Consider the following 103263-nt stretch of genomic DNA (forward strand, 5'->3'; position numbering starts at 1 on the left):
TATGTGCAAGTCAGCCCCACAATCCGGGGAGGGAACAGACCCAGGACAAGGTGTCCGGGGAGTGGAGCCGGAAGACTTGTGCTTGTTTCTGAAGCCAGACTCCGGTATGAATCAACCATGAAATCTTGGCCATGCAACTTAATGCCTGTGACCCTCGGTCCTGTACTTAGGAATGGAAGATGGTAACAATGCCTATTTCACAGGCTGGATGTGAGAATTAAGGTAGGCGATCAGATGGATGTGCTTTGTAAACTATTACCCATATGCTAATTTTTGTTACCCCCTAAATGATCTAGCCTTGGCCATGAGAAATATTTTATTAATATTCATTAAACTATTGAAAAGTGGCATCACCCTCCCTGTGGTGTGTTCTTCTCAGTCACATTCTCTTCCTGGCCCAGGCTGTTAGCTAGGCCTCTCTCTCAGCCCACCGGGCTCGGGGTGGGGAGGAGGGTATTTGTAGGGCTTGAACAGGATCCAAGGGGCCTGCCTGCCCGTGGAGCTGCCCGTCTAGATAGTGGGGCCCAGAGCCACCCAGCCGCATGCTCCCATGCCCTGCTTCTGTCCCAAGGGCAGGCAGAGCCAGAGAGGCCCTCGTAGTGGAAACATGGGCTTTGGAGTAACGCAGTCCCGGGTTCAAATTCTGAGTCAACTGATTTACTACTTGCGTGATACGGGGTAGTTTTCACATTTTTCTGAGCTTTAGTTTTTTTCATCTGTGAAATGAGGGCAACGCAGGACTGGACAGTAACTAAAACCAGGGATGTACTGAACGGAGGCACTGCGAGGAATTAGAGTTAAATAAGCCAGCAAGAGTGAACTAGCGCAGTGTCCGTCCCCGCGCCGTAGCTGCGCACTGCGCGGGTGCTGGGCACAGACCCCGCCGTCAGCGGGAAGACGGACGCGGCCCGGACGCTGGCGGAGACGGCAGGTGCTGCGACGGGACTAGGACGCGGTGCTCCGGGAACCGCAGGGCAGGCACCTTCCCGACAGGACAGCCGTGGCTGGGAGCGTGTCAAGAGCCGCCAGGGAAGGCTTCCGAGAGGAAGCGATCACGGCGGGAGGCTTGCGGGCTGGGCAGGAGCGAGCCGAGGGCGCAGAAGAGCACAGCGAGCGAGCACGCGACATCTGGGGAAGGGGCCCCTTTGGGAGCAGGCGGAGCGGCTCTGAGCGAGCGGGGGTGGGGGGTGGGGGGGGGTCCTGCGAGGGTGTGTCGATGCCGGGACGCGCGGCTTGCTTCGGGAAGGAGCTCATGCTTTACTAGGGGCACGAATAGTTGTGTCCCCTCACCTAGAGAAGACATCACCACCCCCTAATTTTTAGAGGGGAGGTAGTTGGGTTCACTTAAGGCAAGTACTGAGGCTGGAGCCCGGGACCTCGAGCCTGCTCAGCCCGCGCTCTGCCACGAGAGAGGACCCCGAGGTGGACGCACCCAGCCGAGAAGCGCATCTCGAGGTCATGAAATTCGCACGGGTGTGGGTCCCGGTCCGGTCCCATGTGCGATTTAACCCCTCCCTGCACCCCCACAACTTCGTGGTCGACCAGCGACGACACCCACCCCTGAGGGTCACTTCGAGGACTAGCTGGAATTATTTACGCACGTCAGGTGGGCAGCAAAGCGTGCCACCTAACAAGCACGTTAATAAACGTCGGTCCTCTTGGCCTAACCCCTGTGCGCCGAAGCGCGAGGGCCACCGCGAGGCCCATCTCCCGCCCGTCCCCTCCTCCGTCAGCGGGGTCAGCCGCGGCCACACGCCCGGGCCGGGACTCCAGGATGTGCACTCCAGCGGGCGCCGGGGGTGACGAGCAGGGCGGCCGCCGCCACTGCGCATGCTCGACGCGCGCGCCGGGACCCCCGCGGGCGGGCGGCGGGCGGGGCGGGCCGCGGAGGGCGCATGCGCAGTCCCGCGCCGCCGCTCCGTCCAGTGCCGCAGCCGGAAAACCGCAGCGGCGGAGGCTGAGGCGGCGACCGCGCGGGCGGCCACAGGGGAAGCGCCGGGGCAGGGCTGGTCGGGCGGGGCGCGCGCGCCGGGCCGACGCGTCAGCGGGAGGAAGGCGCGGGGCGGCGGCGGCGGCGGCGGGGAGCGGGCGCGAGGAGGGGCGCCCGCGCCGCAGGGACTTTGACGTGGTCGGCGGCCCCGTCCCGCGGCGGCCCGGGCTGCGCCGGGCGGGGAAGCTCTGAGTCGCCGGGCGGGACCCGCGCTCCGGCCGCCGGGCTCCCCCAGGGCAGGGCCGGGAGCGCGGCCGAGCGGAGGGCGGCGCCGCGGGCGGCGCGATGGCGGGACGGCCCCCGCGACGTGACCGCTGAGGACGCCCCCGCCGCGCCCGGCCGGCCGCCGCGCCGAGACAAAGGGGAGGCGCCGCTCGCACGCGCGCTCGCGGGAGGCTTGCGGCGCCGCCACGTTCCGGGCGCCGAGCGCGGGCGGATGCTCTGAGCGCCGGGCCGGCCCGCACCCCACCCCGCGGCCGGCCGCACCATGTGAAGGGCGGCCCGGGCGCCCCGAGCGCGTGGAAGATGGGGGATGCTGCAGACCCCAGGGACGCGAGGAGGACGTTCATTGTGCCGGCCATCAAGCCCTTCGACCACTACGACTTCTCCAGGGCCAAGGTCGCCTGCAACCTGGCCTGGCTGGTGGCCAAGGCCTTCGGGACAGGTACGAGGTGCCCCGCAGGACGCGCGCATCCCGGTCTCGTGGGCGATGCTCGGGTGTCCACGCGCGTCGCCTCGCTCGGCGCAGGGACGTGGTGGGAGGCAGGGCGCAGAAGCGGGGAGGGGGCAGCGCAGGGCTGGTGTGACACCCGGAGCCCTCGGTTTGGGCAGGTGGGATGTGGCCGCGATTCTCTCCTTGGATAGCGAAAGTGGGTGCTGCTTGTTTTCCCGGTGAGTAATTTTGTCATATTTTCACATCGGGTGTCTTAATTTGCGGCATTTTCCTCTCTGTGCTGCGTACATTTCCTCCCTCTCGTAATTGTGACTACACCACTGAGAAATCGGAGTCGGTTTCGCCGTGTCGGGAGAAGGCACACGGCGCTACACTGATTTTGACATTTGTGGCCATGGCTGCGATTCAGGCCCGTAGACTGTACGGCGGCCTCGGCCGAATGCAGTATTAATTTTTGTTGTCATTCTTTCAGCCTGTGTCCTCCCGGACACATTTCAGGCTCTATTAAACCAGTTATTTAAAACCGATATTTAGCTTGCTGACTGTCAGGTGCTGCTTTCATTTCATGTTTTCAGACGTATTCCCTTTTCCAAACGTTTTGGCTTCGTAAATTAAGAGACACGAAAACTCCCTACTGTGGGATTTCTCTTCTTTTCTTTCTAATGGAAGAGTTTTTTGAGGGGATGTGTTGTTGACACAAACTGTCTATTGCAGCAGCAAACGCTCCCTCCATTACCCAGTCTTTGGAAAATAACAGGAAAAGGGCCTCCCGTTGTAATTCCTGAGCGGTTGCTTGAGGAGCCCTTGTCGGGGAGCCCTGGGAACGTGAGAGAGCTTTCCATGTGAATGTGCTCCGCGAAGGTAATTGCATCTCATAACTTGGGTCATTTTGTAAGATTTCTGTGCCCTACGTAATGAATTTTGGATATGTAAGATATTTATTGAAGAGTTCCTTAGTATTTACAGACTTTTCTCCGGATATTAATACAGGTTTTGGGGGGGGGGTGTAGGCCTGTGAAAATATGTGGGTAAATGGCTTAATCCATTCTTACTGTTTAAACACAGACAGCAGAGTACATACACAGATGAGTATCAGGACTGCATGTTTAGTTAACAGTGCATCTCAGTGTTTAGAAGATTATATGAGTTAGTTTTGAGGGAAAGTTCATGTTACCATGATTCTGTGTTTATGACAGCTTTGGTTTTATTTGAATTCTCATGCTTTGATACTGAAGGAGAAGGATGTTAAAGGTTTCAGCACTGGCATCAGGAGTAAATATAATTAAAATTTATTTTGAAATAATTTCAGTTTTACAGATTTTTTGGGGGAACTAAATGTAGAGTAACACATAGGAGGAAGCACCTAGTGTTAGTGTATTTTTATTTTCTGGCATGACTGATATCAGCAGTGAAAATAATATGTGTATTTTGGTTTTAACTGAAGCAGCATACTGAAGCTAATATCCATTTAGAGGAGAAATGAGAGCTATCTGGGTATTAGAAAAGATGGAAAGAGGGAAGTTTACACAGTGACCTGTGTGGGAAAACAGTGTGCAAAATGAAAGGCGGAGAGAATAGCAAAAATATTTTCTTTCCTTCTGAACCTGAGAGGAAACTTACAGTACAGATGTCAGAATGTTGCCCTGGATTCACAATGATTACTAACCGGAAAATGGCCTGCTCGCTGGATCCCTGTCAGGCAAGTTTCCTAGATGGCGGACCACCTGAGGAACACGCGCAAAACACACTTGGAGAGGAAAAGAAAGGACTAGCGTCTACCTGGAGCGCAGTGCCGGGCGCTGTGCGTTAAGTCGTGCCTTTGGGCTCCCAGCAGCTCTGTGATCTAGGCGATGTGGTCCTCGTTGGAAGAAAATGAGGTCACCAGTGCAGAGAGAGGTTGGACAGCTTTCCCGCTACCACACTTTTAGTTAGGGCGGAGATGAGCTCTGATCTGATTGTCCCTCTCCAGAGGGTATGGCGCGCCTGGGGTGTGCCCGATACTTCAGACACAGCGCTTCACTTATTCCCACAGCAACCCTCTAGAAAGATACCGTGCTCATTTGCGGATGAGGGAACTAGCTCGGATTAATTTTACCAAGATTAAACATCTGGCAGGTGGTGGGTCCTGCAGGCCAGCTCAGGTCTGACTCCGAAGTCTCTGCCCTTCCCACCACTCTGCGGAGTGATCTTTGTATCTGCAGGTGTGAAAAATGTGCATCCAATATGTGTTAAGTCTTATTTATTTTTTGTCTTTTAAGAATGGGCAGGTCTTAACACACTCTAGGATGGTTTAGCTGAATATTGCTGATAACTTGGTTACGTTTAGTTGGCAACAGTTGAGTGGATTAAAAATCATATTCAAAATGGGGTGAAAAACAAATTTAGAAGACCCGAAGAGTGACTCAGTAATGAGAAATGAATATATTATTTAAAAATGTTATGTTTGTACATTTCATTTATTCTTTCATCAGTAGTCTTTCAAAGTATAAATTTATATGAAGTGAGTAGAAAAAAAGTAAGGTTTCATTTCTTTTGATGTAAATTTTCTCCATTTGCTGAAGACACTGTTATGTGGCAAATGCTAGTAGAAAGCATATTTCAAAGTTATTGCCAAGTGGTTTTCAGTTAATAGTTCAAAACATTAGCCCAAATTTAAAGTAATAATTTACTAAAAAAAACACTTCTTTAAAGATGACATATAGACTCTTCATTCTGTTCACACTGACTTAGTCTTTTCTCCACTAGAGACTCTAATTTTTCACATAAAAAGAAGTCAGTTATAGAACCGTATGTTGGAAAATTCATTAAAAATGGTAGCTAGAAGTCAGTGATGGGCATGGAATGAAGTTACTGAGCCATAAAAAATATGTACCAGCGTTGCGGCACCTAGAGAGCAGATGGGGTGCTTGCTTAATCTGAAGTCTGTGTCAGAGCTTTGAATCATCTTTTCTTACATTAAAAATATTCCAGAAGCCCGAATCTTAACAGTTTATTTTGCGGAAGATTGCAGATACGGTTTTGATCAAATGAAGGAAAAGTTTGTAGGTGAATTTTAATCAGTAAATAGATGAGATCCTCTCTGATTATTTTAAGCAAATTGCAGACGAGGAGAAAGTTGAACGGTGCTGCCTCTACTGTATTTGAACAGCTTAACCCATTTACGCAGTGACGTTACTGAGCTCGTGTTACGTGTTCTGCTCCCTGAACTCCTTTGGGGAAAGGGTGGGCACAGGACTTCTCATGACACTCTTCCCTACTTAACCTGCTTCCTAGTGTCAGTTTATCATTTCAACTTTAACAACCGTCATTCTCCCTTTTGTACCATGTAGTTTGGTAATATAAAATCATTTGCTATTGTAAACAGACCTTATTACATTTCTTTGTCTATCTCAACACATTTTGTTGTCAAAATCCTGCACAAGACCTGACTTGCGTTGTGAAGGTTGTGATGTCAGTGGAGACACTGGGGCTGAGAGAGACTAGGAGCGGAGGGCTGGTTGGGGCGGTGACTGCAGGGGTCCCGGCGGAGGCGGGGTGGCTGTGACGCCGAGGCTGCCCACGTTCCGGGGGGACTCACTGTGTCGGGCACTGCCCCCGTGTCGGCTCACTCGAATCTCCGTGACGGCCCTGAGAGGTGGGACCTGCGACTCCAGCGCTCCTGGTGCGGAAAGCGAGGCGTAGAGGCTGGGAGCGCGTCCGGAGCCGCCCAGCACGCGGGTTCTGACCCGGGACTCTGACTCCAGCCTGCGCTCGTAACCACCCTGCTGTGTGGGCGGATGTCCAGTGAATGGAAAAGAGGCAAGAGATAGCAGAATGTTGCAAGGATACAATCCCGAGTGTTTCTACGTGACGGCACTTGGAGTGCAGGGGAGTAGTTTGAATCTGTCGGAGGCTGAGGTCGCCTGAGGTGTTGAGGAGAATGCGGTTATCGAGCGTTCGTCATTTGGTGGCTGGGAGAATGAGCCACGGTGCCTGCGATTGGCAGAGAAGGCAGGGTTGGCGTGGGAAGTCAGCTTTGCGTGGGGAACCCTGAACTCGACGTGCTGAGCCGAGAAAACCAGTGAAGTTGGAGGTATGGAGTGTGGCTGACCTGCTCAGGCTACAACACAGCGTAACAAGCTGGGAAGCTTCTGGGTATAAAGTGTAATTACAGTTGGAAGTACCTGAGCTCATAGAGGGAGAGAACAGTTTGGAGACAGCATCTAGGGTAGTGAACACCTAGGATAGTTTTGGGGGGTAGTTTGGGGAAAAGGCGGCAGAATTAGAGCGACCAGAGAGCCAGGAAGAGAATTAAGAATGTGCGGTAATACCGCGGCCCTGGAAGAGAGGGTTTCGGGGGCGGTCTTGTTAGCAGTGTCGGGTGCCGCAGGTGTCTAAACCGTGCCTTCCCCCTAAGCGCGGCGCCCTGGTCCGGCGTGGCAGGTGGCACCTGCGGCAGAGCTCGGGACGCACGGAGTGGTGTGACCGGCCGCGACCTGCGGGCGGGGGAGGTCGGAGCGGGGGCACGCGCAGCTGCGGTCTGGGAGGGAAGCCTGGGGTGGAGGTGGCGGTTAGAGCGACCGGAAGGGAGGCGGCGTGGTGGGTGGAGGACGTGGTTTGTGTGCAGACATGGAGCTTGAAACCCAGGTCTTGTGAGTGAAACAACAGAGACCCTTGGATTGGAGGAGGTTTTTGTGATGAAGCGGTGGGAGATCCCAGCTTGACAGGTGAGCTGGGACAGTTCCAAGGACTAGGTTAAGGAATTTGGTATTTATTTAGTAGATAAATAAATTATCCTAAGCACGTTGGATTTTAAAAAACTACTGTGATTTATTGAATGATACTTTGTGTTGAGTACAATTTTGAACATTTTAAGTACATTATTTTAATTCCGAGAACAACCTTTTAAGTAGATATGATTTTATTTCGTCTTCTGTAGCTCTGAAGTGAGGTTTCCCAGCCGCAGGACTGTTGGCTGGTCAGTCTGTTTTCTGGGGGGCCGTCCTATGCGTTGTAAGATTTTAGCAGCATCCCTGGCCCCTACCCAGTAGGTGGGTAGTAGCCGTCCCCACCCCCGCTCCTGCGCCGGTGTGCAGCCACGCGTGTCCCCTGCAGTGGAGCTGGTCTTTTACATATACCAGCTTATGGACCTTTTCTATTGGTGAAGTACAAATAATGATCCGTAAATTAACGTTACATGTTTCTGAGTAGTGATGAGCGTGGCACTTCTGCCGAGGTGATGATTGCTTTCTCTGGTCGCACTGAGCACTTTCCATCCCCTGCCTTGCGTAGTTTCTCCTTTTCTTTTTAAACACGGACCTTTCGTCAGCGTAACATTCTAGGGTAAAGGCTGATGCCCTCGTTCTTTCCAGTTCTTCTTCCATCGCCTGCTCCCCTCTTTGGGGGCTTTTTCCTCGGTTTCCCTGCTTGCTGAATAGTCACGATAATAAGCATTTGCTCTGCATTTTTCAGAAGAAAAACACATGCGTTGAAATGTGAGTTGGTACATCTCACACTTAGGCTGCCTTTGGATGTTCTGTTCCCATTGTGAAATGAGATTTTATTTGTCTAGTAATTTCCAAGACTTCTCTTCATTAAAAATATTTTTTTCACCACTAGGAAAAACAAAACAAGAGGCTGGGATTCCACCACTAGAAGGGAAACAAACTCTAACTCTCACAGCTGCATCCTCAGTGTGATGCCTTGGGTCTTTATGAAGCACCTGAAAATGGCTTTTTGAGATAAAGAAATGGAATTTCAGTTCATTGAGAAAGTGTTCATCTCCCCACTCCATATTCCACAAACAGAGGTTCCTGGAAATGTGTGTGTATATTTAAAGGTTATTTTGAAACTACCGGGTTCCCCCCATTGCCAGCCCTCTCCTTCGAACCATTTTCTATCAAATGGGAATTACAAGCAAATTTTAAGTACTCTCGGCTTTTGAAATTAAAAAATGTTTGAAATATTTCAAAAGAGATTTGTCCTCAGCAAAGGAAAGTTTCAAAGTGGATGGTCTCATTCTTTTCTGCTGGCATTTTACTGTTACTTTCAGGATTCTCTTTCAACTGTGTTCTTGTTTTCCTTTTTTTTGTGTGTGTGGCATTCAAATAACAAGAATTGCTGACTTGTAAATTTATGCATTTTGTACAATTTTGTATTGTAACAGATTTTGAAACAGCAGAAATACTTTTTTCTTTTTTAGCTACTCAGATTTTAGAGGTCTTGATTATAAATTCTTAAAATTTTACTTTTGACACGTAATATTTTTTGAATAGGTGAGCCAGGCACAGATTCAGAAGTCAAACGGTATAAAGGATGGATCTAGCGGAAAGCCGCCTTCCTCCTGGACCCTGAGCCGCTCAGTTCCTGTTTTAAACTTGGTGATGTCATCGGAGTCTGCTTTTCAAAAGAGTGCACTTACAGATGGTAGAAATGGTGACTTTTATGTTGTGTGTACTGGACCACAACAGACAAGAAGATCTCTTGGAAACAGAGGAGAAAATGTGCTGGAGGGAGACCACGAGTTGTCAGGGGGAGACGCTGGGAGGTGGTTGTGGTCCAGGCGAGGGTGATGGCAGGGTGGCTCTGGATGGTGAGGATATGGGAAGAGGTGGACAGATGTAAAGATAGGACTTGGTGACTGGTTGGACACGGAGGTGGTGTTGTGGGCAGTGTTGGGATTGATTTTTCTTTTTACTGAGGAACAGATCAGTGGAAGAGGGCCAGGGTGTGTGTGTGGAGCAGGGAGTAGCGCTGAGACTGAGGGATACCTGAGAAGGTGGTGTGAGCACTGGGCCCTTGGACACTGATGTGTGGGCTTAGAGGGTCTAGGGATGAGAGGTGGGGTGGTGATTACAGTGAAAAGGGAGTAACTGCCGGTCACCTTGCACCTTGCGGGAGCACATGGATAGAGAAGGGGCCCCAGCACAGGAGAGGCAGCAGAGAGCCAGATGTGGGTGACCAGAGAGCAGGACGGAGAAGCGAGGGGTGGGACCCCAGGCCTGGGAAGAGAGCGTGCCGCTGGGAGACGTCCCCAGAGCTCCGCTGGGTTTGGTGACGACTTGGCTGGGAACACGTCTCCGGGAGAGTGGAGGCGGGACCCTGGCTAGAGTTGGTCCAAAGTGGGTGGGAGAGCATGTCGGGTCTTCACTTGTTCTCGCGGAAACCCCACTCAGGTTGGCTGGCAGTTGAAGGACTTACACCAGCTCGTGGGGCTGGAAGAGCTCTGAGGTGGGGCCGGCGTGATGGGGGCTGGTGTGACGGGGGCCTGGCTGATGGGGGCCGGCCCACTGCCCGCTCCCTTCCTCCTGCCTCCAGCCTGTGTGCCACCATTCAGAGCTCTGCTTGATCTCCATGAAAGTTCCCTATCTTTTGTTTCTTTCTTTCTCGTTAAACAAACAAAGCCATTTGATTGTAGGAAATCTCAAATATGTGTATATAATGACAGAAAACTTCCATGTGCTCTTCACCCAGCCTCCACAACCAGCAACTCCTGGCCAGCCTTGACTTGTGTGCTCCTCCCAGCCCCTCCGCTGGTCATCTGAAGCAAATCCCAGACATAGTGTCATTTCATCTATGAATAAATTAGTATGTGTCTCTGAAAGTTGGGGCCCCCTTCTGAAGCTTGGCCATCGCTCTGCCATCATCCCAGCACTGCCTTCATCACACCTCTCCGTGTTGCCGGCCGTCTTTTGTTTTCATGTTTTGGTTTTACGGTTCATCTCTTCCAGTCAGCGTCTAGACAAGGGCCATCCAGCCCTTGCAATTGGTTGATACGTCTCTTTAAGCTTTTTAAATACGTAGGCTCCCCCTCCATCTCATTTTGTCTTCCTTGCAGTTTACTTCTTGCAGAAGCCAGAGTGTTTATACAACGTTGTAAACTGACTATTCTTTAACAAAAAATACACATATAAAAAGGAAAAAAAAAACCTAACATCATAGAATGTGATAATAAATATAAAATAAATTACAAAAAAGAAGCCCAAGTGTTTGGTAGTTTCCCAGTCTGGAGCTCCATGGTCCTGCTTGACAGGTTTCTTTTTGTCCCCTGTGTTTCTTACAAACTGACAGCTAAATCTGGAGAATCACACAGATGCGGGTTGGACTTTTTGCGGCTTCAGGCGCGGTGCACTTCCACCAGGAGGCGGTTGACGTCTCTTTCTTTCTCTTCCTCTCGTGACTTCTTCATTTAAGCTGGAATCCTCTTTTAAGAAGAAACGTCCCTTTAGCAAGTGTCTGGTTGCCCTGAGTGAGAGACTACCCTCTTGAGTTGTGGTCTCCAAGTGCACAACCAGGCAAACGACCCCAAGGGTCACGGACCAAGTCAGAGCGCTTACATCATGCGGTTTGTGCAGTCAGTCTGCAGTGAGAAGCAAGGGGAAGAGACGGCTGAGGTAGCACACGTGGGGTGGAGTGCAGGCGGGGAGGGAGGTGCCCTGCCCTGGGCCTGCAGCGCGGTGCTCCTTCCTGCGTCCGGCTCTCTCCTGCTGCGTTTGCCTTCCTCACAGGTGATGTGGCCGCAGGACCCAGGCGGAGTCGGGCAGGGAGGCCCGCAGTGACACAGGCCGCACACCTGCTCCATCACAGACTCGGGCAGGCGTGCCGGCCACAGCTGCAACTGGCCAAGAAGTCTGATGGATAGCAGTGGTTTTGTGTTCCTTGGGCAGAGGACACCAGGCCAGAATGTGTGTCACTGATGGGTGCCCGGTTACGGGCTCATGAACATTAGTGCTCACGTGTATTTAGTGTGCATCGCCTGTTGTTTGTTTTGTCTCTTGCATGTTTAATGAGTCATGAATATTTATCACCTTGTGTATTTTGTGCATCAGGAATAGTTAGCACCTCGTGGACATTGGGTCTCTGGCTTTTCCATCCCCTCCTGTGTTTAACACACACATGCTGCTAACCACGTACGTTTATTTGATACGTCCTGTGGATTCTGTGACTAACAGACTCTTTGCTTACTAGTACTTACCTGTACTGCAGCTATCTTAAAAGATTTCACACATATTTTACAAACATACGCGTCTTTTATAATAGAATTGAATAGTCTTGAAAGTAAAAGTACATTGTACAAGGAAGGCAGGTTAAATGCTGTGTTCTTTCCCTTTATGGGGGGAAGTTGGACCAAAGAGAATGGATCACGGGCCCCGTCCTGGGCCCCTCCCGGTCTGCAGGGGAGGAAGAGCATTTCGAGCAGAGTGACCAGCACGGGCAGAGGCCGCGTAGCGGGAGGACCTCGTTCCAGGAGCGGCGTGGGCTGGCAGGGACACCCGTCCACGCAGAGGGGCAGGGACAGAGTCATCTCTTCCTTGCAGCTCAGAAGGCTTTTAATCCTTAAAGAACTTGAAGTCACTGAAAACCCCAGGGTTTGGGTTGACGGTGGTGTGTGACGTGGTCAGCTTTGCTCATGGGAAAAAAGCAGATTCTGGCTGTAGTAGAGAATGGTTTGGAGGGGGGACAAGAACGAATGTGGAAAGACAAATTTAGGGGCAAATCAGTAGTTCAGAAGGACAGTCCCGAGGGCCCGGGCAGGGAGATGTGAGCTGAGACCATGAGAAGGGGGTGGCCTTGACAGGGGCTGAGGGAGGGGGCGTCCGTGCTGACTCCCTGGGTCCTGGCTGTGCGTCCTGGCCGTGGTGTGCTTCTTTGATGTGGGAACACTGGAGGCTGATCAGGTTTGGGGGAAAAGACTGATTTGGAGCATTTTGAGATTTTATGACTTTTTTCAGCTTAATTTCAAAAGTATAGGAATAGTAGTACAAGGAACTTCTGAACACCCTTTACCCAGAGTTGGCCGTGTTCACGTTCCTCCCGTTTGTTTTATCACTCTCTCCCCGGCCCTTCCTCCCACGCAAATACGTTTTGTGTGTGTGTGTGTGTGTGTGTGTGTGTGTGTATTTTCTGTGCTGTTTGAGAGTGAATTAAAGATATTGTACCCCCTACCCCGAATACTTCAGGCTGTCTCCTAAGATGGATGATAAATCTCAGATGATCTCAGTAAAGTGATAAAAATCATGTTAATATGATACTGTTATCTAATCCACATCCTGCATTCCAATTTGCCATCGTCTTAATGTCCATTATGGCTACTTTTTCCCCATTCCCAGACCCAGTCTAGGACTGCACGTTGCATGTAGCTGCCCTGGGCCTGGAACCTCCCTAACCTGGAGTGGTTCTCGAGCCTGCCTTTGTCCGTCGTGACATCGGCACTTTGAAGCCTGAGCACCCCAGCTGCGTGCTGAGCTGTGTGTCAAGCCCCTGCCACGGGCGTTGTTCTGTGCACCTGGCTCAAGCAGGCAGCTCCCTGCAGGGGCCGCTGGGTCTCTGTGGCATGCCGCATCCTCGTCCTGCCATTGGTCTCCATGACTGGGCTGCTGGGGAGACCCTGGCGTGGCTGCTGGCGGTGTCTCCGCAAGAATTCACCTCAACAGTGTGAGGAGGAGGCGCAGAGACACCCGCCCCCAGTCGGGCGTTGATGGGGGCCCAGGAACGGGGACCCTCCCACCCCCAGTGCCCCCCCCCCCTTGGCTTTGATTTTCTTCCTCCGTGTCCTCTGACCTTCTGCTCTCCCTCCCTCCTCCCCTCTGGCGGACCTCCCACCCCCACCTCCAGCAGCCAAGGTGCCTTGTTGCCCCTGCCTGGCCTGGTCCCTGCATTCCACAGGGAACCTGGGCAGGGGTGTCCAGGAGGCACCAGAGACAGTCCATCAGGCAGCCAGGCAGCCCCAGAGGAGAGATCCCCGGACAGAGGAGGGCTGCCTTACCTCTGTTCCTCCCGGGGTCCGACAGCTTGACATCCTCAGACACAGAGATGCCAGGGACGTGGGGTGGGGGTCAAGGGGGAGGGAAGGAGTACGATGTCTGTTCTCGGCGCCCGAGTGTCTGAGCCTGCAGTGTGGAGTTTTTCCTTCATTGAAGTGTACTTTGATCTTATAAAGCAGTGGGCCCGTTATTTTCTGGAGCGGCCCTCAGTGTGGGTTTGTGTGGTGTGTGTTCACGGTGAGACCCGAGCCGTGCACATCTGGCGGGACCACCACAGAAGGGCGCTGTGTTTTCAGTCGGCGTGGCAGGAGCACACGGGCTGCGTTCAGTTGGTGATGTAGACTTTGATCACTTGCTTAAAGTGGTACCAGCCACTTTTCTCCACTAGGAAACTATAAATTTCCACTTTAAATTGATAAGCAGTTTGTGGGGAGATCATTTGAAATGCCCTGTTCATCAGAGGATTACCTGCCAGTTTAGTGTCCAGAGTGGCTCTTGCTTGAGTCAGTTGTTACCCCGTTGACTTTAATCCCACTTTTAGTCGGTATCCTGCTGCAAGGAAGAGTTTTCTGTCTTCCGCGCACTTACATGCTTTTGTGTGCAGTCACACTGCACACAGCCCTTACTTGTTTACATCAGATGGACTCATTCTTGTTTTATTCAGTGGATTATAATCCTTTGTTATCTTTAGTTGTTTATTTTTATTGAAGCACAGTCAGTTACAGTGTGTCAGTTTCTGGGGCACAGCACGGTGGCCCAGTCATGCATGTATGTACCTATAATCTTTTTCATACCCTTCTACGTTTATCACTATTTTGATGTTCAAGTTGTCTCAGATTTGGCCGATGGGATCTCCTTCCGCTGACCCTGTGACCTCTGATATGGCCGCATCAGTTGTTAGTGTTTCCTTACTTCCTGGGACACGTGTGGTCTCTGCCGATCGTGTGCTTTTCCTGCTGCAGCCTGGAAAACAGCATTTCTGGAAGAGCCCTGGTTCCTTTGGGTGGGAGGGGTATTGGAAGCTGAGGTGGAGGTGTGGGGTTGTTGCTGCTGGGGGTCAGCAGGCTGAGCTAGGAAGCAGGCCTGTCAGGCGTCACATGCAGCTGCATCTCTGACAGGTGCGTGTCGAACCCCGTGTGTCCCCAGTGACACGTCTCCTCAGCCCGGCTCCCAGAGTTCAGGCTACTCTTCCCCTTTGGGTGTTCATTGCTGCCTGTCATTGCGAAGCCTGGCGCCGGTTTGGGGGGCGAGGTTTCTATGTGACGTCCAGGGGAAGGGCTGTAAGGATCTGGGGCTCAGAAGAGGCGCTTGCTCCCCACAGGGCAGGAGGAGGAGTGGAGGAGGGCCTTCAGCTCAGGGATGGGGCGCTAACACCTCAGCTGACTTCACCGCCCGCTGTCGTCTTGCAGGCCTGGCTCTGCTGAGCACTCCACACTGTGCGTGAACACCTGCCTGCCCGCTGTGCTCCAGGCACTGCTCTAGGTGCTGGTGACCGACGGCTGGAAAGGGGCTGCTCTCCCTGTGGTTATGTAGGGGTGGTGGACATCTGAATGTTGGGGGGGTGGCAGTAACTGTTCTGCAGAGAAATGACAGGCGGCTGACCGGGTGCTCAGGACAGGTGGTTCTGAGGAGATGAGTTCTGAGCAGGAGGGCTGAGCCCGGGAACGCAGGCAGAGGAGCAGCTGGTGCCCGGGCCCAGGGGCTGTTGGCAGCAGCGGGGAGCCTGGGCACGGCGGGCGGGGAGGTGGAGGAGGCCGTGGCGAGAGCGGGCACGGCTGGCCGTGGAGCCCGGGGACACCTGCACTCGGAAGGGAGCTGCTGCGCTCACCGTCCTGCTCACCGTCCCCTCGGCTTTTGAAATGCAAAGTCCATACTTCCCCAAAGCTCCCTGTTCCCCACTCTGCCTTCCTGACACTAGTGATGCGGGTTAACTGGAAAAAGGTTGGCCTTTGCGAGGGGGCTGCTGCGGAAGTAGAGTGGCCCGGGGAAGGTGCAGGCTCACAGCAGCGCAAGGAGGCAGTTATGATTCCTGGTGCAGAATCTGGGGGTCCCTCCAGGACAAGGCTATGACTAAAGTTTCAGAAAAGTACTATGAGATTTTTAGAAATGTTACTGACCATTTTTATGTCTTTTGGTTAATTTAGAGTTCAAGCTCCAGGGCCTACTTTTAGTTGGAATTTTTTGAAACTCAGAAGTTCTGTCTTGGTAATTGTCTTAGAAATAATTTTTACATTTGGAAATAAGGCAGTGCTCCCAGATTGAGTGGTGGTATTTCTAAGTGCTTTCCCCTTGTACCTCCCGACCATTCACCATTTTAGAGAAGTGTGTTGTTGGCTGGTGTGTGGACGCAACTGGTGGCTGACCCAGCGTCATAGAAAACTGCCTTGAGCGACACTTTCTCCTCCCTCGGCCTGCAGCCCGGGCGTTCGGGTGGTGGTTCACCTCAGCGCCTAGCTCTAGTCCGGACTGATAACAGCACGCTTAAGGCAGGCTCTTGCTGAGGTCCCGGTGCGCAAGGCGGACCTGGCTCTCACCCTTCGCAGGTCTGGGAGTGGATTCCCCTGCCCGTTCCTGCAGTTTTAATTTCTGACCTTCTTGTTCTTAACAGGTGAGGGGGCAGGTGAGGCCTCTTATCTTTAATTTTGCTTGTTAATTTTCTAGTATGCTGTTCCAGTTCATTTGTTTTAAAATGTGATACAACTCCAGATTAAAAAAAAAAAAAGATAATCTTATACTACTGGCAAAATGAGAGACATTTTGGAAGTCTTCTTTTAAGCATATTTAGTTCTTGAAGGCCTGTTTTTCAAAGTGACCTATTTTACAATACTCTTTGCAGTTTTGCATTCTTTTGGGGTGGAATAATCTGTTTTTGCCATATTCTTGGAACATTCTTTGACTTGCTGTGGAGCCCTTCCCTTTTCCTTACGTTCTTTCTAAAACTTACGCTTTCATAACTTAGGTTTGTGAGTTCGTCATTATAAAATGAAAATAGCCCCTATTGTCTTCCACCTTCCAGCTTGGTGATCTTGGCAAACCGTTGTTATTTCTGAATATCCTTGTGCAGATGGTTTAGAGCTAAGACTCTGCACTCATCACCTGTGTGCTCTTGGGCAAGATAACCTTTCTCGAGTTCCTTGCCTGCAAAACAGGGACAGGGGGATTGTTAGCGCTGAATGACAGATGCACGTCTAGGACGGTGCCGGACACACACAAGTCCCTGCTCAGTACTGTATGTTCCTAGCAGTTACCTGTATATTGTCCGATTTGACAGTTTCACCGTTTGTTATGAAGATCACGTGTGAGAATGGATGTGAAAGCAGTAAATGAGTATCAGGTGGATGCACCCGTGTAGAGGAGTTTGTAATCCTGTTGATGAGCTGTCCCTTTTCTTGGCACAGCTAACGTTTAGGTCCCAAATCACCTACATGAGTCATTTTTTATTGTTACAGGAAATAAAAATCTATTGTGTATACATTTTATAATAATTATCTTAAAATCAAGTAATTTGTCTTTTAAATTTGTTCCACTAACAGCCTCTGTTTAGTTCCTGTGATGCTGGAGTTTGAGTGCGTACAGCTCCGCATCCTGCAGTTTACAGTGGAGCCTGCGCATCACGCCAAGGCCGCTGTGAAGCTTAAGGCTGGCTCACTGCTGGTTAACACAGCTGTGAAGGAAGGAGAGTGTTTTCAATTTTTAAACGAGGGTGATATTTTTAGATGTCTCCAAAATCCCAAATTGGTACCTCTACTCTTGACCTCTTTCCGGATCCTGTATCCCTGGCTGCTTTTTGGATATTTCCACTTGGATGTTTTTGCTATTGTTTCAGACTCAACGAGTCTAAAGCTCGCTTCATGATCTTGCTTTTGAAATTGATGCTTCCTCTGATTTTCCTTTTTCTATTAATGATACACCATTTCCCAGGTAACCTAGGCTTTGCCCTCATGTGCTTTATTCCTGGGTCCTCTGGGCTCGTCTTTAGCTGCCTCTTCTGTCCCTCACTTCCTGTTGGCTTCACACCACTGCTGCTGTGCAACTTCATTTAATCTTCTGACTCTGATTTTTATCACCATCAGTATTGAATACTAGTTAATTGTCCCCAAACGTCACTCTCAGTGTGTCACTTTTTTCCTTTAGAACTGTCAGCAATTCCTTGCCATTATGTATAAAGCTGTATATGTACACATGTAATACAGCTATTACCGTGTAAAGGCCTCGTGCGTTAGAGAGATGACTTTCAGCCTCCCGTCCCAGCTTCGCCCTCTCTGCTCCCCTGCGTGAGCCCTTCTCTCCACCCAGATTGCTCAGTTTGGGGTCTCTTCGCACCCCCTCTCTCTCCCCTTCCCCATCTGTTTAGAAAGCCCCTCCGCTCTGATCCCGTACGTTCCGCCCCGTCACCCCCCCCCCCCCCCGTTTCTCTGAGGTGCGGCCGTGTCTGCCCCTGCGGCCGCCGCCTCTGGGCCTGACGCGCTCACTTGTTGGTTCCTTTCGTTTGGTGCTTGATCACTTCTTGCTCGGTACTGCCTCCGGCTTCTGAATTGCTGAACTTTGCCTGTCTGTCTAATCTTTTTGTAGATGATTGGCTCCTTGAAGAAGGGATTATTTCTAATTCCTTGAATTCCCCAGAGCCACACTGGTATATAAAAGGAACGTGAAATAATTACAATACTATTGTTTGATGAAAATATTTTTCGAAAACATTAAGGTGAAAATTGCTGAGGAGTCTATTAATACTCGGTGAATACACAGTTTGAAATGCTGGCTTTGAGCAGCACTATTGAGCTTGTATTAAAGCGTCCTGTTCAGGGGGCTCCCAAGATCAGTGATGGTGGGTCGCTGGCCATGAGCCCCTACTTTGCAGAGAAGGCAAGTGGGGGCCTGGCTTGTGTCAGGGTCTGTGTTCACGTCCAGCTGAGACGCCGCCTTCCCTTCCGGAAGGCCAAGCTCGTTCTCGCCTGGCTTTGATGGAAAGCTGAGAGCCTGGGTGAGGAGTGGGAGGGGGTGGAAGAGGTCTGGGCGGGGAAAGCAGGAAACCCGTCGGATGCAAAGGCAGTTCCTGAGGAAGTAGCCACCACAGGGAGAGGGACTCACGCCCCTGGTGGGAGGTGGCCAGCAGAGGAGGAACTGGGACCCTCGTCCCGCGGGTCAGCTGCGCTGCCTGTCTCCCTCAGGTGGGTCGGTTGGGTGCCCAGGAGGGCTTTGCGGGGAGGATGGGAGGTCACAGTGTCTAGTGTGAGGGACTTGGGGGATAGCACACCCTGAACCACAGCCACGGCTGCCCCTCGGCAGCCCCAGCCGGCCGGGCACGGAGGGGAGGACCCAGAGGCCTGGGGGCAGCGGACTCAGTGAGCAGGCAGTTCTGCTTTGCAGCTGATGAGCTGTGCGGCTCTGGCAGATGATTTTGTGTCCTCAGTGTCAAGCCTGGCAGTCCCCCGAGTGGCCGTCACTGCGCTTCCTGTGAGGGAGGCACTGACGTTGGTTTAGTCATCTTGGCTCATTCTGTGAATTTGCGTGTGTGGGGGACTGCTTCCCCAGAGGTGCTGGACTCAGAAGACTTCTCCCCTTGGTTGCTAGGTGTGCTCAGAGCGGTATCTTCTGTGAAGGAAATTTCTGTCTCTTTTTCATTTTAGATTGTCTGCCAAGGTCGAATAAATCACCTTTTCAGTTAAAGAGTTATTGTTATTTGTAGAAGGGATCTTAGCTTCTGTGACATAAATAATAATTGTTAAATAAATTGTGCTTCTGTCCCCCCTTAATCTTTACAGAAAATGTGCCAGAGGAGCTCCGAGAGCCGTTTTACACGGACCAGTATGAGCAGGAGCACGTCAAGCCCCCCGTGGTGCGCCTGCTGCTGTCGGCCGAGCTGTACTGCCGCGCGGGGAGCCTCATCCTCAAGAGCGACGCGGCGAAGCCGCTCCTGGGCCACGACGCCGTGATCCAGGCCTTGGCGCAGAAGGGGCTGTATGTCACCGACCGAGAAAAGCTGGTGACAGAACGAGATCTCCACAAGAAGCCCATCCAGATGGTGAGTCTTTACGCGCCAAGGTTACTTTGTCTGACGCGTATACTTTTGAGTGTGAATTGCTTTATGCAATAGAGGGAAGTGCGTTTTACAGCTGGACTGTCATCTCTGCCTAGAGTTTAAAAAACAATTTATTCTTATGAACCTCATTTTCAAATTAAGGAAGGTTGTAATAAGCTATTTTGGAATATTTGGTGACTTTCTAATACCTGGGAGAAAGTTATGTAATTTCCGACTACGTTAAAGTAATTTTTAATCAATTTAAAAACTCATTTTTTCCATCATAGAGACTAGAAGAGATGGAAAGTGCTTCCCTAATTTTATTCTCATTAGGGGTGAGATTTGTAAGTGCTCACTTACGTGAGTGCCTTCTTGGTAGAGTTCTTTCTGCACGTTGGGTGTTGCAGTTTGTTTAACAGGCATTGATTCGTCCTTGTGGAGCGCGTGGGGCTCTGAGCTGCCTGGGGCTGGCGTGCGGGGGCCTCTCTCATGGGCGTCTCTGGGCACGGGTCCAAACGTCAGGGCCACCGTGTGCTGCCTCCGCCCGCCCTGCTGCCGTAGCTGGAGCTCAGAGAGCGCCAGGCGTCCCCGGGAGTGGTGGTAGAAGAGCAGCGGAGCCGCACGCCGATTGAATCGCGCTCTGTGTGAGACTGGGGTTTTGCCGGGGTTTTACACGTGGAAGAGTACACGCAATTGTGAAGCTGAAGAGGAATGAGCAAAAACTGGTTTACCGTCTCAGGCACGGGAGGTGTGCACGGCATGTGTGCGAACAGCGCACGCGCGCTTCAGTCTGGCCCGGGAGCGAGGTGTCAGGACGCGCTGTGAGTGTGCGCGGCCTCCGTCTCCTGGGGCCCGGCTTCTGTCCATGGGGTGTCAGGAGGCCCGTGCCTGCCTGCGGCGGCGTCAGCCTTGCCCTGTCACACACGCTGACCTGCGTTTTAAGTATGGGTTTTCAGTCTGTCTTACAGCTTGACTGAGGTTTTCCATTCGCTGTGGAATTCTGATTGATGATATTGGGTTTTTGTGGGGGATAATTGGGTTTATTTATTTGAATGGTGCTACTGGGGATTGAACCCAGGACTTCGTGTGTGCTGAGCGCCTGCCCCACCCCTGGGCATCGTCTACCCCCTGGTGATACTGTAACGTTACTGGCTTTTGAAGACCTATGTGAGAAAATTTCTCAGAGTACTAGGAAAGCTTCGTTTCTTAAGAAACTTTTATTTGGTTTTAGAGTAGTAAGAATTAGTTTCCTTCTTTGTCCTGCTTTTTGAGAAGTATAATGAAAAAGTGTGTTTCATTGTGCTGTATATGTTGATTCCCTCTCCACATCTCCCACCTCTAAATTACCTTGTATGTTTGAGACCTGATTTCTGTATGTTTCCCCACAGCTTTGGGGGGACATATGTGTGGTGACAGAAACATCATTCTAAGTACAAGGCAGGTTTGACTGAATAAATTTTACTAATTTGGGGGCTAGTAGGGATTGAGAGAGGTGCTTTTTTTTTAATGAAAACACCCATTGGAGAATATGTGCTTTTGGACATTGTGTTTTGAAGCCAATTAATAATGATAACAAAGTTTATTCAGCACGTAATCGTTACCTGTAATATTGCAGGAAGGGACAGTAGTTGTGATTTACCTAATGACTATTACAAACGGGTGATAAAGGACAGATGGAACCTGTATATACAGTTACAGAGTCAGTCACATGTTCTGAGAGTTACATTAATGCGTGTGTCAGCATTAAATGTGTGGTGAGTTATGTGCATTAAAACCACAGGAGAGGGTCCTCAACCAAAAGTATGTTCTAGCCCAAGTCATGTTGTCTGGCAAATTATTTGCGTCCATAAATGCTGGCATCTAGGAGGACTTGGAGATTGAGGGACTTGTAGCGAATGGAGCCAGACGCTAAAAATGACAGCTCTAGAACTTCGTCCCAGAGCAGAATAAAGCTGCACGTGTACTGCACTCAGCTCATCCAGTTGGGCTGGGGGGTTTGAGCTGCGTCATAACCTCTTAAATTCATAGGATTTTGTAGCCGGAAGGAGCCCTAGAAATCAGAAGCCAGCGTGTAGTAGAAAACTTGCCATCCAGCAGGACCCGGGAGCGCGTGCCCATGGGAATGTGAGCACGGATCCCGGCCCTGCAGTCAGACTGCTCACGCAGAACCTTTTGAAGGGGGTGGGACATGTATTTTTAAACAAGCGTTCAGGGTGAGTTTCATGATCAAGAATGTATGGGGAATTTGATGTAATCCAGAGTCATTTCATCTGTGTGATACTTAGAATTGAGAGAGGTTAAGTGACTTGCCTGAAGTAGCACTGTTACTCAGTCGCAAAACTAGAACTCGAATCTGCGCGAGCTAGAGTGTGACTGAGCCCCAGCGCTGCAGCGTGCGGCGCGTTTGGGCGCTGAAATATCTGGACTGACGCTTGCTGAGTGGCAGGCTGGCTACGAATAAACTCCTGGTTGTGAACCAGCCTTCCCGCCATGTTTGCGTGTGTAGGATTTAAGAGTTACTTATAAAACTCTATTAAAGTAAGTTTGCATGTATGTGTATATAGTATGTGTGATTTGAAATAACGAGGTTGAGTTTCATATTTGACATATAAAATATGTTTATTTTTTTAGTTAGATCTTGTTTTGAAACAGTCACCATACAAACAAAAGTTTTATTATGAAGTGCTTTCTTTTAATGAGGACCAAAAATATTCTGTGTGCTTAATGGAAATTCAAGTGGACTGACAGGTCATTTGGCAAGTAAGGCATAAAATGTTCTCTCAACGCGCTGTCAGTGTTGTTATAATGGATGTTTCTGAATAGTCAGAAACCGTAAGCTTGGAGGTCTGCGTACATCCCTGCCGCTGGCCCTTGCACTGCTGTGTTATCGTGGAAGGCCAGTGCTTGATGGAAGTGTTTGCTTACCCTCAGGAAGGACACCCCTGTGCGTAAAGAAGTGTTGCTTTGTTCCGCCGCGCTTGTAGCCTGTGCGTTCAGCTGACCACGAACATCTCCGCTTGAATGATGTTGAGCTTAGAATCTAGTGAGGAAGACTGAGGAACAAAGCTAATTGGCTGGGACACGTGCTCTGAGTGTCAGTTTGAGCAGCAGGAACACACTGGTGGGTGCGATGATTCCGCCGGGGACGACCGGGGACGGCGTTACAGGTGGCTGACAGGGTTTCAGTGGGTGGGACGCGGGCTGGGGGAGCTGACTGACCTGGCCGTTTTGTGCGTGGGGGACGGTGTTGGCAGCACTGAGACGTCAGTTTGAGAAGAGGCTGAAGGGCAGCTCAGGGCCAGCAGCTCCCAGGAGTCTGAGCTGGGGTGGAGGGTCTGTAACTGCTGTGAGGGTTGCGGGACCATAGAATGAGTTTTCGGGCTGTTTTTCTGGGGTTTGTGGTGGTGGTGGTGGTGACTTGTTGATTTTTTTTCTGCCTGCATTAAACAAAACATTGCAAACATTGCAAAACGCTGAACCGCTGTGTGAACGGCGCTGCCGTCAGCGTGGTGTAAATCGGAGCCCTTGTCAGTTCTCAGCGCACCCTGCCCTGTCGTCCGCCCACCCGCCGTGTCCACCTGTCTCGCGTCGTGTGGTTCCGATGACAGCCCTCAGAGGGATGCGTGCCGTCCCTGTCCTCCCAACGAGGAGGCCGAGGCGTCGAGGGCGCGTCAGAGAGCCGGCAGCGCACAGACCGCGCAGCGGAGTGCAGACCAGCTCTGCCTCACCTGCGCCTCCTGCATCCTTAGCCACCACCCCGCCTCTGCTTGGGTGGGGGTGGCAGGTGCTAGGAGGCAGGTGCTGGGAGCGGGTGGAGGGGAGGAGGGGGCTGGGTGCCCCCGGAGTCAGATTCAGTGTGGCCCTTTGCTCAGGCCTCCTTTCAGGGTGATTGGCCCGTGCTGTGCCCGCCTTGAAGTGTCACATCCTGGGGAGGAGCTGTTCCCTCTGAGTCGGAGGGCTGCTGACGGAGCACGAAGTCAAGTTGTGTGCGTCCTTTGGGGGATGTGGGTTTCTCTGTTTTCGAGACCTGCAGGGCAGCCACCTGGTCACCATGATTTTTGCCGGGTTCACGGAAGGGGTGACCCAGCCGCCGAGCCCAGGAGCTCGGTGCCGTCCCTCTCCTCGTCCCCCCTCCCTCCCAGCTCACTGTCCTGTAGGCGGGGTCGCTCTGGTGTCTGTGGCACGCCCGTCACTGGAACTCGGTGTCACCCCCCTGAGCAGAAGCTTTTACAAAAATCTTTCCCCCTTTAAGAAGATTAAAAGCTGCACTTTAGAGAAGGATTATATACATGTAACGTTACAGCAGTGGTTGAGGAGATTCTGATTTCCGGTCCCTGTTGTGTAATAATGCCTTGCAAACTCACGAGCAGAGCATGTGTGTGAGAAGGTATTTTAGATCCTCGTGGCAGCTGGTGAGCGGGGTTTACCCTCTGTGCACAGAGCTGGGTCTTTCTGTTTCCCGTGAACCGCCCCCCTCACTTGATGCCACTAGTGCATCAGGGTAACGTCGACACCTCTGTGACAAGTTCCGCTTAGCTTCTGATGGCTTGCAGCCGTGTGGGTGACGCGAGAGTCGGTGCGTGTGTAACAACTTGCTTAGGCCTCCGGGTCGCCTTCTCACGGAGCCAGCATGGCGCTGGCGCTTGCTTTACCGGGTGGGCTCACAGAGCCCTTATACTTAGGATAAAACTGAAGTCACTCAGGCCACTGTTAACTTACCCAGTTTATCTACGGAGCTCCTGCCGTATGCTCTGTATTATCGCCTGGGATTGAAAAGAGTGTCTGTCCCTCAGTGGCTCACTTTGCACTGGGGATTATAGGAAAATAAGCAAATTATCATCCATGTGTTTCAGGAGTGCAGAGGCCAGGACTCAGTCTGCTCTCCAGCCCAGTCCTGAAGGCTGCGGGTGGTTGGCAGGCGCGGAGGGCACTGTGAGCAGGGCACCTGGCTGCGGGGGTGTCGGAGGGAGTGTGCGGGCCGGTGCACTCGGTTGTGGCTTTAGCCCAGGCACGTGGGGGGGGAGGCGATGAGAACTGAGGCCGGAGGGTTGGATGGGGCACAGTGACCTGTCACACCAGTGCCACTTCATTGCGGGAGCGGTGGGGAGCCACCCGCATGGGGTTCTCCCATCAGACTGTGTGAGACTGTCTCTCTGGTGTCACTAGACACCGCAGAGGCCGGGGGGGGCGGGGACCTGAGCTAAAGGAGGCAGGGGATGCGGGAGGAGTGGGCAGGAGGGGTGGCTCTGAGGTAGAATTGAGATGATCTGTTGACTCCTCAGAGTCGGGAAGTGAAGAGAGCCTAGAATAAGGGCAGGCACAAGGATTTCATCCCTCCTGTCAACTCCGGTTACTGACCAGCTGGTGGGCCGTTAGAAGCTGGGAAAACCAGCTTTTGCTTTCACTCTGTATTTCTGGGAGCCTCAGGGTCTGGGTTTTAGCCCCCCATCCTCTGTTGCCTCTGGTGCTTTTGAACCCTGATATTTTTACCTAATAGTGGTTTAAAAACAAAATTAAAAAAGGGACAGCTTTATAGGTTAAAAATCTTGAACCGATGCTCTTAAATCTCTTATTTTTGGTCAGAAAGGTAAAGGCATCTCTGTCTTAAGTTTTTCTTTTCTTCTTGGTAGCTGTTGGAAAAGATCGAGGTGGATGTAAGTGAAAGGGGGTCTGTGTGTGTACAAAGGAAGGAAATAAGATTGATGTGCATTTTGTTAGAATATCCGGTTTTTTAGTTTGTTATGTTACGCTTATGTATTTACCAAGAGGGTGGATGGGAATTCATTTATTTCATACACTTACTCAGTTCCTGCCGTGAACTCTAGGCAGGCAGTGGTGATAAAGTCGATGGTCTCGGTCCTCGGGACGCTCCTGGGGCCCTGAGAGGAGGGTCTTGTGGGATTGGAGGGTCTGTGGTGTGAAAATGGGGTAGGACCCAGGGCGCAGAGTTGTGGGGGCGAAGTCAGGGATGGGAGTTGAGTGTACTTCACAGGTGTTAATTGCCCACGCAGTATGTGATGCAGGCGGTACTGTCGCTGTTTTATAGACGAGGAAACTGACACTCAGGTGAGCAGACGTGCCCAAGGCCAGACGGGGTAGATGGTGCTGGGGGTCTAACTTGTATCTGCTGGCCCCAGAGTCCCTGCTGAGCCTGGGTATGCCATATGGCCTTCCCCAGAAACCTGACACACACCCCCCCACCACAACCCTACTATTTCTGTAGTGTTAATGGCTTATAAAGCATTGACACTTTTTTTTTGTAATAACCAGAAAAAGTAAACAGAGCAGTTTTACCATCTCTTTTTATGACAGGTGAGGAAACTGGATGGATACTGGTTCGCTCCTGCTGCAGAGGTAGGAGGGTGCAGGGACAGTGTGGGGTGCAGAGCTGGTTGGCAACAGAGCAGCACCTGGCACGGGTCTTCCTGACCCAGGGCTTGTCCTGCACGGACTCCGCGCTGTCCTGTTCTGTCCTGGTGGGTTTCTCTCCACAAGTGTCAGCCCGAGGCTGGTGTCACCCAGTGAGCCAGTGCGGCTGCGGAGGGGATTGTGGTGAGGGGCAGGTGGGAATCCGAGAGCAGGGAGGGTCTGGCGGGGAGCTGTCTCGGCTGCCCAACCAAAGGGCTGCCTTAGTCTCTCCAGGCTTCTATGCCAAAGTCCTGCAGACTCTGTGGTTTATAAGCAACTGGAATATATCCCTCCCAGTCCCGAAGGCTAGGAGTCCAAGGTCAAGGATTCAGCGTGTCGGGTGTCAGAGAAGGCCCCTCTGGGGGGTGGACTGCCGAGTTCCTGTGTGACCTCACGTCGGGGGTGCTTCCTGGGGCCTCTCTTGCAAGAGTGCTAATTTGATTCCCGAGGGCCCCGCCTTATGACCTGATCGCCTCCCAGAGCCCCTCCTCCTCATACCATCACCTGGGGCTTTGGGGTTCCAGCATGGGAGTTTTGGGGAACCCCGGCACGCACATCACAGCAGATGCCTTTTTCTTACATGGGGGTGTCTCGTTTAGTGATCACTGACATACAAAGATACAGGTTTTTAAAAATAGCAATTCATTTTGCAGTAATTTATTAATTTTAAAAACATCTTCCATCACAATTCATTTTCACAACATTGGTTTAGAAAAGTATAACTTTTAATAACCTAACTTTTCAAAAATACATTATGTGAAATGAAAAATATGTTTGTTATACCATCCATTCACTATAACGTTCATTATTTTAAGACTTTCTCGTGAATATAACACACATTCTCTTTCATCTGTTGAAAACATTTTGTTTCTCATATTTTCCCCCAACTTGAATGATAAAAGTTGAAGGTGTACAGTTTAATGTTTTAATATACATATACACTGTGTATATCACATTGAACCAAGTATTATGTCTGGTACATAGTGCTTGAAAAAAATGAAACGCTAATTTCTGGCCATAAAAATCAGATATCTTTATGATTTGGGGGGTGGTGGAGAGTTTACTTCCCCAGAGACCACGTCTGGGCTCCTTTCCCTGCCTCACTATTGCTGGTTTACCCCAGGGCTCAGATGCCTGATGTCTGGTGGGCGATCGCATTGTTGGAGGGAGAGTCACAGCACGGGGGTGGGGGTGGGGGGGCCGCCCTGGGAGAGCCCCCGAGCTCCCCCCCGGGGGCTGCTCCGTGTCTGTCCTTCCAGAGCCCTTCCATGGAGTCTGCAGACGACTTCAGTGGTAAGTCCCAGTGTTTGCTGAAATTAGCGTAACCAATTCAGTGGGCTCTGATGCCAGCCAGTAAGAGAAATGGAGCTGAATATTCAGCAGAGAAAAAGCCCCCTTTCTTCCCAGTTGAGGACAGGTTCAACCACAGAAGTAGAGATTTGGAGCAGAAAGGGGTGCTCGCTGTCATCCGGCCTGGAGCTTTGAAGCTCCCTTGACTCTGACAGAAATGTTCTGCTACCAGACACACACCTGTCTGCCTAGATACACGTATATGACAGAAACAAGGTTTTATCCTTGGAACTTGATTTTTCTCTATTCTGTTTGGAAAAAATGTGGACTGTGACTAACTGAATGGACGTCATGCCTGGGTTATAGGGTGAAATGGCAGTGTTGGTGCAGAAAACTGAATACTATACTCACCTTTTTCTTAAAAAGTGTATTTTACTATGCAAGTTACCAATTTGTATCTTTTAATGGAAAGAACTACGGGCATAGAGTTTGCATGTGGACTTGCCTCCTGAAGATTTATTTTATCTGCTTCCTGTGGTTTTCTGCTGTTAGATTAATTTTCCTGAAGTAACACTCTGACATCTGTCTTACTTCCCATTTCAGAAAATTTTAACCATTCTGTTTGACTTGAAATGTGGTTTACATTACAGATTCAGGTGCATATTCTTTTTTTTTTTTTAATTTGACTTTTCAGAGCTAGTGTCTAAAGTATGATGTAAGAAGTTACTTCAGACTTGGTCTGTAAAATAGATAACTGACTTTTGAATGATGAAAGCTTTGTATTCTTTTTGTTTGTAATCTCATTTTCACAACATTCAAACTAACAAAAGCTGAGGCACTTAGGAAGTTGCCTGATACCACAGACCTGCTGGCGGTGATGCTTGATGATGGCTGCAGATGAAGTAAACGTGCATTAACTAGGATGCCGTCTTTTACGAAGAGGAGGAAGAGAGCTGTGTGTCCAGTGTAGGTGACTAAACTTAAGCAGCTGGTGCGGGAGAAGGTGATCTTTCTTGGTGTGACTCTGTGAGAACACGTGATGGGGGCCTGGGGACTGAGCGCTCTGGCAGGGCGCTGCGGAACGCGGATTTCCCTCACGCGCGGTTAGTCCAGGGCTGGGGTGAACGGTCGTGGCGGTGGTTGCAGCCGCCCGCCCCCTGGTCTGTGGTGACCAGACCAACCCCCCCCCCCCGCCCCGTGACACCGACCCATCCTGGGAGCTTGCAGGTCATAGTGCTTTCGCAGATTGTCTTTAATCAACGTCGGCAGTGAGATTTAAAGGAAGAAAATAGATGATTATTTAAAGCCTTGGCCAACTGCTCCACGAGGAAGCTTGCCTATGTTTAGACGCCTAGATGCGGGAGCTTCTGTGAAGGAAGGGAGGTCCCCAGAGTGCGCAGACTCCCCCCCAGCCCGCCGGCTCTGCCGCCGGGAGGGGGGTGCGAAACGAGCCTGTCACAGGCTCCCCGGAGCCGTCTCTGCAGGAAGTTCTTCTGATACACCTGCGGGGGTCTGAGAGTGCTGATTGTTGTTTTCCTAAAGCTGAAAGGTTTAGCTGGTGGTAAACAGTCCAACTAGTAAACAGATGAAAGAGATCACTTCAGAGAGTGGTGGGCCGCGTGGCGGTGCGGGCTCCGGAGCGGGCTGGTCCCCTGTACTGCGCGGGGTCTGGCCTCGCACTGCTCGCCGGCAGGTGCTCATCGGGAAGGCGGCGCGCAGCTCTAGGTGCTTGGCGGCCTGGAGGAGAGGCGTTCCCGCTTCTCCCTGTGCTGGCTGGGTCTCTGCCATAGCTGTGTTCAAGTCCCGTGAAGCTTTCCCTGCGGCTCTTCAGGCTTTAACTTGTCTTTGTAGTTTCTGAAAACCCGGGATGGCAACCTCCGTGTCACCAAGGGAGACATCATGACCTTCTTTTTTCTTTCTCATGGACAGCTCTTGGCAGGTGCACCGTGACTGCGTGGTGGAGGCAAATTAGGGAGCAGCTCCCATTGTTCATGACCTTGTGTGGTTCAGTTTCCTTTTCGGGTAAGGCTGGTACCGTCGGGCGCATTTTTCGTACGCACCCAGCTGAAAGAGATTTGCTGACAAGTTTCCTTTGAGGCAATTTTTTGAGTGTTAAGTGGAGCATTTACTGATGGCTATTTTTATATGATGCAGCATATTCCAGTGTATTATATGCAACTTGTTTTAGATTTTGAGATTTGAAGCAGTTTTTGGCTCAGCATCCATATGCCTGGAAAACTTTCAAAACTGGGAAGCTATAAAGCACAGACCTCCTTTGAAGTCCACCATATGTGACTGGTTCAGCTCTGCTAGGAATGTCACACTGGTTAGCAAATGAAAGGACATGGCTGTCATTTCACATTGTTGGCACAAGGGAGCAGCAATTACGTTGAGTCTTGGTGGACAGGCCTGCGCTGCCGTGTATAAACTGTCGTAAAAATAAATCTTGCCAGGTCACTACGGTTAGGATGTTTGAAAACTACAGATGTTCTGTGCTGAAGTCTGGATTTGTCGGGTGCAGGCATCCACGGCAGTGGGTCTCGGGGCTCATTGCTGGCTTTGCCCGCTTTCCGTGGCCCGCTGGCAGCTCCACGGTTAGCAGCCGGCACACGAGGGGTGATTTTGTAGAAGTCTCCCAGTTTAATCCCGTACAGTATTGATTGATAGAGCGTTGGTTTGGGAAAACATAAAAACAAATGAGAACAGTGAAGTCTGGAGATTGTCTTTAGATAATAAACGATTCTGTAGAGTCTTCCACTGACTGATGCCTGCTGTCATGAAGACACTAAGTCATGACGGCGCTCAGCAGCTTTTTAGAGAACTTTGATGTGCTCTGATCTCATTTGATGCCTCGTGAGGTGAGAAATTAAGTATTATCCACGTTAAACAGATGAAGAGGTTGACGCTCAGTGCAGCCTGAGTGACTTTCAGGTCAGAGCTTTCTTTTTAAAAATCAACTTCGTTGAGGCTGAATTTAAATAAAATATACCTATTTAATAAAGTAAATAGTTTGTGTTTTGACAGAGGTATGTGCACATGTAAATCCCACTCCAGTAAAGCTGTGAAGTGTTTTTTGACACCTGTCACCTCCGGGTTCCCTCTGCTGCCAGTCCCCGCCCTGCCCCCCTGCGCGCGGCCTCCGGTCATCTGTGCGCTGTGCCTCTTCTAGCATTTCGTGTGATGAAAGCTAATGTGTGACCCTCTTTTAAACTGGGCGCTTTTGCTCATACTTTGTTGGGATTCAATCACCTGCTCTGTGTGGTGTGTTCCTTTTTATTGCCTAGTACCATTTATCCATTTTGTGGATTGCACAGTTTATTCATTACCTGCTGATGGGCTTGGCTGTTTACGGGTTTCGCCCTGTATAAATAGAGCAGCTGTGGACATTTATATGCGTTTTTTGTGAGGACATATATTCTCATTTCTCTTGGGTAAATACCTGGGGGTTGAACTGATGGGGCCGTACATAAGCGTGTTTCAATTTCAGGCACCATCGGGCCGCTTCCCCAAGTGGCTGTAGGCTCTGTTCGACACCAGGCGATGTGTGAGAGTTCCAGATGCTCCACATCCCTGCCGACACTTCCACTATTGCTAGTCTGTGATTTTAGCCGTTCTGGTGGGAGTCGGTGTCTCCTTGTTATTTTAATTTGCCTTTCTCCGATGACTAATGTAGTTTGGTGTTTTTTCAAATGCTTGTTGGTCGTTCCTACCTCGTCTTTTGTGAAGTGTCTGTTAAATCTTTTTCTCATTTTCTTTTTGGGCTTTTTGTTTTCCTACTACTGTAAGAGTTCTTTTATATTCTGACTACAAATCCTTTATCAAGTCTATGTATTGCAAATATTTTCTTCTAGTCTGTGGTTTACCTTTTCATTTTCTTAATGGTGTCTTTCAAGTAGTTCTAAATTGTGATGAAGGCTAATTTATAATTTTTTTCTTTTATAGTTACAGTTATTTTGTTCTTTTATGTCCTAAGAAATCTTTGCCCACATCGTGGTTTAAAGAATTTTTTCTTTGTTCTTTCTTTTAGAAGTTAATTGTTTTACATTCAGTTCTGCAGTTCATTTTGGTTGATGATGATGGTGATGATGATTGTATAGTGGGAGGGAAGAGTTGGCATTTGTTTTGTTTTATTTTTTTAACAAGGATATCAGTGGGGGTGGGTGTAGGTCCATTGAGCGTGTGCTTAGCATGCACAGAGCCCTGGGTTCAATCCCCAGTACCTTCATCCAAAAAAAGAAAGAGGATGTGTAGTTGTTCCAGAGCCATTGTTGAAGCCTGTCCTTTCCCCACCGCCCTGCTTTGACATACGTGTTTGCTCTGGTGCTCAGTGTGCAGCAGGCCAGGGCCGCGCAGTCGTGATCACTGTACTTCTGTAGTAAGTCTTAACACTGGACAGCGAGGTCGTTGAGCTTTGTTGTTCTTTGTCACAGTTGTTTTAGTTATTCTAGGTTCTTTGCATTTCCATATACATTTTAGAAGCTCTTGTCAATTTCTGCAAAGAAAGCTTAGATTTAGCTTAGATATAGATTGGAGCTGTGCTGAATCTGTAGCTCGTTTTAGGAAGAATTGCCCTCTTACTGGTGTTGACTCTTCCTGGATAAACGTGCCGTCTCCTCCCGTTTACCCGGGTCTTTTCTATTGCAGCAGTCTTGTAGTTTTTAGTGTATGAGTTCTGTACATGCTTACATTTTACTTTATTTCATATTTTTGATTTTGATTATAAATGGAATTGTTTTTAAATTTAATTTCCAATTTAATTTAATTCCTCATTGCTAATTTGAGGAGTAGAGTTGAATTTTGAACATTGATTTTTGTATGTTGCAACCTTGCTAAATGCATTTGTTTCTCAGTAGGTTTTTTGGTGGAGTTGTTAGAATTCCCTGCACGCTGTATCCTGTTGTTCATGATGAACACAGATTTGCTTCTTCCCTTCCAGTGTGTATGCCTTCCTGTTCCTTGTTTCATTGCACACCTAAGACTTCCAGGCGATGTTAAATGAAAGTGGTGAGACCAGACGTCCTCGCCTCGTTGCTGTCCTTATGGAGGTATATTTGGTTCTCATTGTTAAGTATGATGTTATCTGTAGGAATTTTGAGGATGTTCTTTATCAAGTTTAGGAAGTTCCCTCCTATTCCTGATTTGCTGAGAATCGTGTATAGCAGAGCCATTCAGTCTGAGGAACCAGCAGGCGCAGACTTTCTAGGCAAGAGCAAGCTTGTCATAATCCAGGAACAGAAAAAATAGCACGACTCTACTTCGTCGGATGACCCCGTCTGAATGAGATCCAGGGACCAGATTGTATTGCATCTGGCGAATCATGAGGAGACTTTGAATCCAAGAGAAGTGCAAAGTCATTGGGAGGTTTTTTTAGGGGTGGAGGTGATATGATCTGATTTGTGCTCTAAGGTCACTTGGGCTGCTCTCAGGAGGGTGTATTTCAAGAGAAGAAAGTGGGGGAACAATTAGGTTATCACAGAAGTCTGAGCATGAGGTGGTACCACAGAGGTAGCAGTGAAGACAGAGTGAAACGGACGGAATTAGCCGTACCGTGTAACGCTGTTTGTTACAAATAAATATTGAACTGAACTCTTTGGGGCTACTCATGGGTACAGCTTAGAAGAATTTCTTTTTAACTACATGACTGTAAAGTCTAAAAGTCTATCTGAAATCTCTAAAATTCTTAAAGTGCTAGCCTGTGTGGTGTGTGCGTTTTAGACTAAAAAGTTGACTTGTTCTGGGAGATTTAGGTAGAGTGATGGTTACTCTTTTTTATCATGGTAATTATTTTTTAAAGCGTTCTATCATAAGTGAGGTGCCTAACTGAAAAATCACTAGTAATGGCGCCCATCACAGTGGTTTGTGGTGGGAAGGTCATCGGGGCAGCTCTCCTGTCGGCACTGAGCACGTGGCGTGAGAGGATGGGTCTTGGGTCAGTGTGTTTCGTGCGCAGTCTCTCACCCGGCACATCCTTACCTGTTGAGCACCTGATTCGTGTTAACTGTGCGGCTGCACCGCGGGGACACTTAGGTCTAGAAGGAGCAGCAGACAAGAAGGGGGGGGGCGGGTGCTTCAGGGTAGCTGCCGCTCTCAGGTGCCGGGGGCCACGCCTGACTGGTCAGCGGTGGGGATTGGGGGCCACGCCTGACTGGTCAGTGGTGGGGACTGGGGGTCATGCCTGACTGGTCAGTGGTGGGGACTGGGGGGCCACACCTAACGGGTCAGCGGTGGGGACTGAGGGGCCATGCCTGACTGGTCAGCGGTGGGGACTGGTGTCAGGGAAGATCCCTGGGCACTGCCCTATTTAGTCCACGATCAGCTTAAATTTTTTCTCATGGGTGAAAGAAATAGTCAGCTGATTGTTATATACAAAAGCACAGAAAAGAAGATGTGCATTTCACTCATTGCCTGACAAGTACTTGTGAAATCTTGAAGTAACTTTTTAAGACTTCCCGGCGTGGTGTTCTTCTGGGCGTCTGTGCACGTGCGTACGTGGGCTCATCTGTCTCACACGTGAGCGCACTGGGTGAGAGACGGGTGAGACCTGTATGGGGGTGTCTCTGAGTCCGCGGCCCCGTATCACCGCCTCTTTGAGAGCTTGAAGCATCACTGAAAGTTGAAGACAGCCCATTACGTTTCCAGACTCCTTCCTGTGTTCTCCTTCAAGGGTGTGTTCTGGGGCAGCGACCACCTGTGGCTGTTATTTCCTTGAGAACCCTCGCGGACATTTACTTTTCTTTATAAGCTAGTTAAGTTAAGAATTCAATTAATACTGAACAAAAATAAACTTCTTTTTATTTTAACTGTGCCATTACAACCTTCTTTTTAAGACTGCAGACTTTAGTTAGAACTTTAAACATTCATAAGAAAGGTAAGTTAAATTGGGGAAATTTGGCCGCCCATGTTCAATAATTGAGTACTTCAATTTACTGTGTTTAGCAGTCTCCCAAAAGTCTAAGACAGTGTCTGCTGGGTGTTCAGTGTATAGGTCAAGCTGGTGTGTTTACCTTTATAAAAGCGTTGATTACCATAATTGCAAGTAATCAGGGTTTTACGAGGTTTACTGGAATGCTACTCAGCACTAAAAAGGAACAACCTATTGATAAATATAGCGGCTTGGATGAATCTCCACAGAATTATGCTGAGTATCCAAAGTTTCATGCTGTGTGATTGTATCCATGTAACATTCGTGAAGGGGCAGAATTACAGGAACAGAACAGATGAGTGGTTGCAGGGTTTAAGGAGAGGGAGGGGCGGGAGGGAAGTGGATGAGCTGCAGGGGCAGCCGCAGGGGTCCTGGTGACAGCAGTGTTCTGTAGGTTAATGTTCCACGTCGCGCCCTGACTGTCAGATTATACTGTGGTTCTGCGAGGTGCTACCCTCGGGGGACGCTGGTAAAGGGTACGTGGGATCTCTGCGTTACTTCTTACAGTTGCATGTGAACCTATAACTACTTCAAAATAAGAAGCTTACTTAAAGGTGTATGAAGAACGCCTGTCTAAGATTCGCAGGAAATGCTGCCGTGCGCAGCGGACGCGGTTCGTGCCCCTTGCTTGGCAGGCGCTTCGCTGCTGCTGAGGCAGAACTGAAGTGACCGAGTGCTCTGTGTCTCGGGTAGGATGGGCTTGGGTCTGCGGCAGACAGCTGTGACTGGGCGAGTTCTGGAACTCTCCGAGGCCCAGCGTTCTCCCTGCACTGAGGATTGATGGCCTTTGCGCTGCTCCTGTGAGGAGTGAACAGAGCAGGCCTGGCCTGCGGGGAGACCAGTAAACTTAGCCGAGGTGCTCGCCCCGCTTCTCTCCCTGAGTGCTAGTCTCTAAGCCAGTTTGAAGTCATCTGTTTAAGTAGGCAGAGTCACAAAAAATAGTTACTAACACATGGGAAAGCAAAGTCATGATTAAAAGGAATAAAATTTATTTTCACTTCAGATCCTAAGATTTCTTAACGGTGGAATTGTTTGTGGGGGAGTTGCTGCAGGGAAACCTGCCTCCTTGGACGTTTCTGACGACAGGACAGTGTTGACCTGAGATCCCTGTGCCCCCTTGCTCTGGGCACTGATGGAACCATCAAGGGGGCTTATATTTTGCTTTAAACCCTCAGCCGAAGGCATCTTACCCTCTAGGCTTTTCCCCTTGATTTTATATATAAACCTCCTCGGTTTCTGTATCTCATGTAGCAGCAGGCTGGCGAGCGTTGCTTCATTGCGCTCTTGAACCCCCTAATGACTTGTTTACTGCACGGGCAAGCACGGTTTGGGAAGAAAGCCACCAACAACTGCCCGGGAATTAGAAGGTGAACAGCGACAGCCTGTTGAGTGACGGTGCCAGCGGCTCCTCCTTTAGCTAGACTTCACCTGCGACTGCTCTGCGAACAGTTCCGTGGGGAGGAGCGTCAGAAGAGGGTCTGAAAGTTCCTCTTTAGACCGCGGTTGCCTTAGCGCAGCGTCTGTGAGGCCGCGTGTGTGAAATGCACTTACTCGTGTCTGTGCGAAATGGATGTGAGCTTTCTTCGCTTCTAAGTTGCATTTTCTTCAGCTTTTCCAGTTACACTGGAGTTAGAGAGCAACTTGACGCTCAGATTTGCCGTATTTGCTTCTCTCCCCCAGCTCTCTGCCCGTTTCTGTGCACACGCACACACGCATACACATGGTCATTTAAGAAGCTTACGAAAACAAGCACGTTTTTCTGCATAATCACAATTCCATGCTCGCACCAAGAAATTAAATGTTGTTACTGTAATATTATTAAACACATGATCCATAGTCTTATTTCCCCAATCATTGTGCCTAAAATGTTCCTTATAGTTTTTTTTTTTACCTTTTTCAAACCAGAAGCCAATCAAAGATCACCCACTACTATGGTTGCCCTGCCTTTTGCTCCCCTCCGTCTAGCACAGTCGCCTCTGCCCACCTTGTTTTGTTCTTAGTTCATGACACTGACACTTCTGAAGAGCGCGGGCGAGCTGGCGCTTGGGACACACTCTAGCCCTGGTTTCTCTGATGGTCTCCTCCTGACGGGACCCAGGAATAGGCGGTGTGTTCTGCTGTTGACTCTCACAGGAGGCATGTCGTGTCCCAGTGCTGGTGCATCTGAGTCTGACCTCTGTTCCTTCATAGTGGGGAGCGTTGTGCGGGGTGACACTTGGGCGTTCATTGCGCGGGGTTTCCCAGTAGTGCGCCCCCTGCTGGTTTTAGCAGCTGCGGCGCTCTGTGCCTGAGTGAGCTCCTGCACCGCTGGTTGCAGTCTGGTGACCTTGAAGTTCTGTCATTGCTTTTACACTTCCTGCCTGGCATTGTTCTGCAGAGAAGGGCTTTCTCTTCCTCCTTCCCCCTTCGTGATCATCACCATGGACTCGAGGGTTCTTTTTGGCCTTGACTAATTGTGTTGTAATTCGTTACTGCCCTCAGGCTTCTGTACTCTTGTGGGCCACGTTTGGCTGGCGGCCCCTTCCGGCTGGCTGCTCGACCTCTGGCATCCCCGTCAGTCTCTGAGCGCTTTGCCCTTTCTGACACAGCCGTGCGCTCCAGGCTCACGCCGCGCTTTTCCTCTTTGACCGGGGCCAGCCGTGCCGCGAAGCGCCGTGGGGAGGTGCTGTGTAGGAGCCACGCTCTGGCACAGACGTGTTTACTGCTGCTTTGGTGGTGTCACTTCTAGGTCCTTTCTTCTTCAGGATGGGGCAGGGAAAACATGGATGCACAACTGTGAGTTTTATGACAGCCTCCAATCCCAAACTGACCCCACTGGCTCCCCTGCTGTTCACCTGACCAGGGCTCCCTCCCAGAGGGCACGTCCCCCGCCTAGTGCAGCTCCTGTCTGGGGACAGTTGCACTGCCCCCCCTGCGCCCACCTTAATGTGGCTCTGCTGGCGGAGGTCCGTGTCCACCTGCTGGACTCAGATGAGAATGCCGCCAGCCTGCCCACACTTGTTGTGTGCCGTTTTCAATGTATGCTGTGGCAGCTTCCAGCAGCCCGGCCACCTCCTGGTTACAGAGCGGTGTGGCTGCTGAGGGGTCTGCCCTAGCCTGCTCCTCTCATGGCCATGTGATGTTCAGGGCACCAGGTGCCTTGTGCTGTCATCGCCACGCTGTGCAGAGCGGGTGTTGAGGCACACAGGAGTTGGGGGCTTTGCCCGAGATGACGTGGTGGGTGTGGAGACCGGGCATTCTGCTTTGTAACCGGCCTGCTCTTCGCCTGCCGGGGGACCGCAGGGTTCCATACAGAAGCTGTGGAGGAGGAGACCTGGAAGCTCCATGAAGAGCTTCTTATTCGCATAACTTGGGGCTTGTCTAGTCGGCCCTGGGAAGTCATTCATGGCTTCTGGTTGTGGAGCGAGGTGACTGCCTGTCGTTGTGACTGGGAGGGTCTGTAGAGGTGAGATTCCTGCTGCGAGGCTGTTCGTGGGCCTCCCTGAGGTTTGGGGCAGGAAATTTGTGGTTTCTTGGTGATGATCCGGGTCTGGAAGCACAGCCGTCCACCGTCCCCTTCGTCCACCGTCTCCTTCGTCCACCGTCTCCTTCGTCCACCGTCTCCTTCATCCACCGTCCCCTGCGTCCACCATCCCCTTTGTCCACCGTCTCCTGCGTCCACCATGTTTATCACTGGTGTGCGGTTCCTGCACGTGTCCGCCGGGCAGCGCCTCAGGTGAGCACACTCGCCTGCCCTCTGAGGCTCAGTGCAGTCCCGATGACAAGAGGGAACTGCTCCGGGGCACAGTAGCCCTCTGTGGTCTGGGACTTGCATTTTAGTGGACATTTGGGCTGAGCTGTTTCCTGCATGTCTTCCTTTTGCAATAAAGCTTAATGTCAGTTTGGCTCGGCGTTGTCTTGGGAACAGGTCCACGGGCGTGTGACGGTCAGATTCACCACACGTGGATGGCAGGCTGTAAAGCGGACGCTTGTGCTGCTGCTGTGGGAACGGCAGGGAGCGCTCGGCTGCCGGGCTGCGGGCACGCAGCGCTGCTGAGACGGGCAGAACTGCGTGGCAGCTGAATCGGAGTCGCTGGGCTTGTAGTCATGTGCTAGTAACCATGCCCTCTACCTTTCTCTCTTTACTTTCTTGACACATCTAAGCAGGTAGGTCCCAGTAAAATAGAAGTATCAGTTTTGTGTGGTCACAAGCTTAATGTCATGTTAAGAGATTGAATAACTGAACCGCTTTGCTGTACACCTGAAACTAACATTGTAAATCGACTACACTGCGATAAAAAAAATAAGAATAAAAAAAGCTTGAATCTTGCAGGCATCACGTCCCTCCTGGGGCTGCCAGCCCCCCTCCCCTGGGTGCAGCAGGGCCGCGGTGGCACAAGGGTCCTGACAGGTTGGATGCGGCATCGCTGGGACAGAACAGTCGTGGGAGGGCTCAGGAGCTCCGAGTGGTGATTTACGAGGAGCTGGCACTGGGAAGGGGGCAGGAGAGCATCGTAAGTTGGTCTGATGGGGTTTGGTAGCAGCGTGAGGTAGAAATGACATACCGCACAGCGCCCAGCTGCCGTGTACAGCGTTGGGGGTTATTATGTTCAGAGCTGTGTGAGCATCACCACAGTCCGCTTTAGACAGTTTTAATCACTTCTCACGTAGCACCTCCTGTGCACCCCCCCCCCACCCTAAGCAGCCGCTGATCTGCTTTCTGCCTCTATGTGGCTGCCATTCTGGGCATTTTGTGTCAGTGGAGTGATGTGCGTGTGTGTGTGTGTGTGTGCGTGCATGCGTGTGTTCACACTTGCCTGCCCGACACCGTTCACTCTGTCAGGATTCATCCATGTGGGGCAGATGTCAGTCTTTATTTCATTTTATTGCTGAATTATATTCCATTCTGAATAGAATACATATTTCATTTTTGCTTATCCCTTCATCAGTTGATGGACATTTGGGTTGTTCCCACCTTTTTGGCTATTATAAATAATGCTGCTCTTATAATTGTGTGCAGATTTTGTGTGGACACCTGTTTTCATTTCTCTTGGGTAGGCAGCAGAAAGCAGACTTGCTGGGTCAGGTGATAACTTTGTTTCCCTTTTTGAGAAACTACCAAACCCTTCACAGCGGCTGCCCTGTCTTCCATCCCTGCTAGCAGTGCACCCGAGTTCTGATTCCTCCACATCCTTGCCAACAGCTGTTATTATCTGACTTTTTAATCACAGCCTTCCTGGGGGGAAGTGGTGTCTCAGTAGGGCCATAAGTGCTATTTTGCTTGTATCTCCATGTAAATTAAGGATAAATGAAAATTATGGTAAACCTGTTAATGTAAATAAATGATATGTAAAGTGTTGTTTTCTGAACTGGAATTAGCTTTGACAGACTGGTCGGATGTGTGTGCTGCGTGTTCCGTCTGCGGTGGCTCGGGTGCTTGGTGTTCACGGTGGGCTTGTTACGTCCGTGTCCCCCTGCACCCTGGGGAGGACGCAGAGGTGCCCTGGCCGCTGTTGGAGACCGAGTTCAGTTTAGGAACTGCTTCCTTAGTCCTGCGTCTGCATCTGATATGAGAATAATCAAAGCATGACGTATCGGAACTTCTGTCTGATAAAAGTGTGAGACTGAGTAATAAACCTCTTACCAACAACACTTACGCGCTCTAAGCGCTCTTCTTTATTTAATAGCTTTAACCTTCATTTCTGATACATGTGTGATTTATTTTTGTCTAGACTCCACTCGTTGGAGACAACTAGTGCCCCCCGTAGCGCAGATCTAGACCCTAACATGGGCCTCGGTGAATGCCCGGGGCTCCACTCCGCCTGCTTTCCGCTCCGCTGGGACGCCGGGCGCTGCGCTGCCCCCTGGCGGCCCCGGCGCGCAACTGCGGCCCCACGCTGCTGCCCGGCCTCCTGCTGTGTGACCTTGCACAGAGGCCCCGACTTCTCCCTTGTGAAATGGGTTAATAATACTGCATCTCGCAGTGTTGTGGCATTAGATGAGTTAAGTATAAATGCTGAAATCATCGCATGGCACGTAGCAGTGTTAGCTGTTATTATTCTGACCTCAGTGCTTTAGGTAAGAAATTAAATCTGTGTATTTAGAGTCATAAATCACTCCACATTGATTGGCTGTGGCCAAAAGTTTATTTTGCACTGTTGTGTATGTACTTTGCTATACGTAATTTTTCAGTTTTCTTATACCTGACATTGTAAAGTTAAAGGGCAAAAAAATCATGCTAAAATTTGAAGGTTCTTAGTTTGAAAGTGGACGGATAGCATATGGAAATAAGTGTAGGCACAGTAGTGGAATTTTTTAAAATTTGTTTTTGAATTTAGGAAATGAAGTAATCAGTGAAAAGGACTTTGTTCTGAAAATGTATTTCTAATTAAACTAAGTGCTTGCAACCCAAACTTTTGAAGTAAACTATAGATTTTATATGTATTTTTTTACATGTTACAACAGAGTCATTTCTAAGTAACTTTTCCTGTTATCCATTCCTTTTCCCTGTTTTATATATATATGTTCAAGGCGTGTGCATATGTGTGCAATGTGTATGTGTACATGTGTGCACACACGCGTGTGCATGAGTACTTACATACGTGTCTCAAACGTTGTTGAAGTGTGTGCTGATTTTCTGTTCAGTACCGTGTTGTGCGTGTTTCCCCTATTGTTAAGTAGTTTAAGGTAGCGTACATTGCTCATTGTGGTTGTAACATTGCTTCCTTTCTTATGTATGGTACTGTAGTGGTCCGTTTCATTCATATAGCTCTTTTTTTCTCTCTTAAATCGTATCTGTAGAATAAATTCAAGAGAAAAAGGCTTAATGAGGACATGAATGGCTTTACGGCCCTTGAAATGACTTCCCACATTTTTGTTCAAAAGAGTTAGGCTTTCATGGCCATTAGACACTAATTACTAACAGCTTCCCTCCTTGAAACGTGTGCTGGGAGCGCAGCGGGAAGGCCCGAGCCCTGCTCTGGGGCTCGGGGCTCGGTTGAGGGGGCACAGAGCCGCGGGGGGCGGGCAGCCCCGCGGAGGTGGGACTGGAGGGCGTGGCTGGAGCGTGACGTCACTCTCGAGGCGTGGTTTCCCTCCTTGCGTGTGATGTCTGTCGCTTCCAAAACGCGTTTCCTTCTAAACTGAGTGACTTCATTTCTGCCAAGCGCACGGCACAGCGGAAAGAACCCATAGGCTTGGACAAACCGTTTAATCTTCGGAGCTTCAGCCTCCTCACGTTAAGAGCGTACGTGATGCCCCCGTCAGAGAGTTTTGGGGCCGTAGACAGTGAGCATCGCCTGCAGCCTTAGTTCAGAAAGGGTCTGCAGGGAAGAGCCAGGGCGCTGGTGACGGCTCGGCAGGCGGCTGGCGTGTAAGGTAGACCTGACGAGGCGTCACCACTGGCTCACGAGGCCGTGGTCAAGCTTCCTGCTTCAGAGGGAGCACCTGCCTTCCCGAGACGCTGCCAGTCCACCACCTCCGGCGCAAAACCCACATCCTCAACCTGCAGAGGAAAGCTCGCTCTTCATTCTTTAAAGTGACCGGTGGACCAGCTCCCTTCCCTGCTTCAGCCCTTGCGAGCTAGTTGCCAGGTGCCATGTTAGGTGGAGGGACTGTGACAGTAACTGGAACAGCGCCCTTGACCTCGACAGTCTCACTCTGACCTGGGAGTCAGTCCTGCTTGAACTAGCAGGACAGCTGGGGACCCCCAGACCTTCTGCTCTCAGCATCACCTGGGGGCTTTTAAAGTTCTGTTGACCATGCCTGGCTCTGGATGGTTCGGTCAGGATTCAGTGCAGGCATCACAAGATCTACGGTAACAATCGTTTCACAGCGTGCACACGCCCCGTCGTCACACTGCTCACCTTCAGTGACAGCGAGTGTGTCCAGTATGTCTCAGTAAAATGGGAGGAGAAGGAGCTTAATGCAAGTCTAAGTGATGCTCCGAAGGAGCCTGTACTCTGCAGGAAGAGTGAGCCGTTTTGATTGGAAAGGGAATTGGAAGAAGCCTTTCCAAGGAGGGTGGCAGTCAGACCAGAGACAGGACTCGGTCTGCATCACGAGGGGGACGGGGGACAGCCAGCAGGGGCCTGGGAGCATGTGGATTGGCGACAGCTTTGGGGAGCAGCAGGCAGTCTTCTGAGACTGTTCTGAAGGGAGTGGAGACTGGGGGAGGAAGCGGGAGGTATAAAGCTAGACTGATGGGTCGGGAGGGGCCACCTTTTTAAGGAGTTTGGACATCACTGTGAAGAAGATGAGGGAGACTTGATGAGAGAATGATGCGATGAAATCTCTGATTTGGAGACATCACTAGTCTCTAGTGTACAACATCTTCAGAAATAAATTCCAGTTGGATTTACAGTAATAGAAAAAGTAGAGAACGTTATTTCTGTATTTTGAGGGGGCGTAGGGGAGCCTTTTGTCAACATGAGATGAATTTCAAAGCCATAAAGGAGACCCTGAAGACTGACGGATTTTACCAAGTAAGTATTTAGAACTTCTCTGCAGCACGCTGCATTCTGAATAAAGTGGAAAACCCAAAGGCAGATTAGGGAAAACTGATTGCTGCCTGGGTGACACAGAGCTAATGTACCTGACACGTGATGAGCTCTCAAAGATTCAGAAAGAAAGATGAACATCCCAAAGAGAAAAACGGGCCGAGGACGTGAGCAGGCAGGTTTCCAGGAGAAACACAAGTAAGTGCTAAGCACACAGAGATGTCCGTCCCCATGAATCAGAGAAGCGCAGCGCCTGAGCAGGAGTGGGTGTTGTAACCTGCAGACTGGCACGGCTGATGGAAAGCAAAGAGGACAACATCGAGTGTTGGCAGAAAATGTGAGGGAACGGGCACACTTGGTAATGTTCTTGGGGGGAGGTCAGTTGCTGCACCCTTTCTATATCCGAGCTTAACCCCCAGTGAGAAGCCTTCCCTGGGGAAGCAGAGGTTTGGCGTTGTTGGCAGTGCCAGGGAGCAGGAAACAGCGGCAGGGCCTGCCTGCAGGTGAGCAGCGGGATTTTGGCAAGCCTGCATCCCAGCCGCTCACCCTGCCTGGGGAGCAGGGGCTGGGGTGCTTCCTACCTGATACACGTTGTAACGTGTGGATGTTTTAAGAACCGCCCTGTACCATTTCTGTGTGAAACCCTCCCTCCCAGAAACCCCAGCCAAGGAGAGGCCTGCGTTCCTGGGCTGGAGGCAGGGGGAGAGGCGGGGCTTGGGGCCGGGAGAACGGGCGGAGTTTTTACCCGGTTCAGGTGTGAGAACTGGTGGTGGTCTGAAGGAGGGGCCGGTCGGGAGACGTCTCAGAAGCAGAGGTGGCCGGTGTCCGCTGTGCGGGCGCAACGCGCGGGGCAGGAGTGCGCGGTTGCGGTGACTGCCGGCTGCCAGCTGTGCTCCCCGTGGCTGGGGATGGCGCTGTCAGGAGTCGGGAAGCAGGTAAGAGCACATCGTTTGAAAAGCATGTGAGCGTGACCTGGGCGAGGGCCTGACCAAGTCGTTGGCTTCCGTCAACGCGTCTCCGGCACGAGCCGTACATGCTCTCTGCGGCTCGTCGTCTGCAGCCTGTAGGTCTGCTGCTGTGTGACGGGAAGCATCAGTGCTTAAATGCTGCGGGCAGCGCCTTCTAAGTGTGTGTTTCTTTACCAGTGGGTTTTTGTTCTGTGTTTGCAGAGCGCTCACTTGGCCATGATAGACACCCTCATGATGGCCTACACCGTAGAGATGATCAGTGTGGAGAAGGTGGTGGCGTGTGCTCAGCAGTACTCTGCCTTTTTCCAAGCCACGGATCTGCCCTACGACATCGAGGACGCGGTCATGTACTGGGTGAACAAGGTAGGCGTGTGCTCCCGCCAGCCAGCGGAGCCCCGTTACCAGGGAGCTGGCATCCTTGGTTAGCCATCTGGCTCTGCTCTGGACTGAATGTTTGTGCTCCCCCCCCAATTCAGTGTTGCAGTCAGACCCCCCAGTGTGGTGGTGTTAGGGGGTGAGGGGGTGAGGCCCCTGGGGCTGACAAGGTCACGGGGGCCTGGGCCTTGTGCGTGGGATCAATGCCCTTATAAGAGAGACCCAGAGAGCCCCTCGCCCCTCCTGCCGTGTGAGGATGCAGCGAGAAGATGGCCAGGAAGCAGGCTCCCGGACACCAAATCTGCTGGCGCCTTGATCTGGGACTCCCCAACCCCCAGAACTGTGAGAAAGGAAACTGTGGACAGGCCTCCCAGCCTATGGGAATTTCGTTAGAGCAGCCTGCACTGACTAAGACAGACTGCGCTACTCAGTCTTAAATCAGAGTGAAAGCGAAAGCTGTGTAACCTCACTTAAAATTTCCCTTTTGACTTAAAAAAATGCTGTTAAAATGAGGAAAATAGATGCCACGATATCTGTAATTACATTTATGATTAATCTAGTTCATATCAGGTTAGTACAGAATTCAGAGCACTCAGGGAGGGAGCTGTACGCTTTAGGTGCTCAGTAAGTATTCTTTGAATCCAAGAACGAAATAAGTTTCTCATATTTCCAATTAGATGATTTTTAGGTGAGGAAACACGTGAGGACAGTCTGGTACTCGTGGGAGTCAGCGAATGTGGCAGATGAGGGTCACATGCCAGAACTTCAGAGACAGAACAGTTTGAAAAGATGAAAATAAATGTGTGAGGGGCCGAAAAGAAAACGTGGAATAAAAGCCATAGGAAAGAAAAAGGCAAAGTGGAGGGTATACTGGAAAAAGAATGAAATGCAGCTTTAGAAATTTAAAATTTTAGTTGTTGAAATAAAAAGTATAGACAGGAGGTTAGACATCGTTGAAGGGGGGGATTAGCCAGCAGGAGGAAGTTACCCCGAGTGCGGCCCGGAGAGATGGGGTGTTCATTTGAGTGCTACTGGCATTTGACATCAGAGATCTGAACACGCTTTTAAAGGTGCACGCTATTTTGTTGTTATTTTGAATATAAATTCAAAGTAACGTTTTTATATTTTGAGGTAAATGAACATTTGAAAGACATCATGGAACAAGAACAGAAATTGAAGGAACACCACACAATTGAAGCTCCAGGAGGTCAAAAGGTATGTATTTCCAAGAAAAAGAAAGGTGCCTTTATGAGACTCTGTGTTCACACACATGTACTGTTGGGGGAGATGTTAATAGTGGTGCTCATTAAATCATTTTCTGGTGATGTTAACTAACTGTACTCTGGACAGCCTTGTCGTAAATAACAAGTAAGTAGAAGCCCAGAGGAGGGCTAATTGGATGATGGCGTTTACAAAAAGTCGTTAATGACTGGAGCTCAGTTTCTGAGGTTCTTTTGGTAAAAATAATGGTTTTGCCTTCGTTTGGTAAAATATATGAAACGAAAAGTTTTCAATGTGTCAGCTTTATAATCACTTGTAATAAATCTAGCCTTTAAAATTATATTCCAGGAATTGTTAAGTTGTCCATATGGTTTTTCTGTGAAGGAAGAAGGAACATTAACATGGATTCATTCTTTAAAAATTCTTCAACAGGCTTTTAGTTTTTTTCTTTGAAAATTTGTGTTTGTTGTATACTAAAGCCTAAGGTACATTTTCTGCAGTACAGGAGAATATCTTATGTCTTTTTAAATGTATTACGAGAGTCCTTTGAACATGTTGTCTGGCCTTTAAGTTGAGGTATAAGAGATTGTATTATTCAGAGACTTTATTTTCCATTTGGACTTTTTTTTTTAGTTAATACTGCATTATATACTTGAAATGTGCTCATAGAGAAACTGGACCTTTTAAAAACTTTTTAAGTGAAGTATAGCTGTTTTACAATGTTGTGTTAGTTTCAGGTGTACAGCAAAGTGATGCAGTTACACATGTATTTATATTCTTTCATATTTTTTCATTATAAGTTATTACAGGGTATTGAATATAGTCCCTTGTGCTGTACAGTAGGTCCTTGTTGTATATCTGTTTTATATATAGTAGTTTGTATCTACTAATCCCAAACTCCTAATTTATCCCTCCCCCTGCTTTCCCCTTGGTAACTGTAGGGGATTACCAAAACCATTTGTTTTCTGTATCTATGAGTCTTTCTGTTTTGTAAATAAGTTCATTTGTATTACTGTATTTTTTTTAGATTCCACATGTTAGTGATTTCATATGACATTTTTCTTTCTCTTTCTGATTTACTTTTCTTAGTGTGATAATCTCTAGGTCCATCCATGTTGCTGCAGACGGCATTATTTTATTCTTTTTTATGGCTGAGTAGCATTTCATTTGTGTATATATACCATATCTTTATCCAGTCATCTGTCAATGCACATTTAAGTTGCTTCCATGTCTTGACTGTTGTAAATAGTGCTACTTTGAACATTGCAGTGCGTATGTTTTTTCAAATTAGAGTTTTTTTCCAGATAAATGCCCAGGAGTGGGATTGCTGGATCATATGGTAACTGTTTTTAGTTTTTAAGTAACGTCCGTACTGTTCTCCATAGTGGCTGCACAAATTTACATTCCCATCAACAGTGTAGGAGGGTTCCTTTTTCTCCACACCTCCTCCAGCATGTATTACTTGTAGACTTCTTAATGATAGCCAGTGTGAGGTAATAATCTCATTGTAGTTTTGATCTGCATTTCTCTAATAGTGATGTTGAGCATCTTTTCATGTGCTTATTGGCCATTTGTATGTCTTCCTTGGAGAAATGTGTAAGTCTTCAGCCTGATTTTTGATTGAGCTTGTTTTTTTGGTATTAAGCTATATGAGCTGTTTGTATTTCTGGAAATTAATCACTTGTTGGGTGCATCATTTGCAAATATTTTCTTCCATTCCATAGGTTACCTTATTGTTTTATTTATGGTTTCCTTTGATGTGCAAAAGCTTTTTAAGTTTTGTTAGGGCCCATTTGTTTATGTTGGCTTTTATTTCCATTACTCTAGGAGATAGATCAAAAAAAAAATACTACTGCAATTTATGTCAAAGAGTTTTCCTCTAAGAGTTTTAGAGTATCTGGTCTTACATTTTAAGTTTTTAATTCATTTTGAATTTATTTTTGTATATGGCGTTAACAGAATTTTCAGATTTCATTCTTTTGACTGTAGCTGTCCAGTTTTCCCAGCACCACTTACTGAAGAGACTGTCTCTTCTCCATTGTATATTCTTTTTCCTTTGTCGTAGATTAATTGACCATAGGTGCGTGGGTTTATTTCTGGACTTTCTACCCTGTTCCATTGATCTATGTATCTGGTTTTTGTGACAATACCATACTGTTTTGATTACCGTAGCTTTGTAATGTAGTCTGAAATCAGGGAGCTTGATTCCCCCAGCTCCATTCTTCTTTTTCAGGATTGTTTTGGCTATTTGGGGTCCTTTGTGTTTCCATACAAATTTTAACATTTTTTGTTCCAGTTCTGTGAAAAATGCCATTGGTAATTTGATAGGAATTGCATTGAATCTGTTTGCCTTGGGTTGTGTGGCCATTTTAACAATACTGGTTCTTCCAATCCAAGAACATGGTGTATCTTTCCATCTGTTTGTGTCGTCTTCAGTTTCTTTCATCAGTGTCTTACAATTTTCAGAGCACAGGTCTTTTGCCTCCTTAGGTAGGTTTATTCCTAGGTATTTTATTCTTTTTGGTATGATGGTAAATGGGATTGTTTCCTTAATTTCTCTTTCTGATATTTCATTGTTAGTGTATAGAAATGCTATATAGATTGCTCTATATTGTTAATTTTGTATTCAGCAACTTTGCCAAATTTATTGATGAGCGCTTGTGGTTTTCTGGTAGTGTCTTTAGGGTTTTCTATGTATAGTTTCATCTCATCTGCACACAGTGATGGTTTTACTTCTTCTTTTCCCATTTGGACTCCTTTTATTTATTTTTCTTCTCTGACTGCTATGGCTAGGACTTTCAAAACTATCTTGAATCAAAGTGGTGAGGGTGGGCATCCTTGTCTTGTTCCTGATCTTAGAGGAAATGCTTTCAGCTTTTCACCATCGAGTATGATGTAAGCTGTGGGTTTGTTGTACATGGCCTTTATTATGTCGAGGTGTGTTCCATCCATGCTCACTTTCTGGAGAGTTTTTATCATAAAGGATGTTGAATTTTATCAGAAGCTTTTTCCTGCATCTATTGAGATGATCATATGGTTTTTATTCTTTAATTTGTTACTGTGGTGTGTCACATTGATTGATTTGCAGATTTTGAAAGAACTTGCACCCCTGGGACAAATCCCACTTGATCGTGGTGTCTGATCCTTTTCATGTATTGTTGGAGTAAATTTGCTAGTATTTTCTTGAGGATTTTTTCATCTATATTCATAAGTGCTATTGCCTGTAATTTTCTTTTTTTGTGATATCTCTGTCTGGTTTTGGGTATCAGGGTGAGGGTGGCCTCATAGAATGAGTTTGGAAATGTTCCTTCCTCGGCAGTTTTTTAGAACAGTTTCAGAAGGATAGGTGTTAACTCGTGTCTAAATGTTCAGTAGAATTCACCTGTGAAGCCGTCTGGTCCTGGACTTTTGTTTTTGGAGAGTGTTTAAATTACTGATTCAGTGTCATGACTGATGATTGATCTGTTCATAGTTTCTATTTCTTTCCGGTTCAGTCTTGGGAGATTGTACCTTCCTAAGAAACTGTCCCATTTCTTCTAGGTTGTCTGTCTTATTGGCATATAGTTGTTCATAGTAGATTGTTATGATCCCTTGTGTTTCTATGGTGTCGGTTGTAACTTCTTTTTCGTTGCTGATTTTATTTATTTTTGTTTGTTTTTCTTTTTATTTGTTTGTTTATTTTGTATTGGGTTATAGTCAGTTTACAATGTTGTGTCAGTTTCTGGTGTGCAGCACAGTTTTTCAGTTATACATGATTATACATATATTCATTTTCATATTTGTTTTCACCGTGAGCTGCTACAGGATCTTGAATATATTTCCCTGTGCTGTACAGTGTAAACTTGTGTATCTATTCTGTATGCACCTGTCAGTATCTATAAATCTCGATCCCAGTGTGTCCTTTCCCCTCCCCCTCCCCCCCAGAGAATACAAGTTTGTATTCTCTGTCTGTGAGTCTGTTTCTGTTCTGTATCATTGCTGACCTTATTGATTTGGCCCTCTCCCTTTTTTTCTTGGTGAGTCTGGCTAAAGGTTTGTCAGTTTTGTTTACCTTTTCAAAGAACTGGCTCTTAGTTTCATTGATTTCTGTTGGGTTTGTTTTTTTTTAAGTCTCTATTTCAATTATTTCTGCTCTGATCTTTGTGATTTCTTTCCTCTGCCAACTTTGGGTTTTGTCTGTTCTTTCTCTGGTTGCTTTAGGTGTAATCCTGCCCCCAGTTTTGCTCCTGGTTCTAATCAGGAATAAGGTTAAGCATCGCCCTACGTTACCGGATTTCCACAGAAGTCTTGTTTATTATACATAATGATTAAATTCTGTCGTAGTGTGTACACACTATGAACTAAGTAGGGGTTTCATGTGCTGACTTAGGACCCAATAGACATTGTTTCTGTGGAAAGAATGCCATCTGTATTCCAAACTGTAGACTGAGTGACCTTTAAGAAAAACGAACTGTGTGGGATCCAGACAGCACTGACTTTCTCAGCACTTGGCCCCAAGGAATTGCACATGTAAAGTTAAACCAGCATTTGCCGAGTAAACGAATAAATGAATGTGATTCACTTTCAGACACTTGGATTAGCACACATTTTTGTGTTAGCACACACGTAGCATTTATATGTTCTTTCTCAAATGACTTTTATCCCTTTTCTCATGTTAGAATGTTTGTGAAAGTGCGTGGTAACCTCGCATGGTCTTCCTGCGCGGCCCAGGTGTCGTCGTGAGGAGACCCTGTCACAGTATAGCAGCCACTCCACGCAGGCCCTGGGGGCCTTCCCTGCACTTTTTACAGCAGCCTCGTGCTGTTTTGAATGTGTGGACCAAAGATTCTTCAGCCACTTTCCCATGGGCGTCTAAGTAGTTTACGGCATCCTGCAATTACAAATAATGCTGCAAGAATAATGTTGTGTGTCTACTTCTGTGTCCTCAGGTTCTCAGGGTACATTCCCTGGAGATTGGGTTGCTGGACCAAAGGGAAAATGCATGTGTAGGTTCGGTGGCTAGTGCCAAATTCTCCTCCATGGGGCTTTGTACCATTTTACATTCTTATTGACATTCATCACAACTTTTGGACCTACAACAGGAAGAAGATTGTTAAGACTAACCGGTCATGAGGTGACCAGTCACAGCTGTGATTAACTCCTTAAAGAAGCCCATATTTTTGAGGTCTCCAACGAAGGCCACATCAAAGCAGCATCTTCCCCATATGGCCTGAGAGCACCTAGAAGGTGTTCAGACATTATCCCAAGTCCCAGAGGGACAGTAGGGAGCCCAGAGGAAGACAGAGCTACTGGGGGAGTATAAGTAGCGAGTCCTAAAACTCACCAAAGTTTAGGACGAGCCAATATGTGTGATGAAGACAGCAGAAAGGAGGAACACCTAAAATTAGAGCTGTTCCAGAAAACCTGACCCGCCCGCCCGCGTCCATTCCTGCCGCTTGCGAGGACTTGGTGGAAGCTTCTCCGCCTGTTGTTCATGGACTTTTAAAAACTCTTTGTCTCATAATTACTTACATCTTGAACCAGGACGCGAGGTTGCAATTTGCTTAGTTCCTCCCTGAAAACCAAAAGGAGGGGCAGTTGCCGGTCACCTGAGAAATACAGTTACCTTCAGCGTGGAACTTGCGCTGGGTATTTGAGCTTTCTGAAGCATGGCTGGTATAAATATTTATTCATTCTTTTAGTACATTTACCTTTTTAAGTCACATTTCCTTCAGATATAGCCAGTCTGTATGCTTTTCCTTTTTCCTCTGATAGGATTGCTGTCACGCATTTAGGCCAGCGGAGAGGCAGGAGGAAGGCAAGAGTAGCCTGAATTAGCAAAAAGGTCGAGTACTGAATATTTTACAAGAAACAAAGAGTAAGTTGAACCATTGGAGACTCCTTTGCACGTCCAGTTTTGAATGACCCACGGTGGTCTCTCGTGGCCGTCGGTTTCTGTGTGGTGGATTCTCCGAGTCTGGCAGGTCTGTTGGGCCCTGGGAGCCCGGACGCGCTCGGGGCTCCTGCTCTGGTACGTCTTGTGGCCGCTACAACTGCGGCTGCTGCCGAAAGCTCTTGGTGAGACCGGGATTAAAGTACATGCAGCAGAACTGTTAGGGCCGTTCTTCCCGGTGCAGTAGGAGAGGTTTATCTCTCCGTGGGAAGCTGGTGTTTTTCTGATTCTTACAGTTCTTGAAAATGACTTATTTATATTAGTTTCCCAAGTAATCTTATCCTTATTATTGATTTTTGTAGGAAAAACTTTCTACATAAAAGTTGAATGTGAATTTTAACACAGACCCCATTTCGTTTGGTTTACTTCAACGAATATTTACTTAAGGCTGCCCGGAAATTGTGCTCGGAAATAGGAAGATAAACAATCACGAAAGAAGAATTCATAGTATCTGAGATTTGGAGTTTATCATACTCACCTGTTTAAAGAAGTAAAATTACGTTCTTTGGGTCACCACTAGATGGCAGAGTTGATAACATCTGTATTCTCCTTATGTTCGCAGCTGCTTGCTTTACAGACCCTATTAAAATAGCAACTGGTAAGAATTGCCAACTTTTCCCCCCATTAATGAAGGAAGTTCTTTACATAGCTGAAAGAAACGCTCGTCTTGTGCAGCTCCGCATCGCCGCTGGCTTCATTTGCGCACTTACTGGGACAGCGTTCTTCCCTTCCTCTTGGGAAGGACGCTGCCTTCCCTGCCCTGGTCTCCTGGTGTCTGAGCACTTTAACGATCGCAGACCGCGCTGTAGAATCTTTCTGCTCCCTCTGTGGTACGGATTTATTCTTCAGTATGGTGTGTGATTCCCAGACCGGGGGGATGGAATTCTGAGCATACAGCACATCGTGCGTGCCCCAGACACGGAGAAGAGGAGGTGCTGGTCCTCATCGCTAGGAGCCTCTGTATTTTAAACTAAATTCTAAGGTCTTAACATTTTTTAAGTGTTATGAGAACTGTAAACTTGGAGCTCCACTATCAGAAGCTCTGCTCTAACTCGTTAATTAACAATAATTCTGATGGATTTTCCCTTTGCCTTTTGCTCTCCCTTTTCTCCTGCTGCTTCCTCTGAAGTCTCCTTCCAAGTGGTTTTGGAAACTGGTTCCAGTAAGTTTGCCCAGTTACTTCAGTTTGCTGTCCAGAAGTGTAACTGTACAGTGGTGTGCTGTGTCTTGCTGGTATAGTCATTTCGTACAATTGTCGGGCACAAGTGGAGATTGGATTTTAAGGTATTTGATTGTAATGTAAGGCAGATTTTAAAACCCTAGCCCAAGTTTGGATTAGATGCTTTAAAAATAATTCGAAGTGTAAGCTAGTCTGTCAGCCGTCACAGACCATCAGTGACTGGGGAGAAGAAGGCACGGCCGGAGACCCACACGGTCTTTCACGGCGTTAGTGACAGTGAGTATGAATTGTAGGTGTGGGTTATTTGCGTTTTAAAATAATCTTTTTGAAAAAGTCATTTCCTTCTGGCGAGAACTGTAGAGGACACTTTATGTAATAAAAAAAAGCGACAGACTCTGTGTTCCTAAACTACATTCAGTTCTGGTTTGGCTTGAAGAGTTGATCTTTCAGGATTAAATCTGGGGGTTAGACCACTTAACAAGTATTTTACATCCTCAGAAATAGAAATACAACTTAAAAGTATACCATAAAAGGGGTCAGGGTACAGCTCAGTGGTAGAGTGTGTGCTTAGCATGCACGAGGTCCTGGGTTCAGTCCCCAGTCCCTCCACTGAAAAGAGGTAAATAAATGAACCTAATTACGTCCCATAGCTAAATTAATTAATAAATATTTTTTTAAATGCTGTATGCCAGAAACTGACACAACACTGTAAACTGACCATACTTCAATTGAAAAAAAAAAGTACACCATAATGTTGAAAGATAGAAATTATGCCCCTTTCAAATTCCAGATTTCTCAGTTTGTAGAAGGAGCAGGGAATGCTTCCACGCAGTATGTTTGTAAAGCACACAGCATGTGCAAGTGTAAGAGACTGTGACCTTCACAGACTGCAGGTGAACTTTCTGGAAACTGCATGTGACTCACCATTTAAAGTCGGTTTCCCTGATACATCTTCTAGGATAAAATCTTCAGGAACGTGTTTTGGCATCCACTTACAGATCTCTGGTTGTCTGGCCTGACCACAGGCACTACGGCCTCAGCCTGCCGGGGCCAGGGTGTGTCCGTGCCCGCAGAGCAGCGCTCTTGGCAGAGCAGCTGGAACACGTCACACGGCTCTGTGCTTTGTTCCATGAGCCTTCCCACAAAGCTCGGCCCAGCTCAGACTGTAGGCCGAAAACAGGCTGGTCCCGGAGATCTGGGGAATCTGGCTCCTGGCCCAGCCAGTTTAGAGGATTTCCAAGAGGCAGACTGTTTTGTTTCCAGCTGGACGAGGAGAGGTGGGTGAGGGTCTGGAAGCGTGCTTCCCGGACACAGGGAAGTAGCTCAAGGCTGGGAGAGGCACCTGCTTGATTCCTTTCTTCCTCTCCCTTCCCCTCCCTCTTCTCTCCACCTTTTTCATGGCTGATTTTTAAACTGATTGTAGCAAAATGAGGACATGCTCTAGGGATTATGTAAAAATCAGTAATCAATTAAAGAATTATGTAGTGCATATATATGATTTTTTCTGAATTTGGGTACTCCATGAGTTTGGAACATGCCACTGAACACAGATGTCTAGTCTGCACGGATCAATAAGAACAAGCCCTCTGGGGGTCTGCAAGAGAAAAACTCTCCATGAATCTGTTCTTGAGGAGCCGTGAGAGGGAGGGAGGGATAAACATCTCCTTCATTGCCGTGTGCACTTGCTGAGGGACAGCACTTAAAGGAACTCTGACTTTACCACCAAGTAGTAAATCTTCTCTCTCAGTAAATTATTTTTCTATTTTTATTCTCACAAAAGTATTATATTTCATAATTATATTTTAATTATGAAATAGATGACCAGTTTAGATGGAGTTAGAAGAAAAGCTAGTTTTGATTACCTTTTTTTTAAACCCTCTATTTAAATATCAGTAACCACTGTAACGTAAATGTAGCTGATAAAATTCTTCAGCGTGCACTTCATTGAGTCTTCAGCATTGTTTTTCCTGGCTTCTGGAGCGCGGACAGCTGGTGACAGCTGCCCTCTGAGTGCCCCGCTGTGCAGAGCACTTTCTGTCCCGCCTCCTCTTCACCCCTCCAGTGGTCCTGGGAAGTAGGGGCTGTCGTCTCCCGGTTCACAGATGGGGAAACTGAGGAGTGAGAGTTTAAGTGAGTTGTCCAAGATTGCAGAGCTAAGAGGTGCAGAACCAGGATCGGAACCCAGGTGCCCTGACTGAAGAGCTGAAGGTGTATAGCAGGTCTCACTTCTAGAGCGCTGTCTTAGGTTTGTGTCCGGTCAGGCCAGCCAGCCTGTAAAAGCAAAGGTTCCTTCTGTTCCTCTGAGAGGGAGCAGAAGCCCTGACACTCGCTCTGTTGCTGGTTAATGGAGCCTCAACTGGGAGGGTCTTCCCGGAGTTTTTACACTCAATTTTTATTTTCTTAATATTCATATGACAACCCCCTTTGTGGTATTTTCCCGATTCTCAGAGTGACGGTCGTGTTCTCCTCCTGCTCCCGCCTTGGTGACCCTGCTGGTTCTCGGGGCCGGAGGAGCGGCCTTGCCCTCCCACCCGAGAGCTCGCAGTCCAAATTACACGGATTTTATCATCCACTGAAGAGCGGAACTGGCGATTGGGATACAGAGTGTTCAGAATCCGTTTTGTGATGCTTTTATATTTAAGTGTTTAGGCTAAATGAATTTACATAAATGAGCAGTGTAACGTTGTCCTAAGTACTTAGCTCCAGAGCCCTGGTGTGGTTGCTGCATGCTTAGCTTTGGTCACGTGAGCTTTGGTACCGTTCAGAAAAGAAGGACGATGGTGAGTAGTTCTCCCTTCTCTTGACTTGTATTTTATTACCGATACAGTAGAGTCTACAATACTGGTTTTTCCTGTATGTTGTTTGGTGCTTGTTCATTTTCCTCTTTTTTCTATCGTAGGCTCGTTACAGGAGAGAGCAAACATTGCTGAAGCAGCTGCCTTGCATTCCACTGGTAGAAAATTTGTTGAAAGATGGTACCGACGGCTGTGCGTTAGCGGCCCTGATCCATTTTTACTGTCCTGGTGTTGTCAGATTGGAAGGTGAGTCTTCCGCTGAAATTCCAAGCCATGGGCGGGAACAAACACTTGAGACAATACGTACAGGTAATGAGGCTTCTCTGAAAATGACACGTGTGTGTGACTCTGAGGAGGACAGCTGAGTAAAATGGTGCTTGGTTTCTAAGTCTGTCTGTGGAATGACCACTGTATTTATACGTGAGTGTGTTAAACAGATTCTATGCAGTTGTGTATTTGTATTGTTACTAATTACAAAATGGATACAAAATGCATATTATCAAAATTAACCCTCGCTCCTTTCCTATTTGCAGACATTTGTCTAAAAGAAACCATGTCTTTGGCTGATAGCCTGTACAACCTGCAGCTGATTCAAGAGTTTTGCCAAGAATACCTGAACCAGTGTTGCCATTTCACCCTGGAAGATATGCTGTACGCGGCTTCCTCCATAAAGGTGAGGTAAATCGCCCTTTGCCCTTCGCCCTTCGCCCTGCGCAGCTAGGTACATGAGCAGTCCAGCCGCGTTAAGCTCGCAAACGAGCTATGATTTCAGTCAAAGCAGCTTCTGAAAAAATAGTTTTTGTTTGAGTTTTCTGCTGATTTTGTTTTGCGATTTTTTTAAATACACTGTTAGCTGCAGGTTTCTTTTTCAGTACAGAGCCATGTCATCAACCCTGCACGCGCCCTGGCTTCAGGGCGCCGCACTCCTGCGTGTGAGGGCGACATGCTGGTGAACCTGGTCGGGGGTGCAGAGCCAGCCTCGGGAGGCCTGCCAGGGGCCCTCGGGGTGATGCTGGCACCTTGTGGGTCTCAACTCCTGCTCTCCGGTGCCTCTGTTTCCCTTGCCCGGTTCTCCTTCACCACGACGTAAGGACAGAGCCAGCGGTGAAGGCGTTTCCAAACAAGCCACCGCTCCTTTTGTCCGAAGCAGTGCCCCCTCCCCACTGTCTGACACATCAGAAGACAAACCTTGATTAATTCTGACTGTCTACATTCTGACGTTTGTACCGAAATGGAAATTAGGAAATACTTCCACGTATACCTGGTTAATGCCTTTTCAGGCACTTACTTGTTAAAAAATTTAAATGCTACTATTGTGATCTCAAAGGAAAAAATCATCTCATTAAATATATTGAGTTGTAAAATCAGTTACGTTTGTGTAAGTTGTATATCTTGAACTTCCAGTAAATACCGCATAGCCCTGATGTTTAGATCAGCTTAGTCTGGGCGTGATCCAGATACAAAGACATTTTCTTCATTCAGGCATTTTTAAAATAGATAATTGTCTGCAGAGACGACTTTGGTCACTTTCTATATTCTTTGCTAAATTATAAGAACCACAGCTTTGATTTCAATTGAATATTTTAAGACTCCAAGCCTCCAAGAGGTTGCTCAGTGCATGATGTTGGGCACCTTGCTGTCGCTTTGTTAACTAACAGGTGTTCATGGCGGTGTTGGGAGCGAGCTCTCTCTGCCCTCTTGGTGGAAGTGTAAACTGGTGTGGTCTTTTAGAGGGCAGTTTGGTGTTACCTGAACGGATCTAAAGGGCAGGCAGGCTGTATAAGGGCTGTTCATGGTGGTGAATAGTTGGAAGCAATTCATCTTGTAGGGACACAATTAAAATGTTTTGTAATATAGTATAGCTGTTTATAGGAAGGAGGCAGACGTATTTCACTGATGCAGAAAGCTCTCCAAGACATTGTTAAGTAAAGCAGCAGACAGCAAACAGTATATATAGCATGATGTCATTTGTATTTGCTTAAAAAATCCTTTTTCTATTTGTTTGCAAATGTGTACACATATATAGATGCATGAGAAAAGGTCTATAGGAAGAAAACACGAAACTGCTAACAGTGGTTTCTTCTGAGTGTGATACTGGGATTTGGGCAGAGGTGTTAACGTTTGCTCTTATTTTTCAGTCTTTATTTGTGTTGGTTAGCATTGTTTACATTGTTTAAGAAAGTTCAGATACAGCTGCCTGTCTTAACTAAGAGCAGGAAAGAGAAGCTTTTAATGAAATTAATTTGCTGTCATTCCTGGAAAATGGTGACAGATTTATAGCTGTTTAATCATCGTAAATTCAGAAAGAAATTATCTTCATAAGCTTTGATTACTGGGAAAATGATTTCTTACTGACATCTTGTGGCCAAACACAGTAATGTTTTAGGACAGTTACCTTACCAGAGTGCTTACAGTATATTGTTTCCAGCTTTACTGAGATGTAATCGGCATGTAACATTGTGTAAGTTTCAGGTGTGCAGTGTGTTGATTTGATACACTTACATATTGCAGGACAGTTACCACCACGGTGTTGGCTAAAACCTCGATCACATCGGATAATTACGTTTCTTTGTTGTGAAGGTTTAAGGCCTACTCTTAGCAGTTCAAATATATGATACAGTGTCATTAACTACAGTCACTAGTTCCCTTGAGCCTGTTCATTTTAGAACTGGAAGTTCGTACCCTTTGAGTAACACTCCGTATTTCTCCTGCACACCGCCCCCCCACCCCAGTCCCTGGTAACCACCACTGTGCTCTCTGTTTCTGTGAGTTTGGCTTTTTTAGATTGACGTACAAGTGATACCATACAGTGTTTGTCTTTCTCTGTCTGACTTAGTTCACTTAGCATAATACCTTCAAGGTCCAGCCACGTGGTTTCAAATGGAGGGATTTCTTTATATACATACACACCGTGTCTTCATCCAGTCACCTGCTGGTTGACGGGCTGTTCCCCATGTCCTGGCGACGGTGAGCAACACTGCAGTGGACACGGGAGTGTAGATACCTCTTTGAGATCCTGTTTTCATTTTCTTTGGACGTGTACCCAGAAGTGGCATTGCTGGGTCTACTGTGGTTCTATTACTAACTTTTTGTGGAACCTCCAAACGGTTTTCCACATGGCGGCATCACTTTACATCCCCACTAGCAGTGCACAAGGGGCCCCTTTTCTCTTTTTTGTCTTCTTGTCGACAGCCGTGCTGGCAGGTGTGAAGTGATAGATTGTGTTTCTGATCTGCACTTCCCTGACGATAAGTGATGTCCAGCACCAAGGTCCTTAAAATATTAACTAATTTTCTGTCAACAGGCAATTATCGAGCACTTAAACAGTGTCCTTCCAAAAGACATATACAGCTTCCAGTTAACTGTGCTAGTAGAGTGCCGCCTAGCCCATACTTCGTAGTTTTATGCTTCGGCTTTAGAAAGTATACTGCAGAGATAAGCATACAGAGAAAGCACGGGTCACAGTCGTCTTCTCACCCAGAGATCCTCCCTAGCAGTGTTTGATGTTTTGCCAATCACTAGTCTTTCACATTGTAGGTTTATTCCTTCATTATTCATCGTTCAGTAAGTGGTTATTGGGCGTCTGCTTTGTGCCAGGCCCTGCTTTAAACACTGAAGATGCAGTGGTGAGCACAGCTTGTCCTTCTAGACCACAGAGTGGGGAATGTGGTATCAGATGAAGCTGGAGAAAGTAAAAGGGACCCCATCACATATCCTCTGGTAACCTGTAGTCGGTTCCCAAGAACAGGGGCAGGTGGGGGAAGGCAGGTTGCAGTGTGGAAATTTTGTTTGGCTGAAACAAAATGAGAGTAATTATGATGAAGATGGGAGAGAAGTGGGTGGATTCCAGAGATGTTTAGGGTGTGAGATCTGCAGGCCCCGATGTGAATTGGATCTGGGAAAGGAGTGAGGAGGAGGCCCACAGGTGACCCTGAGGTTTCTGGTCTGCATGCTGGGATGGTGGTTGCTGTCCAGTGCGACAAGACTGAATAAGGCTGGGTCTGTGGGGAAGGTTAACTGCTCAGTCCCGGACAGTCGAGGTGCCTTTGAGACGTGCAGGAGGAATGCTCTGTAGGCCGCCTCCCGTGTGAGCACCGTCAGCACGTTGGGAGTCATGTGACAGCTGGTGAGCATGGGCGGCAGCTCTCGCAGGGGGCAGGCCAGGAGTATCAAGAAAAACGACTGAAACCTGCTTGATGTAGTGACAGTCGCCGGCGACTTGAGCAAGTGCTGTTTTAGGGGAAGGGTGCCTGAATGCCAGGTTGGAGTGGGTTGGAGTGGGGACAGCCAGGGTGGAGGTCAATAGAGACGTTTGCAGAGGCACAGGAAGATGGGGCGAGCAGGGGGAACAGTGAACCGTGGAGTGCAGGCCTGGTTTTGTTTTTAGTAGGAGAGAGGTGAGTGTGTGCAGAAGCCGAGTAGGAAGGGTTCAGCTGAGGGGAAGAGTGAGTGTCCGGGAGCAGGAGATGGAATAAGAACGTGAGGTTCCTGCAAGGCCAGCAGGGCTGAGATCCAGCTCCCAGCACAGCTTCAGGGATTATAAACATTCTCATTTCTTTCTTTAGAAAATCACAAATTTTAATGACTGTTTAAAATGGTATGTATTTGTATACAAGTGTTTGAATATTCTGAGAAGTTGTCGTTAAAAGCAAACGCTGAAAGTAGGAAACCTGCCAAGTTCTGTTCACCGCTGTCTCATCCTCGGTCACCCTCCAGACTCTTAGCTCCACCCGCCCAGGCAGGCCCCCTTAAGTGTCTGCTCAGCCTCTCAAAGCCAGTAACTCACGATTCCTTTCACAGCTCTTTCCCCATCTTCCCACTTCATTAAATGGCACTGTCCGTTGCTGGAGAAAACCTGAGCCCCCCTTGATTCTGCTCTGCCCCTCACTCCTGCACACACGGTAGCCTTCACCTTCCAGAGCAGCCAGGGGAGAGATGTGTATTGAAAGTCACCGGCTCAGTACACAGGAGAGAACAGAGAGGATGAGGAGCCCCGAGACCGTCTCTGGGCCCTGAGGGTCGTTGATAATCAGCCAGGAGGAGGTGGGCGTGGCGTGGGGACACTCACGTTTCCAGTGGTGGTTTTGCAAACTGAAATTTCGTGTGAAGTAAGACCTTACTCATCAGATATTAGTCGATTTAACAGCAACAATTGTGTTAGATGCCAAATACCCAGAACTTAAAAGGTGTGGTGTTGTCAAAAATTATGTAAACAAATTTTGTTGTAGTGCTGTTTTTTAGAACTTACCAAATACCTACAATTAAAATAATTTTTCATGTTTATAGCATTTATAATGTACGCACTTTAAAATATAAGCCTGTGGTAGAAATGTGCTCCTGAAGACCCACTTACACCTTTCTCTTAATTTTAAGCCATTTAAAAAACTATTCACATTTTCAAATATAAATAACAAATGGCAAATGACATTGTTGACTTATCCTTATTAATAACACTTAAAAACTAGGTGGGTGTATCAAACTGTGTTAACAGTGTCTTTGTACATTTCAAAATTAAGAATTAGCCATGACATATTGATATATTGTAAACTGACTATAACTCAATAAAATTTAAAAAAAAAAGAATTAGCCACAACAGTCTAGAGTTTTGTGTTACTTGTTTAGCACCTGGATTACTCTTGACTTTGGTTATTACCAAGCACATAGATACAATGTTTTTAAACTGGGCACCTGATTACGCTTCAGAGAAATTTCTTACCAATCTGGAAAGAACTTAATTATTCTGTCAGAGTTGTGTGTGTTGACTTCGGAAGAGGAGCGGCTTATACACTGTCTCCATGTTCCACACAGTCCGAGGTGTTAACGCCTGACGGATAAACGGAAACTGTAATAAACCAGGAAAGAGATTTTGAATGGTTGTTGTAAGTTCTACCTACAAGCGCTAATTTTCTGTCCTAGATTTAACACCCTATGGTAGATATACTCTAGTGAAGTGTGAATGATATCTAAAGCTGCATTTAATTTGCGAGGTAAAACAGAAGAAAATTCTATTTCTCATTACTGTTTGGTCAAGTTCTACCTAATTTTTCTCTGAATTTTCTGAACTCTCTCCTAGAGCAATTACTTGGTGTTCATGGCGGAGCTCTTCTGGTGGTTCGAGGTTGTGAAGCCCTCGTTCGTTCAGCCCCGCGATGCTCGTGCACAAGGAGGTGATGGATCTTTGCAGCTTTGAGTGTGCTGTGAACAGTCGGAGTGGAGAGTTGTGTGGCCTCACCTGCTTGTCTTTGCAGAGGGAAGCCTGTTGCTGTTTGATGTTGCTCCTATTAGCCCTGATAAAGTCTGAGTACTTCAGTGTTTAAAGCCACCAAGTTCTCTGGGAGAGAGAGAGGCTGTGGAGGGAAGGAAGTGGTGAGAACAGCCCTGAGTTGAGAGGCTTGTGTTGTGGAACTTTTAGGTCTGACTGTTTGCCCACTCTCTTTTCTTAGCGTTTTTTACCCTCATCCCTGGCCTTTGTTCTTAGATTCCAAGTTTTTAATATTGTTACCCAGAGTCCACTCAGATTATGGCTTGGCATGTGTACTTTGAATTTGCCATTAAGCCATAAAAAGTTTGTATATATGTATGTATTTTTTTTAAGCATAGTAGGTTTTGTGATTATTACAGTATCGTGATCTGTTGATTGCACGTAACGAGAACACCAGTGAGAAATAAAGGGGTGAGTTACCGTAAAGATCTCTAGAAATAAAGAATAGGAAAGTCTTCCTGCGTTTTCTCTCAAAGCAGATTTTCCATTGGCTTCCATTATAAACCAGGGGTGTGTTTCTATATGGGAAAATGGTCCCACGTTACAAGTTTAGCCCCTGAAGAACTTTCTTCAGCGTGACTCGGCTCTTCCTGCCGTCAGTGTCCCCCCCCCCCCAGCGCAAAACATGGCTATTGTGCATCCTAACGAGTTGGCTGCTCCCTCATTTCTCCCCACGCCCGCCTCCCCCCGGAAACACCGAGGAAGAGGACGAGATCGGGAAGGAGGGGGAAGTCCGCAGTTGGGTGGGGGGAGGCGTGTCGCTCTAGTGAGCCGAGTGAGGTTACTGCAGTCAGCCCGCCGCACCTCAGGCCGGATTCTGTAAAACACGCAGTGTTTGATCTGGTCTGTCTCCAAGCTGCTTAAGGAGGAGGCCGCATAGCAGTCATGATGTCACAAGGAATACCTGTCAAGAAGTTGGGGTCCTTCCCCACAGCCATTGATGGTCATTAGCAGTTGTAACCGATATTTGTACAACTTTTTACTATTAACATAGAATTTTCACATACATTGCTCCCTACGGTCTCATCTATGAAGCCACTATTCAAAATGTTCAACAGCTGTTACATTAGGCCTCAAAGGCAAAAAATAAATTGAATCTTCCACCAGAGTAGTTTACAAAAATGTAAACTGTACCAGTAGGCTTAATTATTAACCAGTGAAATTCTGTTTCTTTCTTTGATTACTTACCAAAATGCCAGCTATTTCATAAAGAAGCAAAAATGACTATATGTAACTGAAGTTCTGCGAAAGCTTTAGCAAAACTAGACATTTATTTTTATTTTAAATTCTGTATTTATTTTATGTTAAGCCTCCCCCACCATTAGCTTTAATCAAGTGAGTATTTTAAGCAAGAGCACTTCAAGAAGAAATTAAGGAAAGTTTGTCCTTTTGAAAATGATTTTAAAAGAAAACTTTAAATATGCTAAGAATTCTCTGTAAGTAATAAGAGAAATTGAGAATAAACTTAAACATTTATTTGCGGTGCAGAGTCCTTGAAATAATGTTGGAAACATGCTAAATGCGTAATTCTGAGATTCTGTCTTTCATTGTAGCTGAGCCTGTGGACGATCCGCCTTCAGTTCCCATCTTTAATGCTGCCCAGAGACACGCCCTGGACAGCCCTGATCTCAGTCCAGGGTAGGTTCCAGAGTGACTTCATGTTCCCTGTTTTTACCCATTCAGTAATAAAGTCAAAATAAAATTTTATAGGGTGAGGAGGGTGTAGCTCAGTGGTAGAGCGTGTGCTTAGCATGCACAAGGTCCTGGGTTCAATCCCCAGTACCTCCATTTTTTTAAAAATTGTTTTTAATAGAGAAACCTAATTACCTCCCCACCCCACTCCCACCCCCCAAAAAAACCGAGAAATAAAATTGTATTGCATTAGAATTTTTAAATTTTCAGTTGAACTTTGAACTAAATCAGTTTCCATTAGCCTATTAAAGTCTGTTTTAACGTCAATGTAATTGAAATGCACACTGAAAAGTGGAGGAATATATTCTAAGGTCCAAATAACTGGCCTAAAACCAAACTTTTGCTGCATAACTTGTTTATAATTGGGATTATATGCTGCTTAAGTCATAGGTAACTCTTAGGCCTTGGGGAAATTTTTAAATTCTACTTGGGTTTTTTAATTTTTTAAAAACAGTTTTTTAATCTTTGAGGCAGTTTTTCCTACTGTTTGTTTGCGGGTTACTTTGGCTATTAAGAGGTCACAATGGAATATTTATTGTAATATTGAATCTTTATCCAGTGCTTTAGTTCTTAGTATCAGAAAGTGAATTGAAAGCAGAGTAAACATTTAATATCAGGATAATCCTGACTTCTGACCCAAATATGATAGAGACATTAATTTGTTTAAAAATGCTTTTCAGCAGATCCTGTAAGCAGCTTTTAATGTGTATTTCTTAGAACCTGAAATGTATATTGACTTTGGACTCAATAATTTGTCTGATTTTTTTTAAGTTTAGAACTGATGTATTCTGTGGGATTTTTTAGAAATTCAAGCAAATCTATTAAAAATATTGGGCGAGGGTATATTATAGCTTAGTGGTAGAGCGCATGCCTAGCATGCATGAGGTCCTGGGTTCAATCCCCAGTACCTCCACTAAAAAAATAAAATAAAATGAATAAACCTAATTACTTCCGCCTCACCAAAAAGAAAAATCTATTAAAAATACAGTTAAAATATACGAGTAAGAAATTAGAAGTACTTTGTGTATGAACTCTTGTCTCAACACAGAGAGCTGTCGCCCACTCCCTGCACGTGAGCCGTTCCCGGCGGCGGCTGCCAGCCGAGCGGAGCAGGCAGCCCTGCAGGGCCACCTCCCCCGCGGCTCCCTGGGCTCCATGAAGGCTTCCTGCAGGTTCAGAGGGCGTCTTCCTGACCTACCCTCTGATCGCCACCTATGAATATTCTTACTTGCCCTGAGTTTTCTCTTCCGTAACTGTCACTGTGGTTTAACAGGTTGGACTGAGGCTGATCTGGGAGCCTCCCTGTTTGATGCCTTGGGAAGCTTTTCCGCATGGGGTTTCCTCTGTGCCTTCCTGGCCTGGCTGTAGGGTGACATTCCTTCACTGGAAATTTAGGAAACAGTGCTGTAGGTTGTTACTCTTGTACTGTTAAGTCTTTAAAATCTCTGAAACTTGCCACCTAGGGGTGAGGTTATTCCCTAGCTGTCCCTTCCAGGCACCCGAGTGGACAGCCGTCCACGTTTCTGACGCTGGAAACTGTGTTAAGAGCCCCTGAAAGACTCGTCCCTTTTCTGTCTCCCAGTTGGACGAGCGGCTCCCTTTCTCCATCTTCCCAGCAGCAGGGCATTCTGCAGCGAGGTGGATGTCTCAGCTATTTTCCTTGAAGAGCCGTTGTGTAATCCTCTCATTTCTGTGAGTTTCCATGTGGGCCGTTCGTGGTTCTCCTGCTGGAGAACTTTGGAGGAAGGACTCAAGAATTTCTGCCCTTCTGAGAATAATGCAGTCAGCACTACAAATATATTACTCCTAAATAATGATCTTATGAGGGAAAAAGAAACAAAGGAAGGGGGCGGCAAAGCAGAGGACATTTCCAGCAGCTGCTCCGTGTCCTGGCCTGCTGCTCCCTCTGGGAGTGAACGCCATGTCCTCTGTGCGGGTGCTGAGCCGCTGCTGGAGAAGGAGAAAGGGCACGTGTTCGAGTAACTTGACCTGCATCTCTGGGATTCCCCTCTGGTCACAGACGTGGGAGAGCAGAGACTTGGGAAGGGACACGGGGTGGGGCAGTGCAAGCACCAGAGAAATCACTGCGGACAGCGGGGGGTGGGGGGACGCACCTGCGGGGGGAGGTGAGGCAGCAGCTTTGTGTCAGTGCTTCAGGGGTCGTTGCTTTTGCAGAGCTCACGAATGTGGCTTTGTTAAACAGTAAGAATATGATATTGTTCCTTACCTTTGAATTCCTGAGTTGGCTGGTCCTCTCAGTGCGCATCAGCCGGATGGTGCGGGTGGTGTGGTCTGAGAAGGGAGTGTGTCCTGCTGCCCTGGCTCCTCTCACGCAGCAGGGGTGGGGACGCCTCCCTGCCACAAGGCGGGCCGGGGCAGGCTGGAGGCTTAGAAGGGGAAAAGGTAAACTTTGGCCGAATGTCGTTGTAATTTGAGAAATAGACTGTCCAGTCTAGCCCGCACTGGCTGGGATGGGGTGACATCCAACAGATAGAAGCGGCAGGAAAGCCGCCTGTCTTGACGGGCCCGAGGGCTCTGTTGGTGCTGGTGTGAGTGCGGGGGCCGCGCGCCGGGCTGCCAGGCTCTTGCAGGGACCGGTTACGCCTAGTCCCTGAGAGGCTTAGTTTGACCACAATATTTCAGGCTGGTGACTTTCTTCTAACTTCTTTAACTCAGTTTCTCTGCTTGTGAAGTAAAAACGGCGCTCTGTATTTTGTCTCCCCAGGACACTGAGTTATGCATGGAGGTAGGGTTTCCAGCTCTTTGGCTAAGACATAAAATACGTAGAGATTCACGTAGTCCCAGCCATTCTTTGGTTTAAACACTGTATCGATGTTTCCCCAACTTCTTTTCCGCTTAAGATGGGGACTCAGGAGCAACAGTGCAGTTTCTGCCTGAGCCGCTCGGCGCACGTCTGAGAGACCAGGGCACCGTAACCTGTCCCGTTTGTTCCTTTGCAGGGGGGAGGGCGCGGCCTTCACACACGCGCCTCACCACTTGCCCACCAGACACGCACGTGCCCAGGCTCCTGCTTCTGCCCCAGGTAATCCGTCTGGAAAAGCCTAGGACGAGGTCATTTAGGTGGTTGGCTGGGAGATGTAAATACACAGAAATACCCAGCCTTTTTTCTAGGAAGTGTGGATCTGTTTCCCCGTGCCTGCTTCTCTTACAAAACGACCTCTGTTTCTCCACATGCACGCACTTGCCTTTGATGCTGTTAGTGAGTCCTCAAATATGTGAAATCTGTTAAATTGTTGTAAGTTAATGTTTTTTACGTGATTTCAATGACTTTCTTTTATGCGTCTGAAGGAGGAATAAGAAGGTCTTCATCCATGTCTTACGTTGATGGCTCCATCGGGACCTGGCCCAAGGAGAAGAGGTATTCCCGGGAGGTCTCGTGGGGGCCCCCCTTGTTGGCCACATCCAGTAGACTTTTAATTAGTACCCACATTTGAAGACAGGCAGGTGAGAGAGGCCACAGGGGCCAGGGTGGCAGGGGTCCTGGCAGCCCTCGCCTTGCCCTGAGGACTGTGATTAGGGGGAGTGGAAAGAAGGCGGTGTGGCTTCAGAGAACTGTTGCTCAGCGGCATCAGACGTCCTTCTCTGAGCTTGTTTAGGGACTCTCTCTCTAATTTTTTTTTTTAGATCATCAGTGCATGGAGTTTCATTTGACATTTCTTTTGATAAAGAAAATACTGTACAGAGATCCACTCTAAACCGAGGAATCACCCGTTCTATCAGTAACGAGGGACTTACCCTGAACAACAACCGTGTGTCCAGGAACGTTAGGAAAAACTTGTCCTTCAAGCCCGTCAACGGGGAGGAGGAAGCAGAAGGCCTTGAGGAGGAGCTGAACGCGGGCTCTCACGGCGACCTGACGGCCTGCCTGCCCCTGAGCACAGACGAACTGAATTCTGACGAGAACCTGCATTATAAGCTTCCAAATGGAGCTTTACAGAACCGAGTGCTTCTGGATGAGTTTGGCAATCAGATCGGGACACCGAGCATTGAGGAGGCTCTGCAGATAATCCATGACACCGAGAAGACGCCCCGCCCACCCCAGACGGACCACATCGCCAATGGCTTCTTCCTTCACAGCCAGGATACCAGCATCCTGCGCTCCGGCAGCCCTCTGGGCCGGCCCAGCCCCGAGAGCACGACCGATGGGAAAGGCGCCTTGAGCCCTGTTACTGACAACACCGAGGTGGACACTGGGATCCACGTCCCTTCCGAAGACATCCCCGAGACGATGGATGAGGACTCCTCCCTGAGAGACTACACCGTCAGTCTGGACTCCGACATGGACGACGCTTCTAAATTCCCTCCGGATTATGACGTGCGAGGCGGCCAGCCCAGAGACGTGCCGAGCCCCTGCCCCAGCACCGTGAGCACCAGGTCGCAGCCCGGCAGCAGCGCTTCTTCCAGCTCCGGCGTGAAGATGACCAGCTTTGCCGAGCAGAAGTTCCGGAAGCTGCACCACGCCGACGGGAAGAGCAGTGGCGGCAGCTCCCAGAAGACAACGCCCGAGGGCTCGGAGCTCAACATCCCTCACGTGGTGGCCTGGGCTCAGATCCCGGAGGAAGCGGGCCTGGCGCAGGGGCGGGACACCACGCAGCTGCTGGCCTCCGAGATGCTGCATCTCAGGATGAAACTGGAAGAAAAGAGGCGAGCTATCGAGGCCCAGAAGAAGAAGATGGAGGCCGCTTTCACGAAACAAAGGCAGAAGATGGGGCGGACGGCGTTCCTCACGGTAGTGAAGAAGAAAGGGGACGGGGCCTCCCCTCTTCGCGAGGAGGCGGCCGGTGCTGAGGACGAGAAGGTGTTCACTGACCGGGCCAAGGAGAAGGGGCCGCCACGAGCCCACGGGCAGAGGAGCAAGTCTCTGGCGGACATAAAGGAGGGAGCGGAGAACCCTCAGGGCGGGTGGCTGAAGTCACCTGCCGCCCCCGTGGACCCTGAGAAGCAGTGGGGCCTGGCCAGCCCCTCGGAAGACACTCTGAACGAAGGGGAGCTCCTGGAGTACACCAGGTCCATCGAGAGGCTGAACTCCTCCCTGCACTTCCTGCAGCAGGAGATGCAGCGCCTGTCCCTGCAGCAGGAGCTGCTGATGCAGATGCGGGAGCAGCAGGCCTGGGTGATCTCGCCGCCCCAGCCCTCCCCGCAGAAGCAGCCGCGGGACTGCAGACCCCCCCGGCAGGCTGGCACCCCGTTCTCCGCGGACGCCCCGCGTCCCGGCCACCCGTCTCCCCAGTCTAATACCAGGAAGACTGCATCTTTCTCTGCTAAGAATCAGAGGACTCCCAGGCCAAATGAGTTAAAAATCACCCCGTTGAACCGGACGCTGACGGCCCCACGCTCCGTGGACAGTCTTCCCCGCTTGAGGAGGTTCTCGCCCAGTCAGGTCCCCATTCAGACCAGGTCATTTGTGTGTCTGGGGGACGACGGAGAGCCTCAGGCGCAGGAGCCCAGGCAGAAGGAGGAGGGTAGAAAGGAGGAGCCAGGGTCCGCAGGGTGTGGACATGGCGCGGAGGGTGGGGAGAGCCAGCCTCTGCCCTTGGCCGCCCCTGAGGGCCCGATGCAGCCTGTCCCAGAGCCCGCGGGCCCCTCCCCTGATGGGGACCCGCCAACCCAACCTGCAGAGCCGCCTTCGAAGCCAGTGTTCCCACCTGCTGCTCCCAAAAATGTCAGTCTGATTGAAGTCTCCCTCTCAGATCTGAAACCCCCTGAAAAGGCTGATGTGTCTGTTGAAAAGTACGATGGAGAAAGTGATAAAGAACAATTTGATGATGACCAGAAAGTGTGCTGCGGATTCTTCTTTAAGGTAAAACGGTAGAATCTGGGTAGTTCCAGGCATCTTCACTGGTGGGCTTTTTGAGTTGACGCGCTGGCTTCTTTCAGCGCTTCCCTTCTGTTCCAGGCCTGCCTTTGATCCCCAGGCACATTTTAGTGACACTGTACCCCCCGCCCCCCCGCCCCCCTCCCCTGGGGCCTGCGGTACCGGCCGGTCAGGCTCACTGACCTCAGGGTCCGGCTTCCTTTCGTCACGTCAGGTGCGTGTCTGGCTTCCACACCCTCTCCCTCGCCCTCTCCCTCTCTCTCTCTCTCTCTCTCTCTCTCTCTCACTTTCACAAAAGTCTTTTAAAAACTATGTGATTCAAATGTCTTCAAAAAGTTATTGCCAGTTTGCAAAAAGCTCCTAACTTGGCACTGCGTGTAAGTCTGTCTGAGTTTGTTTTCTTAGTCTTGGCCATCTTCCCTCTTACGTTTTGTTTTAAGTCTTTTAAAAATTGACCAGGTGAAGCTGGCAAGGCGAAACATTGTAAAATACGTAGTTTTGCGGTTGTCATAGAGCTAGCCCCTCAACAGCCCTGGGGTGCAGTGCGTGACCCCCCGTCTCAGCCTTGGCTGGGCAGAGCACGTGTTTAAACAGTGCAGCAGCCACCTGACACAGGTGCTGGGCAGTGTCCCCTCTCAGTGGTAAGTCTTGAAATTTATCATAGATACTAGAATAAGGAAAGCCCGATAAAATTTAAAAACTTTTCTCCTAATATCACCCATTTTTTTCATCTTCATATTTTTCAGTGTCTTCCAAATTACCTGTAGGGTAGAAGATGGTTTTTTATAATCAGAAGCGTGTGTGTGTGCTACTCATGTTGCTTTTGTAAATTAAGGGGCTGGAGTAGATCATTTGTGACCCTGAGCAGCTCTGCAGGTTGGAGTCAGGTAGAAAGGACAGCATTTGACGGCACAGAACCCATCATCCCAGACTTTAAATGCAGCAGACGCAGCCCCACTGTAGTCAGAACCAAGATGCTGCAGCGGTCACGGTCGCTGGTTTCCCTTTGGGTCGTGACTCAGAGAGATGGCTCCTTAGGCCCTTCTGAACGTTGAGGCGTTTGAATGTGAGTCGTGTTTTGTCTCTCAACTAGGCAGGACTGCTGTTTTCCGTAGAACGCTGCTTTTGTGTCCGGAACGTACTCAGGCGGTGCTGGTGGCCCGGGGCCCTCAGCTGCCTGTGAGCGTCAGGCGCCTCTTAGCCTGTGAACTGCTAGCGGTGCTGCGTCTTTTTAGCCCCAGAGCAAAGGCCTGGAAAACTGCCAAGATACAGACGTGTGTGTGCGTTTGGACTGACTGCTCTCCTCTGACCTTCTCCATCCAGAGCGCATCTCTTGGGGTTTCTGTGCAAAGCACCTTGTTTGGTCCCCTTCCCCTCCCCCTAAGCTGCCCTGCGGAGCTCCCTGGAGCGCCTGAGGCTGTGCTGTAAAACACTCACCGAGTTAAGCGCGACAAGGAGTCGCTATGGTAGTGAGCCTCCTCTCCAGCTTGTCGCTTTCCTGACTGCGGGAGTAGGAAAGCTGTCTGAGCACCCTGTCCCCGAGGGCCCGGTGGAAGCTGGGGCAGGCCCGGGAGGCCTGCAGACCGTGGGCTGGCTCTGGGTGGGTGCGAGGTGTCACACGCCCGCCTTCTGTCTGAAGGAGAGACCTTCAGTGCAGTTCGGAACTCCTCGAGCAGCAGTGGTTTCGCTTTATGTGACACGAGTCTGGGCAGCTGACTTTTCTGGTGCTTTTACTTGCGTTTTCTGTATTGAGCGTGTATTTAAAATACAACTTAAATGCAGGTTTTAAAACTGAGGAAACTCCCCACTCTAAGTTATTTATTAAGGTCCAAAAAACCTTTGTGTTCTTTTTTTTTCCTTTTTTATGTTGCTCTTTGCTAATTTCCTAGGTTTTAAAAACATGTAATTGAGTAAGTTTATGTCCTTTGTTACTTGGTAAGTGTCACCATTAGAATTCATTTCTTCCTTTGTAATTTCTGGGTCGTGTCCTTCTGTGGTGAGGTTGGAGTAAGGGTGAACATACTCAGGTTTTCAGTTATAAGAGTAACTACTAAACGTGACTACAGCCGTTGAAAATGAGAATATTGGTACCTAAAACATCTCATCTTTCTCATGAAATTCATTCTTAGGATGATCAAAAAGCAGAAAATGATATGGCGATGAAGCGGGCAGCTTTGCTGGAGAAACGGTTGAGGAGGGAAAAGGAGACGCAGCTGCGGAAGCAGCAGCTGGAAGCGGAGCTGGAGCACAAGAAGGAGGAGACCCGGTGGGGCGGATGGGGCCCAGGGCAGGCGGGGCCCAGGCAGGAGACGGGGACCTAGACGGGAGACGGGGGCCCAGAGCAGGCAGGGCCTAGACGGGAGACGGGGGCCCAGAGCAGGCAGGGCCTAGACAGGAGACGGGGGCGCAGAGCAGGCAGGGCACGGACAGGAGACCGGGGCACAGACAGGAGACGGGGCCCAGAGCAGACAGGGAACAGAAAGGAGACAGGGGCACAGACAGGAGATGGGGGAACCAGAGCAGATGGGGCACAGATGTGGGGACTAGGGCCCGGCCGGGTGGGTTCCCGTCGAGTCCTTATCAGCAGGTTTCTCAGAGTTTGCGCGTGTGGGGACCTCTGGACTGATGCCAACTTGGAGTGCCTTGTAAAGTTATTTTCCCATAGTGTTGCTTGATTGCGTATTTTTATCCCAAGTTGGAGGCATCTTAAAGTTCTCCAGAAACAGTAATTTAAAGTAACTTCCCTGGGTTTTACACACACACACGTTTTTTGAAGTAGTTATTTTATTTACTAATGGTACATTCAAATGACCTACGTCACCCCCAGGACATTTTAAAGGAACTGTTTCCCAGGCGCTGAAGTGAGAGCCCCCCCACCACATAAGCACCCCCTGCAGGGCCTGTCTGGCCGGGCGTGCTGAGACCCCTGCTTTCGGTCTGCAGGCGGAGGACGGAGGAGGAGCGGCAGAGAAAGGAGGACGAGCGGGCGCGCAGGGAGTTCATCCGGCAGGAGCACCTGCGGCGCAAGCAGCTGAAGCTGATGGAGGACATGGACACGGTCCTCAAAGCCCGCCCGCAGCCAGCCCGGCCCAAGAAGCAGCGGCCAAAGTCCATTCACAGGGACCACGTCGAGTCCCCCAGGACACCCGTGAAGGGTCCCCCAGGTAACGCGCTCGTGGTGAAGAGTCTGTTCAGGAAGCAGCCTGTGTCACGCTGGCTGCCGGAGCCCTGCTGGACCAGGATGAGCGCGGGAGGCTTTCTGGCTCGGACACAGCCCGTGCGCCCGGCAGAGCAGGCGTGGCTGCAAGGAGCCCGTCTGCGGAGGACCCGCTGGCGCGGGGCGCTGTGCCCCCCCCAGAGTCTCTCTGGAGTGCTGAGCCCTCCTGCTCCGTGATGGAAGGGTAGGCGCTGTGTCGCCAGGTGGACAGGAAGCCACGTGAGGAGTACGAGGCCCAGAGGGCAGGAGTCCCTCCTTTAGGGTGGAGATGGTCAAAAAGCTAAGTTCATCATTTCTAGAGTAGACAGAATATCTTTTTTTTTAATTGAACATGCATACTCATTTCTTTTTTTGTATTCATTTTATTAAAACTAAATGCCATGGAAAATTTTAGAGAATTCTTACAGTTATTCTGACTGAAGGAAAATAACCTAACATTGACTGCTTGAAGAGAACTCTCCCTTTTCTAGTCGGTTACATTTTTTGATACACAATATTGGCTGAAATTAAATTAATATTCTAATATTAGGTATTCCTAAATATGTTATTCTTTTTGTTAATTTCTTTTTTTATTTTCTTTTTAACTTTTTTTTAAAATAATCACGGTGTCTTAGCTCACTTTGTTTCTGGAATACATCCTAACAGCAGTTAGTTTTATCATTACTTCCTCTTCTTCCTGCCAGTTTAATTGAGATGTGATTGCCACACAGCACTGTGTGAGTTTAAGGTGCACAGCAGCTCGGCCGAGCGAGCTGAGGTGCGCACGTCATGAGATGTTGCCCGCGGTGAGCTTGCTGACACCCACCACCTCATACACGAAATGGAAGAAGAAAACGTCTCCTCGTGATGAGAACATTTAGGGTTCACTCTCTTGAAGCTCTCAGGCGGTGCGGCCCGCAGCGGGGCCAGCTGCGGTCAGCAGTGCACCTGTCACCCCAGCACTGTTTGTCCAACACCTGGACGTCTGCGCCTTCGCCCACCTTCATCCATTCCCTCTCCCCCCCCCCCCCCGGTGACCACGAGTCCGTCTCTTTTTCTGTGTCTGTGTTTTGAAATATGACTGACCTACAGCAGTGTCAGTTCCCGTACACAGCCTAGTGACTCGGGTTTCTGTGCGTTTCAGACCGGTCGCCACGACCAGTCTGCTTCGCCTTGCCGTCCCACGTGGAGGCGGCGCAGTTACTGACGACACCCCCGCTGCGCCCCGTCCCGCCGCCCCCTTGTTCTCTCACTGGCAGTTGCACCCCTTACTGTCCCTCGCCCACTTCATTATCTCTCAGAAGTAGGTTCCTTGCTAACTTTAAACAACTGACACGTGTGTGAATCAAGCATGTTGTGCGCACAGGTCGAACCGGAGAGGAAAGGGGGTGGAGCTGCGTGCGCGGGAGTTCGCATGCTGGTGCCGAGGAGCAGGCCCTTCTAGTTGCTCCGTTTAAACTTGTCATTTTGTTTTTATTCGGGATCATGAATTTACCATGTCTTTTCAGTCTCTAGCCTTTCTTTGGCGTCACTGACCACGGCGGATAACGAGAGCGTGCACTCAGGCAAGAGGACCCCGAGGTAAGTCACAGTGCGCGCTCTCGAGGAAGCATCGTTTTATGTCTTACAGCAAATGAATCATGACCACAAATTTTCATAAGTTTTGCTGACTAGGACCGTTTGGGTTTCTGTTAAAAGAATTTGTACGTAAAGAGGCCTATTCATCTTCCAGTGTTTTTTGGGATTTTAGAATTGTGACCTTGATGAGATGCTAACTTGTAGCTGTGCCTCAGCCATTGCTGACAGGGTTGTGACAGACATCATGGTCTGCAGGAATGGGAGGTCCCTCGTCTATGTAGTGCCAGCCTCTCTGGTTTATTTCTCTCCTTGGAGCACCTCCAGCAGGCTGCCTGCGCCTCAGGCGAGGCCTCTTGTGCGTGCTCTCTTTACTAGGACAGACGCTAGAAAATCAAGACCAGCATTTCACAGTCTTACACTGTAACCCCCGTGAGAAAAAGTGTCAGTCGTCAGCTCTGAGCGCTCATCTCTGTGTCTGTCCTGTTGCATTAATTGCCGGTTTTCACGTGGTAGCACGTTCATTGTCGTTCAGCAGATACCGTGGGGCGCCTGCCGATTCTGGGCACGTGGACATGCCTCCCTCGTCTTATTTTTAAGATTCTAGGTTGATTTTGGTTGGCACTCACATATACCCTTCTGACCCCGAATGTTTTTCCTCAATTTAAGACAAAAAAAATACTTTGTCTGTGCCTTAGATCGGAGTCTGTGGAAGGCTTCCTGTCCCCCGGCCGCTGCGGCAGTCGGAATGGGGAGAAGGACTGGGAGAACGCGTCCACCACGTCGTCCGTGGCTTCTGGGGCGGAGTACACAGGTCAGTGTCCGCACGGTTTTAGGGGAACAGAGCGACGTGGGGCTGAGGACAGACGCAGGCTGTGCTGGGGACATCTTACTGCCCAGTGATGGTCACTTCCAGGTGGGTCAGTGTCAGTGACATGGCGCCACTCGGAGGTGGCACTGGTCCCATGTAGATTGAGGTGGTTTCCAAAGCTCAGCAGCCCCGCGTCCACCTCACCCCTCTACTTCCCATGGGGAATGCTGGCCGCCTCTGTCATGGTTTGGGTCTGACGCAGTTGTAGAGAGGCTCCTGGGGACCGCAAGGGCTGGCTCCACATCCCCTGTCCCAGGGGTCTCTGGTGCCTGGGGTCATGCGTTTGCAGCAAGTGTGGAGAGGCTGTTACGACTGAGGACAGAGTTGGATCCCGGAGGGCTGGCGGCCTCTGTGGGGTCGGCAGCGTCCAGGCAGAGCAGGCAGCAGGGTGTAGGTCAGGATGCGTCCAGAGGAGCGGCCGGGGCGGGGGCAGGCCCTCCGGTGCCTGGAGCCCGTGCCTTCCAAGGGCTCTGCTTCACTCCGCGGCTTTCCCTACCCTGTCTGTGGCTTTTCATGCAGCCTCCCCCGCCCGTCTGACCGCCTTCAAGGCCAGCTGACAGTCTCGGTTGCTGCCATGAGCCTGGAACTGCGGGCTTCGGTGTTCACCGACCAGCTTACACCAGCTCTTGGACCAGCTGTTAAATTTTTCAGGAATTATGCAAACTCTAGAGCCATCATAGCTTGGGCTCCGCCACGGTAGGGGTAATTTTCGCCGCAGAACAGTAAATACACAAATCAGGGCTGATTTCCTTCCTTCACAGAGCACCGTTTCCAGGATGGACTTCAGTTAGTGTGAGGCAGGAGGGAGCCTGTGCGGTGTCCCGGGCACCTCCTTCTGTGCTTTGTGGACCGAGTGTCATTGGGGAAAGAGATGCTCACAAAACAGAGGTGTGGAGGAAGAAAAAGGGAGTTTTCTCTTGCCTTTTAAAAGCTTAAAATCCTCAAGGTCCTCTTCCGCTCACCAGTAACCTCACAAACTTGAGGAAGACGGTGAAACGGACCGTGTGCCCCGGCCCCAGGGCAGCCTCGGGAGGCCTCGCCAACACCCGTGAGGGAGGCGTGTCCCCCCGGGGTAACGGTGCTCAGACTGGAGTACAGCCAGCCAGAGGCCGTCAGGCACGGAGTTTGGTTTCTGTTACTGTGTTTCATCCGTGTAGGAACGTGACCTCATTGAAGCATAGTGGTATTTCTGACCGAAGAATGTTATCTTTATGCTTGTTACTAAATTCTTACCATAGGACCAAAGCTCTACAAAGAACCCAGTGCAAAATCCAATAAGCACATAATACAGAACGCGTTAGCTCATTGCTGTTTGGCTGGAAAAGTAAATGAAGGTCAGAAGAAAAAAATACTGGAGGTAAGCACACCTGCCTGACAGAAGTGACAACAGAGTGAACTGGCGGGAGGTCACTGCTTTGTCGGCTCAGAGTCAGAGGACACGTTGCTCGTAAAGGGTCTGTAACCGTGTTCTCATTGTTAGAGTCCGTCCCTTTCAAATGCGAATCTGAAAGACTGCAGATTTCACTAAAGGCTAGGAACAGATTTCAGATGGTACCATAAAACTATAAATCATTTTCATGCCCAGAGTCACTCACTTATGTTGCAAAAATGTAGGTAACATAATTTGCCTTTTTAAAAACGAAGCCGTGTTGCAGAGGAGGTTGTCAGTGCTGGTGAGTGATGGAGACAGCTGAGAAGATTAGCGGGTGCTCGGGTCTCAGGCTTCCCGCAGGACTGTGCGGGCTGTGCCAGCCGCGCAGGGCCAGCAGCCTCCGTGCTCGGTTGTCAGCACGCGGGTCTAGCGCAGCGTGCTGTGCTTCTGTGGGGGCAGCTCGTTTTGGCCGCTAGGGATTGTGTTGTGAGCTCCAAGCCCTAAAGCTGACGAGGCGCGACCCAGCGGCGCAAGCTGACTCCATTGCTGTTGCTGAGTCTCTGCTTCTGCCCCCCGTCCCGCAGGAGATGGAGAAGTCGGACGCCAACAACTTCCTGATCTTGTTCCGGGACTCGGGCTGCCAGTTCAGGTCTCTGTACACGTACTGCCCGGAGACTGAGGACATTAGCAAGCTGACTGGGATAGGCCCCAGGGCGATCACTAAGAAGATGATCGAGGGACTTTACAAATACAACTCCGACAGGAAACAGTTTAGCCACATACCTGCTAAAACCTTATCCGCCAGTGTCGACGCGATCACCATCCACAGCCACTTATGGCAGACCAGGAGGCCTGTGACCCCCAAAAAACTCTTACCCACAAAAGCGTAGGAGCTGGGGGTGCTCGCTTCAGACACTTGTGGTAAATTTGCACTTCATCTTTCCTGCCTGTAGAAACCTTTCTAATTGCCAACAGACTTTCAGTAATTGGAACTGGACATTCAGCTCTGTGGTCATGACAACTGGAATGTAGCCCGATGTTTGGAGTGGGAGCGGGTGACGGAGAGGCGTTTGGACTCGCGGTGGAGGCTGTGTCGCCGGGTCCTCCTGGTGGCGTGCCCGGCGCTGAAGCGCTGAGTTCTCACGGACACGAGTTGGACCTAGGATTGAAATACGGCTGAGGTTATGAATTACGTGTTTTAGTTGTTGCTTCTGTTTTTACCTTTCTGGTGTGCGTGCTTGTCTGCAGGCACTTTGTTTCACTGTTTCCTCCCCTGGGGGTTTGCTCTGGGTCCTTGGTGTCTGGTTTCGCTATCAGGAGAGTAGGAAGCAGGCCCTTGGAGTCGCACGCACCTTTCCTGCGAGACTGCGAGGAACACGAGTGTTGAGTTTTACAGTGCCCCTCATGTTTTGATGGTGTTAGAGTGTTTGCAAGAATTACTCTGCTCAGTATTTACAATCCTGTATTTATTATTCACTCAAGTATTAAGGTTTCTCCACTAGGTAAGAGGAGGACTTGTGAGGAGAGAGCTGCTATAGGGTCGCTGAAGCCACGTGAGCTTAACGCAGGACATGCTGACCGACGTTGCTGATTAAATCAGTGCTGGTCTCACACCACTTCTGGCCAACTCAGAATAGGTTAGATTGTTCTTTTAACAAAAAGGCTTTCTATCTCTTTTAAAGTCTGTCACTTTATAAGCTGGCAGAAGTGGATGGCACTTTGAGAGAAGTCTCTGAGTCTGAGGATGGGAGACTTCCTGCCACAAGTTCTCAAGAGGTCTTTACATTATATTTATAACTGATATAAAAATTATATTTAGAATTTTTAAACATGTACAAAGGGCTACATTTTAATTTTAAAATAGCTTCACCTTATTTTACTTATATTGAGTTTTTCTTCCTTTTTATTCTTCTCAAGTGGGACGGCTTGAATTTACATCCACGCTTGAACCCTTCTCTACGTGATCTTTAACCGTGTGTACCAGAGGGCTAGTGGGGGACCTTCATTCTCAGGAAAAGACTTGAACGATGCTTGGCCCTGTCCTGTTTCAGTGTTGTGGCGGCTGTGTAGCTAGAGGGGAGGACAGCGTTGTACCTGTACGAGGTGCGTGGTTGGTTTTCTTTCACGGGAAGTAGAGACTGAAATAGACCCATTTCTCTAATGAGTTGTCTGGAGAAATGACTAGTATCTCGTATGATGTATTTACTTATTTTTAAAGAAGTAGGAGTGAGATGTCGCTGAGCTGCACTTTCCTGTTCCTATGAGGCCATGAGGCATCAGTGCATCTGGGTTATTGACATTTTCTCAAATGTTGTCAATATTTTACTGTAATTTATGTTCTTATATTTATGTATATTTGTTTAAACTGTAAAAAAATTTTCACAGATTTTTTTCCAATTCCTGTGCAAGATACGTGTGTAGCTCAAAACTATTTGTGATCTACTGTTTGCATGTAGGAGACCAGGATATGTAACTCATATTTTAAGTGTATACATACTGTGTATATAATATATGAAGATTAAAAATGGGGAATTGCACATTTTACCTTTCAGACAACAGTTTCTATCACAGGAAACGATTTTCAAAAACATGTTTAGATTGACTAGTTTAAAAAAAAGTAAGTGAATCTAAACAAAATGTGGTGAAAGTCAAAAGGAGAATTAAGAAGCGTTTTACGTTACTAAATTTGTTCTTTTCAATCACTTAAATTTCCCTTAGCAAAAGCAATCATTATGATATTACTTGGCCGTTAAATTTTTAAAAATTGGATGCAAGACAATGGAGGAAGTAATTAAAACCAGTCAGGACCACCCTTTATCCTTAAACATGTGTGTGTCCCAACAGGTAGGACGTGAACATCGCACGGAAGTCCCTGCTCTCAGTGTAATATTTTCACTCTATTAATGCAGGAAGAACACGGACACAGTTATTTAAGTCTGCAGATTTTTTTTTTATTATGGTGCAGCTTTTTAAAATTATGTTTTAAAAATTATACAGATGAAAACTATGCTATTTCGTAAAGTCTGGAGAGTTTCATTGAAACCCACTGGTGCTTCTCATCATTGGAGGTCAAATTCTTAGGATAGTTATTCAGTTCAGTTTGCCAAACGCTTGTCATGGTTACCGGTGCGGCCTGTCGAAGTCTGCTACTTGACACAGCTTGGGAAAGCTTTTAATTCCTCTCAGCTTTTCGGTTTTGTTTTAGAAAGACTGTTACAGTTTTTATTTGGCTGTTGAAAGCCGAATTCAGCTTCCGAATTGTGGTTTCATGGACGCTTCGGGCAGCGTGCGGCCTGTGGAGTGTTCACCTGTCCGCTCGAGAGCGCTGCTGACAGGTTTGGTTGAGATGCTGTAAATTAGGTCATGTCTGCTGCTTCCTGGTACCGTGTAGCTTTCCCCCTTCATTTGAATAAAAGCATGGCAGCCAGTGACTCCTGTCTGTTTCTTGAATAAAACATGTTTTTTTGTTATTTCATTTGAACTTGGGCAAACTCATCGTATGGTTTTCCTTTCTCTGAACCTATGTTTAAGTTGGACGCTTTGGATACAAGTCATGAGAGTAACGAGCATGCGCTGTCGTCTGAGCCCGGCCTCGGGCGGCGTTGGTGGCGAGCGTGTCGCTCTGTGCCGAGCTCACACGGCCTGCACCGCGGAGTGGACGCTGCGCTCGCCTCGCGTCCGTGTGACCTCCCTGCCTCCTGGTGAATCACCAGATACGGCGTCCACCCGTGTTGGTGTCCACCCTCTGTGCCCTGACCCTGAGTGGCTGCACAGCCCACGGTGGTGGCCACGGAAGCCAGTTCTCGGCTGTCACTCTGGACGGTTCACTCTGATTTTGCTGATTCGCCTCGTTCAGATCAGAGCAATAAGAAAGAATCAAAAAACAGTTTAACAACAAAGGAAATCCTCACATGTAACCCTGTGTCTGAAGAGAGAGCTGCAGGTGCCAGCCAGGTGTGTCGCCGCCTGCAGGTCCTGGGAGGGGCTGGGCTCTGGCCACATGGGGCTCCCGCTCTCCTTTCTCAGACCTGTAACTTCAGCCTCAGGGTGTGAACCAGGAGGCTCAGGCAGAACCAGAGACAGACCCAGACCACGGGGCCCTGCGGGGCACCCCGTGCGGGAGCACGCGCCTGGCTGGGGACTGGAGGCCTTCGTGGGGCGGGGGGACAGAGGCATGTGTCCCCGCCCGTCTGCACAGAGCGACAGCGGCAGAGGAGCTGTGCCCGGGGACCCAGGCTGCGGGAGGGCACCTCATCATCCCTCAGCAGCCTGGAAAAAGCCCGTCTCCAGCTTCTCGAGGTGGCACTTCTGCTTTTAAGAGAAACAAGTGAGAGAGTTACTTGGGTCATTCGGGTGGTTTGTGAGAGCGGCTCGCCACGCCGGGGGTCTGCCAGCGCCCCCGGTTCCCAGTCCAGATGCCCCGACGACAAGGTCTCCTGGACGTGTTCAGCAACACTGTGACATTTGTCAATAAGCCACCTCCATCCACAGTGGCTTATATTTACCTCAGAAAGAAAAAATGACTTCCATTGAAGAGGATAAAAGCAATTGAGTTAAATAAATGTTTTAAGTCCCACTAAGGTTTTTTTGTTTTTGTCCTTGTTTTTGGTTTAAACCCGTTACGCAAGGCGGCACGCTGCCGCGACTCCGGCGGTCTCTTGTTCTGCCCCCCTGCTCCCCGGGCCGTTACTTTCGGTGGTGACAGCACTCTCCCTTAGAAGCATCTCGGGGCTACAGACACTCCGGGCAGCCGGCGTGTGTGGCTGACAGTTAGGTCCAGCTGCGCGGCCATGCCCCCCCCCCCAACCAGTGATTCGTGCTCCAGGATTTGCACGTCTACAGGAGGAAGGAACGTGGCTCTCAACCCTGAAACAAATGGAAACCACCAACTTCAGCATTGCCTCATGACGTAGAAGGTCCTTGGACTCGCTCCCTGCGGGGAAGTGAGCAGGAGCATCTCCATCCACAGGCCTTAAAAAGTCGGTCACAGTGTCCAGGGGCCCAGAGCTGGAGAGGGCCGGCAGCATGGCTGGAGCATGAGCCCCTGGATTCCAAATCCCCTTCCCTGGGCCCCACGGTGGAGAGACTGAGTGTGACAGGTGCGCTGGGTGGGAACGCAGGCTCCGTGGACGGAGATGCACGTGCAGCCGGAGTGGACTTGCTTGTCTTGCCCAGGACTCGAGCCAGCAGCACAGCCGCAGCCCGAGCCCGACGGGGGTCCCACACCTGGAACATGTGGGCTCACAAAGATGGGAAGTGGGGGCTGTGGATGCACTGAGAAGAAACTGATCCTGCTCACAGGTTGCTTGAAGGTATCGAGGAAGCAGCCACCGGGTGCAAGGGTCACAGCAGCAGGGCCCGTTCCGTCCAGGAGCCCAGCTGTGTCGAGGCAGGTGCGGCCAGACCCGTGAGCCGGCTGATAGTATGCGCCGCGAGGGCCGTGCGGACCGAGGGGGCGTGGAGGCGAGCCCTCTTCTGCTGCGCCGAGCAAGATCAGTCTTAGAGCCGACCTCGTGAGGAACACGAGACTAAGCCCCGTGCGCAGGGGGAGGGAGCCACGTGCTACTTCTGCTCACACCTGGATTTTGAGTTGGAGAGACGTCAGTCACGGCGATCAGCAAAGGTGCGTCTGCAAACTGCGTCGTCCTGACTTCCACGCGGGGAGCACACGGACGTGTCTGGACACTGGAAGATCGTGCTTGGATTCTTTATTCTTAATTGGTGCCTGAACACAATCGTGTTCAATTAATATTTGCCAAATGTACGCGTGAAAGGAGGGCTGCCCAGTCCTGTTCCAAATTCCAAAATCAGACCCAGACTTGGCCTGGCTTCTGCTGAGCACCCCCTACTTCCTGCTTTTGATACTTCTGCCCTCAAATTATGAACCCCGAGTTGGCCTCCTGGTCTAACCCCGTCTGGTTCACACACGCTCCATGGGCTGCGGGGGCAGCTTCCTGGACCCAGAATCCCAAGCTGCCGGTCCTTGTGACCGTGAGGCCCCAAGCCCCTTCCTCCCTTCTCTCCCCCATGAGCGAGGGGCCATCTCAAGGCTCCGCCCTCCTTCCGTCATCTGCGTGGACCGCTCCCCGCACCGCCTGCATCTCAGCCCCGGAGGCTCCTGGCTCCACTGTGTGTCTAGCTGTCATCCCGGCCTTTCCCCAGGGGGCTGGCGCCACTCTCTGCTCAGCCTGCTGGAAACCCACGCCCTCCCAGCACCCTTTGAACCACCAAGGCCGAAACCTTCGAGGGTACCTGGTCCTCCTTCCTCTGTGCAGAGACCCGTCTGGTGTGCACCTCTTCCCAGTTCCTGCCGGGGCCTCCAGGGCGCCTCTCCCACAGTGGGACTCATCGTCCCTGACATAGCGCGCCGTCCCCGCCGGTCACACAGCCCGGTGCCGCCTCGTCGCAGCCCCGCCGTTGGCACCCGGCCCTCCAGCCGCCACGGGCTCTCCAGCTGGGTCAGAGCTTCAGGCAGGGGAATACCCAACAGACAGCAAAACTAAGAAAGGCTGGTGTTTCAGGACAACGCATCGGCGTAGCCATGACAACGACCCAGCCGTGAGGACGCTCCCCTGCTTGTTTTATTTCTTTGTTTTAAATTGAAGTCTAGTCCCTTTACGATGCTGTGTCAGTTTCTGGTGCACAGCACGCCGTACAGTCATCCATAGACAGACATGTGTCCGGTGTGTCTTTACGGCTTCTGTGTTTGAGTGCAGAGGGTGTCCAGGTGACTGACTGTCACCTCCCCAGCGCTGGGGCCACCAGCGGACCGTGTGCTGTTTATCACGTTGCCCCCGGACACGGACCGCTCCTGGGAAGGCAGGCCTGTGCCGACCCTCCCCCGGGGCAGGACAGCAGGTCAGGGGTGGGGGCTGCCTGCTTGTCGTCTCTCCTTGTTTGTTACCTGGCATCCCCTCCCCCGCCGCAGAGGGAGTGATGCCCTTTCCTGCTGCTAATAACTAGAAACGTGCACGACTTTCCCACACTAGCTTTCTGTGAAATCACTGAAAAAGAATGGCAGGTCCTGGTTCAAAAGCTCGTGTGGGCAGAGGAGTCACTGCTGAGAGCTGTCACTTCCTCCCAGAGTCTGGGGCCGTTTTCCTGCTGAGGGACTTCCCTGCCGCTTGTCTGTACGGTTTCTGAAGCATCTGCGTTGACCTCGGGATGGAGGCCCCGGGGTGGAGGCCCTGGGGTGGAGGCCCCGGGATGGAGGCCCCGGGATGGAGGGGATAGGAGTCTCACTTTCCTTGAAAGCCACCCTCTGCCCCTCACCCTCCGTTCCCAGGGCTGCCGGGAGGCCAGGCCCCAAGACGGCGCCCTGCCCCGGCCGCAGCCTTTCGCTCTGAATCACCACAGCCCGAACGCTGCTCTGGCCCAGGTGGTGCCTTTCCCAGCCTCCCCGCTTCAGTCCCTGAAAGTTTCCGAAAAAGCTGAGCATCTGAAACACACCACTCAGCCCCTGGCACCCAGGGTGGGGCCCTGTCCCTGGTGTGTGCCCACCACCCTTGGGTGAAGAGGCTGCAGGGCAGGGACAGAGCCACTGTCACCACCCTGCCTTCCACAGGCACACGTGTGCGCACACGTGTGCACACAGGCACACACGTGCACACGCAGGACACAGGGGTGTGGTCTGTGAAAACCCACCCTGGCAGCCAGGCAGCGGCAGAGAGCAAACCAAGGCCCCCATTCCCGGCCCCCTACGCATCACCACAGGGGCTGTAGGGGGAGGGTGGAGCTTGGTGGAGTGTGTGCTCAGCATGCGCAAGGCCCTGGGTTCAGTCCCCAGCACCTCTGTTACATAAATAAATAAACCTAATTAATCCCCCCTAAAACAGACGGGGCTGTGGGCCCCCAGGGAGAGGCTTTGCATGGTCTTCCTCCCGCAGGGGCAGCGAAATACCATCCGTCTGTGCCTCAGCCCAGAAGACCCCTCAGCCGGTGGGACACAGCACCCCTGTGACCGCAGGCCTGGTGACGTGTGGTGGCCGAGTCTGGACGCCCCCTAAATGGGGGTGATCTCTGTAGAGTCCCAGTGCGATTGCAAACCATTGCCCGCCACCCACGACGGGCCAGGAAGCACCGTGTCCTGGGTGTGTATGTCGGGAGGGGGCACTAGAGTCTGGAAGCTTCTGGGGGGGGGGCGTGTCCCCTGGACCCAGTCCCCACTGTCTAACAGGACCCTCTCCACACCCATTCAGGGAGACACTCTCACATCCATTCTAAGTGTGGAAACTAGCCCCACAACACACAACCGTCAGGTTATAAAATTGAGGTGGAAGCCTCTCGCGGTGACAACCAACCTGTTTCTTCAGAAGCAGACACCCTGACCCAGTGTGTGAGGCGTCAGGGACGTGACAAATTCCACGTCTTGACACAGAGAGCCAGCTTTTTTATTTATTAAAATATTTGTTAAAAAACTTTTAATTTAATAGTGTTGGGAAAGTTCACTAGAAATTTGAAAAGAATTACACTCTTTAAGTGGAAGAAAAAAGATGATACAAATTGTTTTTTACCAAGACTAGAATGTTTTTGGATCATCAAAGAGAAAGGAACATTCTGAACTCTGAAATTGCTAAGAGCAATACATTCAAACCTAGGAAAACGTAGAACAAAAAAATCAAAGACAGCTAAGAAGAAAAGACTAGAAAAATATTGGAACCAAATGGGACAATGATTTATCCTGAAAAAACAGTTCACACAAATTAAATACAAAAGATTATAATAGATAAATGTCTGAAGGACGTGCTTCGGCAGTTCACGTAAGAGGAATTATATTTGGAAAGATGGTCATTCTTATTGTAGTCAAAGAAATGTAAATTAAAATGAGGTCGCCTTTTACCTCTTTGCCTAGTGAAGTGGAAAATACATTCTACTGATGAATGTCTCGAACCGTGTTGCGCTGATCCCATGCCCTCCCGCAAGGCCACGTAATTCCTGGTCACTGAGCGTTGGTATCAAGCCCTGAAAACGTTCACAGCCTCTGACCCTCATGGGGGCACTTGTGGATGGAAACACTGTGAAAGAAGAAAAAGTCCTAAGTGCAGTTATTTATGATAAATTTCTACAACAGCAAAAAATACTGCAAGCAACTTGAATGTCCAAGATTAAGGGACTGGAAAATTCAGCAACATAGAAAAACGTGGATTCGCATGACACTGAGAAAAGCAAACTATAAACCGTACCTTCAGATTACAGACGTGGCTCTGGACAGTTGTGTGAAAGGCATGGGTGTGGACAGTGTCTGCCATGGAATGTTGACAAAACAGAAAGCCAAGAACAAAGGGATTACGCGTGAATACTCTGCTTTTGAAAATGTCCTTCACGGGCTGGAAGGAATGTCCCCAGGATGCTGTGCTGTGGGACCAGGCCTGGGACGACCTTCCTTACTCCAAATTCTTCAATGTGGCTTTTAGGATGAAAGAGGCAAGATAATTTTCAAAAATTTTCCCAAAAGTTTCAGATGATTATTTGTACAGAAAAATTAAAATTGGTAGGGGTTGCGGGGGGGTGTTAAGAGCTTAAATATATAGCCCACAAAGGGAAAGAAATAAAATAAACCTACTCCCAGAAGCCATCGAGATCAAAGCATTGGCTGTGTATTTATTAAGTATCTCCTCTGACCTCAGGCTTGAGCCCCCCTCACCCCACGGCCAAGGCAAGGCTGCCGCTGCCCAGGGCTCCGGCCAGACAGAGCGGGGCTGCTGGGGCGGGGCCCAGAGCAGTGGGGAGACGGGCCACCTGCACTGTGCGCCCGTCAGCAGTGGCCAGGGGTCTCAGCCGCCGGGCGACTGCTTCCACTAGCCACTTACTATTCCATTCATTGATTCTAAGCCTGTGGGGGGGGGGGTGTCCCCTGAGGGGAGAAGGGAGAACCTTGTCCTGGAGTTGGCCTTGGTCTCTGAAGCCAGGCTGGACCCCGGAAGCCGGGCTCAGAGCGGTGTCCCCAGCTCTGGCCCGTGCTGCCTCCACCACCCAGAGACCTGCAGAAAGGCCCGCAGCCAGGGCTGGCAGAGAGAATCCGCCATGTGCTCGGGACCGCAGACTTCCCCGGGGGCAAGGCCACAGCCCCAGGAAGCAAGATTCTCTGGTTTTAATAAACAACCCACTTCTACTTCCCCTCCCCCCTCGCCCCTCGCAATCCCCTCGCCCCATTCTCCTCTGTCACCTGGCGGTAGCTTTCAGAACCCCTGGGGCTCTCTGTGCCCCCGGGGGAGGTGCAGTCCGGAGGCACAGGGCCTTTTCCTGACGGTCTCCAGGCTCCTGCCGCCTCTGCTGGCCTTGGAGGTAAGGAGGCTGCAGCCCCAGGCCTCCCAGGGTGTGCCGGCCCTCACCAGCAGCCACGTGGTCCGACATCAGAACCATGGCCTGGAGTCTCCAGCAGCCTCTCTGGGTGGGTGGGGCAGGGACTCCCGGCCTGGGAGCCGGACCTGGAGGAGGGCGGGGCCAGAAACCACCCCCCCAACCCTGCCCGCCGCCTTTCCCCTCCCGCCTTCCCTGACTTGTAACTGGCCCAGGAGAAAACTTCCCGACAGGACTGGTGTGGACATGCTTGCCCACCTCTCCTAAAGCTTGTCCACTCCCTGGCGCTCCACGGACCAGAGTGGCCACAGCTAGGGTGACCTTTGGTCTCAGTTTGCCCAGAACAGGCCAGGTTTATGGCCCAGATCACTTACCATGTGACCTCTTTTGTTCTCAGAAATGCCCTGGTTTGGGTCATGAATTATCTCATCACCTGACCTCAAATCAACCTGGAACAAAGCACAGCCCTCCCTGGTCCCCACCTCAGGGAACCCACAGCACCTGCGCCATCCCCCGCCAGCCACCCAGGCCCATCGGACTCCTGTCTGCTGAAACCCTCGATGCCACCTTCTCTCTCAAAGGGTCCTCTCCTCTCCACCCCCACTGCCAGTCATCCCTGTTCAACCCCACCCCCAGCCCAACAATGGCAGCAGCCCACGGTGGGGTCCCCCCGGCTGAAGCCTCTCCCCTCCAGCCACAGTTCCCCACTGACCTGCTCAAAGCAGACTGGAGGAGTCCCCTCCTCAAAATGCCTGGTGGCTACAGACACCCGAGTCCCCCGCTATTTCCCCTGCATCCTCCCCCTCCTCTCCCCCTCCCACCTGGGCTCTGCTGCTCGAATTCACACTTCAGCTCCTTTCTGGAAAACTGCATCTCTGGGAAAGATTTCTGACTCACTCTCCCCTCAGAACTTGTTCCCTCTGAGCTCCAGGCAGATTTCGTTCGCACTCACTACAGAAGCCTGACGTCCAGCCTGCCAGCCACTGCATGTCCCGCACGTGTATCTGTCTCCTGAGCCTGAGCAAGAACCTGCCAAGTTCACGCACGGCATCTTTTGCGATGCCCCAAACAGTGCCTGCCTCAGGGAGGAACTCACTGTAATGGGACTGAACTGAATAAAATGGATAAATAATCCACTTCAAATCTTTTAACATCAGATTGCCCAAAGGTCATTCACTCCTGGGGAGGATGGCAGAAGAGGCGGCGGTGGAGGCGGGGGTGGGGTCGGGGCACACACTGTCACATCAGGTCCAACACAGGAGCTCCGGGCAGGGTGTCTGCTGAGGAGACTGGATCTAACTGGAGATGCTCAGTGTCCCTGCTGCACCCCATCTCCTAGCCTCTCCCCAGCCCCACTGCCTGCTTCAAGGCCAGGCATCTCCTACCTTCTCCACGAATCCTTCCCTGGCTCCTTCAGTCCACAGAGGACCTCGCCCGCCTTCTAGGCTCCTGACTCCTGATTTAGGGCAACGGATCTGGTGCTGAGTCAGGTACCATCTGTGTCCTCCCCGGCACTGAGCTCACCTCTGTTTGGCTTACTTCGTTGGTGTTACCAGATGGAGGGACGTGGGGAAGAGCTGGGACTTGAATTCTAGGCTCTGCACCTGTCATCTGGCCAGCCTGACCACATTGCTCCCTCTCCAGTAAAGCCTCCGGTGTGGCTCCATGATTTAGTTAAAAAAGCCTCTGTTAAGACATTTAGCCCATTATTTCGGGAGGCTAACACCACTTGAGAGCCTGGTGGCCAATCCTTAACCTATGCAGGCCCCCAAGGGCAGGCTGCCCCGACCCCGACCGGCTGTGCCCAGGTGGTAGGGTCCCTCTCTCTCAGCCCTGGTCACAGAGACAGGCAGCAGCGGGGAGCAGCGGGAGATGAGGACGGACTGGGGCTGTGGGCACTCACCGCCTTCTGCCACCAGCCATCAGACCCCTGAGAGAGTCCACGTTCTTGGTTCATAAACAAAGAACCCCTGCGAGGAGGAGGGACGGGACAGGCTCCCACAGGAGGCAGGGCGGCCTCCCAGGCCTGAGGACGTTCCCACAAGGCCCCAGCTGGGAAGCCCTCGGCCTGCCCTGCCCTCCCCTGCCTCTGGGGCCGGCCCCAGATCCCGCCGCAGGAGCCTCCCCTCCCCCTCCGCCCCCTCCTCCCCCACCCCTTCCTGCCCACCCTTTCGCCTCATCGGTCGGGGTGGCAGGAAGGGAGGTGCTGGGCACCGGCCGTGAAGAGCCAGCCCGCTCACTCGGCGCCGCGCCCGCCCGCCCGGGCCCCGCCAGCCATGCGCCCCACCGAGCCCTGGAGCCCCAGCGCGGGGCCGGCGTCCTGGGACTACTCGGGCTCGGGCGCCCCGGCGGAGCTGGAGCTGTGCGCGGCGGGGGACCTGCCCTACGGCTACGTCTACATCCCCGCGCTCTACCTGGCGGCCTTCGCCGTGGGCCTGCTGGGCAACGCCTTCGTGGTGTGGCTGCTGGCGGCGCGGCGCGGCCCGCGGCGGCTCGTGGACACCTTCGTGCTGCACCTGGCGGCCGCCGACCTGGGCTTCGTGCTGACGCTGCCGCTGTGGGCGGCGGCGGCGGCGCGCGGCGGCCGCTGGCCCTTCGGCGAGGGCCTGTGCAAGCTCAGCAGCTTCGCCCTGGCCGGCACGCGCTGCGCCGGCGCCCTGCTGCTGGCCGGCCTCAGCGTCGACCGCTACCTGGCCGTGGGCCGCCCGCTGGCCGCGCGCGCCTGGCGCACCCGGCGCTGCGCGCTGCTGGCGTGCGGCGGCGTCTGGGCCGCGGCGCTGGCGGCCGGCCTGCCCTCGCTGGCCTTCCGCGGGCTGCGGCCGCTCCCCGGGGGCCGCGGCAGCCAGTGCGGCGAGGAGCCGTCGGACGCCTTCCAGGGCCTGAGCCTGCTGCTGCTGCTGCTGACCCTCGCGCTGCCCTTGGCCGTCACCGTCGTCTGCTACTGCCGCGTGTCCTGCCGCCTGCGCCGCCCGCCGCACGTGGGCCGCGCCCGGAGCCGCTCGCTGCGCATCATCTTCGCCGTCGAGGGCGCCTTCGTGGGCTCCTGGCTGCCCTTCTGCGCCCTGCGCGCCGTCTTCCACCTGGCGAGCCTGGGCGCGCTGCCGCTGCCCTGCCGCCTGCTGCTGGCGCTGCGCTGGGGCCTCACCGTCGCCACCTGCCTGGCCTTCGTCAACAGCTGCGCCAACCCGCTCATCTACCTGCTGCTGGACCGCTCGTTCCGCGCGCAGGTGCGGCGGCGCGGGGCCTGCGGGCGCGCCGACAGCGGGGCGCGCGGGGGCAGCTCGGCCTCCTCGCTCTCCGGGGAGGACGGCTCCCCGTTCCGGAGCCCGGCCCGCGGTCGGGGCCGAGCCCAGAGGGAGTACGCGCCCTCGGCCATTCCGTAGCCGCCCGGCCCGGCCCCGGGGAGTGGGCGGCAGCTGAGCGCGGAGCGGCGGCAGGCTTGGCAAGGTGGGCTGGCCTCCCTCCCCGCCCGGCTTCCCCGGACCTGCTTCCCTGAGAGCTAGAGCGCGGGCTGCTCCGACGGCACGGTCTGCACTCAGGGTCTCCTTCACCAGCTTTCCCAGAGCCTCAGCGTTTTGAACTTCCCCCAAGCCAGGCCGCTGAGACCAGCTCTTCTCTCCCTCTGCCCACGGGACACCTGGGCTCATTTCCTCCAGTCCAGTGAAGGTCCTGTGAGATGGAGCCGACAGCAACACGAGCACCGTGTAGGGGAAAGGGAAGTGGGCCTTCCTTCAGCACCCCGTTGGCGACAGCACCGGCCAGACCCCACAGAAGTCATCCATGTCTTGGGCTGTGGGTTCTTTCGTCCCTGGCAATGGCACTGCGTTTGAGAAATAATCTTCTCCAGGTCAGGCCCTCTGGCCCCTCGCTTTCCAAAGAATCCTACAGACGATGGAACCGACAGCCATTTACAGGCAGTCATCTCGGTGACTGACATCACCTGTCATCAGTCACCATCAGTTCAGATCTTATCAAAGCTCTCCAAAGCCTGGGAACCAGCCCACTGTCTCCTGCCAGCTGCCCCAGAAGCCCAGGCTTGCCGGGTTTTGTGCCTTCTCCCCTCCTCCTCCCCCCGAAGCGGCAGGACTCACCCTGGAAGCTATCCTGACTTCCCCGGGGCAGAGGGATCTGGAAAGTCCACCCCTCAGCCGGGGCGCCAGGACCGTCCCTGTGAGTTCCCCTTTCTCAATAAATGCTGTTGCTGCCTCTTCTGACACCGTGTCTGTCTTTACTCGGGCAGCGGGAGTGAAATGAGTGTCAGGAGGCCAATCGAACACTGGATCAGACAAAACTCAACCCAGTAGTTGAGGCTGACCTCAAAGTAATGGGGATGTGGTGTGACGTCGGGGGCCGAGGGAGCCAGCGGCCTCTGTGGGCGCAGGAGGCCCACAGGAGGGCAGCAGATCGTTTGTTCTTATTGTTTTAATGGACGGCTCACATTTTGAAGGGTGTGGAGAGAAAAAAAAGATTTAAGGGCATCTGCCAGCCAGGTGTCCCTTCAAAGAGGAAACGTGTCACTGTGATTTTCAAATCGGCATGGGGCCTTTTTTTCTATCCCTTTTGAGACCGTCCAGTACAAAAGTGAGGAGCATCCATTTCCTGACTCTGTGACTTAGCCTCTGAGGTTTCTGGAGGGTTTGGAAATTCAGTATTTATATTTTTAAAAGAACTTGGCCTAAAATGTCAGTCAGTGCAGAAAGGAACTCAGAAATTCTCTCTGAGAGCCGCCTCTCAGCCAGGTCCCCGGGCCAGTCGTGAAGTTCAGGTTCTTGGGACTTCAGCCCAGCTGGGGGCGGAAACCTGGGCATGGTCCCTCTCTGTCTCTGTCTCTCTCTGTGTCTCTATCTGTCTCTCTGTCTCTCTCTCTGTCTCTCTCTCTCTCTCTCTCTCTCTCTCTCTCTCTCTCTCTCTCTCTCGGGCTGTGTAACCTCCCCCCAGTACCACTGGGTTTCTCTTCAGCCTTTGGGGCTGGTGGATTAGTGCAGGCGGACCCCCCTCCCCCCCGTCAGCCGCCCTCGCGGGCCAAGCTGGGAGGAGACACCCCTGCGGCCCCCCCACGCACACCTGAGAGAGGTGGGCCTTGCAGCCCGTGGGGTCACTGCTGCCGCCTCCAGTCCAGGCACTTTGTCCGGGCGCTCAGGTGCACTGTGGACACTCACCACGGCTCTCCCGGGCAAGAAATGAGTGTTTCCTGTGATGAGGCCCGAGGACAGGGGTGCCAGCTCTCATCCGGGTTTGCGTGTGGCCCGACATCAGCTGACAGCAGAGGTGCCTTCTTGGCTGTTCTGACGGAGCCCCCAGCTCTACCCCAGCCACCTTGCTTCTCCGGCTTGCTGACGAGTTGCGCTCCCTGAAGACAGACAGGAAGAAAGCTTCTCCATCCCCCGCCTCCCCAGGCAGTTATCACAACTCAGCATTTCCCTCCTGCTGCTGAGAGGTTGGAAAATGCTGATAAGCTACAAGAAAAAAGGGCGGCAAAGCTGCTTGTGGTAAACACCGCTCATTCGAGCCTGGGGGATGCACCATAGCTACTAGCAGGGGCTTTGTCGAGGCACCACCAAGTCCTTTGGCTAAAAACTATCTTTTGCTCTTTGCTCTCTCCAGCTCTATCGGGGGCTCTTCTCTCTTGGTGGATGTTAACCAGCGGACGCCCGGATGCCCGCCGTCTTCTCTCTCTGCTGCTTGTCCTTCCCGTCGGACTGCGAGTTCCGTCCACCAAGGGAGGGTCTGTTTTGCTGGCTGCTGTGTCCCCAGTGCCTGGAACAGTGCCTGGCAGGGGGCTGTGGCACCGACCGCCCGTGGAGGGAAGGGTCTTCAGGATATGAGATAAGAAATACCGTGAAGGGCAAACGGGAGGCGGTGGCACTTTATGTACGATTTATAGGTGGTGCACAGGAAAGGCTGGGGGGAATACTGTCCGAGTCGAGGGCGGCTGTGTAGGTGGGAGACACTGCAGACCCCTGTCCCCCTCCATTTCTTGGTCTTGAAATTTTTGACGAGTTTTTTAAGGGCAGTGGACACAGAGCTGTCACACTGCCCGAGTGCTGGTGCTCAAGGCAGAGCCCGTCCTGACCTGCTTTCCTGGGGCATCCCTGCCAGGCACCCCCTCGAGCCTCTTTCTTTGTCTGAATGATGGGGGAGACAGTCATGTCTGTGCCATCGCCTCACAGATCAAAGGAAATCCTGTTCTTGAAAGTACTTCGGAAACTGGTGTTTTGGACAAAGGACCACAGGAGCCAGCCCCTCCCCAAACCCCGTTACCCCTTCTCCATCTCCCACTGCCCCCTTCTCTGTCAGGCTCCCCTCCCCATTGCGGCCAGCCCCTCCCCATCCTCAGCTCCCCCTACCCCGCAATGCCCCCACATCCCCACATCGAGGGTTGCCCCCGTCCCTTCTCAGCCAGACCCTCCCCATCCCTGGCTCTTCTCGCCCCATCTCAGGCTGCCCCCCAGATCCCGGGCCACCCCTCCCCTGTCCCAGCTGGCCCACCCTACCCCAGGATGCCCCCTCTCCATCCTGGCCAGCCCCCCCTTGCCCAGAGTCTGTGGCCGGGAAAGGAGACAGGTGGAGCTGCTCTGGGGTTTTTAAAGATCCGACGAAGTCTGGGCACATTGGCCTGTGTAGTTCTGATTTGAACTTGTGACTAATTCTGGGCTTTCTTCTCACTTCCCTCGACCTCGCGGGCTCTTTCTCAGGGCACCGTGTGGTGACCCAGGGCCCCTGGGTGAGTGATCTGGGGAGTTCAGGCGAGTGGCAGGGCTGGCAAAGACGCTTTTGGTGACATGACTCAGCCCCCGTGACACTTGGGTAGAGCAGGGCTCTGGACACTTGTGAGGGTGTCTGGAGCACTTCTGGGGTCTAGATCCCACCCCACCTCGGCCCGCAGGAAGCCACTACCCCCGCCCCCGTCAGGACTCCGCCCTCAGTCCAACGGGGCGAAGATGAAAAGACCCCGTGGCCGAAGACCAGGATGCTTGGTAGGCGGGCAGGGACGTGGGAGCAAGGACGGGCACCAGCCTTCCTCCCTTTACCGTCGAAGCAGATCTATTTACCGAGCGCAGTGGCATCTCTCATGCGAGCAGGCCTGCGCCAGATCCCTGCTGAACGGCGTCTCATGACTTGAGAGCTGGGGGCCGGCTGCGTGCATTCTCTGAGAAGGACACGGAGGACCAGGGGTGGGAGGTAACATCTTGCTGGAGGTCACAGCCACCACTGTATCCCTGCAGCACTGCACACAGTTTAAAAAACACACATAGGTGATTTCCTGACCCTCACACCCTGTGGCAAACAGGAACGATCACTTCATTCAACTGAAGATGAAACCGAGGCTCCGGAGGACGGTGGCCTGGGCGCGTGGCAGCGAGCCAGCGATGAAGTCCAAAGCTCTGCCTCTCCCTCCCTCCTCGCCCGGCGCTGCCCTCGCTGCCGTGTGACACTCGGGTGCTCCCCACTGCACCGCGCTCCCGCCTGGGGACGCCCAGGCCCAGGCTCGCTCTTAGAGTGTAAGGTTCCCTCCGATTATTCAAGTAATACAGTTTCTTTGATTTTTTAAAAAAATAAATTACAGGAAAATAAAATGAAATAAATGGAAAACACCCGTTATTCCAACGGTGAAGCGATGCCTTCTTTTTCTACGTATATAATAACACACGCGTGCATTTTCCCCCCGCTAAACTGAGGTCAGTCCAAAGGAGACCAAACACTGAGTCTGCTGTGTCCCCAGGCGTACACCCGGTGCCCACCCCGGACTGGCCCTCAGGGACCGTGTGGCCTGTGTATCACGTACACGGCGTTGTGGCCTGCCCCCTGCATTTGGCAATGTGCCGTGTTTTACTGTGTCATTAGATCTTGCTCCAAAACATCTCTGCAGGGTTATGTCACCTCATCATGTGAAAGTAACGACATTTATTTCACCAAGCCTCTCACCTTTTCTTCAGTTTTTCACTCTTGTAAGCAGTTCTGTGATCCACCTCCTTGTACCAAAACGGGAACCAAACCCCGTGACCCCGTTTAAGGGAAAAACGACAAAAAATTTTTAAAAATTTTTTAAAGGACTCCTGTTGTTACCCCCACTTTACAGATGGGGACTCAAATGCCCAGGTTGTGGGCCTGCCAGGGTCCCACACGCGGGGCAGGACTTCCTGGGCCACCACTGGGCCCATCTTCCACCTCCACTAGTCTGCTGGCGCCCCGCTTACCCTGCTTCTCAGCAGTTAGCACTAAGGCCAAGGGTGCCCGGGGTCAGGCCGCCATTGCCGGCCCTGCGCGCGGTGACCCACTTCGTTCTCAGAAGAGCAGCGTGATGGTTACTTTCATGAGTCAGCTCGACTGAGGCACCAGCACCCGGGCATTTGGTCAGATACTATTCTGGGTGTTTCGGGATGAGATTAACCTTTGCGCCGTAGACTGAGTAGCGCGGGCTGCCCTCCGTCTCACCCACCCACTGAAGGCCTGAACGCACACAAAGGCAGAATGAGAGAGAGCCCACTGTCCGCCTGACCGCCTGGGCTGGGGCGTCAGATTCTCCTCCCTCGGGACTCAGACTGGGACTGGAAGCCGCCTCGACTCTCCTGCGTCCCCAGCTTGCGGTGGGCCACTTTCTGACAGTAAACGTCTTCATATCCACTCTGCCTCTCTGAAGAACCCAAACACAAGCAGGGTCGCCCCCACCGCCCCCAGGAGACGATGTTTGGGCGTCAGATTGAGGGGGAGCGGTGGTCTTTCCGGGTGTGCTGAGGTCGAGACCAGGACTGGGGAAGTGGTGCTAAAGCCCACACACGCCAGGGGTCCCCGGGCAGCCCTGCCGGCAGATGGGGGACGAGGTGCTGGGCTTTGATGGGCAGAAGCCGGGGGCGCAGGCCCGAGGTGACAGCTGCCTGTCTGGGGAGGCTGCGGTTTGCCCCAGGAAGACGTGTCAGACAAGGGTGAGTAATCCAGCTCACCCTGCTCTGAAAATGACTGTCTCCGGTGCATGCCGCCCACCTCCCCTCACTGCTGGCCTGTTCACCTTCACCCAAACTCCCCAAAACAAGCAGGTCGCCCTGGGCTGGAGCTGAGCCCACAACGTCATGGCCCGAGCAGGTCCCGGGCTCGCTGAACTCTTCCCATCTTTTCGACATTGTTTCTGTTTGTTTTTGTTTGTAACAACCTTAAATCTCGGAGTTTCCCGAAACCGTGATCACCATAAAGAGAGAAGACGTCCTGTTCAGAGACAATAACTCGGGATCCTCCACCCGAATTCCAGTCCTCTTCGTGTTCCCACCTTCTCCTCCCAGCCCTTCCCCGCCCTGCTCCTACTTCGCTGGGATCACCAGGCGCTCTGCTGTTCCCTTCTTTTTCCCCAGAACGCGTTGCAAGCGTTGTCTATGCCGCTCCACAGGGGTCACAGGGTCGCCTGAAGGCTCCCCCGTGGGGCAGCCTCAGCGAAGCTGACATGGAACCCACAGGTGCCCGCCCGGCAGTCAAGGTGCTGGCGCTGGCTCTGATCCACGTGTGCAGGGGACGCCTTTTCCGCCTCGTGCAGGGCTGGTTTGAACGTTAGCTCCAAGCCCCCTGCCGCCGGCCTCCTCTGGGCCCCTGTCCTCGCTGTCTGGTGTGACCGCCACGTCTCGTGGCCTCGCTCCTTTGAGACGAAGCACCCTCCCCTCTCCCGGGACAGCAGCAGCTTGGGAACAAAGCCCTTGGGAAGCAGCCCAGCAACCGCGCAGCCAAGTGCTCAGCAGCGATAACCCAGGCCCCAGAGGCGCGCACACTGGCCGCTCCCGGGGTTCGAGCCCCAGCCGGCTCCACACTGCCCTTGCCGTACCGGCCTCTTCTCACCTCTCAGTTCTCATCCTAAGACGGGGGTAACGCTCCTCATCACGAAGGGAACGGAAAAGGGTCAGCGTGCTGGGGACCGTCTGGCACATTAAGCTTCACGTTTGCTGTAATTATTGGGGTTTAAAAAAACCAGTAAAGACAGTTGTTAAAAGCAATGGAGTCCCACCCTGGTTTTGGATTTCTTTCTCAACTTCACGGACTCAATGCATTTTTCTTTTGCATTTCCTATGGGCCGGGCAGTGCGCAAGGCCACGGGGTTGCAGAAATTAAAAAGGCTCCCAGTTCTCCTCCAGACCAACCCTGACAGCCTGAGCCTCCACCCCGCACAGAGAAGGTTGGAGACTGTGGGCTCACCGGCATCGAGAACAGAGTAAAGCCACGTGGACCTCCAGTTGGGGTGAAGTGTTTTTCTTTTCCTTGTTCTTTTCCCTTGAAACTAAAAGGCATACGAAGCCTTCTGTCCTGTGACGCAGTCGCTTTTACACATCACGGGTCTCCAGGGTCAGCCCATCACGGGACCCTTCAGTGACAGGCTATGAGCAGACCCAGGCGTTCTGTCTCTCTGGGCTGGGAGCCTCCCGCAGAGCCCAGGGCGTTCCCTGCAGTGAGCAGGGCGGAGAGCCGTCCACGGCGACGGCTCTGCTGAGGCGCTGCGTCCCACGCCCGACCGCTGGGCCGCCCGCGCGGCCCCGCCAGCCCAGAGAGCCCGGGCCCTGGGGTCGGGGGCCCAGCCTGTTCTCGGGAGATTTACCTAGTTTACCGCTTTTTGAAAATGTTTTAAATCTTTTATGAAACGCATTCAGCAATGGCTACAAGCTCCTTTCAAAAGAAACCCCAGCCTTTTCCTAAGTGCAATACTTCCGTTCTCATTTTAACTGAAGTCATCTTTCTAATTCAGAAGCTGTGTTCCTAGGAGGGCCCAGCTCAGTGCTGGAGCGCGTGCTCAGCAGGCATGAGGTCCTGGCTTCCATCCCCAGTGCCTCCACTAAAGTAAATACATAGGTGAATAAATAAACCTAATTATCTCCTCCCCTCCCCCCAAAAAGCAAAACAAAAGTGTTCTTTTTGAATACCACGCCTGGAGGTTAAGCTGATGTTAAAACAGTTTGCAATAAAAAAAATCAGCTTAAGTCATTTAATCATTTAAAGTGCATCCTATAAAAGTAAGTTTCAGAAATTTAAGAGAATTGTGTTTTGCATACCTTCTGTTATGCCATGTAAATTCCTTTTTTCATATGATTAAAGAAAGGTTATGATAAAATGATGGGCTAATTCACAGTCACTTGCAGCAATAACATGAGAATTTGAATTTTGGGTTTGTTCACTCCTGTGAATGATGCTAAAGTTAGGTGAAATTTTCTTTCATTGTCCCCAGACTTGGTCCTCTTTAATTTTTCAGGAGGGTTCAATAAAAACTGTTCACTCAAAAACAACAACAACAAAAGGCTGCAAGCATGTATCCATGAGTTAAAAATGAAAGGCTCAGAGCAAAACAGTCCGCTTACACACTCAACCATGCCGCCCTCCCTGGGAGCTGGCCCATCGGCAGGAGGCCAGAGAGAGACGGACAGCCTACCTCAGGTCCGCAAGTGAAGCCACGCGTCAGGCCGCTTCACGGACGCTTTTGGGCACTGACGAGCCTGTCTCTCTGGGTCCGGCGCTGAGAAGCCACAGGCGCCCTGCGCTCTCAGACGCTAACCCAGGGCGCACAGCTCAGCAGAGCTCGCCGAGGGCCCCCCAGCGTGTGGCATAAACAGGGAGGCTATTGTCAAATATAGCAAAGCAGTGTGGGTGTCTTCTGGGGGTTTTCATGTTTCACAGTCTAAATGTGGAAGACAGCTCAGTAAGAAGGCAGTGGCTCACATCGTATGAAGTTTATTGCTTTTTAAGAGAAAAAATTATTTGAAATAGACATAGAAAGTCTCCTGCTGCAACCTCTCATAAAATAACCGAGCCAGGCCACAGTCCTGGGTGTCTGTCAGAGGGGCGGACCCGAAAATCCCGGGGCGGGGGCCGATGGGAGCTGGACGGCAGCAAGATGGTGGCACGTCACCTCACAGGTCATTTCCAGTGACAAAGGGGAAACAGTCTGCTGGTGGAGGGTCGCCAGCACCCGGAACCCCCGTCAACCCCACATCACTGCCAGAGGAGCCACCACAGGCGATGGGGGTGGAATGCCCAGTACCACCTGTGAGGTGTTCTTGCTAAATACAGACTCCAGAATCTCTAGTCAAGCCTTTGCAACTAACTTCCAGGAAGTGCAGGGTTAGGAGCAAGTTAAATGCACGGCGAGGAGGCCTCAGGTGGAACACCGAGTGTAGGACGTTGCAAGAGGCCACTAACCTGGTTTCTGAAAGTGACAGACATGATTTTAAAAATCAGGGTGGAGGGCTGGGACCCACACGAGACTCAGAGAGCAGAAGGCTATGTGTAGACCTTACTGGACGCAGATACAAACAGACCAGCTTTGAAAGACAGCGCTGGGGAGCTGGGGAACTTTGAGTGGATTTGGTGTTAGGTGACATTAAGAGTTATTGTGAGAATGGTCACATGATCATGTAAGAAAAACGTCCAGTCTCTTTTCCAGAGATGTACTCTGCAACAGAGACATGACCGGTCACCAGGTCACCAGAATCCTCTTTCAAACATTCCCCTAAAGAAAAGGTCATCTGTGGAAACACGGGGACATGCGAACAATCGCTAAGTTTAGGTGGAGGAGAACAGGATTCCACGCCACTCCACTCGACTTCTGCTGTTAGAAAGGTTTCATAATAAAGTTTTAAGCTATTTAATTATAGAAATTGCACATATAAACAGAATACGTTTTCACAGCTAGAAGTTCTCATCCCCTCCGCCCCCCGTCCTGAGCCCAGGCCCCTTCCCAGAAGTAACCACAGTTACCACTGGCCGCTCCACAGAGCTGGCTTTTCCCCTACTTCCCCCTGAGAGTGATCAAAGCACCTAGAACACGCTGGTGAGTGCATTTATGCACAAACAAATGAAAACGCATTGCGTGAGTCGCCCGGTCGCGGGCGAGGGTGGGGGGCAGGAGGGCTCTGAGGGACGTCCGAAGGGGTCACACGTAGCTGGGTTCATGGGCCATTTCAATTGCTTTAAACAGTATCTGACCTCAATTTAAACCAGCCTCTCTCCAAAACAGGTTCTCTTCGCATCACCCTGAGTAGTTTAAGAGACGCCAAGGGTATGAGGCACTAATTTCTTTTCAGTTACCCTGGTGCCAAGGACACGGACCCGTGGCCTGGCCACAGCAGGGGGTTGGCCTTTTGAAGCTTCGAGCTGCTAAAACCACAGGAAGTAAAACTTGGTCGCCAGTACACAGGTTTGGAACATGAAAGATACAATTATCATGCAGAAATATTATTATTTTCCTGAGAACTGGGGCATGAGAAAGAAGAAAAACTTTTTTTTAAGATGAGGGTTGTGGGAAAAAAAATCTTAAAAAAAACTGCTACCTTTTATTGGGAGCTTACTGTGTGCAAAGTACTTTTTATGTGTGTTATTCCAGTACCCTCACCCCAGCCACACACGTAGGCCCTGTCTCCCCCATTTCACAGATGACGAGACTGAGGCTGTTTGTCTGACTCCAAAGCACATATTCTTAGCGTCTCCTAAATTCTCTGCCTGAGCCACTTAACATGCACCTGCCAGGTGAAGTGAGGAAAGGGCCCAGGCGGGTCAGGCGCTATTTTAAAGGGCACCTCCAGCCCAGGACTTTAAGAAGGGCGTCCTGACCATAATCCAGGCCTGGCCAGAGCAGCCCCTGCCACCACCTCTCCTGCCAGCTGCCCAGTCTTTAGCCCTCAGGGTCCTGAGGACCAGGATCTGTTCCCCCTCAACCCCGCGATTCTCTACCCCACAGCCCCACGGAGGGCCTGGAGCTGCCTCGCACCCGGGTGTTGTCTGGGTCTAGATGCTCGTCTCTGCCTCAGAGGAAAGACCCCCAAACTCCTGCGTCCCCTGCTTTGGTGTTTAAAAGGCGTTCGTCTTTGCAGTTGTACTATTTTTAACACAATTCATGGCCTTTCCTTAAAGTTTCCAACTGGGTCTCCAGAAAGAAAAGAGACACTGGCCAGAGAGGCCAGGGCGGTGGGGCCGGCTGGACATGCAGACCCACGGCAGACAGAAAGGGGACAGGGGCCGCAGCAGCCGCAGGCAGCGAGGCAGAGCCCGGCTGGACCAGAGCCCAGGACCCGCTGTCTGTTCACCGCTTTCTCCCTCCCGGCGCGTGGAGACCCGAGGGCCCGCCGGGCACTGTTGCCCCCTGGTGGCCGCGGCGGGGGAGCAGGGCCTGGGGAAGCGGGGCAAGCTCCGTGCAGGCGGCGCTCAGACTCCGTCCTGCAGCCCCGCGGCCGGGATGGAGCGGCTGGAGAGGAAGGGGAGGAGGAAGACAGGAGGGGCAGGAGAAAGAAAAGAAGGAAGAGGTTAGGAGGGGAGGGGGCGGGGCGGGATCCTAAACTCTGCAGAGAGACCAGCGAGAACCGCCGGCCTGGAGGATGCTGGCACTCTCCTGCCTCACGCTCAGGAGTCTGAGCCCCGGTGATGGGTCAGCCCTGCCCTCCAAGCAGCTCTGACTCCTGTCCAGCCCCAGGGTTGGGGCGTCCTTCCCCGGAGAAGAGGTTGAGTGAAGCCCCCTGGCTTGACCCCCGAGTCGGGTGTCCGCACTTCACAGAGCTACTCACCAGCCTGCGGCCCAGCCTGCGCCCTCGGGAGGGTTCTGGCGACAGAGGCGGAGGCCCGGGTAGTGCCCCTCCTGCACCTGCCCCACCGCAGGATGTGGTCAGGAGAGGATGCAGGGCCTCCGCTCGAGTCATCCTGGAGTTTCCCAAGAGCTTCTGGCGAGGGCATCGGCACCTTCGGGCCTCAGAATCACCGCGCTCTGCCCTGGAGCAGGGGAAGGGAGGGGTTGGGCCAGGAGCCTCACCCACCGCTGGGCCCCAGGGCCAGAGGAGTCGAGGCCCAGGGACCAGGGCAGGGAAAGCCCCCTCCACTGGGGGGAGGCTGGTGTTCAGGGTGCAGACAGGCCACTGCCCAGACTGGAAGTCCATCTGCTGGCCCTTCAGCCAAAGGGAAGGAGAGGAGGTGACCAGACCGGGGCTTGGTGGTCTCTCCCGAGCTGCACCCTCCCTCCATTCCCTCTGCAGTGAGCCAGTCAGTTCCCAGAGGGGCTCAGCTTCTGCTCCCAGGACACCTGCTTCGAAGCCCAGTGTCTTCAGATGCTTGGGGCCTCCTGCCCAAGCCCATTCCAGCTCTGGGCTCCGTGAGGCTGCCGGACGTGGAGCAGCACCTCTCATGACAGCCCAAGGGACCTAGACATGTTTTGCCTGATTCGGTTGAATTTGTAATAAAGTAACCGAAGGTGTAACAATCAGATTTCACATGAAAAACCTGAATTTCCAGGTTTTGTTTTTAAAGTAGAAGCCCCCCACCCTAGAAAATAAACAAATAAAAATTAAAAAATAAATAAAATAGAAGCCTTTTTCTTGTGGCCACATTTGCAGTGACAGCCCCTTTGAGACAGAGCCTGAGTCTTAGGATCTGCCGTGGTCTCCGCCAGCCCCCCCATGCTCACCCCACGCACCGCGCACACTGAGGCCGGGTGGAGGCTGCCGTGACCGGGTTGGCATAAAGCCCAGAACTCTTGTGCCTTCACTTGCCCTGCCTGGTCCCTTTAAGTGTCTGAAGTTTCAACCACAGGTTAAGGCTGTGGAATCAGAAAGGTCTACCTTCCAATCCCACATTAGTCCCTGCTTATGTGCTTTTATCCCAGTTATTTGCTTCTGCAGGCCTCAGTTTCCTTATCTGTAAAGAAGATAACAGTATTGCTACAAAGCTCAACCTACAAACTCAGTTTCGCAAGACACATGTTGCTTTCTTTTAAATCAGTTTGATTCTGTCCTGGGCCTGCTGGGATGGCAAAAAATTACATTTTCTCATGTAGAATTCTGGAAGGCTTAGGGGGCCCAGAAAGCAGGGCTTCTCTCTAGGGCTGCCATCCTAGTTGCTCTGGCCCCCAGGGGTCTCTTTAGGTGGGGCTCCTGCCTCCTGGACGCGTGTGATGCCGGAATCTGGGGCCGAAACCTGGGGCCCTGCTCCCCTCTCCCATCCCTGCTGAGGCCTTGCCCCTCCCGAGGCCACAGGAAGCGGTGCGGGATCCTGGCTGCCCAGGGCACCCACCATCTTCTCTCCCGTTCCTGGTCCACCTCACCTGTTTCCAGGTCCTCAAAAGCCACATCCCTGCCCTTGCCCCTCAGGACTGACCCCTGGCATTGTCTCAGTGGACTCTGGGCTGAGGCCTGCAGGAAGCCGCTGCCTCCCACCCAGAGGAATGGTAGGGGTGAGTGGGAGGGGGAAGGGATAGAAATCAATATTTCAATCAATTATTCAATTGGATGAAAAAGAATAATAATGCTTACCTTCAAAGGTACTTTATGCTCTGTCCACCCCTTAAGTGTTCCCAGAATTTCCTTCCTTGGTCCTACCTCCTTCTGCACACCCTTCTTGGGTGACCTCACCCAGTCCCTGAGCCTTAGCTCTGCTGTCACTCCCAAACCCTTCCTCCAGCCAGACACCCATGTCCTAAAGTGAACACACCTCACCCTGGACTCAAGCCAGAGACCCAGGAAGCACCTCCCCTTCCTCTCTGCCCTGTCTTCAGTCACTTTCAGAGCCAGGCCAGGTCTTCCTCCCAAATAACTTTTCATGCCTCTGCCCCCTCCCTCCCCTCCAGCCCTAATACCTCGTGAATTCAGGCTCTGTCACTGCTGGCCAGGATTACTGTCTCCTTGGTCCCCCTGTTTCTCAGCTCTCCCCTCTCCAATAGCTCACACACCCACGTGATCGAAAGGTGGGGTCTGCCCAAGTTGTTCCTGGATGCAGTCTTCATCATTCGATGGTTAATTTAATGTGTCGACTTGGTTAGACCATAGTACCCAGTGTTTGGTCAAATGTTATTCCAGATGTTTCTGTGAAGGTTTGTTTGTGAGGGTTTTTTTTTTTTTATGATGATGATGATGAAATTAACATTTAAATAAAGAGTAGACTCTGAGTGAAGGAGATAAACTTCCAGAATGTGAGTGGGCCACATCCAATCAGTTGAAGACCTGAATAAAAGAAAAAAAAAACCCCACTGACTTCTAATAAAGATGGAATTCTACAAGCAGGCGGCCTTTGGACTCGGACTGCAACTTTTCCCTGGGTCTCCAGCCTGTGGACCTGTTAGCCTTTTGAATAGGGTGAACCAATTCCTGTCTCTCTATATATGTAGACACACACACATTCACACATACACAGAGCAGAGAGGGATCTCCTACTGGTTCTGTTTCCCCAGA

The 103263-nt window shown here is 50.7% G+C and overlaps 2 protein-coding genes, 1 long non-coding RNA gene and 1 other non-coding gene across 5 annotated transcripts; 3 read left to right on the plus strand and 1 right to left on the minus strand.

Annotated features, from left to right (window-relative positions):
• Positions 1 to 2371: 2371 nt before the first annotated feature.
• CAMSAP2 (calmodulin regulated spectrin associated protein family member 2) lies at positions 2372 to 79227 on the plus strand. 2 transcript variants are annotated; one of them, XM_010982204.3, is made up of 18 exons: positions 2372 to 2654; positions 19168 to 19427; positions 43691 to 43852; positions 44996 to 45079; positions 52147 to 52179; positions 55097 to 55238; positions 55526 to 55665; positions 61066 to 61159; positions 62808 to 62892; positions 65907 to 65989; positions 66256 to 66325; positions 66592 to 68767; positions 70912 to 71048; positions 71726 to 71946; positions 73487 to 73559; positions 74252 to 74367; positions 75663 to 75781; positions 76381 to 79227. In XM_010982204.3, the coding sequence occupies exons 1-18, from the start codon at positions 2516 to 2518 to the stop codon at positions 76684 to 76686; spliced, it is 4440 nt and encodes a 1479-aa protein (XP_010980506.1). In that variant the 5' UTR covers positions 2372 to 2515; the 3' UTR covers positions 76687 to 79227. The 2 variants fall into 2 exon arrangements, with proteins under 2 accessions (XP_010980506.1, XP_064333372.1); XM_064477302.1 differs by lacking the exon at positions 52147 to 52179 and having other exon boundaries at positions 2373 to 2654.
• Positions 62970 to 63042, plus strand: TRNAA-AGC (transfer RNA alanine (anticodon AGC)). Its single transcript has one exon. It is a non-coding gene; the product is annotated as a tRNA-Ala (tRNA).
• Positions 79228 to 84244: 5017 nt separating the features above from the next.
• On the minus strand, positions 84245 to 86289 carry LOC135318808 (uncharacterized). Its single transcript, XR_010377198.1, has 3 exons — positions 85962 to 86289; positions 84979 to 85202; positions 84245 to 84810 (listed from the first exon to the last, which is right to left on the minus strand). It is a non-coding gene; the product is annotated as an uncharacterized LOC135318808 (long non-coding RNA).
• Positions 86290 to 88295: 2006 nt separating this feature from the next.
• Positions 88296 to 90309, plus strand: GPR25 (G protein-coupled receptor 25). Its single transcript, XM_064477303.1, has one exon. It carries the CDS (start codon positions 88372 to 88374, stop codon positions 89476 to 89478), a length of 1107 nt encoding a protein of 368 aa, XP_064333373.1. The 5' UTR covers positions 88296 to 88371; the 3' UTR covers positions 89479 to 90309.
• The last annotated feature ends 12954 nt before the right edge of the window (positions 90310 to 103263 follow it).

The sequence above is a fragment of the Camelus dromedarius genome, chromosome 21, assembly GCF_036321535.1.
Source record: "Camelus dromedarius isolate mCamDro1 chromosome 21, mCamDro1.pat, whole genome shotgun sequence".
Lineage (NCBI taxonomy): Eukaryota > Metazoa > Chordata > Mammalia > Artiodactyla > Camelidae > Camelus > Camelus dromedarius.

Excerpts from the sequence above, each read along its gene's own strand:
- CAMSAP2 (XM_010982204.3), top strand. The coding sequence starts at position 2,516 with ATGGGGGATGCTGCAGACCCCAGGGACGCGAGGAGGACGTTCATTGTG. Across the intron at positions 45,080-52,146 it reads AAGCTCCAGGAGGTCAAAAG|TCTCCTTCCAAGTGGTTTTG; the intron begins GTATGTATTTCC and ends CTTCCTCTGAAG. Across the intron at positions 66,326-66,591 it reads ACCTGGCCCAAGGAGAAGAG|ATCATCAGTGCATGGAGTTT; the intron begins GTATTCCCGGGA and ends TTTTTTTTTTAG.
- GPR25 (XM_064477303.1), top strand. The coding sequence starts at position 88,372 with ATGCGCCCCACCGAGCCCTGGAGCCCCAGCGCGGGGCCGGCGTCCTGG.